Source organism: Carettochelys insculpta, chromosome 3 (assembly GCF_033958435.1).
Source record: "Carettochelys insculpta isolate YL-2023 chromosome 3, ASM3395843v1, whole genome shotgun sequence".
Classification (NCBI taxonomy): domain Eukaryota; kingdom Metazoa; phylum Chordata; order Testudines; family Carettochelyidae; genus Carettochelys; species Carettochelys insculpta.
Genome location: NC_134139.1, coordinates 205,875,496 through 205,989,989, shown reverse-complemented (window position 1 = coordinate 205,989,989; position 114,494 = coordinate 205,875,496). Strand labels below are relative to the sequence as shown.

At 44.9% G+C, this 114,494-nt stretch overlaps 1 protein-coding gene and 1 pseudogene across 1 annotated transcript; both read left to right on the top strand.

Moving 5' to 3' along the window:
- Positions 1–13,700: 13,700 nt before the first annotated feature.
- On the top strand, positions 13,701–107,706 carry PINX1 (PIN2 (TERF1) interacting telomerase inhibitor 1). Its single transcript, XM_074991483.1, has 7 exons — positions 13,701–13,737; positions 20,624–20,733; positions 24,759–24,851; positions 25,599–25,677; positions 29,229–29,318; positions 31,898–31,971; positions 105,327–107,706. Exons 1-7 carry the CDS (start codon positions 13,719–13,721, stop codon positions 105,924–105,926), a joined length of 1,065 nt encoding a protein of 354 aa, XP_074847584.1. The 5' UTR covers positions 13,701–13,718; the 3' UTR covers positions 105,927–107,706.
- Positions 55,615–55,742, top strand: LOC142011722 (small nucleolar RNA U3; annotated as a pseudogene).
- Positions 107,707–114,494: the final 6,788 nt, after the last annotated feature.

Here is a 114,494-nt window from a genome sequence, read left to right as displayed (position 1 = left end):
AGTAGCCCACGGGTGGCCATGATCATCGCAAAATACATGTCCAGATACTATTTAAGAAGTTATGTATCTGAACTGAAAAATATGTTCCTATAATGCTGGCATTAAGGGAGGTCACCAGGAGACAAAATACCTTGGAGATGTGCCTTTCGGAGAAGAATTAACAGGCATCTATCTCTCCATCTGGTCAGTTTTGTACAGCGTGCTTCCCTCTGTATTCCTATTGTGTATTGAGCCAGAGACGAAAGAAGAGATTGCAAAATCTGCACGAAAGAAAACGTGCAGGATTAAATAACGAGTGGTGGAAGGGGGAATAAAGACAAAGGATGTTCTGGTATACGTTGGAGTGCAAAGTGACACTGGATCCTGAAGAGCGTGTGTTTGTCTCATGAAAGGAGGGTCATAGCCAGTGCAGCTGTGCACTGAAATAATTTTAAGTGAGCACTCTACAAGACATGGAAGAATATGGTTAATTACGCCTTGGCTCTAGAGAGTGTTTCTCAACTAGGGGTACATGTACCCTTAGGGTACACTGAGGTTTTTCCAGGGGGCGCATCAAATCATCTAGATATATATCTAGTTTTACAGCAGACTACATTAAAAACACTAGTAAAGTCGGTGCAATCTAAAAGTTCATTCAGATGATGACTTGTTTCTACTGCTTCATACGCCTTACGCTGAAATGTAAGTGCAATATTTCTATTCCAATTCATTGCTTTGATAACGAGATCGTAAAAAGCCAGTAAGTTTTCAGCAGTGGTCTGCTGTGGGATTTTTGCCTGTTGTTGTAAGTAGTTTTTAAGTGAGGTGTAACTTGGTGGTATGCAAAACAAATCTGACTCTTGCAAAGGGGACAGTGATCTGCACAGGTTGACTGGCACTTGTTTCAAGACCTCAGATTACCGTAGGACCATGTTTCTCAACCGGTGGTACACGTACACTTAGTGGTACACAAGAGAAGTCTGGGGGTACTTATAGTTTTTTTAAAAGGGGTACTTTATAAAAACAGGTTTAGAAACACAGCTCTAGAGTACGTTATGATTTTGTTTTACCTGTAACCTTTTGTTTCCAAAGCTTCTACTTGGTATTGCCTGAATGATCTCTACACTTTGCTAAATAACCTTAGACTTGTTTTTGCTCTAACCTTATTCTCAGTGCTGCGTGTTAAGCAGAGTGGGGGCTGAGCTGAAATGCTAACTGGAGTGCACTGTTTCTTTGGAAGCTGCGAACTGTGAATGCTGCGAGTGTCCGGGGAGAAGAGGCAGGACGTTGCAAGAATACACTCAGGAGGCGTGAGGGATGGGGTATGCCAATCACTGTCCTGTAGAGTAACAGCAGAGTCTGTGAGGCCTAGTGAGCAGGACTTATTTTGCCTTAATGAGTAGAGCTAAGGAGTCTGACCCATGGCAGGCACTGACCAGACTTTCCCATGCTGAAGACAGGTGGGTACTCCCTTGTACCATACCGGTGGGACCCTCGGGAAACATACTCCCTGTCTATGATGCAGGTCTTTAACAGTTGTTTCTAAACCCTGCTTTGCATTTTGCCTACTAGGTTCCTTCTTTCCCCGGGTGCTCAGAGAACAGCAGCAAAGTCCAATTAACAAGCTTCATGAATTTTTCTTAAAAATGACTGGCTTTTGCAGCTCTGACGTTGACACCAACAGTAGCAGTTCTAATGCAGAGGGGTGCCAACATTTTTACCACTGTGTAATCAAGCCCTGCTCAGAAAAATACTAAATGACGTGGCTGGGAAATATGTCAACTGTCACCAGCACCTCATCAACTCAAGAGATCCCAGGGGAGTTACACCGATGTAGGCACCCGTAACAGTCTGCTCACTGGAAATACATTATACGACTACGAGATGTCTCTGTGTGCTGTGCAGCTTTCAAAATGGTGTGGTCCCTGGTAAACACCAGAGACGAAGCTGGAACCTGAGTTTTATTGATGCCCGTTAATCTGTGGTAGTAGCTGTTTGTTTAACGAATGGCTCCTGTTTGAGGACTAGGATTCCCTATCTCAGGACAGCCAGGCACACAGCATTTCAGAGTCTGTTAATGTCACTTTCCTCCTTGATCTCTCTGTGCTGCTCTTTTCCCCACTGCTTAGCTTGAAGGGTGCTATGGTGGGTGCAAAAATGTCAGGTTGTTACTCTGATCTGCAGAGGAGTAGAGGAGTTGAAGATGGATTGACATCCACAGAGTAGTGTTGGTAAGTGAGTCTTGGCATGCCCTTGGTTCAGCCAACCCCCAGCTCTCACTAGCCGCGTCTATATGTGCCGGCTACTTCGAAGTAGCCGCGCCAACTTCAAAATAGTGCCCGCCACGTCTACACGTGTTGGGCGCTATTTCGAAGTTGAAATCGACATAAGGCGTCGAGACGTCGAAGTCGCTATCCCCAACAGGAGATGGGAATAGCGCCCTACTTCGACGTTGAACGTCGAAGTAGGGCACGTGTAGACGATCCGCGTCCCGCAACATCGAAAAAGCGGGGTCCGCCATGGCAGCCATCAGCTGAGGGGTTGAGAGACACTCTCTCCAGCCCCTGCGGGGCTCTATGGTCACTGTGTGCAGCAGCCCTTAGCCCAGGGCTTCTGGCTGCTGCTGCTGCAGCTGGGGATCCATGCTGCATGCACAGGGTCTGCAACCAGTTGTCTGCTCTGTGGATCTTGTGCTGTTTAGTGCAAGTGTGTCTGGGAGGGGCCCTTTAAGGGAGCAGCTAGCTGTTGCCCAGGAAGTGCTAGTCCGCCCTGTGACCCTGTCTGCAGCTGTTCCTGGCACCCTTATTTCGATGTGGGCCACTTTGGCGTATAGACGCTCCCCTGCAGTGCCTACTTCGATGTGGTGCTGCCCAACGTTGACGTTGAACGTCGACGGCACCAGCCCTGGAGGACATGTAGACGCTATTCATCGAACTAGCTTATTTCGATGTAGCATACACGTGTAGACGTAGCTACTACGTGGGTAGCAAGATACAGGAGGCAAAGGGACATTCGGTTAGGAGAGGGGAAAAAAGAGCGGTAAGGAACTCAAGAGCTAACGAGTCTGCGCTGATTATTTGCAGAGCTGAAACATCCCCAAGATGACAGTATTGGGTCAGTCGTTTTTACACCTTAAAGGGCAGCTGCACGCTGAAAAGTGAGTTTCCCTTTTTCTGCCCTTGCAAAGGCCTCTAGATGTAATTACTCTGCTTACAAAGCCAAAGTCAAGTTCAGCCTAGAATGGCAAAATCCAGCCCTTCCTTCCACTGCCTTGCAAGTAACAAAGATTCTGTGAAGGACACCCAGTGGATTTGCAGGAGGAATGTGACTCAGACTGTATTCGAGCGCATTCACATGTGCAGATCCGTCTGCTTTCCACAGACAATCTTTTGGGGTTTTTTGCATATGGCTTTTGACTGAGGCGGGGCAATTGGCAATTAATAATTTATCCAATGTGTTGGATAATAAGGCTTTTTCTCATGTATCTGATGAAGCGGGTCTTTGCCCACGAAAGCTTATGCTTCAAAATATCTGTTAGTCTATAAGGTGCCACAAGACTTCTTGTTGTTCTCGAAGGCTTTTTCTCCTTATTATATCAGAGGGGGAACTGTGTTAGTCTGTATCCACAAAAATGAGATGTCCTGTGGTACCTTATAGACTAACAGATTTGTTTGGAGCGTAAGCTTTTGTGGTCAAAGATGCCCATCGTCAGATGCCTCTGATGACGTGGGTCTTTGCCAATGAAAGCTTATGCCCCAAAAAATCTGTTAGACTATAAGGTGACACAGGACTTCTCATTGTTTCTCTTGATAGGCTATCTTGCAGCAGAGCATGATTTCCAAGGACACCTGTGGGATGCAAAATAATTTGCTCGTTTTGGGATGAACCTGTTTGTCTCTATGGATTTATTCTGAGGAGTTTTTTGCAAGCCGGTGCTCTTTTTGTGCTGGGTAGTTGTGATTGATGAGGTATGGGTCACCTGGTATCACCTCCATTCCCTGATTGGATGAGCCAGCCAGCCCTTCTTGTGAAAACTGGGATGTGGAAATGCAGCGTTTGGTTTTAGCAACTGACTTTCAATCACATGTTATTCTCTTGCTTTTAATTTGACCAAAGGGAACAAGTGTTTAAAAGGTTTAAATAGGAGTCACCCAACTGCAAATGGTACAAGGGTGGTCTGTGAATAAGACACGGGACAGGGGTCTAAAAGCTCTGGGATCAGCGCCACTCCTGCCAAATCATTACATCCCAGTGCCTTGGTTCTCCATGTATAAAACACGGAGGCTTGCTTCTTCTGCAGCCTTTATCTTCTTTCTCTATTTCCATTATAATCCCTTCAGGGCAGGGACTGTTCTTATGTATAAAGACTACAGGTGGAACCTCTCTGAGCCGGAACTCTCTCATCTGGCAACATCCATAATCTGGCATGATTTTATTTAGCTGGACATGGGCATGGCCAAGTTTCCTGTGGTCCCATAAAGTTTGTTTCCAGCCACCAGTCCTGGCTCTCAGTGTTCTGTGCTGTTATTTAGCTGGAATTAACCCCTAAATATTTGCTAGGAGCCCTGTCAGCAGTGGAAGTGTTGGTAATGTGCAAGACAATATTGACCTGCTATGATCCAGCAAATTCTCTTGTCTGACACTGGTCGGGTCCCTGAGCCAGAAGGGGAAGAGCCCCTTCCTGGATCCTGGAGGACAGAACATAGCCCCACTCCCTTACCTGAGAGGGGCGGGACTACAAGTATGAAAGCTGCAGCCAAGAGCTCAGTAGGGACCTAGCCACTGGAGGAGCCAGATGTAGGTCCTGAGTGCTCAGGCTGGGAGGTGAATTCAGCATTCCAGGAAGCAGAGGAGTAGCACCCACCAACTGGGGAGGGATAGCTCAGTGGTTTGAGCATTGGCCTGCTAAACTCAGGGTCGTGAGCTTAATCTCTGAAGAGACAATTTAGGGATTGGGGCAAATAGATGCCAAGGATGGTGCTGGGTCCTGCCAAGAGGGCAGGGACTGGAGTAGATGACCTTCCAGTTCTAAGAAATGCATATCTCTGTATATTTATTTTATATTTAATGAGCCTTATGACAGATGACACAGAGGAGGAGCTACAAGGCAGGGCACTGGCCCCCATCCCTTCTGGACCCAGAGAAACCAGACCAGCAACCAGCTAGGCATGAGCAGAGAGACAGATCTGGAAGCAGCCCATGGATAGCTCGGTAGGTGTTTCATTGTGGATCCTTGCTGACCCTCACGGCAGCCTGCTGTGTTGCTGGGGCACAGTGGAGTGCACCAGCCTGTGGCCTGTGCCCCCCACCATCCATACCTTGTGGGTGGCAGTCTTCCCCCCACCCCACCCCACCCCACCATCGTCCTCGGCATAGGCCTGGTTCGCCCGGCGCTCTTGGTGTTGCAAGGGCCGGGGCCATTGTCTTCGTCCTGGGCTACATTGTGTGTTGCCCCTGTTGCACCAAGACCCAGGCTTATTGCGATTGAATTGAACTAACTGATTTGCTGCTCACCCAGGAGCCGGGTGTTTGCCCACTGGGGCCCACACACTGACGTGAGCCCCAGGACTGAGTGTAGTACTCAGCAGCGTCAGATTAGAGAGGTTCAATCTATAGTAGCACCAGTGACACTGTTAAACTTGTGCTAAGAACACAAAAGATGCCATGCTGGGTCAGACCACTGGTCCACACAGCTCAGGGCTCATCTACACTTACCTGGCAATTGACACGGCAGAGATTGATCTCCCAGGGTTGATTTAGTGGGTCTAGTAGGGATACACTCAGTTGACCCCTGCTTGTGTTCCCATTGACCCCAGTACTCGATGTGCTTGCGAGGAGGAAGGGAAATCAATGGGAGACTTTTTTCCTGTTGACCCCCCACAGTGGGGTTCCTAAATCAGGGTGAGTCCCACTGACACCTGCTGTGCTACTCACATAGCTGAAATTGCATAACTTAGTTCAACTTTGCCCTAGTAGATACCTGCCCTCAATACTCTGGGAGCAGCCAGTACCACAGCATACTGAACAGGGCAATTTTGAAGAGCTTCACGCCTCTTCCTCTTGCAACTTCTGCCAGTCAGAAATTTACAGTCACTCCGAGCATGGGGTTACGTCCCTGACCAGTCTGGCTAATAGCCACAGATGGCCCTATCCCCCATGACCTTATCTTGTTCTTTTTTGGACTCCTATTATACATTTAGGCTTCACACCATCCCCCAGCAGTGAGTTCCACAGGTTAACTGTACGTTGCATGAAAAAGTATTTTGTCCTGTTTGTATTACACCTGCTGCCCATGAATTTCAGTGGGTGTTTGTACTGTGAGATAGGAGAAATAAACAAAAGGTACATAGTGAAATGCCAATAATGCAAACCTGGTTTGGTCCTGCCTTCTCTGTCTTTTTTGCCTAAGCTCCCTCTAGTGTTTTTTGTCCCTGATCGCTTTTACTCAGTCCTCAGCTGGCAGTGAAGGCACCAAATCTTTGCCAACTGAATGTGTCACTTGGCCTCATCTGCCCCCAGAGCTGTTCTTTGGAGCCTTTTGTCTCCTCACGGTGGGTACCTCAGCTGGACATTTATGCTTCACAGCTCTGATATTGTTCTTGCTCCATGCGCAGTGGTTGCTTTTAAGCCTCTACCGCAGCTGAGGTACTAACACTCCTTTCTAGCAGATCTCACCTTTAATCTGCTTGTTCTGGCTAATCGCTGTCCTAAATCAAACCTGTCTTTTCATTTTAAAGTCTGGAGGCAACGTGTGTCCTTAGTGCTTCCATCACACCACTCCCAGTTGTCACTCAATAAGCACTTGCTGACTGGCCTGAGGCTATCTCACAGCGCGGAAATGGATTTGGCTGATGAACACCCTGTTACGTTGCCAAGATTCAGATCCTATTTCCTCTCTGATTCTTTCCAATTTGGCAACAGCCTTTTCGTTTTTGAACTTCCAATACATTAAATCCCCTTAAGGTGTCCCTGCCTCCTTTTAAAGGGGATTACAGAAAGTGTATGCCCACTGGAGTCTGCGGAGGGAGAGAAAGCGGCATGACCTAGAGTTCCGAACATAGGCCAGGAACTTAATCTCCCAGTTGTATTACTGTGGGGACTCTTTTGCAGCAGTGCTGATGAAACTGCAGGCCCAGGGGCAAGGTGGGAGTGGGCCTTGGCTCCCCACCCCGGAAAGGCAGGGCCAAAGGTGGAAGGGGTAGGGTTTCACGCAGTCAGACCAGGGCCCCATCCCCACCATGTGCAGATCAGCAGCGTAGCAGTCCGTGGCTCTGGAGTTGCTCCTGTGGTGTCTGGAGCTCTGGAACCCTTTAAATTGCTAGGCCCTGGGACTACTCCCCCTTTGACACTCCCCACCCCAACCCCTGTTTCAGTGGCCTATTCAAAACTTATTTACTGGGCTCTTGTAAGGAGTTACTAATAGGGTAGAGAGTTATGAGAATGTAACATGCTACATGGTACAGGTTGATCCTCTAGTCCAGAACGCTCTTTTATGGCAACATCCATAATCTGGCATAATTGTAGTTAGTGGGATGACCATTTATCATGGGTGTGGCCAAGTTTCCCGTGGTCCCATAAAGTTTGTTTCCAGCCACCAGTCCTGCCTCTCAGTGTTCTGTGCTGTTATTTAACCGTAATTTACCCCAAATGTCTAGGAGCCCAGTACGCAGTGGAAGTGTTGGTAATGCCGCTAGACAATATTAACCTCCTGTGGCCCAGCAAATTCTCCTGTCCGGCACTGATCAGGTCCGTAGGGTGCCAGACGAGAGTTTCAACCTGTACATCAGTTGATATTAAAGTGGGTTTTCATTATTCTCCTTTATTTCATGGACTCAAACTTTTTGAAGAATTCTCCTCCAGAGCTGTAATGGAGAGGTTGCCATGTTAATCTGTATCTTCACAAAACAAAAAAGCAAATCAGCAGTCCTGTAGGACTTTAAAGACTAACAATATAACTTTTTGAGTGATGAGCTTTCATGGGACAGATTCTAGGTATGCAAGCACAGTTAGCCAAACTACCCTATACCAGGGAACCGTCTTGGTTATAATAATATTGGGGCCCAGTGAAATGAAGAAGGGCCAGTCATGTGGCCCACTCACTAGCCTAGGTTGCCCATCGCTGGTATAGACACAGGTAGGCTGAGGGAAAGATTCCTCTGACTTAGCTACTCCTGCCTGAAGGGCAGATTACTTAAAGAAATAGGAAAAAACCTCTCTCGATGTAGAAAGCATCTACATTATAGCACTACACTGTGATCTTGTCTATAGGATAGACACGCCCTAGGAGTGTCCGCTCAGCCTTTTGTACCAATTTCACTGGTTTGGAAACACACCTTTAATTAAACAGGTGCAACCTTTATTTGTAATGCTCTCTGACTCTCTTAAGATGACTCAGGGCCAAGGCACTTTGGCTAACATTTTTCAAATATGTCCTCTAATTGTGGATAATTTGGGGAGCCCAACTTCAGATCTTGAGTTTCAAACCTCCTGAGTACCTGCAGCTCCTGGTACAGTCCTTCCCCTGAGTCAGTGGGAGATATGACTACCAATGTTCCCTCTATTTTTTTCCCATCCATGTGCAGAATTTTTGTGCACATTGCATGTGTTCAATTGAAACTATAAAGGGTGCAATACATAGTCTATGCAGACTGAAGGATGCCTACTTTAGCAGGTGTAAATGGACACGATCAATAGAAACAAAACAAAACAAAACAAAAACCAACCAAGCTGCCGGCACTCTGCTAATCAGCTGGGCGGCATTTCAATCTCTCCAGAGCGGCTGCACAGACACACCTCTTACGATTCCTCAGCTCTCGTCCCCTATTACCCCTCCTCTACTTAAGATACATTGATGACATCTTTATGATTTGGACCCATGGTATAGAGACTCTAGAAGAATTCCACAGAGACTTTAACAATCTACACCCCACCATCAACTTATGCCTCGATTACTCCATGCAAGAGATACGTTTCCTGGACACTACAGTACTAATCAAGGATGGCCTGATCAGTACCACACTGTACTAAAAACCTACTGATCACTATACTTACCTACACCCTTCTAGCTTCCATCCTGCAGACATAACTAGATCCATTGTTTGCAGTCAAGCTCTTAGATACAATCGCATTTGCTCTGATCCAACTGACAGAGACCAAAAACTACAAGATCTTTACCAAATATTCATAAACCTGAATTACCCACCAGGAGAAGTAAAAAAATAAATCAACAGGGCCAGATGAATACCCAGAAACCAGCTTCTCCAAGATCGGCCCAAAAAAGCCAAGAACAGAACACCACTGGTCATCACCTACAGCCCCCAACTCAGACCACTGCAACGCATTATTAAAGACCTACATCCTATCCTCAATCAGGATGCCACACTCCAGAAGGCCCTAGGTGACAGGCCTGTTCTCTCCTACAAACGACCTCTCAACCTTATGAGGATCCTCACAAACAGCCACAGTCTATACCGCAGGAATATCAGTCCTGGAACCTTTCCTTGCAACAAAGCCAGCTGCCAGCTTTGTCCACATATCTTCTCTGGAAATACCATCACTGGACCTAACCAGGTTACCCACAGAATCACGGGCACTTTCTCATGCTCCTCTACTAACCTCATATATGCCATCGTGTGCCAACAATGCCCAGATGCTTTGTATATTGGACAGACTTCAAAATCCCTTAGACAAAGGGTTAATGGGCACAAAACAGACATCAAAACACTCCAGATCCACAAACCAGTTAGTCAACATTTTAATGGAACGGGGCATTCTGTCAATGACTTAAGAGTATGCCTATTACTGAAAAAAAATTTTGCACCGCTATTCAAAGGGAAGCAACTGAGCTGTCTTTTATATTCAAATTCAGCACATTAACATGTGGTTTGAACCAGGATGGGAATTTTCTGAGTCACTTTAGGGGCTCGTCCACATACTTGGCTTAATCTAATTCTTGACCTTCCCCCCGCGACCCCTCCACTCTCTGATTTGCTCACCTTGATCATTTTTTTCTGATTTGTCCTCCTTGATTACTGTTTTTGGTTCTCTGTCCCTTAAATATTGAGTCTGTTCTGGTATGGCTATGGTCTGAAGAAGTGGGTCTGTCCCACGAAAGCTCATCACCTAATAAATTATTTTGCTAGTCTTTAAAGTGCTACTTGACTGCTTTTTGTTTTGATAGTATATAGACTAGCATGGCTCCCTCTCTGTTACCTCTTACAAGGTGATGACTTCTTGCATTTCTAAAAATTGGACCAGTGGGGACTAAAACTGAGCACTCTAGTCCCGGAACTTGAAACCACTTAGGGATGTGCTTATCTTTAAGCACAAGTAGCCTGACTGCCTTGACTTGGATTACTTGTATGTGTGATGTTAAGTTCATGCTTAAGTGTTTGCAGGATCAAGTTCATAGATAGAACTTTTGAAATGTTTGGCCTTAGAAGTGTGGTTTCATTCTGGGCAGTGATTATGTGAAGTTGGCACCTTCTTATGCAGCAGCTCCACTTCCCGTGTCTGTTCAGGACAGAGTTAGTCAGCAAATAACAAAAAATCATTGCGCGTGCGCGTGCGCGTGCGCGTGCGCATGCGTGTGCGTGTGTGTGTGTTCCATTCTCTGTTGAACTTTAACAAAACGTAAGATCAGCCACACTGGCTCAGAACAAAGGTCCATCTAGCCTGGTGTCCTGTCTTCCAACAGAGGCCAATGCCTGATGCCCCAGAGGGAGTCACCAGAACAGGTAATCACCAATGCAATCCCTTTCCTGACATCCATTTCCAGCCTCTGACAAACAGGCTAAGAACACCATTCCTACCTATCCTGGCTAATAGCCATTGATGGACTTAACCTCCATGAATTTATCGAGTTCTTTTTTGAACCCTGTTAAAGTCATGGTCTTCGCAACATCCGCTGGCACAGAGTCCCACAGGCCTGCTATGCGCTGTGTGAAGAAAAACTTCCTATTGTTAAAGCAGCAGTAATGTAACACTTTAAAGACTAACAAAATGATTTTATTAGTTGGGTCTGTCCCATGAAAGCTCAGCACCAAATAAATCATTTTGTTAGTTTTTAAAATGCTACATTTCTGCTGCTTTGTTTTGTTGGAGTACAGACTAACACAGCTACCTCTCTGTTCCTTTTGGTCGTTTAAACTTGCTACCCTTTACCATTTCAGTCAAACACTAATATTCTCCAACCAAATATTAATATTCTCCAACTAGCTGTTGAGCTAATCAGACAACATTTTCATGAACATTTTTCCAATTTCCACATATCCCACCTGAATTTTTCATCAAAATCTCATGGGGCTAGTTGCAGGGGGGGACTTTGAGATGTAATTGAGATTGTTTTTTTCGTATAATAAGTATAAGCATGGCCTATGTTTGTGTACTACTTTTTTCTTGTGCCAGAATCAACCTAGCTAAAAAGAAATACACTAATTTTTTCCTTTTCCTGCATCATTAAATATGTTTTACTACGTTCCAACCACTGCAGCTGAAAGCAATAGAATTGCATATATGTCACTGAAGGAATATCGTAAAGGCCACGAAAATTGCACTGTTGTCAATGAGGGCATATTATGGCCTGCAGAATCTTTGAGACTGGTAATGATGCATAAAAAAGGGCAATACTCAGTTTAATTCTCAAACCTCAAGTACAAGTTGTAGACCTGGCAGCTAGAAAAGCACCTTTTAACCGATAAGCTGAATACATTTGATCTGAAAACCATTGCAAACTGATAAACAAGACCTCCTACTGGCTTTTTACTAATTTATTTTTCAGAGTTGAGCTGCACTTTAACATCTCTGCATGTCTATTACTTTAAAGCTGTTTGGGTTGTGTTATTCCACTACCTATAGATGTTACGTGATATTACATCAACTCTCCAAAGAGAAGAGATATTAACATCAGACCTATCCAAATACAGAAATGAAAACTTAATTTGATTGGACTTCAATGGCTTATACAAGAAATAAACAATTAGAATAGCAATGTAAAAACTGTAAAAAATGTCTGTATTAAAAAGACACTTTGGTAAGCACCATACAGAGAGGGTTAGGAGCATATTCTTTGCACATTAACAGAGCTGGTGTTCCGGCACCTTCTAAAGAAAGAGAGTTTAAATGCCACGAATACAGAATTATTTAGAGCATGTAAAGGGGAGAATAGCGAGGATGAATGAGATAAAAGCCCTAGCTGAAATGATTGAGTTGGGTTGGTTCTTCTTTGAGCAGGTAGGTAGACTAGATGACCTCCTGTGGTCTCTTCCAGCTCCAATCTTCAATGAGAAGAAATCTGGAAAGGGAAGACTTTCAAGCTGTGCTATGTTCTATACTGTTGAAATCTCACAGGGGGAAGGGGTAGAAGCTGTACTGCTCAAGACTTTTAAAACCAGATCAGCCAAAATATGATGAAGCAAAGATCCTCCAAGGCCTTCAGGCATCTAACTCCCATTGAAATCAATAGGAGTTAGGCACCAAAACACATGTGAGCATCTGGGCTTAGTTATTTTACAAAACGCCTGTATTGGCTCCTACAAAATGGATTAGAGTAAGTCTTCACAACCTTGTACCTCACTCATATCTCTCATGAGCCCTTATAGACAAGACTGTTTGGTGCCCTGATATGATTTGTGTAAGCAGTTCCTATTGTTGCCATATTAAGCTGTTATGCGATTGTACAAGAGATGGATAAAGGAGACAATCTCCCTATGAAGCTGAATTCTGCACTGACAGTCTGAGAACCACAACACAGCGCGGTCATGCCCCACGGTGTGATGTTTTAAAGGAGCGTTGCGAGGCCACCCTGGTATGTTGATGCAGGCAGACATTCTTGGGAGGTGGAAGGACGCTGGTAGGGCACCCATGGGAGGCCACGCAGGGCACTTTGATACGGAGGCACTGAAAGCGACTGGCGGCCAGTGGCGACTGGGGGTAGCACTCTAAGACAACGGAGTTTTAAAGGTCGTGCACGCAGAATTATGTAGCTAGGATGAATGAGATCCAAGTCCTGGCTGGAAGGATTTAGTCCCTGCCACAATTTTAATGGCTAAAGGGGTGCCCGCTTATACCGCCTCCCTGTTCCTCTGGGCGACCGTCCCTGCACGCCCATCCCCCGCAGGCACCAGGCGCCTATGTGGGCGGCCACGCCGTGCGGGTGCGCCACCAGGCGTAGGGCTGCCATGGCATCTGGCTGCACAGCCCTACCTCGAGCTGCGCCGGCGCTCCTGAATAGGTGCGGCAGGGCGGGGGCACAGCTGCCTGTGTGAGACAATGCCCCGCCCAGGCGGGGAGCAGTGCCCGCCCCAGGCCCGATCCGTGCTGGGGCTGCCCGAAGGTGGCCCCCAGGCCCGGCGTCACCTAGCGACCATCGAAAGACATCGTGTCACGTGGGCGGGCATCAGAGTGGCCCCTCCCCCTCCCCCTCCCCGGGAAGCCTGCCATCCGATCCAGGCAGTCCCACCTAGGCAACGCCTTGCAGAACGCCAGGGCTGCCCTACAGTTGCCTGGGTCGCTTCCATGCAGAGCTGGGGGGGTGGAACTTTTTTAAAGCATTGAGTTTCTTCCGCGACCCTACCACGCCCTCGCCTCCCCTTGGAAAAGCCCCCTCTTTGGACTCGCCTTCCTTTTTCAGTCAGGCACATCTGGTGGCGCCCTATTCTGCGCCCAAGGGGAGGAAGGCCCCATACCTAGAGAGGTGCCCGTGAGGCTTTGCGCGTCTTTACCTTCGAAGGCCCCCAAAGATGGCGATGCTGGCAGAGCGTGAGTAGCGGCGAAGGGGAACCGCTTATAGCCGGCAAACCGGGTGAAGCGAGAAACCATTATGTGTCGGGGGGAGGAGGGGGGGGGGGCGCGTGCTGCTGTACATGCAGGAGGGGTGCGGGGAGAAACCAAAACCGATGAGGAGGTGGAAGATACTAATAGAGCTAAGGGAGGAGAGGGGACTGTGTGCGGGCCTGGATAGAAAAAAAAACATGGTGGGGGGGGGTAGGGAGATACCACTTTTCCTCCTGGGGGAGCAACTCCATGATACATTGCTGTGCCCCGCTGGGTGGTGACCCTTCTGGAACCCCTGCCCCCTTCCCCCCGCCCCCCCCCCCCGCTGCCGGGGCGCTCTGGCTCAGTGGCGGGGCGGCTGAGAGGGGAGGGGCTCATGGACGCTACCAAATCAGCGGGGGGGGGAGGGGGTGCTCCTAGGCGTCATGAGAGCAAGTAGGGAGGTGCTGGGCCTGGGGAGGCCTTTGTGGTGATCCTGTATGCGGCGCCCCCATCCACCACGTGGGGTTTTGGGTGGGCACTGGGCCCCAGCCTTCTGTAGGTGGGGGGTGGAAGCAATATTGCTGGGCCCATGTAAGGCTGTTTCCCACACCCGAAGTGGAAACCGCTTCTCATTGTGGCTTTTGGGGCTTGCTCTGGCACAGTGCTGTGCCCTGAACATGCCCACAGACGTATTAGTGAAACGCAGCTAGGAAGAGAGGCGATCGTTTAACGGCACGCAGCAATTTAAGTCAGCAAGTGATGGCTACCTTATCCCCAGTAAAAAAACAACGAGAAGTCCTGTGGTACCTTATAAAATAACAGATTTATTGGCACATAGGCTTTTGTGGGCAAAGACCTACTTCATCAGCTACCCATGAAACTTATGCTCTAATAAACCTGTTAGTCTATAAGGTACCACTGGATTTCTTATTGTTTTTGTGGATACAGGCTAGATGGCTACCCCTTTAATACTTATACGAGTGACCATGAGAGGGGGTTTTATGTATTCAGAGCTCAACTTCATACTATCTCAGAGAGTACTGTAACTTAATAAATTTATACATATATTTAAAGTTGACACAATTGAAATAGCCCGGCTGAACTCAACAAGATTATTTGTGCTTAATGTTAAGCATTGTCATATGGCTTTTGCATAAGGAAGGGTATGTTTTTGTGAGAGCTGACTTTTCTGGTTGCTTCCCGCCCCCCACCCTCAAACTGAGTGCTGGTTAAACTGTTACCTCCATTTCATTATTTAATGCTGCTGGATGGTGGAATCAAGTTCAAGGTCTCAGTACTCAACTCAGGTCACTCCTGCACCAGGGCCCACGATATGGAAAAGATCAACTGAAGTTTTCGGATAATGGCTGTGGCCAGCAACTTTACTGTCACGGTGCATTGGGGGTCTCTATAATAAGTGTGAGGCTTATTGTGCAGGAGTCAGAGCTTTCTCAAGGGCTGGTCCAAGACTGGCATAAACTTCCCTGGGAACAAAGGATTGTCACAAACTTTTCTACCTGTCTTCCTTTCCCAAGTGCAAAATGCATTTCCTTGATCCTGCCTTCTGTAATGTGTGCAGCTTTGTGTGTATCAAAAATGTGCAACACCGGAAACAAAGCACTCCATTACACATTCTTCTTTCTCAGAGGAGAAGATAAAAGAACAAACACATGGCAGAGATTAGTCACATTGCATAAAGAGCTCTCTGAAGGTGCTTAGATACTATGTTGATGAGGATACTATAAGAATCCGTTGATAAATTGTATATTCAATTGTTTGGCCATGCTTCAGTTGGTTTTGAAACATAATTCAAGAGGCCAAATAACCTTACAATCATAGACTACTAGAGCTAGAAGGGACCTCAAGAGGTCATCAGTTCTAGTCGTCTGCCCTCATGGCAGAAACAGGCATCATCTAGATCATCCCCATCGATGTTTACCTAACCAGTATCAGTCAAGTTGATTGCTTCAAGCCAGTAATAATATAGTGCAGTAAAGATCTTATCTTAGTTCGGTAAGATAAGTCTTGGGAATCCATCTTGTGCAGTTTTGTCACATTCACTTTTTGCAAAGAGTGTGCTCCTAAAGCCATCTTTTTTATACCCCACCTGTGTATTGGTAAGTGGCACGGTGCACAGCATATGAAACTTGATTTTTACCGTTTTTTCCCTGGTGCTGGGCTGTACCTGTATCTCTTTTTTCTGAACGTGTGCATGTACCCAGGAGTGTGAACACATCTCTGAGGTGCAAACCAGGATAGAACACACAATATCTTGCCCTTCTCCTTTGGAATATTCTGGCTTGTGAGGGTAACTCCCTGCCTATTATGATGGTAAAACATGCATGGGATTTTCCTATCTACTTAAGCCAAAGCTGAGTGCCATAAAACCAAGATATTATGTGATAAGCATAAGCAAACAGGATTGTAATAAAGGGCTAGGACAAATTGGGCTAGATAACTTACAAAATTTGTGCCTAATGCCCGCTAATGTATATGTGCTGTGGATAATACATATTATAGCTGTTACCCACCAGGGGCCGCCACAGATGGGGACACCCCCACCAGCAGCACTGCAGTCAGGGACGATCCAGCTAGGCCCGAACACCACTGTACACGGCCCCCCAGCCACGCCTCCCATACATACCAATTTACTTGGTTAACCAATTAAATGTGATTTAATACCTCTGAGGGCCAGGGTGCTGGTGTGCAGAGTCTGCTCCCTATTACCCTGGCTAATTCTGTCACGTCATTTCCATGTACTGCCCTTTCAGTCTGTATTCATCTGTCATCTCATGTCTTGTACTTAGATTTTTAACTCTTTGTGGCTGGGACTCTTTTGATGGGTTTTTTGTGCAGCACCTAGTGCAACAGGCTCTGTTCCATGACTGGAGCATCTCGGTGTTGTGGTAATACAAAAAGAATAATTTAAAAAGAGACAAAAACTGGATAGATGGGAGGACAAGGAAAGGAGACCTAGAACAGTAATATTTGCAGACATCTCTTAGTTCAGGTTAGCGACTGAAAATCAGGAGAGCCAGGAGCACATCAACAACCAGCTCTCTGCCCATAATTACTGAGTGCTTCATGGATCACAATTTCAGAACTGTTAGCTGAGCATCTCATCCAGGGCTGCATTTGTTGGCGGGAAAAGTGTGCAGGAACTGATCCACTGCAAACAGTACAGAGCCAGAGTTAGTGGAATAGCAAGGGTGTCTGAGCGAATGATCTTTTTCTCCACTGGATGGTGCTGCTTCTCCAGTATAATTCTCCAGGGGCAGTTCTGTACAACTAAGAGCTAGTGTTGGAACTGATATACTTTTTGCATGCAGGATCATGTGTCGTTTATTTCCTCATTTTCGAAAGATTTCAGTGAACAAGCAACGACAAAGTGAATAGTTCTTTCCAAAACTCATTTGGAGGAGAAGGGGTGGCTACAGCACAAAGGATGGAGTTCCTGGCTTTGTCACAGATTTTCTGATAATTTTTGCTTCACTTCTCTGTTCTTGAGTTTCCTTATCTGTAAAATAGGACTGCAACATGTTTGCTTCAGAGAAGTGGAACAATTAATACCACTGCCTATTTGGAAGGGGAATATAAATGAATGTGATTGAAAATGCAAATGAAGTGCAGACTTACAATTCTCATGCCTCATTTGTATACCCTCATGCGATTGCATTTCTGGAATTGATTTTTTCCAGGGGGGGAAAACAGACAGACAGGGTTCCTTCGGGGGGAGGGGGGAACTTTTCAAAAGATTCCTTTTTCCTATTTTATTTCAGGAAGAAGTGATCTTTTGAAAACATTCTTTTCTCAAAGGAACCTTATCTATATGGCTTTTTTTTTTAAAAAAATCACTTCTGAAAACATGATTGCATGAGTGTGTGCAAATGAGGCACAAGACTTGTAAATCTGTGCTTTATTTGCATTTTTGATTGTGCTTATTTGCATTCCCCTTCCGAAAGGGGAGTGTAGTGTAGACACAGCCTAAGTGATTTGAGATTAAGTGATTTGAAGGTGCCTGGAAGGGAGAAAGCATTACACATCAGTTTTGAGAAGCTCCTCTACAAGGTCTTGCAACCAGGATTCTCTGAGGACTATAAACTGTCAGGTGTCTTAGATATACGTGGCAGCTTTACAGCTGTGTGAGAAGTACCAAATTTAATTCCTTGAATTTTGCTAAGCCACTATCCTGGGTAGTAGTTAAAACAGAAGATGAGGGTACTGCAGATTTTATAGCTGGTATGAAGAGGTCAACAGGTGGGATTATGGAGATTTGAAGAAGTTGAAGGAAGAGCAGTGATCAAGAGATTTCAAAATAAAGAGGTAGAGGAAACGGGACTGTATAAGGCATGAAATTGAGAAGGAGCCTTCACTTGCTTGGAACCTTTGATTAGTGTGTTAGTGTCCTCTTGAATCAATCTTCCTGTGCTGCACTGGTTGATTGTGAAATGTACAACCTTCTGTGGCTTAAAGGGACAGCAGCCAAGATTTTCAAATTTTGTGCGACTCAGTTTTTGGTTGCTCACTTTGATTTTTGGAGGACTGATTATCTTTATTCTTTTAAATCAGGCTTCCTTGAGGTGTGTTGTGTTGGTTACCTAAAATCACTAATCACCCACTGAAAATCTTGACTAATGTCCAAATAATTCCTTTTGGTTGAGATTTTCAGATTTTCAGATTAGCCTGAGGTGGTGAAATGCCCAGTTCCTGTTGTAACAGAGGGGTAGCTATGTTAGGCTGTATCTGCACAAATGAGGAGAAGACTAACAGATATTTTGGAGCATAAGCTTTTGTGGGCAAAAACTTATGCATCTGATGAAGTGGGTCTTTGCCCACGAAAGCTGATGCTCCAAAAAATCTTAGTCTATAAAGTGCCACAGGACTTCCAGTTATTTTTGCAGTTCCTATTGAAGATCTGTGGTTGTGTTGGGCATTTGACATGTTTAGGCAATTTTGATCATTTCAGCTACACTGCGCGTTTATATAAAAACATGGTATTCCTATATTATTAGTATCACTGTAACTTAGAAGATTTAGACTTTTCTCCTTTTGTGCTCTATTAACTTGAATTTTTACTCATCATGAATAATGAAAACAAGTCGGTCAGTTACACTAAAAGGAAAGCCTGTAGATTCTAATAGGGATGGCAACCAAAGTCATAAAGAGATCTTTCTAGAAACCTGTAAACTTTTCCAGAGAACGAGATCCTTTCTGTTGGTATTTAATGATATGATGGAATTTTGAAGCAGGTTGTAGTTTCCTTTGAAATCCAAAAGGACTTTTCTTAGGGGTGTTTTTTCTGTTTGGCACAGGACAGTAATCCCTTCATTTACTATCAAAACAAAAAAGCAGTCCCGTAGCACTTTAAAGGCTAACAAAATAATTTATTAGGTGGTGATCTTTTGTGGGAGAGACCTACTTCTTCAGACCATAGCCATAAATAGAAGTAGGTCTATCCCACGCAAGATCACCACCTAATAAATTATTTTATTAGTCTTTAAAGTGCTACGGGACTGCTTTTTTGTTTTGATAGCATATACACTAACACGGCTATCTCTCTGTTACCCTTCATTTACGTGGAGGATGTGTCCTGGGCAACCACTGCATAAATCAAATTGTGTGTAAATTGGTGTGTGTGTGTTGGGGAGATCCCTGGAATTTCTCTGGCTGGGTGAGTGGGCAGCTTCAGAGCTCTTCTGTACTCTGCTTTCCCACAGCTGGGAGAAACTGCGCCTCAAGCTTCTGTCTGCATGCCAGGCTCCCCAGCTGGGGGAGCCAGGGGCTGGAGTGGGGACAGTTTCAATTTGCACTTAACTAAGCACAATTTGAAATCGCACTTCTTGAGGGTTTACTGTACAGTCACTTTTACTTCTAATGCTTCTGGGATATGTTAAAACTAAGGTTAAAAATGAAACTAAGTTTTGTGATTTGTTTTTAAGGACAATATTTTTTAGAAGAATTGGGACCAAAATCAAAGTGTGTTCAAGTAATCTTGTTCCTATTTTCCAGAGGTGCGTTTAGAGGAAAGATAGTGGTTAAAGCCTGGAATTGTGACTCAGGGGAATTGGGTACAACACGTGGCTTAGCCACAGACATTTTTTTATCTTGAGCAAGTCCTTTATCTCCCTCTGCTTCTGTTTGTTAAATGAGGATAACCCTTTCTTCTTCTGTTTAGGCCTTAACCCTGCAAATAGTTCTATACTGCATGCATGCTATGCTAACTTTACTTCATTGATTTCAGTGGAACAGCTTGCAGTAGTGAAGTTAAGCATGTGCATAAGAGTTTGTAGGATTGTAAGCTCTTCAAAATGGAGGAGCTCTTTTACTGTGTCTGAGCACAATGGATCCTTGGGCCTCATTTGGAGACTAGATAGATATAAATGTAATACCGATAATAATGTCATCTGAGTTCTCAGGTAGAATAACAGACTTTAAATGTTTTAATCACATTGGTGCATGTTCTTTACTTATTTGAATAAGCATGTTTGACTGATCCCGTGTAATTTTTTGTTGTTGTTGTTGTTGTTGTTAAAGCATTGTTTAGGTCTATTATGGTCTGATGTTCAGGGATTTGAGTGCCAGACTAGAACCTGGGAGTCTCTGCTCTGCCACAGACTTCCTGTGTGACATTAGACAAGTCATTTAATCTATCTGTGCCTCAGTTCCTCATCTGTGCAATGGGGCTAATAGCACTGCCCTACTTCACAAAAGTATTGTAAATACATGAAGATTGAGATGCTCAGAGGCTGTTGTAATGGGGACTAGTTGAGTATTATAAATAGTCTGTTATAGTTTCTGTTTAGAGAGGAATATTTTCTTCCTTTAAAATTACATTATGGGTTTCTGTCATATTAAAGAGAGCGTAACATTTTTTTTTTTCCTACTGTAGCCCGAAGAAAGCAGAAGTGGTCTGTGGATCCTAGAAACAGCGCCTGGAGTAAGGATGAATCCAAATTTGGCCAGAAGATGTTGGAAAAAATGGGCTGGTCCAAAGGAAAGGTATGGGCAGGGGGAAGAGGTCTTGCAGAAAAGCAAATTCAGACATTATAGAATTTGAAATACTGAGAAAGATCTGGATACCAAAATCACATCCAGCTCTTGGGCCTACAATTTACAGTGCTATCTCCTTTTTAGTGGGTACTTTACTCCCTCCTTGCTGACTTCTGGCTCTCTTCTGTTGTCTTATTTCCTTTTTTCCTTTTCTGGCCTCTCTGTGATAAAGGAACGGTGACCACAGTTCAGAAATGCAGGACACATGGCTGGGACTTCCAAATTCTAATAGGTGTACAAGCAGCTTGGGGGCAGCTTTTAACTTTTGGCAATTTTTAATGGCCCTTTGTGATCTGTTCCACCATTCTGAATAGCCAGAGCATGATGTCAAATCACATCTCTTCCTATCTCAGCATGCTTCTCTGAGGAACAGCTGTGAGTGGAGGTCACTTATCTCACAATACCAGAAATATTCCCTTTTGATCAATAAAGGCATTTCTGCTCTCTCTTTTATAGTCATCAGCTTTCATAGAGACTTTAGAGCCCAAAGTTGGGGCCTGTATCTCTTCAGCATTTCCAGGTGAGGCATCTCTCACCTCAAACATTTAAGAACATAAGAATAGTTGCATTAGGTCAGACCAAAGGTCCATCTAGCCCAGTACCCTGTCTTCCAACAATGGCCAATGCCAGGTGCCCCAGAGAGAGTGAACAGAACAGGAAATCATCAAGTGATGCTCCTGCCATCCATTTCCAGCCTCGGACAAACAGAGGCTAAGGACGCCATTCGTACCCATCTTGGCTAGTTTGTATTGATGGACCTAACCTCCACAAATTTATCTAGTTCTTTTTTCAACCCTGATGAAGTCCTGGCTTTCACAACCTCAAGGTTTTCTTCCACCATGTCAAAAAGAATAATAATTGTGGCTTTTTTTGAGTTTAGGAGGCTCCTTGAAATTCTGGTGACGAGAAGAGGGACTCTGGAATTCTCAAAACAGCTGGGTTAACTAGGGAAAGTTGCTTAAAGAAATTTTATCCCTAAGAGGTTTTAGAATGCCTCTGATTTTGCTTTTACCTGCTGGAGCTAAATTGTGCATACAAACAATAGTGGATAGGAACTGATCCCAAACCCATTGACATCAATGAGTCTACGGCCTTCAGTGTGTTTCCTAAGTGATTCATTAAGTTCTTGCTTTGTAAGCACAACTGCATATTTGCTAGTGCTTTTAATGTAAAGTGAACATATGTATCAAACGTGACAGAGAGATAGCCATGTGCTTTTTTGTTTTGATATGTATAAAAGCCGTAAGATTTTAAAGGTGAGATTGAAAGGATGCTGCCAAACTTTCTGCTCACACTGGATAAAATTATGCTGGCAGCAACCATGTCCAAACACAGCTGTTGTCTTAACTAAAGCAGACAGATGTTTTTTCTCTAAGTGTTTTAAAATCAAGCTATAGACCCTGTCTGCACTGGAATTACAGCTGATTTGCAGGATGGGGGTGGGGGTGTCAGTTACGACCCATTTCCAGTAGATTGGGCAATAGGTAACCAGTACTGTGGAGGGACAGCTCAGTGGTTTGATCATTGACCTGCTGAACCCAGGGCGGTGAGTTGAATCCTTGAGAGGGCCATTTAGGGATCTGGGGCAAATAGGTTAAAAAGGAATGGGCAGGGGAGAGGATGATGCTTGGTCATCCTGCCAAGAGGGTAGGGGACTGGTCTCAATGACCTCCCAAGGTCTCTTCCAGCTCTATGAGATATGTACCTCCATATAATAGAGGTAATACATGATAGTGTGAGGAGTCTGACTAGCATAAATTGTGAGACAAAGTTAACTATCTGCTGGACCTGTGTTAACAACAGTTATGTTTAAATATGGGATGTTGATACGTAAGACAGGTTTTCAACCACAAGCTGCATCTGTGCTTCTCCCAAATACTTTCAAATGACCTACCAGTGTTCTTATGTGACTTCTCCTTATCTGTGTGGCAAGGAAAAATAAGCTAGGCTAGGGAATGAGGTCTTCTCTGTGATAGGTCTGAACATGGTAACCATGGGCTTAGCATATTTGGCTTACCTCTTAGCTGAATAGTACCAGAGAGATAGCCATGTTAGTCTGTAGTCTATCAAAACAAAACAGCAGTCATGTAGCACTTTAAAGACTAACAAAATAATTTATTAAATGATGAGCTTTAGTGGAACAAACCTTCTTCAGATCTGTAGCCTTACCATGGTCCCATGGAAGCTCATCACCTAATACATTATTTTGTTAGTCTTTAACGTGCTACTTGACTGCGTTTTTGTTTTTCCTTTCAGCTGAGTAAGAAAAATACGTATTGGGCTCCCAACATATTTCCTAGAATCATAAAGCATAGAATCATAGAACCTAGAACTGGAAGGGACCTGAAGAGATCATCGAGTCCAGTTCCCTGCCCTCTTGGCAGGACCAAACACCATCTAGATCGTCCCTGATGGTGTCTGTCTAACCTGCTCTGAAATATCACCAGCGATGGAGATTCCACAACCTCCCTAGGTAACTTATCCCAGTGTTTAACCACCCTGATAGTTAGGAAGTTTTTCGTCATGTTTAATCTAAATCTCCCTTGCTGCAGTTTAAGCCCGTTGTTCCTTGTCCTATCCTCAGAGGCCAAGGAGAACAATTTTTCTCCCTCCTCCTTGTAACCCTCTTTGAGGTACTTGAAAACTGCTATCATGTCCCTTCTAAGTCTTCTCTTTTCTAAACTAAACAAGCACAGTTCTTTCAGTCTTCCGTCATAGCTCATGATCTCTAGACCTTTAATCATTCTCGTTGCTCTTCTCTGGACCTTTTCCAATTTCTCCACATCTTTCTTGAAATGTGATGCCCAGAACTGGACACAGTAGTCCAACTAAGGCCTAATAAGCATGGAGTAGAGCAGAAGGATGACTTCTCGTGTCCTGCTCAAAACATTCCTGTTAAGGCATCCCACAATCATGTTTGCTTTTTTTGCAACAGCATCACACTGTTGACTTCTATTTACCGTGTGGTCCGCAATGACCCCTAAGTTCCTTTCTGTAGTTCTCCTTCGTAGACAGTCACTTCTCATTGTATATGTATGAAGCTTATTGTTTCTTCCTAAGTGGAGTGCTTTTCATTTGTCCATATTAAACTTCATCCTGTTTACCTCAGACCATTTCTCCAGTTTGTCCAGATCATTCTGAATTATGAGCCTATCCTTCAAAGCAGTTGCAACCCCTCCCAGCTTGGTATCATATGCAAACTTAATAAGCATACTCTCTATGCCAATATCTAAATCGTTGATGAAAATAATGAATAGATCCGGTCCCAAAACAGATCCCTGCAGAACCTCAGTTGTTATTCCTTTCCAGCATGACTGCGAACCATTAATAACTATATCAAATACATCCTAACGGAATGTAAATGCTATTAGCTTGTAGTATGCCCCTATACTCTACATGAACAAGCAAATAGTAACAAAATTATGCGTGAGAATACAGTGGAGGAAGGAAAATAATAAGGAAGTGGATCCTGCCGAGTTCCAGTTTGGGTGAATTACATTTTTGTTTGCCTTGATCTAATTTCCCTCTGTAACTTCAGTTGGGTGTGTTATTTTTTGTTTTTTGTTGTAGTTGTTATACTTGGTTGAACAACTAACATCTTCCACCCCAGAGGTGGCTGCATTTCTAAGGTGAAAGAAGCATTCCCAGTGTGGGCACTCTCTGTCTCTAGTTTTAAACTTGTAAAGCACTTGAGAATAATCAGGACGCCACCCTATATTTCTAGGTTAATCATTAACTTTTAATATTACTACTTTGGTGGTTTTAATATTTTCAGGGACACACAAAAACACACAAATTCTTGGTACATTGCTTAAAGTACTTAACTGAATTAAATTGCAGGCAGGAAAAGAAATAGTATTTTAAGCTGTGTCTTGTGTGTAATTCAAAAACAAATGTGTTTTTCTCAGTTTGAGATCTGTACTTTAATATCACTCTTGAAAAAATGCTTACCATTTGCCTTAAATTCTCATTAGGGTCTTGGAGTTCAGGAACAAGGGAGCACAGAGCACATCAAGGTTCAAGTGAAAAACAACACACTTGGTTTAGGAGCAGCCATAAATCATGAGGTGAGCGCTGGTTAGCGTTTCTGCCAATCCAGGTAAGACTGTGTTGATTGTTGACAGACCTTTGTGTCATGCGAAGTAAGTGAAATCTTTTGTCAGGTTTGTATGGTGTCAGGCTCTTCATGCAGAAGAGAGAAACCAGCTCAAATGCAGTCTTGGTACGGTTGTGCTATCTGTTTTTGGTGGAGGCCGTTGGAGCTCGGGGGGAGGCCGTGGTGAATAAAGGGGAGTGGGATGCTCAGAGATGCTACTTCCCATAGACTGCTGAAGTATTTGCATGCTGGTAGGTAGCTCTTTGTCTCCTTTCACTAAACCAGGTTTCGTGCCTTCCTGTTATTCTGCTCCCTATTCCTGGAACAGTACCCATTTCCCGTTCGCACTCATGGGCTTGCACAAAATCTGGGATCGAGCCCTAAAGACACTGTCTGAGTCAACATCTGAACTGACTGTGTGTGTTCTCATCTTTTGTGCTGCAGGAAAATTGTGTTAGCATTTCCTGCCTGTGGCTGAAAACAACTTGCCCAGACTGGGGCATAACAGAGCCAACAACAACTCAGTATTGTTTGAAGACTTTAAAGCGCAACTCATAGGCACTTGGAAGCAAACGTAACGAGCTGTGTTTTTACCCCAGGAACTTTAGGGGATTTCTAGTCACTCTTTGGTGTGTAGAACCAGAACACATGCAGTGACACTCAGATAGACCTTTTGATAGGATCTTTTGCCCCTTATTCACTTGGTTGCTATTTACAGGACAACTGGATTGCTCATCAGGATGACTTCAACCAACTTTTGGCTGAACTAAATAATTGCCATGGGCCAGGTGAATCAGGTACGTTAATACTTTGCTATATTGGATCACTGAGAATTTCCTTCATGTTTCATTTCTTAAAAGGCAGAGTCAGGCCCATTCTCATGGACTGGTAACGCTTCTTGCATGTGGCTGATCTCTCTTTAGCTCTCTTTAAAATGAACAGGAGCAGAGGGCTCGGTGCCACACAGAATCAAGCTCGTAATTTTGATGAGGATGTATGTGAATTGCATCTGAATTCAATAGCCTTGAATGCCCTTTGGATCAGACCCCCGGTTGGACTTTTCGGTAGAAAAGGCGGACGGGTGTGTTCCCTTTAGCCAAGAAGAGGGCGTTATGGTGGGGTATGCAAAAGCTGCAGCTGTCTGCTTTGAAAAGTGGCCTGAGGCTGCTCAAAGGCATGTGACGCAGAAATACCCCGATGCCACATTTTACTTCCATCAGTGTCATTGATGAAGAATTATGGCTGGCTTTTACCTATCGGCAGTTGCTTAAGCACTTCACTTTTCCTGCCTTTGAGAAACTGCTACTTGCCTGAGCAGGAGTCTAAATCTACCTCCCCTTTAAATATGGTGGGGTGATGTGTTTTAGTTAGGCAGAAGCCGGAAACTTGTGAAACATTTCCCCGAAGAGCAAACTCTCTTACGCTCAAAAAGGACTTGGGCCTGATCTAGGCACGTGCTGGTTTAAATAACAGGGACAAAAGTAAGCTGATGTGAGGTTTAAAACAGTGAAGACATCACTCAGCACTGCTTAAGTTTAACTAACTCTTTCTAACATAGTGCCTTTACTTAGACTTGAGCATTTGTTATGGGCCAATAAGCCTTTGAGCTTCAGGTTTACAACCATTAGTTCCCTGCTGGTGCCCTATTAAAGTCAGTGGGGTTTCGTCTGGGTGCAGTGTATGTCAGCATATGATCAATAGTGGTAGGCTGGCATTAGTGAATTTAGGCAAACTACTCAGAGTAGACTAGCTGCCAGTGCACTAATCCTGAAAATGACAGCAAATGTGTGAGGTTTTGCATGGGTTTTGAATTATTAGAAAGATCAAAGTCAGTTTTTATGATGGGGAAAACTACAGCCTTCCCTTAAGCCACACACCTGCAGGGCCGGAACTAAAATCCTGCTCTCAGTCTCTAAGGGCTAGATGTTTAAAAGTATGTTGATGCCTACAGATACTGATCATGACCAGGGCATGTCTCTAAGGGCCTATTTCCTAACTCCCATTGATTTAGGTGCCTTTGAAGATCCCACTGGGCTAACTACAATTAAAAATGTGATCTTAAAATCCTATTGAGCAAAAAGAAGATCAGTTAGCTGTAACTCGTGGGAAAGCCCTGCTGGTCTCTGCAAGTTAATACAATCCATTACTTGCTTTCAAGTGTCAGTAACCCCATTTTTACAAATACAGAAACAGAGGGGCTTAAATGACTTGTCCATGGGCATGGCAGCATCAGTAGCTTAGCTCGGTTCATTGATGGAAGTTGTCCTAGTTCCCAGTCCCATGCTGTACCCGGTGTTCCCTTTAATTTTTTTCCATCTGTGGGTGGAATAAATTTTGTTCTGTGCACCGAAGCATGTGCAGATGGACACCGCCAACAGGAACACAGGCTGCTGGCTGTGGGTGCTCTGTTAATCAGCTGGGTGACATCTGACTCTCTCCTGAGTGGCCATCCAAGCGCTCAGCTTACAGGGAACACTGGCTATGTCCCCTGGGTAGACCATTGTGACCTCTCTTAAGTCCCATGCCTTGCTAAGTTTTGAAGACCCCGCGTCTAGAAATATATTTATAGTTGGCTCACCCCCAGGGTATCTGAGCACCCATTTCATTGCTCAGTATCCTCAGAAAGGGAATGGGTTGTGGACATGAATACAACCCAAGCAAATTGTTTTAAAAATGTGAGTGAATATTTCTGCAGCATTCACCCAGCCCTAATACTGAATCTCAGTAGCGAGCAGAGGAGATGACAATACGCCTTCCCAGTGGAAGCTCCACAGATAAAATTCTCAGTGAAATTCCACCTTATAGCCACGAGAGGGTGCTGCTTTCATTCTTGCTTGAAGCGTGAGATCCTGATTAACTCTCTACTGAAAATTCTTCCTGTTTTGTGTATCCCCGTCTGCCCTTTCCCACCGGTTAGAGTAGGGGCCAGACAGCGGTGGAACCACAAGTGCCTGATCTTTGGTTGAGATGTTCTATTGTAGTTCTCAGTTTCCACAAAGAGCCTGTATTTGAGGGCTTTCGACACTGCAGTTATGAGTTCCCCTGATACAGATTTGCAGTTAAAATGCAGTAGGGACAGGCTGGATAAGGGACTGATCATGGGCTATTAGCTTTTCCCCTCTAGGCTGCTGATTTAAGCTCCATCATTGAGTTCCAAACAGTGCCGTCTGTCCAAGTCCAGGGAGAGAAATAGATTTTCACGGGTTCACCAACGGACCGATTTTTGTCTGCAAACCCTTGATTGCAGAGGAGGGTGTATGAGAATGAAGGAACCCCCCTTGGCTCTGGGTGCCCAGGCTGAGTCTGCAGGGCAAGCACTTAGAAAATACATCTTAACTTGTAGATGGATGGTGATAGTTTGTTGTTATGGTAGCAGTTAGGTATCCTAGTTGAGAACCAGGACCAAACTGTTAGGTGCTAGAACAAAACCCTGTAAAGTGCTGACAGTGCAAGCACAGAGGGAGACAACAGGTGGGTACAGCCAGGTGCAGGAGCAGAAAGAAGCAAGGAGACATTGATCAGCAAGCTAGGCACTAGTCTTGTCACATTCGCAGCCTAATTGTAACCAGGGAGAGTGTAAGCATCACACCGGTGGAGTTGGAGGGCGGACAATGCGGTAGCTTTGTGGATGCTGAGGGGGAGTTCCTCTGTAAAGTGTGGGGCAGCATGGGAGATGGCAAGTTGCTTGTTTGAAAATGGAGTAAGTAGATGATGGAGGCTGGCCCAGTGGGTCAATTGGAGGCAAGCAGCAAGATCTGAGTGCTGAAGGAATGATGATAGTAGGGTGAGATTAACCCTGGATAGCCTGGGAAGGGAAAAGGAAACAGCCTGTGTCTAACTCCAGTAGAGAGGCGAGTCCCTGAAACATGCCCACAGAACCTCACCAGTCATTTTTCAGGGTAGCACCTAACTTAGTTGCTCCTCTCTCTCAGTGTGTTTGTTGTCAGGAATTCCTTTTTGCTTAATTTGTATGGAGGACAAGAGATGATAGTAATAGACTGCATCTAGGGGTATATAGAAACACAGTACAGAACTGAGAACACTGTCCGCCAACCTCATTGCTTCTAGGAACTGTTGCAATTTAAATGTCTAGAAACAAGATGCTGCCCCTGCTTCAAAGAACTTGCTGCCTCTTCTTTCAAATTACATTTATAACAAGGAGGTGTAACATAATAGCTGGGAAGTAGGATAAGATGATACAATAACATCTTGAACAGCAGGTACCATGCTCTTTTGATGTTGTGTGGTTACCTGTTGTTGACATGGTCCTGAACTGAGGCATTGAATATATTGATGTTTGAGTTTAGCAATTAGTGTTTCTTGAATGGAATTGTAATCTGTGTTTCAGAGCCCTCTAGCGAACAGAAGAAGGCATTCAGTCTTGAAGAGAAATCCAGAACCTCCAAGAAACGTGTTCATTATATGAAGTTTGCAAAAGGTAATGGGCGCTTTGTTTTTTTTCATGAACTGTGGGGTTGTAAATAGCTATGTACCAGAGGGAAAAACACCCTCTGACTTGCCTTTGGCATTAGAAACATCCATGCGGCAACCAGCTTTAAATTCTAATTGAGTCTTCCTGCTTCATTTTGCAGGTTTTGTTGGCTTTCAGCTGGTATTCTGGAATAATTCAATCCTTGTCTCTAGGAAGTTGCTAATTTAATAATGAAGGGTGACTTTTTGAAAGGTATAAATCAAAAAAAAAAAATAGTCCACACAGTAAAGGAACTTGAACATCTGTACAGTTATATCCTGTGCAATCTTGATAGCCTCTCTTAATGATCATGTGGATAAGAACAGTGATAATTTGATTGAAAGAAGAGGAAAGTCCTGTTACCAGGTCTTCTCTCTGTCACTGATCATTGGCCTAAGTCACCCAAATAATTATATTTCGCTCCCAAAGTTCTGATTTTTTTCCCTTCTTTCTGAGTGGTAACTACATATGTCAGCCATCCTGATGGCCTCTGCTTCTGGGCTTTTCTTTAATAGAAATGCTGTTTCTCTCTCAATTGTGTGTGTAAAACTATAGCAGATTTACTTAGTGTTGCTCAGATCCTTAATTGTTTTTAAAATGAAAGAAAAGTATGTATTTCATTTAAATGATTGTATATTTCAACAGTAGTATTTTTATGAAGTTATTTTTTATTTCAGATTTCCAAAAGGGATTGTTAATATTTTTTCATTTTATTTTTCTAGTAAATTTTAAATGGGAATTCCATCGAGTGTATTTTTTTTCTTTATCCCTATAAATGTCTGTAGTTCTCAATGCTTTAACCAAAAAGAGCTATAGTCAATTTGGTTTCCCATAACACTTTCTTCTAGTTCTCAAACCTTAACCGTTAAGTTAGCTGTGCCAAAACAGAGCACTGCTCTTAATTTTTCTGTTTATATTTTTAATAATAATAAATGGAGATACACATCTCATAGAGCTGGAAGGGATCTCAGGAGGTCATTGAGTCCAGTCTGCTGCCCTCTTGGCAGGACCAAGCACCATCCCTGACAGTTGTTTTTTAAATTTATTTGCCCCAGATCCCTAAATGACCCCCTCAAGGAATGAACTTACAGCCCTGGGTTTAGCAGGCCAATGCTCAAACCACTGATCTAGCCCTTCGTCCCCTAAGGTTTATTGAGAAGCAATCCTATTCCAGGTTCATCCTATTTTTCTGGCTCATCTTGTTTCAGGCTCTTTCAAAATTTATATCAGTTTTGAAGACTTGCCAGTTCTCTTTTCTGTTTGGTTTTATGAGAAGCAACACCATTCCAGGCACATCCTGTTTTCCTGGCACAACCAAACTGTTACATTGCTTTATGTTATGATAAGAGGAAGCTATATACTGAATTTGGTGATCCTATTGCTTACTGTTCAGGAAGAGTTCTTGATCAGACAGACAAACTCTATAAAATATATGTTAGATTTTTTTTAGTATTTATTTACACACACACACACACACAGAGTGCACACAACAGAACTGCATCTTGGAAAAGCTTTCAGACTCAAGAATTCGGAAATAGATTGACATGCGGTTATTGCAATTGACCATACAAATCCAATATTGGACGGATAAGCCATGAGAGAAGCTGCAGACTCAAACACTGCCCATAGATCCTCACTGCCGCTGCTAACCACCATCTCTCGAGACAAAAAGGGGCCGTAGAGGACCTGATGTTACCCATACATATTATTTTCCACTAATGGTTATTTTGTTAAAACATAAACCCCGGTATGAACTTGTGTTACACTTGTGAATGCATCACAGAAAATAGTGGCAGTTGACTTCTGAATGGGAGCTAAATTCTAGTTTGGGCTCCACCAAAGGCTGCAGCTAACTTTAGGTGGTATCTCAAGCTGTCACATCACTCCTCCTTTCTTTGCTTTTCTCTGCTCTGGGGGTCCATTCCTGTATTTGGACAGTATAGTATTCAAATGGGGATAAAGATTCTTGTAAGGCCTGGATCATCGCTGCCCTGGCCTTGAAACCGTTTTAGGGACGTGATCTGGGCAGTCTGGTGCTTTCCTAACTCATAAGTTCTGCTCTTTGTGAGCCAGTTTAAATCACCCCTGTGCAGAGAAGACTTAATGCCACCAGAGGCAGGGAAGTCCAGACAGAGCTCAAGGAGAGATACGTTCCCTCTGAGCTCACGCTGTGCATAGGGGAACACAGACCGTGCCTCCCTCAGGCATGGAGCAGCCTTGTTCAGCTAGTTGCAACCCGTCAGCAGTGTGACAATCAGGGTGGAGGGCGGGAGGGGCCGGGCCATGATTTTCTCCCTTCAGATTGACTTGTGGGAGTGCAGAGAGACGTTTTTGTTTGAACACATGCTACAATGGGCTTCTTGTGTCCTCTTGCTGCCTTGTCCCTAGCCATTTTTCCCCCTGCGTAAGGGCCAAGGACAGTCAGCGTTTAGGGCCAGCATAAGTTGCCCCCTACTCTCATTCTCCAAAAAATGCTTGTGGAACAGTACTGTCCACTTGGGATGTTGTCCAAATGAATAATAGCTATATTTCTTTGCTTCCCCCAGGAAAGGATCTCTCTTCCCGCAGTGAAGATGATCTGTCCTGCATCTTTGGGAAACGACAGAATGCGAAAACTGAGGTAAATTATAGACATGTAGGTTTGGAAGGTTCAGCAAGTCCAGTTCCCTGCTATCACAGACAACCCTGGCATATACCCCGTACATAAACTTATCATGCTCCAGCTTAAAACTGGTTAGGTTGTTTCCCTCCCACCGCTCCTAAAAGAAGGCTGTTCTGGAACCTCCCCTCTTTGATTTCTAGAAACCTGTCTCCAGCCTAAATTTACTCCCAGCCAGCTTACAGCCATTTGTTTTTGTGCCAACAATGTCAATGTTAAACAATGTTAAATAGCGCTTCTCTCTCCTTGGTGTTTAATTCCTGGTGTACTTCCAAGGCCCTATCCCCACAGGGCCTTGGTTTTACTTAGTTAAACAAGCCAAGCGCAGTTAGTCGTCTTTTCTCTCCTAAGATGGTCTGTCCCTGGTCAGCCTAGTCACCTTCTACACTTGTTCCAACTGAAATTAGTCTTTCTTGATCATGGGAGCATACCCAAATACCTTAGTGCAAGTAAGATTATGATTATCAGCAGTCAGTATTAAGCGTACAGTATAGAATGCACAGTAGCTCTCTTTTGTTGCCTGAGTTGTAGATTACGTACATATTGTAAATATAAGCTGTAGTACTTAGCAAAACGTGGCCAAAATCAGCAAATTTTTCTTAGATTTGAATGAGAGTGCTGAGCATTTATAAATTGTAAACTCAAGGAGCCATTTTTATGTCACCTTAAATGTGGTAGCTCGATTTTCACGGTCGTTATTTGGTGAGCAATACCCGCAGGCACAGAGCATTTCTGCTGTGAAATATCACCAGAGACTCTTTGTTCCTTGAGGTAAGTGTCCAGATTGACACTTATAGGCTTACTGATGTGAGTTCTGGAGGTCAGAGCTAGGTTTGCACTTAACATTTTGGGAGCAGTTTGCTGTTCCGAGGCGAGTGTCTGCCCTATAAATATACAGAATGATTTCCTTACACAGGAGCACGACTAGTGCAGGCAGGCGAGTGTTTTGGCAGTATTTATGGTAATTCGTACGCATAGGAAACAAGCGGAGGTGTTCAGGGAGCCATCTGCACCTCCAGAATTCCTCTCCCTCCATCTCCCTCCAAGTGGTATGGCCCAAAAGCAGCAAGAAATTCCTAGATCGTGTGACTTCTAGGCCTCGCTGCTCCGGGGCCCGGGCGGGAGACTCATTCTCCTGCACCCGCTGGCAGCAGCACGGCTGTTCCACAGGAGGAGGCATTCACAGATGGAGCAAGGGTGGGGAGAGGCAGGGCATAGGCAGAGCAGTGGGGGAGGAGGCAGAAGGGCAGAGCAGGGTTGGGAGGAGCATGGGCAGGGAAGGAGTGGAGGATGGGCAGAGCAAGGGCTGGGAGGGGTAGGGCAGGGGCATGTGGCTGGTGCCCCCCTTAGAATCTTTGCACTGGTCACCTCTTCTAGAATTCACCCAGAGAAGGGACAAAAGAATGTGCCATAGGTATTTACTCCTAGCCCTGTGGGCACTCAGAGGTCTGTTGTGATGGGTGGGAGGGGTGCAGTCTGTGCTTAAACTGAGAGGGTTCCTTTTATACCATACGTATGGGAGCAAGATTGTGCAGAGCCTTGTGCCAGCTCCAGTCAAAAACATTTCAAAGCTGTTCTGCAGCTTCACGGGAAGCTGGTGACGTGGAGCTTGGGAATAGAGTGGTAGGAGATGCTGTCACTGCGTGTTACAATGGGAAAGATCAGCACTCTGTCCAAACCAGTGCACCTCCATGAGGTTGCGGGGTGTGACCCCAGCTATGACACTCTGCCTTGCTGTTCGCCTAGGTAGCTTTACAATTTTGATCAAATATGACCCCTTCATTTAAATAAACAAAGCCTTGCTGAGGGGAGAAAGAAGATGTCAGATTTGCTTCCTTTGGTAAAAATTTCCCAGACCCCAAGAATAGAGGTACAGTTAATTGGAGAGATTTAAAGAAACAGCCATCCTGCCTTGTTAACAACTATGAGTAGTAATCAAAATCTTTATTTTGCAAGCCACATAGTTTGGATTTGGTTGATAACGGTTCAGGGAGTGACATCAGTGACAAGGCAGCTGATTTAATTCATTGCAGTTTTGAAATTAGCTATTGGACTAGTGGTATAAGATATCACATGCCTCTTCGATTAACCTCTCTTTTTAGCTGTATGGCCATAGGTCTTTTTTTCATCTTTCTTGCTGAGGCTGTGTCATGGGGTAGCTCAAGGTGTAGCAGAACCTGCTGGCACTTGCAGTCTCTCTTTGTTAAATGGAATGTGAGATGAAGAATATAAAGACATAGATGACAGTTTGCCCAGAGTTATCCAAATGTGATCTCATTTTAGAATCAGAGCACTGTAGGGCTGGAAGGAATGCTGAGAAGTCACCAAGTTCAGCCCTGTATGCCATGGCAGGACCAAGTCAACTTCCTAGATAATCTCCAACAGGAGCTTGGCCAACCTCTTGTTAAAACGTCCAAGGCTGGGAATTCCACAACCTCCCTTGAAGCGTATTGCAGAGCTTAACTACCTTTACAGTTAGAAAGCCTTTCCTAATACCTAGGCTAAATCTCTCTTACTGCACAATAAGCCCATTCCTTCTGTTCATTCAGTAAACACAGCAAATAATTGATCAAAGTCCTTTTTGTAGAATATTTGAAGATTATCAGGTCCTCCCCAGTCACCTTTTCTCAAGATCTCACATGCCTAGGTTAAGGTTTTCTAAACCTTTTATTATTTGTTGTTGTTTATTATTTCTAAACCTCTTTTCTGGACTCTCTCCAATTTCTCCCTATCATTCCTAAAGTTCAATGCCAGGAATCAGGCCTAGCACTTCAGCTGAGTAGAATGGGACCATTACCACCCGTGTTGCATATACGACACCCCCTGTTACTACATCCCACAATATTAGTCTTTTCCACAGCTGCATCAGATTCACTCCTGTTCTGTTTGTGGTCCACTAGAACTCCCAAAAGAATTTCACCAGTTCTACCACCTAGCCCGTTATCCCCCAGTTTGTAGTTAGTTGTGTGTTTGATTTTTCCTGCCTAAGTGAAGTATTTTGCACTTGTCTTTATGGAATTTCATTTTGTTGAATTCAGACCACTTCTCCAGTTTGTCAAGGTTGTTTTGAATTCTGATCCTGGCCTCCAAAATGTTTGCATCCCCTGCCAGCTTTGTGTTATCCGCAGATTTTTAAGCATATTCTCCACTTTCATTAATTGTTTAATTTAATGAATTTTAATTTAATTTTAAAAAATTAATTCCAAGTCATTAATGAAAATTGAGTGCAGGTTGGATCTCCTTGGTCTGGGACTCTCAGGACCTGACCAGTCCCAAACGAGGCAGTTTGGTGGACCAGGAGAGGTCAATTCCAACCCCTCTGCTGCAGGCCTCCAGACTTTTGTGGGGGACCTCCAGCTTCCTGGCTCAGCTTCCCTTCTGGACACCAACCCTTGCTGCTGCCTCTGGCCCCAGATGGGCTCTCTGCCTCCAGGCTGCCAGCCCTGGGAGGGTTCCCAGTGGCTGAACTGGCTCTGCACTCAGCCCTGGACAATCTCCTGACTTCCAGCCCCTTTACCACTAGCACCTGATCCCATCCACCAGGGCTCTCTGATCCAGCAACATTCATGGTCCTCCTAGACCAGAGACTCCTGGACCTGAGAGGTTCAACCTGTGACACTAAACCGAAGACTGACTTTTCCCAGATCCACTAGATATACACACTCCTAGTTTGACAGTGAACCACTGACAACTGTTCTCTCATTTGGTCTTTCAACCAGTTGTGCACCCACCTTATTATAATTACACCTAAACCATGTTTCCCTGGTTTACTTATGAGAATGTTAAGGTAAGAGTGTCAAAAGCCCTACTAAAATCAAGATGTATCACATCATAGCTGTTGCTTCCTCCATCTCTGTTAGGTGAGTAACCTTGTCAAAGAAGGAAATGAGGTTGCTTTGGCATGATTTGTTCTTGAGAAATCCTTGCTGGCTATGTCTTATAACCCTATTATCTTCTAGGTACCTACACATTGATTTAATAATTTGTTCCAGTATCCTTCCAACTATTGAAGTTAGGCTGACTGGTCTATAATTCCCTGGGTCCTCTTTGTTCTCCTTTTTGCAGATAGGTATTATGCTTGCCATTTTTTAGTCTTCTGAGATGTCATCTGTGCTCTAGGAGTTCTCAGAGATAATTACTAATGGTTCCAATACCCCTTCACCTAGTCATTCAGTGTTTGAGGATAAATTTTGTCAGGCCCTGTGCCAATCTGGATACATCTAGCTTATCTAAATATTCTTTAATCTATTCTTTCCATGTTTTAGCTTGCATTCTTTTCCCCTTTTGAACATTTTTGTGGAGCGTGTGGTCACTGTTAACCTTCTAGTGAAAACTGACGCAAAGTAGGCATTATTAAATCTCTCTGCTTTCTTGATGTCATCATTTATTTGCTATGCTTTCCCACTAACTATCCTACCCATTTCCTTTCCATGTTCCTTTTTCTCCTAATGTATGTTAAATTGTATTGCATTTTGCGCCTTAGCCTTTCTGACTTTGTCCCTATGCACTTATATTATTCTTCTGGGCTCCTCCTAAGCAAGTAGTTCATGGTTTCCTCTTTCTTTGGCCTCCTTTTTTGATTTTTCAGGTCCTGGTGGAGCCATATTGGCTTTTTATGATGTTTCTATCTTTCTGTCACCTCACAGTCATTTGCAGTGAAGCCTTTAATATTGTCTCCTTTAGAAGCTACCAGTGACTTGGCATCCCTCAATGGCACCCACATCAAAAGACTGGTTATTGTGGGATTCGTGGGGAGGGAGGCACTGGGTCGTTAATCTTGGAGCTGCCTCCTACACCCAGGAAGGCTCAGGGAGGTGAGCCAGTTGAATGACAGGTATACGGGGGAAGAGGAGCGTCCAGTGAGGGCTGGGCCTTCGTGGAAGAGAGAGAGTATGTGCGGGGCCTCTGAGGTCTGGGTAGCACCAGTTAGAGAGGTGGCAACCCTTGGAGGGGAAGCACGATAGAAGTGTGTTTAGATATAGGCATGTTTTTATTCTGACAAAAATGTGATGGCTAATGGCTTTGATGTGGCACTGGATTTCGGGGGTGTGGGAGAGGCAAGGCGCTCTTCCTTGCTGCCTGGTTTGACAGCCACATGGAAATATTGGCAGAGGAGGTAGGGCATCTTGGAATAGTATTATCACATCTTCATCCCCTCTGAGGCTCCTGCTGGACAGCCACATGACGACCCCGCTGATGACGGCATACCTTCTTCTTAAATTATTCTAACCACAGAGCAATAGCTACTCCCCTTCTCTCTGGATTCCAGTGACCTGTGATGTTAGAGGGCAAACAGTGTAAAAACTGTACTCCTCAGCTCCTCAAGTGAAGGGAGATGTGCAACATGGAGTCTCACAGATTTTTTATACCTCTCTTTAGCTGCGTCTACACGTGCACGCTACTTCGAAGTAGCGGCACCAACTTCGAAATAGCGCCCATCGCGTCTACACGCGTCGGGCGCTATTTCGAAGTTAACTTCGACGTTAGGCGGCGAGACGTCGAAGTCGCTAACCTCATGAGGAGATAGGAATAGCGCCCTGCTTCGACGTTCAACGTCGAAGTAGGGACCGTGTAGACAATCTGCGTCCCGCAACGTCGAAATTGCCGGGTCCTCCATGGCGGCCATCAGCTGGGGGGTTGAGAGATGCTCTCTCTCCAGCCCCTGCGGGGCTCTATGGTCACCGTGGGCAGCAGCCCTTAGCCCAGGGCTTCTGGCTGCTTCTGCGGCAGCTGGGGATCTATGCTGCAGGCACAGGGTCTGCAACCAGTTGTCAGCTCTGTGGATCTTGTGGTGTTTAGTGCAACTGTGTCTGGGAGGGGCCCTTTAAGAGAGCGGCTGGCTGTTGAGTCCGCCCTGTGACCCTGTCTGCAGCTGTGCCTGGCATCCCTATTTTGATGTGTGCTACTTTGACGTGTAGACGTTCCCTTGTTGCGCCTATTTCGATGTTGGGCTGAGCAACGTCGAAGTTGAACATCGACGTTGCCGGCCCTGGAGGACGTGTAGACGTTATTCATCGAAATAAACTATTTCGATGTCGCAACATCGAAATAAGCTATTTCGATGTTGGCTGCACGTGTAGACGTAGCCTTTGTCTCCTATGCCAGACTTCCCATGCAGGGGAGGAATGTGGCTTGGTTGACCCCTTTGTCAGGTTTATTTGAAGTCTTTGTTGTAGTTCCTGGGCACTTCCCTGATGTGGCAGAGAGAGAGCAATGCAGATGCTATAATTCTTTCCATCTTCTCCTGGACACTAGTTTATGTAAGTCCTATTCAGAGGGAATGCAGGAAAAAAACTGATGTCCCGCCAGAACCCTGGCATGGGCTTTCAGACTGGAGTAGTCTGTGCCACCATTCAGGCAGGCTACAAAAACTGACATCATGTTTGATAGGATTTTTAGAGAGGGCTGTGGGTTTGCTCCCCCTAACTCTGAAGGGGTGGAAAGGAGTTTAGCTAAGTGTCTGGCCGGCAGAGATCTTGTTAAAGTGGTTACAATAATGCTGCTGAGATTTCGTTATGTGTACAGATGGGATGAGGGCACCCAGAGCCTTTGATAGACGCCTTCTTTTTAAAATTATTTTAAATCTAAAATAAATGTTTCCTTCAAGATAAATCGTGTGGCCGAACAAAGCCTTTTTAATAAACTACAGAGGGACCTCTGGAACCGTCTCCCTTACCCTGAAAACAATGGCTGAGCTTCAGAGCTCACCTAAATTGGAAACGTCTGCAGTTTTCTCAGGGAGACAATGAGTGATCGAAAATATTGAATTGTAATTATGGTTCTCTCCTGAGACCTGCTGTGGGGACCTGCTTGCAGGGCAGTGCCTGCCAGGCTTCTCCCCACCCCCCTTTATAGTTTTCTCACTCGCTTAAGAGCTGGGGAGACAGAAAAACAAATTCCACTAGTTCCTATCTGGTTGAACTTCCTGGAACCCCCGCTGTTTTTTTTCTTCTCAGAATTTCCTTCCTCCATCCAGCTGTGTTTCCTGATGGAGCCTTATCACAGGAGAAAATGCCCCAAGTGAGACTGAGGATTTGGGAATGAGTTAGATGGTTCCAGCTCACTAGATGAACAACATGATTTTGGCACTAAGTAGTTTTTTGGGGGGGGGGCTGGGGAGAAGCTCTGGTTCTCTGGGATGGTTCTAATAAGACGGATTCCTGCATAGAAAACGTGTTTGAAACACTTCTCACTTCCACGTCTCAGGCCATCGGATCAGTAAACAGCTTCCTTAAATTGTAGTAATGTGGATGTCGTCATACGTGAGTTCCCTTAAATGGCCAAAGCCCCGTTGCCCATTACATTCCAGGTTTGGCGTGATCACTTTCCTGTTAATCATCTGAAATTTCAGCCTTCCCTCCCCATTGCTGTTCCACCTTTTATCAGGAAATTGGTTTTTGACGCTTTTTTCCAAGTTGTCTCAACTGATTTGCATTTCCCAGCAGTTATCAGAGATCTTGCTGGCTAGTGGTTAGACTAACCAGAACTTGAAAATGTTCCTAATCTTTGCTGTATCATTGGCTCATCATGAGACTAATAGTCTCAGAGGGGTAGCAGCTGTGTTAGTCTGTGGCTCCCCCCCTCACAAAAAAAAGAGCAGTCCTTTGGCACCTTAAAAACTAATTTATTTATCGGATAATGAGCTTTCATGAGTAATACCCACTTCATCAGATTTCTGTCTATCTCATAGAACTGGAAGAAACCTTCAGAGGTCATCAAGTCTGATCCCCTGCCCTCTCAGCAGGACCTGCCTCCAACCCTGACAGATACTTTTTTTAAAACCTATTTGCTGAAGGCTCTTAAATGGCCTCCTCCAGGACTGAGCTCACAACCCTGGGTTTAGCAGGCTAATGCTCAAACCACTGCGCTATCCCTCCCCACCTTGAGTTGTGCTCCAATCTGATGAAGTGGATTTTACCCATGTAATCTCATTATCTAATAAATAAAATTGTTAGTCTTTAAGGTGCTACAGGACTGCTTGTTTTCATTGTGAGGCTGTAGGGAAGCCACTTAATCTCTCCATATTCGGGTTTTCCCCTTTGTAAAATGAGAATGCTAATACTTACCTATCAGAATTAAGCCTCACAAGCCTTCATGTATTCTTAGAATAGTCACAACTTCTCTCTGCATCAGTTTCCCCATCTGTAAAATGGAACTAATGTGTATGTCATGGGGTGGAGTCAGGATTCATTGGCTATGTTTTTCAAAGCTTTGTGGACAGAATTAAGTATTGCGTCAGAGAGAAGTTGGTTATCAGATAAAAATCACTGATAGTGCTGTTAGAGCTTGGGAAGACCTCAGTTGGCATATGGTGTTCAGAGTACAGAAAGTGCAATGCAAAAAGGACATTGAAAAACTGGAAGGAGTCCAAAATGAGCTTAGTAAAATGGTTAAGGGGTTAGAGGGCAAGTCCTAGAAAGACGTGTAGAGGAATCGGTATGTTCATCTTAGAAAACAGGCAGATGGAGACAACCACCGTGTCTATAAATAACTTTGTTTAGGGGAGTAATAAAGGAAAAGGAAAGGGTTCTTCTATTCAGGGTGGTCAAAAGCAGGGAATAGGGCAAGGAGCAGGCATTTGAAGTTAGGAAAAGGAAACGCAAGCTAGCTCTTCTGCAAGTTTCCTAATGGCAATGTCAGTCAGTGGAATGATCTCCTAAGGGAAAGCCAAGCTCCTATGGTAAATAAAGTCAAGAAAAAAAATGAGTTGAACATGTTAGAAGTGCAGAATTATAAATCATCTTATTGGAAATAACTCTCAAAAATCTGATGGCTCCCACAGCATTGTCTTCCTCCTTCAGTCTTGAGTGGTCTCTCATGTGTATCGCATTCATGCGATACCAGATTTTAAATGGGGAAGAGCTGTGGCTCCAAGGTCATGACTTGGCTCCCAGAGGGAGTTTGTCAGAGAGACTTCATGGCTCTCAGTCCTGTGCTCAGTCTGTTTCTATCTCGTATATCTCAGTTAGCTCCTCCTCTTTGCAACTAAAGAATGATTAATGCATTCTGCATGGTCAAGGGGTAAATATTCTTAAACAATTCATTAAAGCAGTGAACCTATCAGTACGGGCAGTAAACGAGAATAAATAGTCCTGTAATAAAGTGTCAGATGTTGGAATGGATGGTTACTGAACTGCTTCTGTTATAAACCCTGACCAAACATTCCACTAACTTGGTCACCACTCAGCCTCTGCTCACTGCTTCTGTTTGTTGTAAGGGCTGCTCCTTCCAATTTGTATATTAGTAATGGTTTTTCACTTGTATCTTCAAAAATCAATAGTGTGGTAGGTGGTGGAGTGGGGGAGAGAAAGTGCTTGATCACTTACGGTAAACTTTGGTAAGTGATTTGAATGCACTCTCCAGTACCTTTGGGAAATTGCTTTGTGCTATTATGCTGACCAAGAGATCAACCCAGTCAATCTTCCAGAGTTTGATTTCGCACCTAGCAGAGAAAAGCAAAATGGAACTATCAGGGCTCAACAGCCGGATCCTGTACTCATTATCGCGAGGAGTGCGGGAGGTCAACACAAGTTTCTCCTGTTGACCTCCCTCTATCAGGGCGGCCAGATAAGTCGATCCTAGGTACGTCGATTCCACCTATGCAATTGTCGTAGCTGGAATTGCGTATGTAGGATGGACTTTCAGGTCTAGCATAGATCTGGCCTAATTTGGGAGAGCCAGACTTTGAAGATATTAGTTTGTAGGAATCTTTCCTGGGAACTGTGAATTTTTAGCTGCCTTAACTGTCATGGTTTACTCACTGTGGCTGTGTCTACACTGCGAAAATAACTTTGAAGTTGCTTACATCATAGAATCATAGGACTGGAAGGGACTTCGAGAGGCCATCAAGTCCAGCCCCCTGCCCTAATGGCAGAACCAAGTACTGTCTAAACCATCCCTGAGAGACGTTTATCTAAACTGTTCTTTAAATATCTCCAGCAATAGAGATTCCACAACCTCCCTTGGCAATTTATTCCACTGTTTGGCCACCCTGACAGTTGGGAACTTTTTCCTAATGTCCAACCTAAACCTCCCTTGCTGCAGTTTAAGCCCGTTGCCTCTTGTTCTATCCTCAGAGGCCAAACAGAACAAGATTTCTCCCTCCTCCTTATGACACCCTTTTGGATCCCTGAAAACCGCTATCATGTCCCCCCTCAATCTTCTCTTTTTCAAATTAAACCAGCCCAATTCTTTCAGCCTTGCTTTATAGGTCACATTCTCTAGACTTCAATCATTCTTGTCACTCTTTTCTGGACCATCTCTAATTTCTCCACATCTTTCTTGAACTGTGGTGCCCAGAACTGGACACAATACCCCAGCTGAGGCCTAACCAGTGCAGAGCAGAGCAGAGCAGAGCAGAGCAGAAGAATGACTTCTCGTGTCTTGTTCACAACACACCTGATGATCCATCCCAGAATCATGTTTGCTTTTTTCTCAACAGCATCACACTGTTGACTCATATTTAGCTTGTGGTCCATTGTAACCCCTAGATCCCTTTCTGCTGTAGTCATTCCGAGACACTCTCCCCATTCTGTATGTGTGAAACTGATTGTTCCTTCCCAAGTGGAGCACTTTGCATTTGTCCTTATTAAACGTCATCCTGTTTACCTCAGACCATTTCTCCAATTTATCCAGATCATTTTGAATTATGACCCTATCCTTCAAAGCAGTTGCAACCCCTCCCAGCTTGGTATCATCTGCAAACTAAATAAACATACTTTCTATGTCAATATCTAAATCGTTGATGAAGATGTTGAACAGAACTGGTCCTAAAACAGACCCCTGCAGAACCCCACTTGTTATAGTTTTCCAGCAAGATTGAGAGCCATTAAGAACTACTCTCTGGGTACGGTTATCCAGCCAGTTATGCACCCACCTTATAGTAGCCTCATCTAAATTGTATTTGTCTAGTTTTTTTATAAGAATATCATGCGAGACCTTATCAAATGCTTTACTTAAGTCTAGGTATACCACATCTACTAGTAGTGCCTCTCCCGTATCCACAAGGCTCGTTATCCTATCAAAGAAGGCTATCAGATTGGTTTGACATGATTTGTTCTTTACAAATCCATGCTGGCTGTTCCCTATCACCTTACCACCTTCCAAGTGCTTGCAGATGATTTCTTTAATTACCTGCTCCATTATCTTTCCTGGCACAGAACTTAAGCTGACTGGCCTGTAGTTTCCTGGTTAGTCTTATTCTCCTTTTTATAGATGGGCACTATATTTGCCCTTTTCCAGTCTTCTGGAATCTCTCCTGTCTCCCATGATTTTCCAAAGACGACAGCTAAAGGCTCAGATACCTCCTCTACCAGCTTCTTGAGTATTCTGGGATACATTTCATCAGGCCCTGGTGACTTGCAGACATCTAATTTTCCTAAGTGATTTTTAACTTCTTCTTTTTTTATTTCAACTTCTAACCCTGCCCCTTTCCCACTAGCATTTGCTGTATTGGGCATTCCTTCATCAGACGTCTCAGTGAAGACCGAAACAAAGAAGTCATTAAGCATCTCTGCCATTTCCAAGTTCCCTGTTACTTTCTCCCCCTTCACTGAGCACTGGCCCTACCTTGTCCCTGGTCTTCCTCTTGTTTCTACTGTATTTATAAAAGTAAGCAGCTTCGAAGTTGAGCATCTACACACATCCTCTGAAGTTAAACTTCAAAGTAGGGCACTACTCCATTTTTGGAAATGGAGTGAGGACTCCCAAGTTGGGCTCCCTACTTCGAAGTTAACTTAGAAGTAAGGGCAAATGCACGTAGACTCTCTGCTGGCTATTTCAATGTAGTGCCTAACGTCAAAGTTAACTTTAAAGTTAGTTCCTAGCGTAGTTGCACCCTATGGGTGGTTGGTATGGATACATCTACTATGTATTTTAGCGAGTTTGTATGTTTATCTTTCTGTCTGTCTTAGTCTGTTTGGTGAAGAACTCCTCCGAAATGGAAAGAGCTAAGAGATGACCAAATTTGGTATGCAGCTTCCTTTTATCATGCCTTAAGGCAAGGTCATGGTTTTGGTTGTGCCATGACAATGGGATGTGTGTGGAATGGGATTGTTTCTTATCAAACAAAGGGATGGCTATGATAGCAGGGACAGTTATATTCACAAATGACAACCCATCCCTGGGGAGCAGCGGCTCACCAGCCGCACAACCGCTGCCATCCTGGCCTTCCCTGGGGAGCAAATGTTGACCAGCCAGTGCTGTCTGTGCTGTGTTGATCATGCCTGAGGAGCAGCCACCGGCTGCGCTGTGTGGCCCCCGCTGTCATGGGGGTGATAGGGTGGGTGGCCTCTGTGGCCCCCACCACCCCGGCCCAGGCCCTGTGAGAAACCGCCAGCTGCCCCCACCCTTTCCCCAAGTCTTTCCACATCTCCCAACCCCCTGCCCTGGCCCCTCCTCATCCCCCAACCCTGACTCATTCACCCCCGCCCCTACCCTGAGGGACCCAAGCAAAGCTGAAGGTTACTTCTGAAAGAGAGAAGCTTCTGCCAACATATTGCATTAAATCTGTGGCCTCCCAGTTACAGCAACGCTGCAAACTGTGGTCTGTGAAACTTCGGAAACAAAAGCCCCTTTGTCAGCTGCTAGAGTCTTTGACTTACACTTGAGCGTTTCGACTCTTGAGCAGTTGTGCTTCCACCCAGTAGAGGGCAGTGGTATGCACAAATACTAGCTAACTCTTTACAATATAAACAGAGGGCCCAGTTTGTCACAGCTTTGCACCTTGCGTACTCATTACCCCAGTGCAAAACACTACTGGTAGCATTTTGCACCCACTTTGTGCTAGTGTATCTGACCGCAGAGCAGTGGTGAATCAGGGCCTTGGTGTTATGTTTGGTGCTTCTCAATACCGGGGCCGTTAGTCCCAGAGGAATCGTAAAAGTTCCTTTGTGTGACATGGTAACTTAGCTCTTCTCTCGTTTTATCACGAGAACTGCTCAATATTGATGCTTTGTTGCTTCTTCTGTAAGTACACTGTTAATCAACTGAGAGTAAATTATTGCCGTTCAGAAATGAGCAGATAGAGAGACATCTCCCAGTCTCAAAGAACCAGCACTTTTCCCTTTTCTCTTCGTCGGTGAAGAGTCTTGCCTCTCTCTGTTCATTCCTTGGGGGTTTAGTTAGGGACTGAAATGAAACTGGGGGAGCTCTTTTGATTTATCTTCTCGCCTTCCCTTTTGGTCACTTCGATAGGCTAAAAGAGCCGAGTTGGCTTTAATGTGTCGCTGTTATAGACGGAGCATTAGCAGGAATAAACCATCATGTCTCACCGTGAAAAATGTCCTCTGATTGGCTAATTAATCAGTCAAAGGGGAATGCCATGGCTCTTGGCTTGAGGGACTCTGCTACAGAGGTAAACAGGCCCGTTGATAAATGGCTCCCCCACAAATTCATATATCAGGAAAACTTAGTCATTTTTTAACTGCGCTTTGTGAAAACTGCACTGAATTTTTGGGGAGATAAGATTTTTTTTTTACTTGTTTGTTTGCTGCTGCTGCTGCTACTTTTTGAAGAGTGGTTTTTAGGTTCAGGTGCTGAAACATTTTGCACCTGCTGCTTTTATAGCCCGTGTTTGCTTTCCAAATTGCAAATACCCCCCACTGGCTCCCGTCAAAGCAGCATCAAGCACATGAATCCTTGCCATGCCTTGCTAGTTGAATCGGGTCAGAGAGGGTTGTGGCCTTTGCATTTTCTGTACGTTTGAAGAGCTTAACAACCCATGTCATCGCTGATTGAACAGTGCTTTACTCCAAACTTGCCAAGGAGAACTGCCAAAATTGGACCTTTTAACCTGTACAGTCCAAGTGCTGGCAATACTTTTTAAAGCCACTAACAGCCCTACTTACAACAGCTTCATTAATAAATAAATTCAGATGCTGAACTTTACCATTGAAGTGTTGGTTGGTAGCATTAGCTAGTCTTTTGTTAATCCACAGACGGCCTGGCTCTGAGCAAGCTCCTGGCTGCATGGGGGAGGATGGACAGGGCTGAGCTCCTGCTTTGCATGCTGATGAAAATTGGCTCACGTGCCATACTTGGCACCCATGCTGGGGCTTGCTGACTCCTGCTTTACTCCTTTAACAGGCCTACTGGCATCAGTGGAAGAATCCATGGCGTAAGTGCCCAGTGCCATTAAGACCTGATTGTACCGCCAGGACACTACCTAGGATCTTCCTCCACAGCCAGTCTCAGTGATTTCCCAGTGGGACTGCATCCCAAGTGTGTTAGTACCAGCTGTGCAAAAAGGTGGTAGAACTGGACCCGTAGCATTTACATTTGATTTGATAAAGAGTAAAATAGTACCTTCCAGCTCACTCCATGCAGGAGGAAGGGGTAAACCCATCTTGGTATGGTGCAGCCATCTCAAGAGCCGTGAAAACAAGCACACGAGAAAATGTTTAATTGTTGAACTGATCGCGCAGATCTTGGGATGTCCACTCCTAAATTGGCTGTTGTAGAGTTTTTAAACCCAGAGGTAGGTTTACACAGAACACTTATTTCAAAATAACAGCAGTTATTTGGAAATAACTTTGCTAGCGTCTATGAGACGCAACCGCTATTTTGAAATAAATTTGGAATAGCAGGTGCCTTATTTCAAAATAAGTAAAGCTCATTTCACAAGGAATAGTGCCTATTTTGAAATAGATGCTGTTAAGGCAGGGAGTGGCGCATATTTTGAAATAAGCCATAATGCATTTCAGAATAGGCACTGTGTGTTTAGAAGCTGCATTTCAAAATAGTAAAGTACCGTTTTGAAATGCAGTTTTGTGTAACAGCATTATTGCGAAATGAGCTATTTTAGAACAGCTAGTCCAGAATACCTTATTTAGGACTATGGCAGGTGTGTAGACATACCCTGAGAGAGTTGCAGACGTTGAGTAGGTATTTTTAATTGGCGAATGAGGAGCTTGCTTAATTAGCCTTGGCTTTGTCTTTGTAACCCATTTCTGACACTGCCCCATTACAGACATTGGAATTTGGTAACAAATAGGAGTTTTTCTAACGTCTTTTAAAAACCATTTGGCCGATTTCAGGCATGGGGGGGTCGGTCTGCTGGACTGGAAATAAAGTGATGAGTGAAGTTCCTTGAAATTTGAATCTACTCCTCTTAGAATTTGGACATTGATCCGTGATGTTTGCTGTTAGTTTATAGAATCTTGGGTCCCTTTTGACATACAGCCGCAGGACCAGGCTTCTGTGCGCCCCACTCGCCATCTGGCCCTGGGCTGATGGAACACGCTGCATGATATCCCCATGTGGCAGAGGGCAAAGCGTTGCTTTTCCAAGTGGGGCAGTGATGGGGTTACCAGGGAAGCACGAGTCACGGCTGCAGCGGGCTGAGCTGGAACAGCAGCAGGGAGAGCACGCTGTGTTCCCCGGGGAGCGCGCACCCCAGACCAACCCCACCTCACTCTAGCAACAGCCTGCTGCTCCTCCCCCTGCTTTCTCCATGACCGCAGGGGACTCCCTGTGCGCTGTCGTCGATGCCCTGATGGCCATATTTTAGACCCTCAGTGCTGCCGTGAGCTCTCCTGGGGATGGAGTGGAACAGATCCTGCTGCCACCTTGGGCATGAGCCACTTCTCCACTGGCTTGCTTTCCAGACAGGCAGGAATGTTGTATGATTCCCACAGAGAAGGGAATGAGTGACCCCTCTGGCCTACAGAAAGGTGACCCCTTTCCCAAAGAGCTTATTCCTTCACTTGCAAGGAACTTGCTTTAAAAGGATGTGATCTGTGGGCTGGGGGGAAAAAGGTTTCCCTCTAGTTGGTAACAAAACTACTTTAATGTGACATGCTGCAACCAGCCGCTTGGATCCACCCGACAAGGCTGCAGGAGCATTGGAAGCACATAGCATGGTTTCATCCCTGCTCACTCGGGTAGTTGAGTCGTGGTTTGGTTGCTCATGAGCTTTCACTATCTGGCTCAGCTAATGCATTAAGAAACTGACGGTTGGTGTAGGTGTGTTGAGCAAATCAGAAGTTTGAGTGAAATAAACTGTTCAGCTTGAGAAGTATTCTTTAAATTCCAAAAACCCAAGCTTTTCCACCAGTAGTCCAGTGTTTCTAGTTCTTCCCTGAGCTGGTCTTCATACTGCTTTAGAATTGCATTCTGTCTGCACTAGAATGGCGAAGTGCATTGGGCTATATTGTGGCTTTTAAGCTGTTGCCTTCATTGGGGTAGCTTTGAGAGGCAATGAGTTAACTCCACCAGAATTGTAGGGTGGGGTTCTTACTGGAATTAGGAGCTTTGCCACCTGTTATGTACTTTCCCCTCCCTTATTCTGGCTCAGCTCCCCAGCCCATTTCAAGAGTCAAACACTAGACTTGCTCAGACAGTGCCACGCTTTGCACTCAAGGAATGCAGAAAACTGATCTATGTGCGGAGGAGCAAGGAAAGCATGGTCCTTCTCTGCTGTGCTCTCGCTAATACACCCACTCGGTGCAAACAACCATTGGTCCCACAGTGTTTCCTTCAGCTGATTGTTTTGATGCATTTTAGAGAGTCAATAACATAGGCATTGGCTAGAAACACCTAACTAGGCAACTTGTAGTGAGTGCATGTGTCCCTCGACCTGCAATAAAAATACATTCAAGAGGCCAAAGAATTACACAAAAAATAATTGATGGGAAGATTTACTTTGCGGCACAGCAAGTAACATTTTTCTCCCTTCCCTTTGATGTCATCAGCAGAGAAGACTTTGGTTACTGGCATCTTGACAATGATAGCCTGTTACTTTCCATTGTGGAACACTCCCAGAATACCACAGTCACCGTAGCCAGAACTTCTTGGGAAGTGAATGGATTCAACAAAAAGGGATGAAACTTGGCCAAGTCTCAGAGGCTAATCACAGCAGATGGAGTAGTATGAAAAGATGCAAGGAAGTGAGAGGCTATCAGCTGAAGTATGGAAAAGAAAAATGAGTGTAGGAATATAGGATAAATCTGAAATTGCTTATGTTGGATTCTTCTCCTGAGGTTCTTTGACTGCTGTCAACCTCTTAGTAGCTAAGCACCTTCCTGCAGTGCATTAAGCAGTGTAACTAATGGGGCTTGTGTGATTTGCTTTGGCTCTTCTACTCTCTCCAGGAGTAACAGAGGGAAAGCCGTACGAGTCTATATACGATGAAAACAAAAAAGCAGTCCAGTAAACAGAACACCACTCACTGGTCATTACCTACAGCTTCCAACTCAAACCACTGCAACGCATTATTAAAGGCCTACAACCTATCCTTAATCAGGATGCCACACTCCAGAAGGCCCTAGGTGACAGGCCTGTTCTCTTCTACAGACAACCTCCCAACCTTATGAGGATTCTCACCAACAATCACAGTCTATACCACAGAAACACCAGTCCTGGAACTTTTCCTTGCAACAAAGCCCGTTGCCAGCTTTGTCCACATAGCTATTCTGGAGATACCATCACTGGACCTAACCAGGTTATTCACAGAATCACGGGCACATTCTTATGTTCCTCAGCTAACATCATATATGCCATCATGTGCCAACAATGCCCAGATGCTTCATATATTGGACAGACTTCAAACTTTCTTAGGCAAAGAATTAATGGGCACAAAACAGACATAAAAACACTCCTGATCCACAAACTGGTGAGCCAGCATTTTAATGGAGTGGGCCATTCTGTTAATGACCTGAAGGTTTGCATCTTACTGAAGAGGAATTTTCACAACAGATTGGAAAGAGAGGCTGCTGAACTCTCTTTTATATTCAAATTCGACACTTTAACATGTGGTTTGAACCGAGACTGGAATTTTTTAGGTCGTTATAGGGGCTTTTTTGCATACTTGGCTTAATCTAATTCTTGACTCCCCCCCCACCTTCTGCCCCTCTACTCTCTGATTTGCTCACCTTGATAATTTTTTTCTGATTTGTCAACCTTGCTTACTATTTTTGGTTCTCTGTGCCTTAAATATTGAGTCTGTTCTGGTATGGCTATGGTCTGAAGAAGTGGGTCTGTCCCACGAAAGCTCATCACCTAAGAAATTATTTTGTTGGTCTTTAAAGTGCTACTGGACTGCTTTTTTGTTTTCTCCAGGAGGTAAGTTATATAGGTGGTGGAGTGTTTTGGTCATTTTTTGAGGGTTTGGTAATATGTGGGCACAGTACACTTGTGTTAGAGAAGGCCGGGTACAATGTACTTTGCCTTAGGAGCTAAAAGTGGTGAGGTTTGTGGTAGCTATTTCCTGTGGGAGTTCATTCCGCGGTCTCGGACAGGCCTTGGACAAATCTCTGTCTCCTGCAGGGGGGGTTCCCTTAAAATAGAAAGTTCACTGGTGCCCAAGGAGACAGAGATCTTAGTTACAGACTTGTAGGGGATCTTCCAGCTCTTTTAGATGCTTTTAGAGGGCTGGGCCTATGTCTGTACGGCACTTAGAAGCATGTGGTTGGCCTCTGTCATCTAACTTGGGCTCATGGGGCTGAGGCTGTGAGGCTGTTTAACTGGGATGTAGACACTCACCCAGACTCTAGACCCTGCAAGGAGGGAAAGTCCCAGAGCCCAATATCCGGCCCAAGCTGGAAGTCTACACAGCAGTGGAACCGCCCTGCAGTCCGAGACTTGCACGAACAAATCAGGTGAGACAGGCCAGTTCGGGGTGTGTAGTTGCTGTGTACACATATCCATAGTGCCTTGAAAATGATAGAGGCCTCGGGCTTGACTCAGTAGATTCTTTGGGTGGCCACTGTAGGGAGCAGGGCACAGGTGTGACAGGCTCAGAACAGTCCATCTTGCTGCGAGGAAATATCGCAGCGTTCTGTACTAGATGGAGTTTCCAAACAGCTGACCTGATCTGTCACCTTGTTGTGAGCCACCCAAGTGGTGACAAAGTCCTGTATGACAGAGGCTAGGTTATAATCCAACAGCTATCTGGGAGTGGAATTCACACCGGGTTCTACATCACCCCATAATGAGCCTCATGATCATGGTAGAAGCAAGAATCTCTAAGCCAGTAGCTAGGACTCCTAGACTCAGTTCCTGGTTCACCAATGACTTGCTGTGTGAATTTGGTCAAGTCACTTTAATTTCTCTGTGGCTTGATTTCCTCAGCTGTACTGTGGAGATAATTGATTTACCTCATGTGGGTGTTATCAGCTTTTCCTAACTGCTTAACTGTTCTCAAAGTGCTTTAACATCTGCAGGTGAAAAGTGGTGCAAACCTCCATCCGTTCCCACTGCCTATTATATCAAACTTTAGCTGCTTTGTGTTTGCTTTTCAGGTCCCTCTGAGTCAGTCCCTTCCAGGTATCCTCCCTCTTCCATTGTCAAGCTCTCAGTGCTCCCCAGTCAACCCATGATATCCACATCCATCACCCACTTGATAAATTTTCAGAAGAGTATCCTTATCCTTTCTCTTATGCTGCCCATATGCTTGGAAGACACTTCCTGTAAACATCCACAAACTTACCTCATCTTCCATGTTCAGATGCCTCTTCAAAACCCTCCTTTGCCGGCATGACTACAGGATACACGTTGAACTTCTCAGCAGCATCCCTAATCTGCCATGATTTTAGGTACCCAGAAGACCACTTATCCTGGGTGTGGCCACGTTTCCTGGGGTCCTATAAAGTTTGTTTACAGCCACCCGCCCTGGTTCTCAATGTTCCTTGCTGATATTTACCCTTAGATGTCTTCTAAGAGCCCAGCAAGCAGTGGAATTGTTGGGAATATTGCTAGACAATATTAACCTCCCATGATCTGGCAAATTCTCCTGTCTGGCACTGGTCAGATGACAAAGGTGTCAGATGAGAGAGGTTCAACCTGTACTTAAGTCAGGCTACTGAGATGCTGAGCCCGGTGCAGACCATGCTGTCTCCATGTCTTCTCCCTTCTGCATCCACCTATTGTCTCAGGTCTTAGATCATAAGGTCCATGGGGCAAAGATTGTCATATTTTTTTGTTTGTACAGTAGTGAGCACAATGGCATTGTGGGCCAACCTTAAGTCTGCCCAGCTCTTTAATGTGACTGTATTGTACATGTTTATTTACTAAGAGTGGCTTCTGCTGGAGATCTGAAAAGCTGTCTATAGTGTGCTTTATGTATGTACTTATTTATCTTGTGAACTTTACAGCTGCAGTGCATGTAAACTCTATGCGTGGGTTTAGGATTTCCTAATTTAATTAGATTTTCTGAAATTCCTGAAGCATGACTGTCTCCAGCTTGCCTGAAATACTTGCAGAAGCAAAGCTGTTTACATAGTATTTGGACAGGGAAAGAATGTGCTACAAAGCACTGAATTACACATATATTTGAGGAGGCAGCAGGTGGAACAGGGTGTTAATCTTTGAGTCTCAGAAAGCTGAGGTCAGATAACAAGTGAAAAGGAATCTACCTAGTGGAGTGTTTGTATAATGGGTTGCTGCTGGTTGAGTGAAGTAGCAGTGTTTTGACAGTTAGTACTTAAAGCATCATTTGGGCTGCTGATTCCCTGACATCTCTTCATTACAGCAGACCTCCTCCAAACAGATCTTGCAGACTGGAACACCTTTTTTTTTTTTTTAATCTCATGCTCTCCCCTTTAATAAACCTAGGGTTTCTAAGTTACTAAGTGGTGAAAGAATGTAATATGTAGTAATTAGACTGGGTCTTGTCCAAAGATCAGAATATGGTCCACGGATTTGGCGAGGAGGAGAAGGGGGGTGGTTGGTTTATTTTTTTCTCCTGTGTTGAGGGCTACTCATGGACATCCCTTATGTGTTGGCCAACCTGTCAGTGGTCCCCAAAACAAGTGGTTCTTTTAGTATTAGGAAACACACAGGTTTGTCACACTTGGCAACTAGTCTTGCAAAAACATTCATACAGTGAAGGGCTTTATGCTGAGCCCTAGCCTGTTCTTGGCTTCTGGGAATGCTCCAGGATAGGTATCTTCCAGGCATGACCCTGCTTCCCTTTTTCAATAACTGGCCCTGGATTTAGGGAGCTCAGGATACATCACAACAATGGTTCCTCCCTGTCCCCAGAGGCAAGACACCTGTGTTAGGTACATTGCTTCCCAGAGCTCCATCTCAAGCAGTGTTCCATCTAGGGATATTTAAGGTTAACCAGTGGGGGCTGAAGTAGCCCCCTGCCTGCAGTGGGGAGGGGCTGTTCCGGCCCCACGGACCCCACTGCTGGAAGGGGTGCTCCAGCCCAGCCAGAACAGCCCTGCTCCACAGCAGGGGGGCCACGCCCTCCCATTTAATAGGTTTACAGATTAAACTTAACTTTTAACTGGTTAATTAAATGGGATTTTACGTCTGGTTCTTAATGGGCTATAAAGCTCAAAACATACTGCAACCACACTACCGAGCTTTTGCAGATGTTTCTCAAGCTATTGACCAGTAGTACAGCATTTATCTCTGATAAATAAAGGGTTTCCCTTCAATCTCCATGCACTCATTCTGCAATGAGAGCGAGTTGCCACTATAGATGCTATAGAATAACACGTGGTCCCTTTGTATCTTAGGCCTTTTCTTGTATCTTCATTAGAGCCAGACTGCCAGAGGGGGAGTGTGGCCCAGCACAAGAAGTGCTCAGCAAGGAGACTGAACAGGGGAGTGTCAGTAAGATTGTTTTTATCCTGTGGAACACTTAGTACTGGTGGCTGGGGCTATGTCTTCATTTAAAATGGGGCCACTGCCCAGCTGGAGAATTTGGTGGAGACATCAACAGGAGAGGTGGTTCCATTGCTGTAGATATTCCACCTCTCTGGTGGGATTTGGTAATACTGGTTGAACCTCTCTGGTATGGCACCTCAGGACCTGTTCAGTGCCAAATGAGGGAATTTGCCAGACTTCTGTAAAGTAGCTTCACTTTCTGACTATATCTGGTGAAAGATGACCCTTTCCCATCCAATTTTAATGCTGACCATTTCCACTATTGTATCTATTCAAATTGCCTGTGTCTAGGAGATCCAGATCGTAGGTTTGGTTAGGACTGTGGTTTTATAATGCCAGTAATTTATGAGCATTGCAGTCCAGTGTGTTTCTTGGAAGTGGTGCCCAGTTGTTGTTTAGGAGGGCATATTATTCAGTTTGGTTTAAAGACTTGGAAAAGTGTGACATGCTCTCTTGAAAATTGTACCAGCTCCTTTATCACTGCCAGTCATCTTCAGGAGCACTACATTCCCCAGTTTGACATGAAGGAGGAGGCTTGCCCTGAATAAATACAGTAGATAAATGGTCTTTCTGTTCCTCAGAAGAATTGGGCCACTTTTCAAAGCTGGTGCCAGCAGTACAGTAGCAGAGTAGCATGCTTAAAGTTAATTGCACTAACTTTTTTAGTTAAAAGTCTAACTAGCTTGTCAGCTTTGAATTTATATGTTCACAGTTCAGTAGGGAGTGATAATAGGGAGGCTTTGATGTAGCTTGCCTCTGTTTGCTTTGTGCCTTAAGCTCCAAAGATTAGTTAGTAAATGTTTGAATTAAGTTTTTGTTTTGTTTTTTGTTTTTTGGGTGGTTTTTTAAGACACTTTTAAAGTTCACTGGCCAAAAGTGCATGGAGTACTTATTTGCAGTATTCAAACAATCGGTGGTTACCTACGTATTCACAGCAGGCCCTGTGCTGCACACTGTGGTACTCAGAAGTCACAAGACAGTAGGGACAAAATATCGATCCCCGTGTTCCTGGAGCTCAAAGCCCTGCCGCATAAATTAAAGGAAACTCTCAAGTGTACTGCCTCTTATAGACAGGAGAGTGGTTCTGATTCCACCCGGCAGAGGGCAGTAGAGTGTGCCCATGCACACATTTCTACGGTCTGAAGCAGTGGGTCTGTCCCACGAAAGCTCACCTAATAAACTATTTTGCTAGTCTTTAAAGTGCTACTTGACTGCTTTTTGTTTTGACTTGTGCACATGTGCACTATCAGTAGAGTGTAGCATCCTGAAAATAGGACAGCTAAGTAAATATTCAGTCTTCTTCTCTCGTCTCGGTAGTCCGTCGTGTCCGACGATGACCTCTTTAGCTTGCACAGGCTCATCGGTTGCGGACTGGCGTGTGGCTGAGGAGTCCAAGCCCTGAAAGGCATGGGCGTTCGCAGTAAGGGCAAGGGGATTGTCCTAGCTCTGTCGGTGCGGCTGCTGCTCTTGCTTTTCTCCTCCCGTGAGCATCAATGAGGCGTACGTGTCACTGCTCTTCGAAGTTGTCATACGTGTGTCGTACGAAAGCACGCCAGCCCGTTCAGTCTTCTGCATGCTGCTCTGCTGCTTTGGCTTTAATCCAGTGTGAGCAGTGTTGGCCTTCACACAGTCTTTATGCCTCTTGCGAGGCCTACCTTGATTCCTTTTACCCTGGGAGAGTTCACTATAGAGGAGTTGCTTAGGGATTCTTGACTCCATTTGTATGACGTGCCCTGTCTAGCGAAGCTGGGCTTTCAGAATCACGGCTTCACTGCCTGTCGTACCTGCTCTGTGCAGGATTTCCAGGTTTGTGACTCTGTTGTGCCATCGAATGTGCAGTATTGACCTCAGACTGTGTGTGTGGAAGCGCTCCAGCAATTTCACATTTTCTGTACAAGGTCCAGGTTTCCCATCCATACAGGAGAGTGGTTGGGACTGCAGCCGTGTACACTTCAAGTTTAACGGGCTGTCAGATATTGTGCTGATTCAACTCTCATGCTTGCAGAGATCATTTCTGTAGTGTGTAAGAGAGAAATACAGTTGAAAGTTTGGTCTCGTTAACCACAGTGAGGAGCGAAGCCTGTTTTCTTCTGAATGTGAAAAAAGCAGGCAGTGCTAGCTGATAATTATTCTGTGCTTAGATAATTAGTAACTCATTGTTAGTGAAAATGACGTTTTTAGTCTTGCATAAAATATCTGGTTTTACAGGAACACTTCACACACGTGGTACCTTCAGTCACATTTTTGATGCATTCAGACCCAAAGGCTTTGTTTATTTTCATTTTTGTACTCGTATAACTGTTGCAGTTATGGGGCAGATTTTTTAAACACCAACATAACTGTACTGGCACAAACCTTTGTCCTTCCCACATATGTGGACAGAATTATATGGACATAAAAGTGCCTTGTACCAGTATAGTGTATTCCCTTCTCATATAGCTATAAACTTTAGGTTATGAACTCACCTTTATAATGATTTAGCAGCATCCATAGCAGAAGTTAAACCTCTCTAATCCAGCACCTGACCGCTGCCAAACCAGAAAATTTGCTGGTCAGTGTTGCCCTGCAGCATTACAAACACTGCACTGCTTACTGGGCTCTGAAAAGACGTTTAGGGGTAAATTACAGCCAAATAACAGCGAAGAACACTGAGAGCCAGGACTGGTGGCTGGAAACAAACTTTATGGGACCGTGGCAAACTTGGCCACACCTATGATATGTGTCCATCTGGCTGAGTAAAATCATGCCAGATTATGGAAGTTGCTGCATGAGAGTGTGCCAGACTAGAGAGGTTCAACCTGTAAGCAGTTGGACTGCATAAGTGAATCAGTATAGTTAAATGGTACAACGTGTGTGTAGACAAAATTCAACTAACGAAGCCTCACAACTGCTGTGAGAGGTGGTTTGTCATTTCATCGTGTCTGGAAATTTTTAAATAGAAATCCCAGTCCTTTTTTTCTGGCATATGTGATCCCAACTTTGTGTAAGTGGATCGTGCACTTAAACCACGTGGGCTTGAATGGAGTAGCTTATGTTGCCAGAGAATATCTGCTCCTCTGGACAGCGTTGAAGTGTGTACAGAACCAGTCTTTCGGAAGCTACTGTGATTTGATGGAGCATAAGATGCTTCATATAACACTTCTGGTTACCCTCTTAGTGAATTTGGTGCTGTTTCTATATTGAGACATGGGGTTTTTCATCTAAATTCTCCTGCCCTTCCAAATTTTTGCACTCATATTTCTTCTGTCTCTTTCCACCGAACCTGTTAGCCTCCTGTCTGTCTCCCTTCCCCCACCCCCACCCCCCTAGTCAAGCTCCAGTCCCCTCCTTATCCAAATCAGTCAGCTTCTTCCTCCAGACGGCTGCAGAGAAGACAGAAGAGGAGGTCTACCTGGCTCTCAAGTCCAGTGCCAGGCCACTGCAGCAGCTGCAACAACCCAGCCCCAAAATGCCCCCCACGAGCAGCACTGCGGCTCCTTTGCCGAGCTGCCGCTGCCACATGGCTGCTCCCCCGTCCTCCTACTCCCTCCCCCCATCTGCAGTGCAGACAGTTCCGTGCCGTGCTGCTCTGAAAGGGGACTTCATTTAATTGGTTTAATGGACGGATTCCTCCCATCAGCTGTTAACCAATTAAACTGAGTTTCATTTCAGCGTGGAAGGGCAGGGAGTCGGAGGAGTAGTGAATGGCGGGAGCTGCAAATGGCTCCTTAAAGAGTCACATGTGGCTCACAGCCACCTCGCTGGTGACCCTTAGAAAATCTAATGTCAACCCATGTTTGAGTCCCAACCCATAAGTTAGGAAATCCTGATCTAGACCAGTGAGTTATATGAAGGCATTAGAAATTACTGAATTCTTATTTATTCTGGTGTACGGGGCAGTGGACTGGGAATCAGAACCCAGGTCCCCTGTTTCCAGCTCTGACTATAGTCAGCATGCTTTGACTTTGTCTCCCTTTCTCAGCTCAGGAATAACAGAACTTGAGTGCCTGCTTCTCATGGGCATTGCCAGAGTGATATTTTAAGCACTATGTAAATGTTAAATTATATACATAGTGTATTTTCTGTTTGTACAGCTCCTAGCACATGGCTAGGGTCTGAGATGTTAGTCTTACAAATAATGATACAAACGTAATGCTTGAGGGTTAGTTGTTAAATTAGTATCTAATGTCGTCTATGCGATACCTCTCTGTTTGTATAAAACAGTAGTATAACTGTAGCGAATGAAAGCCAAACTGATCAGGTCAGTACCTAATTAAGTGTCCTGATGTTTCAAATGCTCTGAGCTAGTGTTCCCTGTAATTTTTTCCATCCACAGCTGGAATAAATTTTCTTATGTACTCTAGGGAATGCAGAGGTGTGCACCACCAGTAAAAACACATGCTGCCAGCTGTGGGCTGCCCAAACACTTGCCTTAGAGGGAACACGTTAATGGGAGTGCGGAGTGCTCAGTTCCTCTGAAAACTAAAACACTTTTATTTAGGCATTCTGGATTGGAAGTGTTGGTGTTAAAGAAATGTCCATTGCAGTCCCTGGATGATCGTGTGTGTGCAGTTCTTGCCGTATCAGAGAGGGGAAAATTTACTCTTGCAGGGAGATATTTTAGTCATTTTGCTTAACGTTTGGGAGAGTAATTAGTATTTAGCATGTAGCTTTGCAAAGGAAGTGCTCCATCACAGGAATTTTTCTATTCCTGTTTGACTCACTTTGATGCACTCACACTCTTGCCTTTTTTGGGTTAGTTTCCTAATCAAGTACAGCCAACACAGTGGGAGGCTCAGTCACCGGGAGAAATGATATAAATACCTAGGCAGAATTTCATCCTGTTTAGCCACTCTGTTAATCCCTGCCATCAAGGAAGCTTCTTGTATGTGTCATCTCATGAACGATACTGGTGAGAAGAACTGAGGATAAAAGCTTTCAGTAAAGACTTCATTTTGTCTAAAATTACAGAGCTGGGGCTAAATTTGCAGCAAGCCCACAGTCTGTCCTCCATATTTAGGTGTTTTACTCCTCACATGTAACCACTTCCCTGTGCAATTGTTTCATCCTGTATCACTAGTAAGTGCATATAGCTCATTCACTCGCAGACCTTTGCGAGCAGACACAATAGTACTGTGGGGACAATTATGCATGGAAAGGTCTAAACACAAGTCTCACATGTACAAATAGAGGAAATGTCCAAACATGTCTCACATGTACAGATACTTTGTATGCACAGTGCCATCCCTTCGAGCATCTCAAAGCGTTTCATGGAAATGAGGTCATTCTTCCACTCTACTCAGCACTGATTAGTCCTTGGTTGGAGTATTGCCTCCAGTTCTGGGCACCATGTTTCAGGAAAGATGTGGAGAAATTGCAGAAAGTCCACAGAAGAACAACAAGAATGATTAAAGGGCTAATGAGTGTGAGCTGTGGAGGAAGAATGAAAGAACTGGGCTTGTTTAGTTTAGAAAAGAGAAGACTAAGAGGGGACATGATAGTGGTTTTCAAGTATCGAAAAGAGGGTTACAAGGAGGTGGGAACAAAATTGTTCTTCTTGGCCTCTGATGATACGACAAGGAGCAATGGGCTTAAAATGCAGCAAGGGAGGATTAGGCTGGACATGAGGAAAAACTTCCTAACCATCAGGGTGGTTAAACACTGGAATAAATTGCCTAGGGAGACTGTAGAATCTCTATCACTGGAGATACTTAAGAGCCGGTTAGATAGACATCTAGTGGAGATGATAGACAGGGCTTGGTTCTGCCGTGAGGATAGGGAACTGGACTCAATGACCTCTTGAGGTCCTTTCCATTTCTAATGTTCTGTGATTCTGTGGTGAGGTTTGTCTATTGGTATATGACAACGATGAGTTCAGTGTCTTTGTATGGTGAGACGTCATCTAAACTACAGTGGCACTTCATTTTCAATGGCGGATAAAAACAAAATGCACAGAAGATATCGAAATCTTAGATCTGGATATTTGCTGGCCAATTGTACTGTGTGCTATAATGTACTGAATAAGGCATAACCCTGTAGTTCCCAAACTGTGGGTACCAACTAGCCAGCAGAGCAGTGAGAGGCAAAAAGCAGGATGAGAAATGTCCTCCAGTCAGAACTTGATAGCTCCTTTTGGCATCTCTGGGAGTCTGGAGCCAGTAGGGATGAGGTGCAGGGGCCAGGGGTACCACTTAGGAAGGTGGGGAAGGCAGGGAGGCTGTTCATGGTCCCATCCCGTGGCAGGGAGCAGAGATGCACAAAGCTGGCCATGGAAAGGCAAGGGGGGGCAGGGGAGTGGGGCTGAACGTGGGACTTGGAGGAGTTGGGATTGGGTGGCAGTAGGGACAAAAAGTCCATGCCTGTGCTCAAGGCATATCTGAATTATCGCCACTGCTCCTGAGGGTTGCATTAACAGAAGTGCACCCAGAGATGGTCGCAGCATGGAAACGTTCAGGAACCACTGGCCCAGTGGAGTCAGAAGTCCGTCTTTTCACGAGTCAGTCCTCACTTTCCAAAGTTCGTTCCTACCATGAATTCCTTTCCTTAGAGTTCAAGGAAATCTTTACGGAGATTTCTCCTTAAAAATACTTCTCTTTTGGGAGAGACTTTTAATGTGATTAGAAAAGCTGAAATATCAAAGGCAGGACTGGGCTGCATTTGGAGCACCATACTCCCCAGAGGAAAAGTGGCTAACCAGTGTGTTTGTTCTGGCTGAGTTGTATTTGAGCCACCACTGAAGTACTTCACTATAACTCCTCCTTACTCTCTTCCTTCTGTCTAATACAAATTTTCCAGCAGTGTCTGAGGCCAGGTCTATGCTAGAACTGAAAGTCTGTCCTAGACGTGCAGTTCCAGCTACAATAATTGCATAGATGGAATCAACGTAACTAGGATGACTTATCTGGCCAACCTCCTTTACTCCTCATTGTCATGAGGAGTGCCAGGGTCGAAGGTCGAGCCCTGATAGTTTGATTTTGTGTATCCCTAGGTGCGCAAAATCAAACCCCAGAAGATCAACCCTAACCGGGTCGATCTCCTGGTAAGTATAGCCATAGCCTAATTTTGACCTTGAACATATGTTAGTTAAGGTTGAAACAAATACAGTAAGGTCTCAGAGTACGCAACCCCGCTCTTACATGTCTGATTTTGATTCCTATAGTAAACCCTGTACCATGGTTTCCAGTTGTGCTTAACTCTCTCCCCTGGCCCTGGTCCAATCCCCCAGCTCCACATGGCCCCAGCTCAGCCCCACCAGCTCCGCTCACCACCCGCATATAGGTCCTGTTCACCCCCCACCCCTGCCTCTGGCTGTAGCTCCCCACCCCTCAGGCAGGCTGTGGCTTAACCTCCCTGGCCCCAGTTCAAACCCCTTGCCAGCTCACCCTGCATGGCTACATCTGCCTCTGGCTTACCACCCCTCATGCCCGGCTCCAGCACACCCCCAGCCCCAGCTCACACTGCCCGCGTGTAGCTCTGGTTCAACCTCCCGCCCCCCGGCGTGGCTCTGGTGCAACCCCCCTGCCAGTTCACCACCCACGCATGGCTCTGGTTCTGACTCAACCCCCTGCCCGCTCACGACCGAGCTCGCCACCCGCACACAGCTCCAGCTTAACTCCGCCCCTCACCCCCTGCAGCCCTAACTCACCCCAGGCTTAGCCCCTCCCACCTACCTCCCACGGCCCCAAAACACTGCCAGGCTTAACCCTCCCCAACTGTGCCCCCCCAGCCCAGGACTTACCTTTCTGCTGCTTCCCTGACTGCAGAACTTGTGTTCTGCTGGGGAAAAAGCTGCACCCCCACTTACTCGAAATCCAGGTTTACGTGGGGGCATGTGGAACGGAACCCTCACATACTCTGAGACCTTCCTGTAGGTCATGATGTTATTTCCTTGAAATAACCAGAGAACATCAATTCTTGGTGCACAAAGGCTTCTGGAATACTGTAGTCATCTTGGCGTCCTTTAAGAATACAGGTTTACTTGAGACCTTTCAGCTCTGCTGGAGACTCCTTTCTCCTCTGCACTCGGGTCAGCTTTTTCTTTTCTGATCTGTGAACCATGTTGGTCTTGGGGCTATTGATGCAATACATCTGGTCATATCATCCCACACCTCTGCTGGTGATGCTTCCTGTGTTTGCTAGGTCCTCTCACCGTTGCTTGAAAACCCTCCTACTTGTCCTCCCTCGAACTGTTTACCTCAGCTTCAGTTCGCACTGGCCCTGGCCCTCTTACCTCCTTTTCTTTGCCCTTCACTCTCTTGCTGAGCTTATCACTTCTCGACAAACCCTGCTTACCCCAAAAGTAAATAACAATTAAATAAATTGTGGCATTAATATGATGTTTGCTGCAGTTTGCTCGGCTTGGGTGTTATATCCCTGTTCTTTTGGGTGTTGTATCCCTGTGTCTGTATTCTCTTGTCTAGTGAACTCTGCAGGACAAGGAATGTCTGCTACCATGTTTGTCCAGCATATAGCATAGGGCAGGCAAGACATAGACTGGATCTGACCTGCTAAGCCTTTGAATCCGGCTTACAGCCCACCTCTGAGGCAGGGGGCAGGACCGCTCAAAACAGCTGCCTGCTCCCTGTGGCTCTCTGTGCTATAAAGAGGGGAGAGCTTTGCCTGGTGCCCCTACCTCCAGCAAAATCTCTGAGCTCCCGTTGGCTGGAAAGTTGCCCATGGCAGCTGAGAGATTTTGCGGGGGTAGGGGCAGAGCAGGAAGACTCCACCCTCTCCATCCACACCCACCCCCACCCCCCAAGCACAGAGAGCCACGTGAAACAGCCAGTGGGCTGGGGCTGCTGGCAGACATGGAAGCCTGCCTGAGAGTGCTGCTGGCCAGGAGGAGCTTAGGTAAGCACCCCTTGGCCAGAGCCTGCCTCTGGCATCACACCCCAACTCCCTCCCAGACTCTGTACTCCCTCCTGCATGCCTGCCCCAGGTCAAAATCCTCTCTTGCACCCATTTATCCTCCTGGACCATGCACCTCGATACCCTGCCCCAGGTCACAACCCCCTTCTTCATCCAAACTCCCTCTCAAACCCCAAACCCTTTCCTGCACCCCAGTTCCCTACCTAGAGCTTCCTTTTGCACCCAACCACTGCCCCAGACCCCACACTACCTCCATAGAAAAGTGCAGGTGTTGACCACGTGCCAAAATCTTGGAGTGGCCCCATGTCAAAAAATATTGTCCACCCCTTACCTAGCTCAATGGTATCTCATGCTTGGTTGATTCCTCGACACTAGTGTGAGAAACATGATGAATGCTAACATGATTTAGTAAATCCCTGAAATGCACTTCTACGGATGAAGCAAAGACCACTCGCAGTGCTACTGACCAAGTTAAACATCTCTTTCTTTCTCTAGTAGAAATTGGCAGTCGCCAATCCTATCTGAAGGCAGAAAATGCTATATCCAGTCTTAAAGGACAATCTCTTCTGGTATGGCTTCTGTAAGAGAAGAAGTCTTGGTGTTTTAGAGTCCAAGACACTCACTGTGTCTTCTGTGAGTCATAAGATATATTCTTGATGTGTTGCTTAATTCCTTGCTGTCGAAGAGGTTTACAGTCAACAACGTTTTAAATAGAGGGTTTTGCATATTGGTGTCCAAATAAATCCATATCCTTCTATAAGGCAATTTTTTTTTCAAAGTATACTTTATGGCAGTGGTTCTCAGACCCTGGACACTTGCAGTCCAATCAGCACAAAGCTATGGCCCATGAGACATGATCACAGCCCATATAGGGGTGGGTGGGTATGTAGTGTGGATGTGGCCCACATAACACACAACTGTGTGTCAAGGTCTTCATTGCTTTCCAGAGCTTACAGTCTCTGGTTTTGTATTAATGGGAAGTATATTTTACCTCCCCTGTGTTGAAGAGAGTGTACATTGTTTCCTGAAAGACTGGCCTTGATAATCCTAGTTAAAGCTTCTTTCAGCTATTTGGACTATTTGCATGTTGGCATATCTCCTTATACGGACATTTATCTGGTTGTAGAACAAATAAGATTCTAGCACTGAATGTTGTTCTGTATTCATTGTAAAATTCTTCCCTAGATGGATATTTTCCAAGCTTTCACTGTAATTAAGAACCCAAATTGCCACTCAGGCATGTTAATTTCCAGAGGACCTACAGTCCTTAACTGAAATAGACAAACTCTCTTAGGAAGTTCATTGAGTTTTGTTTCTTCAGATACCACCAGAGAAAATAGAGCTTTGCCAAACAGACCCCTTCTGAAATGGTGACTGTCTTTCATTTTTCATTTTTCCTCGTTGTTGTTCTTTGACAAGACTATCTATCTGTTGTCAAATGAGAGCTGGCTTAATCAAAACAGCAGCAGTAACAATATCCAGTCTGATCAGTTTTTTGCCTCCTGAGATTTTAATGAGTTTATTTTGCTGCTCTCAAGAGACAAATGCTTTTACAACCAATCCTGCCTTTGATATTGCAGCTATGTGGAGGTACTAATTTTGGCATGGCTGTATTTTGGAGGACTTCCTGAGCTAGTCAAATCTTCCTTTCTTTCCTGTTCTGTCTGATATCTAGAGATAAACACACAGGGACATATGGAGTCTTTTGTGCAATGTGTTATGTGAAATTCCAACCCCTGTTCTATAAAATTAATAACTTAAAAAAAATCCAGTTTCAATTAATTGAGATTTTGTTTTGGAGGAACAGTGAAGACTTCATCTTCTGTGTTCTGATACTGGTGTTCTTCACTGTCATATCTGAGCATCATACAGGAAGCTGGCTTAAATCTTAGTAATTGACAAGATCGTGAGATGGTGAAGGATGTTTATCTTGCCACAGGAATCTTATCTCTAGACCATGTGCTGCTTTGAAAGCGTGATTTCTTAGACATGTGTTTGTGCCTCTGAAGAATCTGGGTGCTCTCTTCCTGAAGTGAATGGTCGTGGGTTTGTTTTTTTTTTTAAGAGCATGGAACTCTGAAGAAAAGCTACCAGTAGGACTGATTTGTTGTGACACTTCTTTACTTGTTCAGTACTTGGATTCTCTAAACAGCTTTTTTAAATTTTCAAACTCTTGTAAGGGTTTGGATTTGTTGCTTTAAATTAGGCAGCACTGAAAATTTACCTGTCGGGTATGGCAAAGTGATTTAATAGTAAATTAGCAAGTCTGTAAGTTTCTGAAATTTTAACTTGCTCTGTGAAAATCTGTGCATTAAGCTCCATATCCCATGATGCTAAGGAAATGTTATTTTAATTTTCTGGATGAGGAAGCTGAGAATAAGGGTAATTATCTCAAAAATGCCTAAATACACTTCTTAAAAAGTTTATGGGCTAGTTTACATGAAAATTTTGACGTTTATAATTATAGAAGCAACCCTCTTCCAGAGCCACAAACAAAGCCAAAAGTGGGTCCCTTAGTATCAGTGTGGGCTTGTCTACACTTGAAACAGTGTTATGGCATAACTGCAATTATACTGCTATGTTTCAGTATAGACACTCGGCAGTGATGGTAGAGATTCTCCCATTGCCATAGTTAATCCACCTTCCCAAGAGGCCGTAGCTAGGCCAATGAAATAGTTCTGGCTGTGCTTGGGGAGTTAGGTCATTAAGTGGTGGGTCTGTCCCATGAAAGCTCACCTAATAAACTATTTTGCTAGTCTTTAAAGTGCTACTTGACTGCTTTTTGTTTTGATAGTGTATAGACTAGCACAGCTTCCTCTCTGTTACTGCTCAGGACTCTGGGTTTTTCACACCCTTGAGTGACCAAGATGGACCAGTTTGACTTTTGACTCTGGACTGTGCCAAGAATTATATTGGCTTAAGAACGTATTTTATGAGCACCATATTTTACACTGATTTAACGTCCACATTCAGACACACCCTTAATCCAGTTGACTTTCAGTGGAACATAGACCTTGTCTACATAGAGACACCGAGGAAAATTAATCTCAGTTAACTAAAGGAGTGAAATAAAAATTGATTAGTTAAACTGCATTCAACTCTTGTGTAAGCACCTTCATTCAGGGTTAAAGAGGCCTTAATTTTGTTTAGCTCAGTTAAGTTTCAAAATGATTTAACTAAACTAAATCAAATCCCTTTAATTCCCATTAATGATGTCCATGTGGGGATTTAAGGAATCTTAATTAATCCATTCCATATTTACCCCTTAAATTAATACAAGTTAACTATCCCGGCTCTCTACATCTTAGTCTCCTAAATCCCATTTTCTTAAGTAAATAAGAGAATGTCTATATGTGAACGCTCAGGAGAGTTGATCTGAATTAACTAAAGGTCTGACATGAAAGTGGGTTAGTTAAAACTTATTTAAATTCTTATTCAGACACAGTCATTAAAGTGGTCTCTGTTCTGTTTATTGTAAAACTAAACTGAATTAAGACCACTGTTATTCTCAGTGAGCATGTCTGTAGTACTTCAATGCATCTTAACTCATTTACTTTCCTTTCACACCATTAGTTCATTTGGATTAATTTTCCTTGGTGTTGCCAGATAAACAAACTCTTAGATACTTTAGATAAAATTTGTAGAAGCACTGAAATGACTTATCCGCATTCATGCAGGAAGTCGGTGGCAGAGTTGGGACTCAAATCCAAGTCTCCTGAATCATAAATCCATGCATCCTCCTCCTCAGGTTCAAGCTCATTTTGCTGTTGTGGTCATTTGCATGGTTTGGCAACCCTTACAGAATTGAGATCATCCACAGTTTCTAGTGATATCCCTTGGGTTGTATTGTTTCCACTTGACAGCTGTTATGATGAACTACCTAATGTTTGTACAGCATTTTAAACATGTAAAGCACTATATACCTACTACATTGTTATTAAGTTGTTATCCTCCAGTTTGACTAAATAAGGCTGGACTTGGGTGTCTGCCAAATGGGCTTTCTAAACTGTTGGCAGCTGTCAGAATGATGCATCCAAAGGGCAGGGTGTGTTGTAGGAGCAGTGGATGGCTATCCAAAATATATGGTGATGAGTGAGTACCTGCACAGATACCACACAGAGAGTGGGGCCGTGTTAATGTTAATTACTAGTAGGAAAGTTTTTTGTGTGTAGCTTTTGCATGTAGTCGAGATCTTCCCATAACGAGGCAGCATCATTGATAAAGAAGGGGGTCACACATGTTGATGTGAGAGCGAGGACTGGAAAAGAAAGAACAGCTTTTCTTTTCATGAACAACATCTGGAATTCTGATCAGTTTCAAACTCAAACAAAAAAGCAGTCAAGTGGCACTTTAAAGACTAATAAAATAATTTATTAGGTGATGAGCTTTCGTGAGACACATCTACTTCTTCAGATCCATTTTGTGGGTCTGTCCCACGAAAGCTCATCACCTAATAAATTATTTTGTTAGTCTTTAAAGTGCTACTTGACTGCTTTTTTAGTTTGATAGAATACAGACTAAGGCAGCTATCTCTCTGTCACTAAGATCAGATTATACAACTCCAATGTCAAATCAGTCCTGCTGTCTGAAAAAGAAACTTGGAGAACAACGAAGAGGACTGTCCAAAAAATCCAGACGTTTATCAATAACTGCCTCCATAAAATCCTCCAGCTCCACTGGTCATACACCATCAACAAACAGTTCCTGTGGCAACTGACTCACCAACTTCCTGCCAAAGAGGAAATCAGGAAGAGGAGATGGCGACAGATTGGAGATACCCTTAGAAATCCGACCATCAACAGCACACTGCAAGTCTTAAGTTGGAACCTACAAGGAAAAAGGGGTGGCCAAGAAACACCTGACATAGAGATATGAAGACGGACACTAAAAAGATGGGATACACCTGGTCAGAACTGGAAAGATTGCCCTGGACAGGGGATGGTTGTTAATGGCCTACACGCCAAGATGTAGGAGTGGAAGAGGCTTACCATAGTTTTCAATGTAATGTATCCATGGTACATTACCTAATAACAGTATTGCATGTAGTAGTGTGTGTGGCACATTGAAGTCACAGAATCACAGGGCTGGAAGGGACCTCCGGAGGTCATGTAGTCCATCCCCCTGCTTCAAGCAGGATCAACCTCCACTAAGTCATCCCAGCCAGGACCTTGTCCAGCCGGGACTTAAAAATCTCAAGGGATGGAGAATCCACCACCTCTCCAGGCAACGCATTCCAGTGCTTCACCATCCGCCTGGTGAAGTAGTTTTTCCTAATATCTAACCTACACCTTCAACTTCTGACCATTACTCCTTGTTCTGCCATCTGACACCACTGAGAACAGTTTCTCACCCTCCTTTTTAGAGATCTCCTTCAGGAAGTTGAAGGCTGCTATTAAATCACCTCTAAGTCTTCTCTTCTGTAAACTAAACAAGCCCAAATCCCTCAGCCTATCCTCATAGGTCTTGTGCTCCAGACCCTTAATCATTTTTGTTGCCCTTCGCTGAACCTGCTCCAGCAAATCCACATTCTTTTTATACTGGGTGGCCCAAAACTGGACACAGTATTCCAGATGTGGCCTCACCAGTGCCGAATAAAGAGGAATAACTACTTCTCTAGATCTGCTCAAAATGCTCCTCCTAATGCACCCTAGTATGATGTTAGCCTTCTTGGCTACAAGGGCACACCATTTACTCATATCCAGCCTTTCACCCACCATAACCCCTAGGTCCTTTTCCATTGTACTGCTGCTGAGCCAGTCGGTCCCCAGCCTATAACAATGCTTGGGGTTCTTCCGCCCCTGGTGCAGGACTCTACACTTCTCCTTATTGAAGCACATCAGATTTCTTTTGGCCCAGTCCTCCAATTTATCCAGGTCTCTCTGGATTCTCTCTCTACCCTCTAACGAATCTACCTCTTCCCCCCAGTTTTGTGTCATCCCCAAACTTGCTGAGGGTGCAATCCAATCCCTCATCCAGGTCATTAATAAAGATGTTGAATAACACCAGCCCCAGAACCGAGCCTTGTGGCACTCTGCTTGAAACAGACCGCCATCCAGATATTGAGCCATTGACCACTACCCGTTGGGCCCAACCATCAAGCCAGCTTTCTATCCATCTTATAGTCCAAGGATCCAATCCATATTTCCTTAACTTATGGACAAGAATGTTGTGGGAGACCATATCAAAAGCCTTGCTGAAGTCAAGGTATATCACATCCACTGACTTCCCCACGTCCACAGAGCTTGTTACTTCGTCATAGAAGCTAATCAGATTGGTCAGGCAGGACTTGCCCCTGGTAAATCCATGTTGGCTACTTTTGATCACTTTCCCCTCTTCCAAGTGCTCCAAAACGGATTCCTTGAGGATTCCCTCCATTATTTTCCCAGGGATTGAGGTAAGGCTGACAGGTCTATAGTTCCCTGGATTGTCCTTCTTTCCTTTTTTAAAGATGGGCACTACGTTTGCCTTCTTCCAGTCATCCAGTATCTCCCCTGATCTCCAAGAGTCTTCAAGGATAATGGCCAAAGGTTCAGCAATGACCTCTGCCAATTCCCTCAGTACCCTGGGGTACATTAAATCCAGACCCATAGACTTGTGCACATCTAGTTTTTGTAGATAGCTCAGAAATTATTCCTTCCCCACAGATGGCTGCCCTCCACCTTCCCATACTGCATTGTCGAGGACCACCATTGGGAAGTTGACTTTGTCCGTGAAGACTGAGGCAAAAAAAGCATTGAGTACTTCAGCTTTTCCTACATCATCTGTCACTAGGTTACCTCCCTCATCCAGTAATGGCCCCACACCTTCTCTGATAACCTGTTTATTGTTCACATGCCTGTAGAAACCCTTCTTGTTACTCTTCACATCCCTTGCCAGCTGCAGTTCCCATTGTGCTTTCGCTTTCCTGATTACTGCCCGGCATTCTCCAGCCGTATGTTTATACTCCTCCTTAGTCAACTGTCCACGTTTCCATTTCTTGTATGCATCCTTTTTTGAATTTAAGCTGACTAAAGATTTCCATGTTTAGCCAAGCTGGTTGCCTACCATGTTTGCATTTCTTACTATGCAGGGGAATCGTTTGTTCCTGTGCCTTCAGTAAGACTTCTTTGAAATACTTCCAGTTCTCTTCAACTCTTTTCCCCTTCATCTTCATTTCCCAAGGGATCTTGCTCATCCGTTCCCTCAGGGAGTCAAAGTCTGCTCTTGTGAAATCAAGGGTCTGTATGTTACTACTCAGCTTTCTTACTTTTGTCCGGATCATGAAATCTACGATCTCATGGTCGCTGCAGTCCAGGTTCCCTCCCACTTCTATTTCTTCTATTAGTTCTTCCCTGTTTGTGAGCAGTAGGTCAAGTTGCGCACGACCCCTAATTGGTTCCTTCAGCACTTGTACCAAGACGTTATCCCCAACATTCTCCAAAAACTTCCTGGATTGTCTGTGTGCTGATGTATTGGTCTCCCAACAAATGTCTGGATGATTAAAGTCTCTGATGAGAACCAGGGCCTGTGATTTGGAAGCTTCACTTAGCTGCCTGAAGAAAGCCTCATCTATCTCATCTCCCTGATCTGGTGGTTTATAATAGACACCAACTACAACATCACCTCTGTTACTTCTACCTCTAAGCTTAACCCAAAGACACTCAACTGGATTTTCTCTTTCCTCATACTGGAGCTCTGAGCAATCATACTGCTCCCTCACACAGAGCGCAACTTCTCCTCCTTTTCTCCCGTCTGTCCTTCCTAAACAATTTATAACCGTCCATGACCGTGCTCCAGTTATGCGAATCGTCCCACCAAGTCTCCGTTATTCCAACCACCTCATACTAGTTTGACTGTGCCAGGGCCTCTAATTCTTCCTGTTTGTTCCCCAGGTTTCTGGCATTAGTGTACAAGCATCGTAGAGAAGGGGCCGATTTGCCCCACTTTCTCCTCTTCACCCAGAAAACCCACTTGATTGTTCCCTCCTCCTTCCCCACTTACCTCAGGGCTTGTGTCACCTTCCCCCAACAAACCTAGTTTAAAGCCCTCCTCACTTTCTTGAGTTAAGTCTCCGTTTTCTCATAGATGAAGACCATCTCCTAAGGATGATGATCCATAGTCCATCCTGTGGAGATGAGGGTTTTGGGGTTAAAAATGGCACATTGGGTCAGCCTGGTGGTACACAGTCGGGCAATGTTTTTACCTCATGGGGTGGCAGCATTGTGGTGTGGGGCTTGCATGTCTTGTTCTTGGGACAGCGTTGCAGAAGCAAGAAGCACGATACCCGGAGTGAGTCATTGTGTGGGTCGGACAGGTGCATGTCTAGTTGCTGCACTTCTTGCCTCGAATGGTGGGCACTGCCATGTGGAGCATAGGAGGCTTTTGCAAGGAAGCCGAAAAAGCATGAACCCATCTCTTGCTCCACACACCCTCCAAAAATATGACCTTTAAAAATCCTGCAGTCATTTTAATATCCTTTTTTTTTTTTTTAAGATTTAGTTAAACGCTTCAGCTTATTTTTTACACTGTAGGTACAGGAGTTAATTCTTTTTGCCGGTGTTTGAACCCATTTTAACCAATGGTTCAAAACTCTGATATAACGTGGCATGCAACCGCAATAATGAGAGCCAGGTACTATATTATATTGTTGTTTACGTTTCATCTGTAGATCTCGAGATGCTTTACAAAAGACTAATGGTAGCTCAGCTTTGCAGATGGGGAAACCGAGGCACATGAAATTAAATAACTTGCCCTCCTTCACCCAAAACATCAGTGGCAGAGCTGGAATAGCACCCAGGTCTCCTGAATACAGCAGAGTGCCTGATCGATCCCCTGGAACACACTGCAAAATGCTTGGGGCACACAAAGAATAAAAGGGCAGCGGTGAAGTAATACTTGAAATGCAGCTTCAAAAGAAAAGAACAAAAGGGAAGAAGCAGAGGGAAAAGTTCTTACAGAAAATCATCAATACCATATAGAGAGAATACTCATGTGCCAAAGAATCAGTGTGGGGCTCTTCTTTCTTTAATATAATACTGAGTGCCATATAGTAACTAAGAGCTGGGTTTTTTTTAAATGTTACCTCATCGTTGGAGTGGGAGGGGTGGAGAGAGATTTAAATTGTGGGGGAGGCTCAAACTCTAGCTAGATTTTGCCACCTCAGAACATATTTTAGAGATTCCCGAAACGTCAATCTGCAGTAGGTTCAGCCAGGCTCTGTACAAACCGTTATGAGAAATGTTAGTCTCTTTATTTTTCTTTTCTTGTTTTACTTGAGCTAGTTGAGTTTTACTGCCTGTCTTGGTGGTGTCTGTGCTGGAGAGTAGCAGGAAAAGCTGATAAGGCCATAGGACAGAAATCTTTGTGCTTATCTCACTGTAGCACATGGAGCTGAGAGTGTATCCTTTTCCTGTCCTAGGACAGGAGACGTAAACTGACCATCTCCTGACAGCAGCGACTTCAAACGGAGGCTGTAACGGCCACAGAGCATGAATCTTCTCTGAACTTCACAGGACAGCTAGGTGAAAGTGGGTCACCGCTTGTTTAGAAGGCAGTTTTTGTGCCAGCGAAAAGTTCTGATAACTGCTGGGTCAATAGATGACTCTGTATGTGTTTATTTGAAAAGCATAAATTCAGCACAGCTCCCGATTGTTTGTTTAGACTTTCACCAGGAGTTGAATTAAATAGCATAGGAGTTTTTTTTCAGTCAGACAGTTCTGCTAAAATTACATTGGGCTAGGAAGCTTGTATCCAGGTTCAGATCAGAACTTTTTCCAAGTTAGGGAGGAATATTAGGACAGGGGGTTCCAGTTTGTCCAGTTTGTTTGAATAAAAAGAACACATAGCTGATTATTAATTAAACTGTCTTTACTAAAAGTATGAATGAATTGGAGGATCCAGTTAAAAGTTGTAATGTAGATGAGAGTGTGCACCTGAAACCAGGACTGCCCAGGCTTTTAACTTGGTTACAGGGACTTAGAGACAGAGCAGATGACGCTTTAACTGTTGGCCAGACTTTAACCAGGATCTTTTATGGTTGTTGCCTACCAGTCGACTCATGGACTGATTTTTGCACTGTTACGAAGGTTAAAGAACTTATAAGCATGTGAGCAAAGCTCACCCTAGCTATTCCCTATGCATTTTGATTATGCTTCTTTTTCCCTTCTCATCCTGCCCACCTCACAAACTGTCACTGCAGCACATATACCCTGGGCACAAGAACTGAGCATTCAGCTTTCCTGGAGAGAAAGAGTGCAGCCTAATACCTGAAGCACTGGACTGGAAACCAAAACTTCTGGGTTGGGCATCCAGCCCTACCACTGATTCTGAGAGCGTTGGGCTTTGTCCCTCAATGTCCCCATCTGTAAAATAGCCTGAATAATATTGATTTCTCCATAGCAGCCTGGGGCTTAATGTGTGAGATCAAAGTATTTCTGTTCTAATTAACTAGCTGGCAGGTGGGCACCCACACAGTGGCAGCAGTCTGAAGTCTACTATATAGATCAAGCATATCAGGGGAGCATGGCGCCTGGATTCCAATTACCCAAAGATCTCAAGTCTAATGGTTACTTTGCAAGCTACCCATGGTTGACAGCTGTGTAGTGTGTTGCCACCTCAAGCATGGGTGCAGCCTTATTTATGGTATTATTTGAACTTTAATTTATTGTTATGTAGGTGGCTGGCACCCCTTGCAGAAGAGTGAGCCTCATAATATGTTTCATCCACTGGCTGCAAGATCTTACCAGTGCCAAAGTGGTAGCATATGATCTCATCCGTCTCCTTTGTTTCAGTACCTGATGCAGAACGGGTCCCTCTGATTTCTTGTTTTCTTTCTTTTTTTATAAATAAACTGTGACCGCTAGTAACATGTGTGAGAGCAGCATGAATTATTAGCAGTCTACATAAGCCACTCAGACTCAGCCTGAAGTTTGAGGTTTGCTGCATTCCTGAATCTCAGCCCGTGCTCAAAGTTTTTCAGGCTCTGGTTTTGATTGGAAAGCCAGTAAACTTTATTCCCCGCTACATCAGCTACCCACTCACTCTCACAAAACTCTGAGATACTCTCCTGAGTGTATCTAAGTTAAGGAGCATTCCTAAGACCTTTAAATAAGGAGGACGGGAGACAAGCTGCCCTTTGAATTCTGGGTGGCTCAAACAGGAGTTTGAATCTTCTGATTCACTTCAAATTCCCGTGAAGCAGACATGAACTGCCCTCTGCAGAGTTATCTCTCTACTCCTGCCTCTAGTGAATAGCAGATGGTGTCATCTGCCCATCAAGCTTCATTAACAATGCAAAGCTTTTCATTCTTGTCTTTAAAAGATCGCGTCGGAGACTTAGTTACAGAATGCTTTCCCTTCCTGCTTTTATATTGAATTGTAGGGATTCAGAATATTGCTGAATTAGCTTTAGCCCTGATTTAAGATGTAGAACTATTAGCTGCTGCAAATAAGTCTGCATCCAAAAATGTGGACCGGAGGCTAGGCTAAATTTGCCGTGATGGTCACTTCCCCTCTGTCCACCTCCCACCTTCTCTTTCTCTTCTGTTCAAATCTAGGGTTAGGCCCAAACTGAAACCCAGCATCTGAACGTTTCTGAAGGCAGGGTTCATAACTGAGGACTGAGTACCAGCGGATCCAAATGAAGTAATGTTCATGTTCATCCCCATAGAAAGCTTTGAGTTGTGAATTCAGATCCTGACTCAGATCTGGAGCCAGTACTTCAGTTCTGTCCCATCTCTGCTTACTGTTGGTGTCCAGTTTTCACGTGTATTAAAACTACTTTGAGTGACTCATCTGGAAGGGAACATAGTATCTTATACAAAGCGTATGGGTTTCTGTAAATGTCTGAGTGATGCAAGTATGTGTTTTGCAAAGGAGGCTTTTGCTCACTCTCTTAAAGTCTGTGAAATTGAATTGGTGTCTCTGTGAGTCAAATGTTGCCCTCTATCATAGCCACAAAGCTCATCCAAGCAGGTGAAATTACATGTCTGATAAGATGGGGCACAGATTGAGCCAGTGGTGGTTTGGAAGGGTGGAGGGAGTGTTGGGGTGGGGATATAAAGATTATATTAAGGCCAAAACAGGATATTTAAGGAAGGATAATTTCATCATCCCTTAAATTGGTGTAGATATAAAGACAACAAAGCATGGACTAGTAAGTAGAGCACAAGATTGGGAATCAGACATGGTGGGGTCTAGATTCCATTCCTGCCACTGAGGGTATGTCTACACCTCCATGAGACACCTGTGGCTGACCCATGGCAGCTTGCTTGGGCTTAAGGGGCTGTTTAATTACTGTGTGAATATACAGGCTCAGGCTATAGCTTGGTTCTAGGGCCCTGTGAGATGGGAGAGTCTCAGAGTTCAGCTTGTGGTTGGAGCCTGAGTAGCCCAGCCTGATGAAACCAAGTCAGCCAACATGACCAGTTGGGGTGGGGGTGGGGGTTTAATTGCAGTCTAGGCAGACCCAGTGTGGCTGACCTCAGGTTCTTCATCTGTAAAAGATGATCACATTTTCCTGCTGTACAGGGGGAGTTGAGCCTTATTAATACTTGCAAAGTGCTCTGTGAGCCTCTGAGAAAAATTCCTTAGTTCTGAGTTCTATTGAGATGTTCATAATTGTTCTTTCTCAGATGTTAAGGGAAACTTGGCATTCCCTTTCTCGTCTGAGCTCAGAATCCCGTGGTCACTATCCAGTAATCCAAGGTATATCTGTCCTCTCCTGAGGAGACTGCTTGACCCAGAATTATAATTTATAGACAGTTTGATTTGATTTGGCTTCCATCCCAGAGGACATAGTGCCTTAGTTTCGATCATTTCTGATGTATTATCAGCTTGGGAAGACTGTCATTTATCTTTCAAACAACATAGGTCCCAGGCGTATGTTATGAACTGTTGTTATGTGAGTCACAGCAGCTTTTCCGTGGCTTGGGACATTTAAGAAAGGCGGGAAGTCAACCCCTCTGTCTCCCATCCCCCTCCCAGCGACAATGTTTTCGGGAAATTCCTTAGTTTCTGTAGCAACAACTCCTCAAGCAAGTGACCTTTAAAAGGTGTTTGTATTGGCTTTTCTAATTGGATGGCAGTACAAGCTTCTGACTCGCAAAAAAAAAAAAAAAAGAAAACGAAAAAGAAAAGAAAAGAAAAGAAAAAATGCAAAACAAGGAGTATCTGCCATCTGATGTTAACATTGGTGTTAGCTTTTTCTTGTCTCTGTTGCAGTAAAAGTATCTGTTGGAGGAGTTCTTCAAAGGCTCAGGCGTACCAAATGTGAATATTTTATCCTTTAATTGGATTTTTAAATCTTCCTCTCCATTTCCAAGATGCCTCTCACCATAATATCTGGGTGGTGAGATGTAATTTGTCATGGAACAGTGCATCTCATAGAGCTGGAGTCCAGGCCCCTGCCTTCTTGGCAGGGCCAAGCACCTCCCCATTTTTTTTTTTTTTTTAAATCTATTTGCCCCACATCCCTAAATAGCCCCCTCAAGGACTGAGCTCACAATCCTGGGTATAGCAGGCCAGTGCTCAAACCGCTGAGCTATCCCCAACCTTTATCCATTAATTGCCTTGGATCGTTTCTTTAATCCAGTGGTTCCCAAACTTTTTGGCATCATGCCCCCCCCCCCTTTTGATTTTTGAGAAACCCTCACCCCCCCCACCTTTTCTTTACCATTTTCCAATCCCCCTTTAAGAAAAAATTCAATTCATAATTTGAAATAAACACAAAAATTTGATATAAAAATGTTATTTAAAATTAAAAATAAGCACAAATAATTTTTCTTGGCCCCTTGTGGTTCCTTGGTGCAGCCCCAGCTGGCCAGCTGCCTGAGCCCCATGCCAGCCTCCAGAGCTGCCTGAGCCAGCTGCCTGCCCGCCTGAGACCTGTGCTGCCCACCCAAGCCCCATGCCACTGGGGCCAGCTGTCCACCTGCCCACCGGTTGCCTGAGCCCTGCGCTGCCAGGACCAGTCACCTGCTACCCACCCCAGTCACGGGCCAGCCACCCAAGCTGCCCGCCGAAGCCTCATGCTGCTAGGGCCAGCCACCCACCCACCATCCCGAGCTGCCTGAGCCCCATGGTACTGGGGCTGGCCAGCCACCCACCCAGCAGCCCAAGCTGCCCAAGCCCTGCTCTGCTGGCACCAGCCGCCTGAGCTCCACGTGTCCTGCAAGCTGGCTGGCTGCCCAAGCTCCAAGAGCCACCCACCCGAGCCCCTGCCCTGCCGTCCCACAAAGCCAGGCACCCCCAGTCCCCCATCTAACCCCATCCTCCTCCTCTCCCTTCCAGCCCACACTCAGTCTCATTTGCAGAAGGCAGCCAGCTCCATGTGGGTCTTTGCCAGCTGCCTGCTTTTTATAGTGGCTGCGCTGTGTTGCCCATGTAAAATGGCAGGGACTAAGAGCTGGAAGCAAAGGCTGGATCTTTCTTCAGGTGGGAGAATGGGGGCGGGGGTTGCACCCCCGGAATTTCTTCATGCCCCCCGGTTTGGTAAACCATGCTTTAATTGGTTAGTAAATAGCTCTTAACGCTGGGGTAGCTCTAGAAATATCAACACCTAGCACAGTGTTTTAAAAACTGAGCATGCTGTACACCCCATCTTTTTCCTCGTTAATGCTGGGCGAGGCAGCTCAGAATAGGATTTCTGTCTGTTAGGGGAGCATGGTGAGGCGTATATGCTGACTTAGTCTCATGATTGGTACTTGATGATGGGCAGTAGGGTGGGAAGAAGAATTCTGATACTCTGAGTACTTAAGCCTCCTTCCACATTATTAAAAACAATGATTTTTGCCATCTTTGTTGTTGATTTGTTTGTAGTGTGCCAAAGTAGCTACTACATCTTTTGGAGGTTGCATCTCCAAAAACCGGCATTCTCTCATCTGGCAACATCCCTCATCTGGCAGGACGAGGAATGCTCCTGGACCAGAAGGCTGGAGCAGGAGGGTACCCAAGGTGGCTTCCTGGCAGCCCCACAGGGGGCAGCAGGTCTGAGTCCAGAGACGGCATCCCTTGGCAGCCTTGCAGAGGGCTCAAGCTGGGAACCCTGGAAGCCCTGCTTGGAGCCGTACTCAGGGAGCCGGCAGCCAGGTGCAGAGCCAGCATCCCCCGGTGTGGAGCTGGAATCAGGGATCCAGCATCCCCCGGCAGCTTGGTGCAGAGTCAACAACCCATGCAGAGTTGTGGCTGGGGAGACAGTGTCCCCTGGGAGCCGGCTGCAGCAGGCCAGCGGCGGCAGCCAGGGACCAGGTGGACATTATCTCCCCATGTCTGACAAAATGCCTCATCCAGGACTGCTGAGGTCCCACTTCTGTAGGTCAGAAGTTAAAAGTATCTGACTTGAAGAGTTCATAGTCTAGCAACACTACAGTGAATTCCTTGGAAGATGTGCAGTCAAATTTTCTACCTAATGGAAGAGTTTCTTTAATAAAGAAATAATGGTCTTTAATATGGAGTCTCTCCGTTACTTATGGCTTCTCTGTTAACTCCCATCTACACTTGGCCTCACTCTTTCCCCTCTGATCTCTCAGCACTAAATTCCAGGGCAGATTTGAATTTTGCCTGGAATGTGGTACAGTGTAACCTCTTGAAATGGATTGAATCCCTTCTCATGCTGGAGACAAACAAGGTTTCTTTGCTGTTGCAGTAGTATCACTGCAGTATGGATAAAGGTGTGACTTGGGAAGACCCTGATCTGGAAGGAAGCTTTGAGAATGGGTTTTCGTAGTGGAGCTTCAGTTTTATATGACCCATTTGCTGCCTCCGTTGCTCTGAGCTACAGTGAGACATTGGCCTTGCATTAGCCGGTATGACAAGTTTTAGTCTTTGAAAATCTTGTGGTTAAGATTCAGTGCTGTCAAGGTCACGCTAACAACAATCCAATACCTGTCTTTAAGCAAAGACCATGTTCACTGGGAAGCCAGTGCAATGGTGATACACATCTATGTTACTAGTAAGCATGGAGGGTGTGACTAATTTTGCCAGCTGTTAAATTCAGACTCTTTTTAGCTGCACCACAGAAATAAGTTTATTTTGTGTTTTTGTCCATGTGGGTTAACAGCCCTAATGCTGCATATTCCTTTTTAGACTGAAAAGTCATCTGTGTAATTTCAGGGCCAGGTGAACTAGCTGTGAGAGATGACAGACTTAAACACAGGCCCTCCGGTCACCTGGTGGTGGAGGGACTTTGAGGAAGGGAGCTAGCGAACTGGTAGCTCACGAAGGGCCCCACCCACAGAGCTCTTGACTGGAGAAGGAGTTCAGCTTCTCTGATTGGCTGGGCTGCACTAAAGTCAAAAAGAAACTCAGGGAGTTGTCCAAGCAACTAGGTAAATTCCTGGCTGGCTTCTGCTACAAACCCTGCCTACTGACTGACTCCTGAGCCCCATCTTCCTGCCTGTTCCTGGTTCCTTCCTGCCAACCCAATCCTCCTTATCCCAGGCTCTTGGTTTTTTTTTTCTGGTTCTTGCTTTCTTGCCTCACTTCATGTCACTGCTCGTACACCCCATCCCAGACACTTCAGTCCTGCTTCGTCTCCTGACTGTCTCCAGCTCTGACCTTTGGCTTGGCACCAGACCCTGGCTCTGGAGCCTTCCCATTTAGCCTCACCGCCCCTGCTCCAGTCCATACGATGCCTGATTATGTTCGGACACCTTGCAGTTCTCATTTTATTGTTATATTTTCTGTACGTCTCCAACAGGGCTTTAAGAAAAGTGGGTTACTGTCCCCATTCTCATTTCACAGATGATAAATTCTGAGATGCAGAAAGGAGGTATGACTTGGCAAAGGTCACACAACTTGAAGAAGTGCATATTTCTGGTGCATGGGCCTATGTTGCATAAAACAGGACATCTCTTTCTTCTCTTTAAGTCAGAGTTGGACTTCCAAAGTATCCAGGACCTAGAACTCCATGCAGAATAGGGATGTTAATGTTTAATCCAGTGGCTCTCCACCAGGGGTACCTGTGCCCCTTGAGGTATTCAGACATCTTCCAGGGGGTACATCAACTCATCTGGCTCTTTGCCTAGTTTTACAACAGGCTTACATAAAGAGCATTATCAAAGTCAGTACAAACACATTTCGTACAATGACTTGTTTGTACAGCTCTGTTTTGCACGCAGATTTAAATACAGTATTTATATTCTAATTAATTTATTTTATAATTGTATGGTAAAGATAAGCAATTTGTCAGTAACAGTATGTTGCAACACTTTTCTGTATTTTAAGGTCTGATTCTGGAATCAAGTAGTTTTTAAAAGTGAGGTGAAACTTTGATCTTGCTTGCTTCCATCAGACTCCTCAAATGCTGAACTTTATCTAGAGAGGTTGAGAACCAATGCTCTGTAATATTCAGACAGTTATTCAGAAAATGTTTTCTGAAGTTCTGCTCCAGAGGCGATTTCTTCCAACCAGCCAGTTACGATTAAGTTGTTTAAACAAATGTGTTGCAATGGTAGAAAAATAATTTGAATGTCTGAAAATTGTAGTTAAACTGGTTTTTTATGTTTTGTTTTTTGAAAAAAGGGTAATTTATTTAAAAAAAAAAAAAAGGTTCAGCAACACTGGTTTAATCAGTTAACTGGTAAGTCTCACCCTATACAGATGAGGCTTACTGGTTACAGTTAGCCAGCGGCGACTGGAGCAGCACCCTGCCATGGGGTGAGGCACTCCAGTGTGGCCAGAGCAACCCCTGTCTGCCATGGGCAGAGACACCCAGGCCTGGCCAGACCAGTCCCTGTCTGCAGCCTCCCCCATGAACTTCCCCCACCCTCACCCCCACCCCCATTTAGTTAGTTAACCGATTAAACCTACCATTTAACTGGTTAACTAATTAAGTGGGATTTTACATCCCTAATGCAAAATGATTTCTTTGAAATGTCAGGAGCCCCACCCTGCAGCTCTTCTTGTGATATGAAGTATGGGTAATGGAGGGAGGAAATAGAAATGAGCTGGCACTGCTGAATCACTGCAGGGATCTAAATCTAGATGAATTGTCAAGAGTACGGGCAAAGAACAGCTCAGGGGATTTTCACTGTTGTAGCTGACCTGGGGTGGGAATGGTGTGAGAGAGCTTTTACTAGAATGGGGGAGTGCTGATAGAAACGTTACTGAAAGGAAGGTAAAATAAAAGTAAAACTAGTTTTTAGTGACACTCTGCCTGCTGAATGTAGGCTGGGAGGGATGTTAAATCAGAAAGGGAACAGCCTCAAGAATAAAGAAAGATTGGAAAACATTTAGCTTACCAAAGAAAAGGTTAAGAGGTGATTTGATTTCACTGCTTACATGGGAAACAGATATTTGATCATGGGCTCTTCAGTATCACACAGAGGTATAAGAGGATCCAATGATGGGAAGCCGAAGCTAGACAAATTCAGACTGGAAAGAAGATACAAATTTCATGGTGAGAGTAAGAAACCATTAGAACAATCTACCAAGGGTTGTGGTGGATTCTCTATCCCTGACCATTTTTAAATCAAGTAGTAGTAACCTTCTTCTGCTCCAACATCTTGGTGCATAGGCCACTGATGACTATTTGCCAGCATCCCCTGTCCCGGGCGATCTTTTCCAGTTCTGACCAGGTGTATCCCATCTTTTTAGTGTCTGCTTTCAGATCTCTATGCCAGGTGTTTCTTGGCCACCCTCTTTTTCTTTTTCCTTGTAGGTTCCAGCTTACGGCTTGCCTTGTGATGGTTGTGGTTGGTTTTCTAAAGGTATGTTCAATTCATCACCATCACCATCTTCTCTTCCTCATTTCTTCTTTCGCAGGAAATTGGTGAGCCAGTTGCCACAGGTGTTGGTTGTTGATTTTGTATGGCCAGTGGATCCAGAGAATTTGATGGAGGCAGTTATTGATAAACATCTGGATTTTTTGGACAGTCCTCTTTGTTGTTCTCCAAGTTCCTGCTCCATACAGTAGGGCTGATTTGACATTGGAGTTGAATAATCTGATCTTAGTCTCAGTTCAGATCTGATTAGAATTCCAGATGTTCTTCAGCAGAAGAAATTTTTAAATGACATATGGATGTTTTTCTGAGATATCTGCTCTAGGAATTAGGTTGGGGAAGTTTTGTGGCCTAGGGTTAGACAGGAGGTCGGATTAGTTGATCACAACGCTCTGTTTGTACTCTTAGTAATCAAAGTGAAGAAGCCTCGACACTCTGAGTTCTTCTTTGAGTGATTGCTCATGTCCATTCCAAGTTAGGTGTGCGCTGGCGCATGCCCAGTTGCCAGAAGCTTTTTGCCCTAGCCAGTAGCCAGAGGGTCAGTGCGGCGCCCCCTGGAGTGGCGCGGATATGGCAACCAATACATGCAACGCCCACCACCTCCCTGCTCAGTTTCTTCTTGCTGTACTGCCTGTCGTTGGAGCTCTTGCTTTCTCTGCTCAGTTTTTTAGCTAGTAGCCTATTGTAGTGTAAATGGTTGATAGTTAGTCTTAGTGTTTTAACTAATAATCAAGGCAGAGCTTTCCGTCCCCCTCGGCGCTGCGGAATGCCTGGCTCCCCAGGCTTTAAGTCTTGTTCAAAATGCGGCAAACGTATGCCCAAAAGTGACCCTCGTTCAGCTTTTTTGATTTGCTTCAGGGAAAGACACTTGTGTTTTCGCTGTCCAGTTTGTAAGGCCTTTAAGCCCAGAACTTTGAAAGATGGGGCCCAATGCCTTAAAGTTCTCTTAATGGAGGTGGATCTTAAGCCTCAAGAGTCTCCAGCAGGAGCAGAGAGCGGAACCTCCTTGGTGCAAAGTGCACAGGTGCCATTAACCACGGTGCCACCTTAGGACTCCTGGCACTGAGAGCAGGTGCAGGCACCTTCTCCTTCTCGGCACCGTAGGAGTCAATCTCTGGTGCTAATGAAGAGGAGGAGGCACAAAAGGCATCACTTGCCAAAGTGGGGCAGCCTCAAGTCCAAGGCTCCAGTGCACACTGCCGAACGGCAGGAAGTGCATCCGTTGAACCTGGTGCAGAGCAGGAGCCCGCAGGCGCTAGGCTTGCTCTCAACACTGGGGGAGTTTCAAGTAGCACATGGACTTCTACAGATGACGGTGCCAGGTCCTTCTCCATCTATGGAGGACAGGTGCCATAGCATTGAAGTGGAGCAATTGAGGCCCACGGACGTGACACCAGCACCAACCCCCTTGATCAGGTCAATGCTGGTACCAACACTGTATTCAGCGCTGAGCACTTCAGTGCTGACCCAGCAGACTTTGGGCCAGTTTCAGGTGCCCTACACTCCAGCACTAGCACCGTCTTCGACGCACGTGACGTCAGCACTGACTCTGATGGTCCCACCAAGGTCATCTGCTTCTGAATCAGCATCAGAGTCGGACTCCTTTTACTTGAGCTCTGGACAGAGTGGGAGCTCAAGAAGGTCGTACCGTAGCCATCGCAGGCACTGAAGCTGTCGCTCAGATGATACAGGTTGGCCACCAGCTTCGCGGGCAACTCAGCAGCGGCCCTTCTAGACCCCGTGGGCATTTCACAAGGCACAGGGCCAGGCTGTCGGAGGGCCTTTAACGGTGCCAGGGGCGTCACCGATCCCATGCTCGACACCGTCAGCATCACTGGGCACCCCACCACTGGAACAAAGACAGGAAGCGGAGGTCATTGTGGACCCACCTCCATCTACTTAGTCGGCATCGGCCTTGGCACCCTCATTGGTGCCAACACACAAGAGGCATCGCTCTCCAAAGTCAAAGTGGGGCAGCCTCAAGTCCAAGGCTCCGGTGCACACTGCCTAAGGGCAGGAGATGCGTCTGTTGAAGCTGGTGTGGAGCAGGAGCCCGCAGGCGCTAGACTTGCCCTCAACCGGAGGAGTTTTGAGTGACACAAGGACTTCTGCAGATGATTATAATAAAAACAATTGCCACTATGGCTAAAACAGTTTGGCAGACCCCTGCCACAAGACTTCTTGTTGCTCTCAAAGCTACAGACTAACACAGCTCCCTCTCTGATACTCAGCCAGCAGGGTACCTGAGTTGAGGGCACTTTCAGTGGACCCCTTGTACACAGTGTTTCACAAGGATAAGCTTAGGCTGAGACCTCACCCCACATTTTTACCTAAGGTAGTCTCCGAGTTTCGTATTAACCAAGACATTTCCCTACCGGTATTTTACGCAAAGCCACACAACTCCCCGAGGGAGCAACGTTTACCTACCTTGCACATTAGAAGGGTGCTGACCTTTTATATGGATAGGACTAGACCCTTTCTAAGTGGAAACCGTACACTGCTGTTTCAGAGCATGATTTCCAATCTCACTCCTTTTCAATACCATGGAGAGAGGCAGCACTAGAGAAAATGGGAACCATGCCACTGGGACAGGCATGGAACCAGGGAGGAGACTTCACTTTGTCAGAGAATCATAGAACACTAGAACTAGAAGGGACCTCAAGAGGTCATCAGGTCCAGTCCCTTTCCTTCACAGCAGGACCAAGCACGATCTGTATCATCGCAGTTCGATATCCATCCCGGTCTTAAATATCTCCAGTGATGGAGATTCTACAACGTCTTTAGGCAATTTATTCCAGTACTCACTAAAAGTCTGAAAAATTAGGAGCAGGTATCCAACAGTAAGAGGTCTGGGAAGGGCTTTTTTCCCTCTCCCAGTGCAGGAGATTTGGAGTTCTTTCAGGGCCAGCAGCAGTAAGTTTGGCAATCACTCGCTAATACCAGGTGTTCAGCAGGTGCAGGGCCTAGATAGATCCTTTTGTTCAGAGATTCTGGCCAAGAAGAGTCATTCAAACCTAAGTAATATGTCATCTCTGCAGAAAAAGGTGATGAGATAATTCCGTGCATTTCTGCCCCACATCTGTGCAGTTCACTATTTGTAGATTATAGTGCCCTTGTGTTTGCTGATTGCTTCAGTGAAAACAAACCCACCCCACCCCTGGAGAATTTACAGTCTAAAGGAGGCACATGACGAAATGAGGGGATAATGTTCACAAGTTAAGGAAGGGACGGGGTAAGGAAGGACACTGGTTAAGTACAGTAAACTCGTTCATATCTGGCATCCCTGGGACAGGGAGGTTGCCAGATATTCTGGATAATAGAGAGGCATGCCTAGCAGTGCACACCAAAGGAAAACAAGTTTAGATATTAACAAACAAAAATGTATGCAGTGTACTTTATATATCAACAACAGTAGTATTGTACACTGTAAACTTATACTGTTTGCTATATTTATTTGTATTTACTTTCAGTACACTGTACAGATGGCAAACGTAACTGAAATTTACTTATGTTAAAATGTCAGTTGCTTGAGAGTTTCACATATTAGAATGCTGGCTATGAAAGTGTTGACTGTAGTTGTTCAGCTGGGCATACGAGTCATTTATTTTTTAAAAAAAAAAAGTTCAAGCAGTCAGGTTTTGTAGTTGCTGAGGCGGAAGTGTCTTTTGGAGCGATCTGAAACCTGCAAGCTCTGTGATTAGGTTGTCATTTTATGAGGGTACATCATGTATAAGGGGAAGCTTGCAGAAGGCATGGAAATATTTATGAAAGACGCGTCCCAGCTGATCTCTCTAGCTCAGTGTTTGTGATGGGTCACCAGGAGAATTGTCAGAAACGTAGGCCAGGGATGTGTGATCTAAGACCTTGAAAGCAAGAACAAGAGCATGTACAAAATTAACTATACCTCACAAGTGAATTTCTCAAGGCCGCACGCTTGTCTGTGTCCAAGGTGGGTCTACAACTGTCTTTGCCCTGAAACCCTTTATGAAGACGACTACTTCTATCAGATTCCCACCTGCACACGCACAAACTACATGTTTAATTTTGTTTTGTACATACACTCAGTTGTCTGCTTTCCCAGTGCCTTGTGTCTTTCTGTATCTACCTCTTTAGGCTCTCTGCACTACAAGTATTTTCAGCAGTTTGACGTTCTAATGTGTAATGTTGGAAAATTGCATTCATATAGCCACAGCGTTGCGAAAGGGAGCGTTCTCATTTACAGCCAGTGTTCACAGCCAGACTATCGCAAAAGGAGCCTTCATGTGAGCCAATAACACGTTCCTTTTTGAAACAAAAAAGCAGTCCAGTAGCACTTTAAAGACTAACAAAATAATTTATTAGTGATGAGCTTTCATGGGACAGACCCGCTTCTTCAGATCATAGCCATACCAGAACAGACTCAATATTTAAGGCACAGAGAGCCAAAAATGATGATAATTTTTCTGATTTGTCAACCTTGATTACTAAGGTGAGCAAAGGGGCAGAAGGTGGGGGAGTCAAGAATTAGATAAAGTATGTGAAAGAGTCCTTGTCATGAGCTACAAGGTAGTCCTGAGGATAGTGGTCTTGGCACCATGCTAAGGAGAGGAACTAGCTCGCTATGATGGCTTGTTAAACAGATATGTGACTAAAAGGTGACAGACTTTCTTAGCAGCTCTTCTGCTCTGCTCTCTGAAAAACAGGAAATTCCTGCATCCCCAGGACAAGGGATCTGACTTGATTCTGCTTAAGTGGACCAGCTCTAAAGTTAATTGCCCCCTTATGGAGTAATTTCGGTTGTGTACTTTCCTTCATAGGAAGACTTGTTAAGGAAAAACCCCTACAGGATTGGGCAATACTGTTTTATAATCCTCCAAGGATCTTTAATTCCTGATTTTACGTGACCAAAGAGGTACAAGTAAAAGTTCCCATAAGTCTATATTATTTTCCGATTTCAAAATACATGTGTTTTCCTCATCCTTTAGAAACCAAGCCCTGCTGCTGACACGGCTTCCTCTGATAATCTTGGCCAGAAATCCTTTCCGTCTTTTGGGTATTTTCAAGTGCATTACAGCACCATTCCTCCCAACTGCTTATCTCAACAGAATCTCCCCACCACCCGCTAATGTCCTTACTTGTACTTGTGCTGTGGCTAGTTGAGTGCACGTCATGTATCCCATCTGTGTCTGACACCAGGGAGCAAGCAGAAATCCTTCACTTTAACCAACAATTGAAGAGTGTTTTGATGTTTTAGAGACTCGCTAAAAGGAGTAACAGTTGTGTCTAAAATACACACGTTGAAACGCAGATGAAAAGTATCTGCAGTTTCACGTGCAAGAAACACAGTGACCTGTATAAGAAGGGTCTGTTACCAGTGCATCTTTAATTCCATGGAAGAATAAATCTACATTAATGCAAATGAGGAAATAAGTTGCAGCTGCCTTGGAATTCTGCTACTGTAGTGTATTAATTCTTTAATTTCATGGTCATTGTCGTGGGGTGAGTGCCCCACTATTGCAGGGAAAGGGTTACAGATGGCTGGAGGGAGCCCGTGCAGCCCCACCAACCAATGATTGAAGGGCTGCTGTGGAGGGGAGGGGAGTGGCAATCAGAGAGCAGCTTGCTGGAGCTGCCTTGCATATAAGGAGCTGCTTCAGCAGAGCTGAGTGAGTTGGGTCCTGAGCAGGGAAGGTGCAGGACCAGCTCCCAGAGAGAGCTAGCACCTTAGCTAGGGCACTGCTGGGCAGGATAAGGGAAGCCTGTCTCTTGCAGGACTGCAGGCGCTTAGCTAGAGGCCCAGAAGGTGCATGGGGTCAGAGGGGAAGTGGCTCATGGAGTAAGGTAATGAGGGACAGTGACTAGGCCGCTGGGCCTGACTGAGGGACTAAGCTGCCAAGGCCAGAGTGACTGGGCTGCTGGGCCTGACTGAGGGGGTGACTAAGCTGCATAGGACTACTAGGCCGTGTCTACACGTGCCCCAAACTTTGAAATGGCCACGCAAATGGCCATTTTGAAGTTTACTAATGAAGCGCTGAAGTGCATATTCAGCGCTTCGTTAGCATGCGGGCGGCAGCGGCGCTTCGAAATTGATGCTCCTTGCCGCCGCGCGGCGCGTCCAGACGGGGCTCCTTTTCGAAAGGACCCCACCTACTTCGAAGTCCCCAGTCACTGAGCTCATGGGAATAAGGGGACTTCGAAGTAGGCGGGGTCCTTTCGAAAAGGAGCCCCGTCTGGACGCGCCACGCGGCGGCAAGGAGCATCAATTTCAAAGCGCCGCTGCTGCCCACATGCTAATGAAGCGCTGAATATGCATTTCAGCGCTTCATTAGTAAACTTCAAAATGGCCATTTGCGTGGCCATTTCGAAGTTTGGGGCACGTGTAGACATAGCCCTAGTGTGGAAGAGCCACTATGAGGTGGAACTCCTTTGGAAGAGCCGTGTGGTGGGAGGCCTCGCCACAGGCATATATTTCGCGAATAATGTAGCCTCCAATTTACCGACAACACACATTTGTGTAACTTTTTGTACTATATGTACCAATTAAAGCATTGCTGGAAATCATTTACATGATAAGGATGCAGACCTGGAGAAAATTCTGCAGGTAAAATATTACAGCGTAGTGAAAATATGGCTTGGGATATGTAGGAAGATTGTAGACTCTTCAGGGCAAGGGCCATGTCTTTCTCTGCCTTTGTATAGCACATACAACAGTGAGATCTTTCATCCTGGTTGGTGTCTCTCCATGATACAGCAATATGAGTAACCATAGTTCTTCGAAGAGTTCCCTGGTCGGTGCCCCACCGTAGGTGATTTGGCATCTGGTGCTTCTAGACACAGAATTTAGATAGCTGTGCCCTAATAGTCCATGCACCTACAAGGGCCACTGTGAATGGCTGCAAGGGGCTATCTCACATTCACAACCAACCAATCTCCAGTTCCTTTTCTAGGGCCTTTGGCATGAGTCAGAGTGGCGGCAGAGCCTCGGCTTCCCAAGCTACTAGTTCGACTTTTCTTTTAATTCCTTTTAATGTATTTTCATTTCCCTTTTCCCCCTTCTGGGGGCATTTTTTTGTCTTTCCTTAGCGGGCGGCTTTTTTTGTTATCCCTCTGCCACTGACACCTTGTGCACCACCGGCTCTTATGCCCTCAGCAGTTTTCACTAGGCCATCCCATTGTTCCTCTGCAGTACCACAAGCTGTGCCAGGTTCTTCTGGATTCAGATGCTGCCCCTACTGCCTGTTATCTGTACCGGTTTCATATGGGGACACACACTGCATCCAGTGTCTTGGGGAGCTCCATGTCCCTCAAAAATGTCCCCCTTGTAAAAAGCTTACAGCCAGGACACTAAAACCTCCGAATTTCTAACCCTGATTATTACTGATGAAGAAATCCCTGTGATTTGCCTTGGGCCCTAAGTCCGGGACCTACAGCTGCCTCAGACAAGGGATCCACTTGAACAGCTATGGTCAAAGGACCTGATCCCCAGAAAGGCCACCAAACATCGACCCAGTCATCACCGCAGTGAGACCAGCTAAAGTGAAAACAGTCCCCAGATACAAAAACGACAGCACCAAAAACCTCGGGCCTTGAGATGCCAGGTAAGTCCACCCCTGGGATGTCCCAAGGAGCTGCTGTCTCACAGGTAGGCTCTTTTGCCAGTGTGCAAGCACACACCAGGCTCCCAACTCAACATCAACTGTGCCTCAGTCTGCCTGGGCACCTCATAGAGAAACAGCATAGTCTTCTGCTATTCCACGACCTCAAAAAACCCTGGGACCGACAGCTCGCATTCACCCTGCCATGCCATCCCCAGCACTGACCCCCCGGTACCTCAGCCTTTCACTGGACCTTCAAGTGACAGGCTCGGTCACAGCACTCCCCTTGAGACTGTCAATGTTCTGAAGATATCTCTAAGCCTGTCTACCTGTCCTGTGCGTGCCCCTCCACCCTGTTCTGCTGAACCAAAACCTCCCATCTCCCCCCAGTGATGGCATAGAGTTGGAGTCATAACCCACAGCAAAGCAACATAGACACAGAGATCCACTCAGCTCTGAGAAAGCTCAAAGGGACTTGACCCAGTACTCAGGTGCACAGTCCCATTGGGACCAAAACCTTAGGTAAATCCATCTCACTATCCATGGAATTCATAGAAAGCTAGCTCATAAGCTTGCTCCCTTTATCAGTGAGAGAGAGGTGCAAATCTATTGTGCTCCCCACCCTCACATACCAAAGTAATTATTTTCAGAGTTTAATAAATAAAAGTGATTTTGTTAAGTGTAAAAAGTGCTTGTAAGTGATAACAGACAGATCAAAGTAAGGTACTAAGCAAAATAAAACAAAACACACTAGCTATACCAGTATGGCTATGGTCTGAAGAAGTGGGTCTGTGCCATGAAGGCTCACCTAATAAATTATTTTGTTAGTCTTTAAAGTGCTACTTGACTGCTTTTTTGTTTTGATAGTATATAGATTAGCACAGCTCCCTCTCTGTTAGCTAAATCTAATACACTAAAAGACAGCATTACAAATCATAATTTCTTACCCTCGTTCTTACTGCAAGTTAAGTCCTTCTCAGGCCAGAGATGTCCTTTCTGACCTGGGTCCAGCAGTTTTCCCCCACCCCACTTATTGCGGTTCTTTTTTTGTTTCCAGGTGTTTTCATGTGTCCTCTTGTGGTCAGCAGGCAATCTGTAAAGCCAGCTGAAGACCCCCATTTTTTTGCTTCCCTTTCCTTATGTAGAATTTCCCTTGGGCAGGGAGGTTTTGGTCAGTTCCCCACCTTCCCCCAACCCCACGGAAAAGTATAAACTTCAAGATGGTGATGTGGTCACATGTCTTTGTAGAGCCAATCATAGCCCATGCTTACAGGAAAAGTGAGACTATTCACAAATCACTGTCCCAAATCCTCAACCATTCACTTGGTTAAGCACCACTAATGGGACTCACTTAGTACATCTAAATCAGTAAACAGGTTTATGCTTCATATGCTTAACATCAAATATAGGAATAATTAGACCTGCCTATGGAATCTGCACTACGTCGTATCTGATGAAGCGGGTGTTTGCCCACAAAAGCTTACGCTCCAAAATATGTTAGTCTATAAGGTGCTACAGGACTTCTCGTTTCTGAGGAATAATACATGCTCACAAATAGAATATGCACATTCGGGGTTACAAGCTTTCCAATGATAGGTTACATTCACTATTTTGCATAAAACATATGTGGGCTAGGCATATTCATGTTTGTAAATGTATTTTCGTAAAGAATATGAAATATACCGTCACACTGCAGACCTGGCTTTCTCTTCAGTTGAAGCGTGCTCCAGTTTGGTACCAATGGCAAACTGATCAGGCTGACACCGAGGCATACTATTGTTCCCAGCCCTTCAGCTTTGCCTGTCTCCAATGATGACAAGGAAGACACTGACTCAGGCCTGCATACTCCTCGCCCACCCCTCTCCTAAGGCTGGCCCCCCTCACTACCAGTCCGTGGACTTCCCTGAGTAGTCACAGCACCCTGTCTTCCACCTTCTATGTCCCCACTGCCTAAATGGCCATTTTGGCACCCTGCTCCCTCCAGAACATCTCACTTTCCTACCATGGAAGCACCACTTTCCAAGATACTGGACGAGGAAGCGGATGACTGGGGGCCTTCAACTGAAGGTGAATCACTACCACCCGCACATATATCTCCTCCTCATCTCCTGAAGACACCATCATGCCACCATCACATTGGAAGATGACTTCAGATGCTTTCAGAACCTTTTAAAAGAGTTTTGTAGTTCCTTGACATAACCCTATCAAAGCTCCCTAAAACTCAGCATAATCTCACTTACGTTCTCCACGTGTTCCTGTTGGCTAACATTGCCTTGCCAATGATCATCTTATCTGGGTCCATTATGGTGTCAGTCTGGCAGATTCCCACCATAGCCCTCCCTCTCCTCCAAAAGATCAGACAAAAATACTATTTCTGGACAAAAGGGGCTGAACTTCTCTCTACCCATCCAGCCCCAACTTAACGAGTCATGGAGGTGGTAAATGAGTAGGGCAAACAACAGTCCAGGTTAGCCCCCATACAGTAAGGATGGGAAGAGGTTTGACTTCTTCAGGAGGAAAGCCTGTTCCTCCACCACTCTCCATTTATGCATTGAGAACTACTCTGCACTGTTACCAAAGTACATGCACAGCCTCTTCCTGAAAATATTGTCCTTTGTTGAACACCTCATGGGGGACAAGAAAGAGTTGTACAAAGCAAACATCTCTGAGGGATCACTCATTGCTAGAATGGCTCTCCTGGCTTCTCTGGACTCAGCTGATACAGCAGAACACTCCATCGTGACCTCATTTTTCGCAGGCCGGGCACCCTAGCTCCACCTATTAGAGTTTCTGAGAGAGGCCCAGGCCACAGTCAAGGATTTGCCTTTCAAGGGCCACAAATTATCTGCAGAGGCTGCAGCCACATCCTGCTATACTCCTAAGGACTCCCAGGCCACCTTGAAAACCGTTGCAATCTATATCCTTCTCTAGAGAAACAAACAGAAGATTTTGCAGTCCAATGTTTCAAGCAATGCCTTACTCTCAACTGCAGTGTCGTTGCTCCCAATGGTGCCAACAGGCAGACCAAACAGGCACAGACCTCAGACCAGCCAACTACATCCCAGTCATCCAGCACTCGACAATCATTTTGGAAGTTTGGTCCAGGGTACAAGGCCTCTCCATTCTCCAATCCCAATTTCTTGTTCCACTCCAACACCATTTGGGGACCAGCTGACTTCCTTTTACCCACTCTGGAATGATATCACGACAGGCAGATCGGTTCTGGAAATCATCCAGCAGGATTATTCCGTCTCTTTTATGTCTATTTCTCCCACCACCTTTCTTTTCTTCATTTAGGAGACCCATTTCACAAGGTCCTCCGAGAAGAGGAAATAAACCTTCTCTTGGAATGAGGAAACAAAGTACCAATAGCACCTCAACACATAGGTACAGGGTTCTATTCCTGGTACTTCCTTATGCAGAAGAAGAATGGAGGTGATGACCTATTCTGGATCTATGCAAGCTCAACAAGTTTATGTGAACCCAACATTTCAAGCAGGTAATCCTGGCAATCATAATCCCCCATACTGGCATGAAGATTAAAAGAACTGGATTTGTTTAGTTGGGCAAAGAGAAGGCTGAGAGGGGACATAATTGTAGCTTTCAAGTACCTAACGGTGTTACAAGGAGGAGGGAGAAAAATTATTCTCCTTAGCCTCTGAAAATAAGACAAGAAACAGTGGGCTTAAATTGCAGGAAGGAAGGTTTAGGTTGGACATTAAGAAAAAATTCCTGTCAGGGTGGTTAATTGCTCGAATATATTGCCTAGAGTGGTTGTAGAATCTCCATCATTTGGAGATACTTAAGAACAGGTTAGATAAATATCTAACAGGGATGATCTAGATGGTGTGTGTTCCTGATGTGAGGGCAGGGAACTGGACTTGATGACCTCTCGAGGTCCCTTCCAGTTCTAGCGTTCTACGATTCTGTGCTCTCCAGCCAAGTACATAAGAACATAAGAACATAAGAATGGCCATACTGGGTCAGACCAAAGGTCCATCAAGCCCAGCATCCCATCTGCCGACGGTGGCCAATGCCAGGTGCCCCAGAGAAGGAGAACAGAAGACAAGTGATTTATCTCCTCCCATCCATCTCCTGCCCTTGTTATGAAGGCTAGGGCACCATACTTTATCCCTGGCTAATAGCCATTTATGGACCTGACCTGCAAAAATTTATCAAGCTCTTCTTTAAACCCTAATAGAGTCCTGGCCTTCACAGCCTCCTCGGGCAAGGAGTTCCACAGGTTGACTGTGCGCTGTGTGAAGAAAAATTTCCTTTTATTAGTTTTGAACCTACTACCCATCAATTTCATTTGGTGTCCCCTAGTTCTTGTATTATGGGAAAAGGTAAATAATTTTTCTATATTCACTTTCTCCACACCGTTCATGATTTTATATACCTCTATCATATCGCCCCTCAATCGCCTTTTTTCCAAACTGAAAAGTCCCAGTCTCTCTAGCCTCTCCCCATATGGGACCCTTTCCAAGCCCCTAATCATCTTAGTCGCCCTTTTCTGAACCTTTTCTAATGCCAATATATCTTTTTTGAGGTGAGGAGACCACATCTGCACGCAGTACTCGAGATGTGGGCGTACCATAGTTTTATATAGGGGAAGTATGATATCTTTTGTCTTATTATCGATCCCTTTTTTAATAATTCCTAACATCCTATTTGCCTTACTAACTGCCGCTGCACACTGCGTGGATGTCTTCAGAGAACTATCCACTATAACTCCAAGATCCCTTTCCTGATCTGTCGTAGCTAAATTTGACCCCATCATGTAGTACGTGTAATTTGGGTTATTTTTTCCAACATGCATTACCTTACACTTACCCACATTAAATTTCATTTGCCATTTTGCTGCCCAATCACTCAGTTGCAAAACATGCAAAACATACACCTAGAAATGGCTCTGATTCTCCTCTTGGTGCAAATCTCACTGCATGTCTCCTCTCTCCACTCTCATTCCAAAGTCCTGGACTATTTTCTTAAGCCTGAGAAAATCCAGCCTTTTCCAACAGCTCATAAAGGTCCACTTAGCCACAGTTACCTCAGTGCACCTCGAGGTAGATGGCACTTCCATCTTTGCCCTCCCCATTATCAAAAGCTTTCTTAAAGTCTTAACCAGTGTCTTCCCACCCCTAAAAGACCCTGCCTGCATGTGGGATCTTAACGTTGTGCTCTGCATCCTTTTGGGTAAACAGTTTAAACCCCTTGCAACATGCTTTTTCCTGCACCTGTCCATGAAGGTCACCTTTCTCATACCTATCACATTGGCATGAGGGTGGGGGAATTAGGAGCCCAGTGGCCTCTCTACCTTATACCATATTTCAGAAGGACATGGTCATTTTATGCCTCCATCCCAAATTCATTCCAAAAGTGGCATCTCCATTTTACTCTTAACCTATATATTTACCTGTGTTTTTTTTCCCCCAGATCTCACCCAGATGCCTTGGGAAGCCTCTTTTCACATATTCAGTGTAGGCAGAGCTCTCTTGCCTTCTGCCGGAGAGAACAAAAACATTCAGAAAGTGCCCCCAACCCCCAGCCACTCTTTGTCTACCACCAAGCAGTGGTTGGTCATGCATGCAGGATAGCTCCTTGGAGGTAGCCTCTGCAAACGCACTGCCAAACAAGGCACAGCTACCTAAAGTCTCTGTCTAGAAGGACAAGGCTCCAAGGCACCTAAGGTGGAGCAACTACAGGGGCAACCATCTCAAAGAACCTCAGTTACTGCACAAGGTGAGCAATCTTCTCTTCAGGGCTGCCTAGGTCTGTTTGGAAGGCAGTACCGGGACCATTGCAGCACTGAAATAGCGTTAAGTGTAGAATGTAAAGAATGAGCTGAGGTGATCTTTGGGATCAAGGGTTGCGATTGTATTTGAAAAAGAGTATGTGGTCATGCTGTTGAAGACTCATCGTGCATAAGTACAAAAGGACTTGACTGAGATGAGGCTGCATGCTCATCTGTAACCAGTGTCTCTTTGGAACACATCACCCAGCCATCTTTACGGTTGCATAAATATAAGGGCTTGGTGTTTACACAGTACTTCTCCCCTCAAAGGATCTCAAAGCACTTTGCAAACATTTAATTAATGAAAGACATACAATTACCTTGTGGGCTGGTTAAAGGTTATTAGATCCATTTTACGCACATCGGGGTAGCCTGCAGCTCAGAGAGAGAAAGTGACTTCTCATGGAAGACTGTATTGAGAGTCGACAGCAGAGCTAGGAATAGAGTATGGGAAACCTCACTCTCCCACTCCTGTGCTCTGATTACTGGACCATATTTCCTCTGTTATTAAACAAAGTGAGAACGCACTGATTAGGGCTTCTAAATAAGTCCCTTGGAAGAGGGAAGATGAGGTCACTGTTTGGATCTCTGTGTTGTGTGAGTAGAGGAATCCAAAGGGAAATACCTTCTTTAGCCTTGTTTATTAGATCTAACGCACAGCTGTAATTTACAAGGAAATGAATAGGAAGAGGCGTTTTGTGACCTCAGCTGTGGAGGTAGAGTGGTTTGGATGTCACCAGAATATCTAGGTGTCCAGCTTTCTTTTTTTACTGCTTGTTACTCTGTGCATCAGTACAACATTTAAGGTCTTTTGCCTCTTTCCTTATCCCCCAAACATCTTCCTATCACATCTCAGATGTTATCTCCTCCCACTGTGTGGATTTGCCTGCACAGTTGTTTGCTTACACTAAAATACTTGCCATTCTACTCTGAAAAGTGTCACTAGGAGAGCAGCACCATGAGGTTCCTTGTGAATTTTTATGTGACACCAGATCACATTTGCTAAGTAAGTGTTAGAAAAAATGCACGTCCTGACTGTCCAGCCTGTGATCTGAAAGACAAGCGAGTCTATTATGGGTGTTATGTCACCAGTCATTAAAACTTTGCTGGCCAAATTTTTATTTGGTGTACCTGTGCAACTCTGTCGTCTTCACATTCTGCCGTGAGTTACATCTGTCTTCAATGGGGTTGAACAAGTGTAACTGAAGACAAAATTTGGCTCTGCACTTGGAGTTTATGTGTATGTCTGTAATGAGAAATGAACCAGATTAGAATCCAGCTGTCTTCCAGAGCACACAGCTCTGTAGAGCTGACTGGAGTGATCAGCAAAAGAAGTGTTTTGTTTCTAAAATAAGGAAAGTAGAATTCTGGCTACATCAGGTTTACAGCGGTTGAATTTTAACTTGAAACCACATCTCAATTTGAAGAAAAATTAAAGCCGAACTTGGCCATTTGCAGAGATCTTTGGCACAAGTTCTTGGCAGCAGGTTTATGAAAATACCTGGCATGTTTAGCACTCTTTTAACTGAAGTGTGTCATTTTGTTTAAATTCAAGACTTAATAAATACAGCAGCACATATACAGTAAATACTCAGAAGAATGTCTGTCTAATGTCTTGGAACCCATATTTTCACTGATACTTAAAGTATTTTCAAGATATATACAGCAGGACTTTTATAGTGCAGTGTTCTTCTGTTTTCTTCTCCAAAAACTTCCTTGTAAGCATGGATTCACTATAATAGGCAAGCATCTATCTGTAGAAAGATCCTTCAGTGCCTCTGCCATAAAAATGGTGGTGCGCGCGCACGCACGCACGCGCACACACACACACACACACACTTGCAGAGGGAAGCAGTTGTAGCAAAACTGGTTCCTCTTCACTCCTTGCAGGAAACAGCTGCATTAAGGCTAGAAGCCACAGATTCTTCCTTTCTCCTTCTGTAGGCTACTACCCAACCCCTGTTGTTTTGTGCTTACTTAGAAGAGAGAGCTGGGAGAAGGAGATGCTGATCGCCAATGAATGCAGCATATAGCATCTAACTGGTGACAACATATTTTCCAAGGTGTCTAGAGCAGTAGAAGCTCCTTATAGGAGAGTGAAAAATAGTCATTTTACCGGTTAGAGTAGCCAAAATAAAAGTCCTTTTGAAGCATGCCGTCCCCATTCAGGATTCTAATTCTGCTACCCAATGAATGGAGTTCACGTGTTAGTGGGTTTTACAGTTTAGGTTTAGTATACGTAAGCCATTACCCCCTAGTAATGTAAGATGAGGAGAGTCTAAGGGGAAGTGAAGGAGAACAATGGATAGCAGAAAAGGAACAAGAAAGATGAGAGAGAGAAAAGACAAGGTTTGATATCTCTTCCCCTTGGATGATAGGGCCTGTTTTTAATAAAGTAGGTGGAATATATTGCTCATAGGTGTTGGCGTCACCCAGTTACTGTCTAATATTAAGTAGTGTTAAGCAAGGCTTGGAGTTATAAGGACTCCTTAGCCTGCATAGCACTATGGCAATCGCCAGATTAATCCTTAACCCTTAATTAAAGAAAACAAGGCCAGTTACCGCATTTGAAAGTAAAGTGTTAAATGACGCTTTCATTTTAGCACCATTTTTGTTCCCTTTCCATTTAGGTGGAGAAAGCTTTCAGGAGGACAAGCCCCTGTTAAGCAGTCTTTTAGATGGTATCAGAGGTGATAGTAATTGTCCTTTCGGGGAAAATATAAGTTAGTTGCAAGGAGCAGCTGTGGCTGCTAAGTCCAGTCACAGCTCACAGTTGGTGTTTGGGAGTCAGCTGCAACAGATGCTATTTTGGGTCCACTTTTCCTCACCTCTTTCATCAGGACACCTCTAAGGATTAGGATGAAGGAGGCCGGGAGATGGTGGGGGCAACAGCAGCGCTGGTTAAGCTCTCTCCCATAGCAATTTTAATTCTTAAAGTGTTTCTCTCTCACCAAAAAGGAGCAGCTGGCGAAATAACCTGTCTCCTCACTGGCTTGCCCATCGATAGGACTTAGTTTTTAACATACCAGTTTTGGTTGATTGATTTTTGGTCTCACATCTTTTTTGTTTTCTTGCCATGGATTATATTATTTTTGTTTGAACTAATCTGTCCCCCTTTCATTAACTTCTCTTAACATTTGTTATACATTATTGGGATGTTTTATGAACCGTTCCTTACTTAGTAAGAGAGAGGTAGCCGTGTTAGTCTGCACTCCAACAAAATAAAGCAGCAGAAATGGAGCACTTTAAAGACTAACAGAAATGATTTATTCAGTGATGAGCTTTCATGGGACAGACCCAGTTCTTCAGATCAAGCTCTGATAAAGTGGGTCTGTCCCACGAAAGCTCATCGCTGAATAAATCATCTTGTTAGTCTTTAAAGTGCTCCATTTCTGCTGCTTTATTTGGTTCCTTACTTAGTTAAACTTACATTTAGTGTAAACATGTAGGGCCACAACATTGTCCTTCTCCAAAGTTGTCCTTAATTTCCAGGAAGTTGCCTTGTAGGTGACGCAGCTTTGGCTTGTTGTTGCAATGTTGATCTATTATCTTTTCTTACGGTACAACCTCCAAAGTCCCTGCAAAACTAATCCTTGGTCATGGATGGATGTGGGTTTTGAAATTGCCAGAGCGTGTATCCTAGTTTGCACCTTATTACTGATATTCAGTTTGATCAATCTGCTGGATGCTGGTTCTTGTTCTGGCATGGGAGAATTGAATGCAGAATTATGCTAACATACTTCCCAAATACTATGCGTATACTAAAAACACCATTACCCTCTGTGCTGTCTGTGTGGTCCCAATCCTGCAAACAGCTCTGCACATGCTTAACTCAAGTGTTTATGGCCTATGCCTTGGTCTGACAAGCTCCTCAGAGAAGAGATCTTGTCATCTTTAATACCCATGCACATCTGTTTATTTGCTGTGCTGCTTCACATCAACATTGGACCTGTTGTTAAAAGGCACTAGGCAGCCATGAATTTTTTCCTGCCTGCCTGGTTTTACTCCCTGCACGGGAGACGTACAAGCTCAATTCTGCAATGAGGACCTAGAATTGGAGCTATGGAACTAGATTGTCTCTAAATCTCATTGGTTCGGCAAGGAAATCAGCTCTCCACTCTGACAAAGCAGAGAGGCAGGAAGTAGGATTCATAGGCTTTTTTAAGGCCAGCAGAGACCTTCATGATCATGTACTCTGATGTCCTATAGCATTGATTGTAGATATTCTCAATAACTTCTGCAACAGTCCCATTTTCTTTTGTATACGATCACATCTTTTAAAAATATATTCACCCTTATTGTACTCCAGTAACCTCAGCCCCACTGTACCTTTTATTCCATGCCATTATTATAGTCAAGTACGTGACAGCTCCTCTTAAGTCACATAACAGGGAAGTTGAGACATGGGAGAGATAAAGTGACTTGACCAAAGTGTCGTAGTGAGTTAGCAACAGAATCTGGACTCTGAATCCAGATCTTTTGACTTCCAGTCTTGTACCTGAAGCACTAAGAACAGGTTTTTGCCCTCTTTGGCGTTCACGAAATTGATTGAACACAGGATCCACTGTTGCTTATATAACAATTGCCAGTTAGTTTGTCGATTATCAATTTGTTGCTGCCTCCCTTTACCTCCTAGAAACAGGAACCCAATTTTTCTGTCTGGACTTCTGTGCTCTTAACTAACCTTCTTTACTGTCTTCTTCTGTTGTCACTTTCTCCATGTTTTCTAACAACTGCTACTTTCCCTATCAAAGGAGGCTGCATTTCATCAACGTGAGAAACATTTCCTGTACATAAGTGGTAGCTGACTTTTGGGTAGAAAGGTGTTAGGGCAGTATACGGTAGCATTTGCTGTTGACTTCAGTGGATCCAAGATTTCACACTGTAAGGCTGTTAATGCTACTAACTTATTACAGAAATCAGCTTTGGTTGTGGCATTTTTTTAGCAAAATTGTAACTATTAGCACTTCAAAGCATGTTTCTTATGGTGCAAAAAATTCAGTAATTCTGCATCTCACCTTTCTAGAGTTGGAGAGAGATCCATGTGTTTAGTTAAGGATGTTTCCATGGTTTGTTCCTCAGGTACAACATGGAAGGGGAGGAGGAAGGTTTCTGGCACTTAGCAGCCCTTCCTGGATGATTTACGATTTTATATAAACTTTCCCTAAACTGAAGGAGATTTTAGGGCTGGCACCTCCTTCCCTGTCTCCACGCCCTGCTAGTTCTGTGTTCAATGGCCCATGGTTATTAAAATTCTTATCAATATAGGAATTTCTGTGGAATTAGCTTGTTTTTCTGGAATCACAAATGCTTTCTGAAGTTATCAACTTAGCCAGAGAACAGTTTGTGTGCCTGACCGTATTTTTAAAAATAAATGTATACGGTTCAATTAATATTCACATTAAATTACAATAAATTAATTGCCAGAATGAGAATTTACCAAGAGCATTAACAAGCCCTTTCCTAATTTGCCCCAAGGTTATTGGTGCTCTGTCTCTGAGGATATTTTGTAAATGGACGAGGGTTAGTTTTAGCAAGTGACCATAGCTGAGAAAAATGGGAGCCCATTTGTCATTTTGTAGAGCACGATGCCAAAAGCATCTTTCAGGTATATGGAAAAGAAAAGAAAAGAAAATGATCCATTTAAATTTGCCTTGGCAGGGCAGCTATTTTTGATCTGTACCAATGTTGCTTGGTGGTACTTTGTTAAAAAGACAAAGCTCTGCTTCAGATATCTAACAATTTATTCTGCCTTGTCAGATTTGCTGACATCTTCCCCCCACTCAAATATACAAAAATTATGGAGGGAGGGCAATTTCAGCTTTAAATAACATTTCTTAACAAAGTCCTTCCATTGCATTAATTGCGTTTAAACTCCTCCTTTTAAACAAGGTGTATTCCTACAGGAAAAAGTACCTAATTTCTTTAAGTGTCCACACAAACATTACTGGAATCTCAAGTGTAACATTATTTTTGTTCCACTAGAATAGCTCTCTTGAGAGCAGATATGAGGAAGTAACCACTCTCAATGCATCGCTAGTAATACAAACCTGCAAATTCTTGCTCACATGAGTAACGATCAGTGAAATGAGTAAAGCCCTGTACCTGGAAATCCTCACTTAAAAACTCACAAAACCCACTTCAATGAGCTGGTTAAATATTATAACCTGAAAAAGACTGAGGCCACTTATTTATGCTACCAAACAGTAAGTACAATATTTGAGATCAGTAGTTTTATATTGACATCAGTCACCGCTGTCCTTCACCCTGTGCAGCAATTTAAATCAACGTGGGTATAAAATGCTACCATTCTAATTTGGTGGCATTTTGCACCTCGCTTTGCACTGGTACAACATAAGAATGCCCATAGTGGATCACACCAGAGGTCTAGCTAGCCTAGTATCCTGACTTGTGAGAGTGGCCATGTCCAGCTTCTTCAAAGGGAATGAAAAGAACAGACAGTGGTTGAGTAACCCATCCTGTTGTTGTCCACTTGCCACTTCTGTCAGTCAGAGATCATGGACACGCAGAACAGGTTCCCTCCATGAACATCTTGGCCAATAGTCACTGAGGGACCTATCCTCCATGAACTTGTCTTATTCTTTTTTAACTCCGTAATAGCGTTGGCCTTCACAACACCCTTGGCAGTGAGTTCCACAGGTTGGCTAAGTGATTAAATACTTTGTTTTGTTTGTTCAGACTTGGTTCTTGTATTTTGTGAAGGAGTGAGTAGCACTTCCTTCTTCACTCTCTCCACACGGTTCGTGATTTTATAAACCTCAGTCAAATTCCCCCTTCTTTCTTTTCCAAACTGAAAGGTCCCCATCTTTTGAATCTCTCCTCCCACGGAAGTTGTTCCTTCCCCGAATCCTTTCTTGTTGTTCTTCTCTGTAACTTTTCCAATTACGTGTTTTTAGAGATAAGGCGACCACATCTGTGGGCATACCCTGAGTTTATATCAAGAGGGGATGGGGAGCCTTTTTAGGGGTGGGGGCCAGTGACCTACAGAAAAATCAGTCGTGGGCCACATAAAAGTGAGAAACAAAAGAACCCCAGACCCTCACTGGCCCCTGAGACACCTCACTCCCCTCATGCTCCAGCACCATGGGCAGAGGGTGGAGAAGGGGGGACTGAGGTTCAGGGCTTCCCCCAAGCCCAGAGTAACTCTTCTGGGGGCCAGGGATGGGACCAAAAATGGAGGTTTGGGAGTGGGAGGGGCTGCCAAGGAGCAGGTGTCGGTCCTGGTTGGGAAGGAGGGTGCAGGAGTGGGCTGGGATTGGGGGATCTGGGTGGGAGGAGTGGGCTGGGGGCAGCAGTGGTGGGGTTAGGAGCGAGGTGGAGGTCTGAGTGGGAGGCGGGGTACAGGAACAGGCTGAGGAGTTGGAGCTGGGGCAGGAGGGGGTTGGGGTGGGGGAGTCTGGGTGCTGGAGTGGGGCATTTACTTACATGCATTGCCACTGCCACCCCCTCCTCCAGCTGGGGGAGCAGCAGCATGGAGAAACGCTCGCTAGAGAGGTCTTTCTCCCTGGCTCTGCCAGCCAGTCAGAGCAGTGGGAGGGCGGTGCCTGAGAGAGACCACAAGAAAAGGCTGTGTAAGCTGCTGTTCTCCCAGCCAAGGTATAGGGAGCAGGAATGGCAGCAACACAGGCAAGCAAGTGGCCCAGTCTGGCCCATGAGGCTCAGGTCTCCTCATACCCCGCTTCAGGCTGGATGCTGGGGAAAGGAGCCTTGAGCCTCGGGAGCCGGATCCAGGCAAGGTGCAGCCTCAGGTTTCCCCACCCCTGCTCTAAAGACAAGAAGATAGTCTCTGTCCCTTTCCTAACGGTTCCCAATATTCTGCTTGCTTTGTTGACTGCTGCTGCACATTAAGGGGATGTTTACAAGGAACTATCCACAATGACCCCACAATCTCTCTTGAGTGGGAACAGCTAAGTTAGTCCCCATCATTTCATATGTATCCTTGGGATTATGTTTCCAATAGACATTATACTGCATTTATCAGCATTGAATTTCATCTCCCATTTAGTTGTCCATTCACCTAGTTTTGCCAGATCCTTTTGAAGCTCTTCACAGTCTGCTTTGGACTTAATTATCTTGAGCAGTTTTGTATCATCTTCAGATTTTGCCACCTCACTCTGTGCCCCTTTCTCCAGATCATTTATGAATATATTGACTGGGATCGGTCCTCGTGCAGACCTCTGAGGGGATGCCACTTTATCCGTTTAGAAATCTGGCCATTGAATCCTACCCTTTGTTTCCTATCTTTTAACCAGTTACCGATGCATGAGAGGACCTTCCCTCTTATCCCATGACAGTTTACTTTGCTTAAGACTTTGGTGAGGGACCTTCTCAAAGGCTTTCTGAAAATCCAAGTCGACTATATGCATAGTATAAATGGCTATCTATAAAGTCCAGTGGATGGTGAACTGGGTCCTTCGTTGCTCCGTTGATACAAGCGTTTCTGAATGGAAGACACCAACTCCTGACGTCACCCTCCATACTGTCTTTAAATATAATCTATGGTGAGGGACTTCTGCCCATGAGCGTTGGAGTCTGTTTTCTTGTTGCTCTTTTCATTCTCTGTGTTATGAGTTGCTGTGAGGGTGGGTTTCAGACAATTAGATTTAACAGTTATTTAAAAATACGTACTGTTTGATCTGAGATGATTGATGTACATATTGAGCATTTCTAGGTAGCCTGTCACATTGGAATATAAGCTTTAGTGTCTAAAAGACACCACAAAATGAACAACAGGTTAATTCTGAGCGCTAGATATCTGTATCTCCACTTCAGAGTTTGGACAGAGCTTTGCTTATAAATAATGGGCAACTTAGCAAGCTTTACATTTTCGATCAGTTTATTTGTCGCTTTATGAAAAAGTTAGTCTTTTTCTTAATCCCATATGTCCATTACTCAGCCAGGTGACTCCTGGCTTCTTCTGTATTTATATTCTAGATAAAGGATCTGTTCTTCAACCATGCACATGCGGAACAGCTGTTGAGTTCAGCAGTGGTTCTGGGTGTGAAAGGTTGCTAGCATCTGGCCTGTACTGGAGTTTGTTGTTTTGGATAGGTTTTTTTGTGAAAATCCGTGTTCTATTAAGAGAACATATTAAGGTTGCAGCATCAAGCATGCAAAAGTTAAGAAATGCCCGAACTATGGATGCTTGTACATAATTGAAAAATGTGTTGTTTTCCCCTTGCCTCATTCTCAGAAACAGTTGAGCTGTTTTTTGCAGAAATCTCCCCAGAATGTTCAGTCTGGGGCAGACGCATGGCATGAAAAATATCAAATCAAACAGTTAGTCTGGCACAGTTAGAAAAAAACAGAAAGCCATCATATGATAAGTGTCCAGCAACTTAAATATATTTTAAAAATTAGCATGATAACATCAAATATTAATGTGTAGAGTCAGCTAATACGAAACAGCTATGAAGGAACTTATCTAATACCTGTGACTGTTTGAAGAAGTGTGTTACATCAGTTGCCTCCTACTAATGCTAGGTGTATTCCCTACAACATGTTCTAGTGCTTTAAGTCGTTTCCAGGGACAAGGTTCCCACCACTTCCGTTGGGAGACTTTGCCACAGATTAATCGAGCTCACCAAATTTTTTTTCTCACCACTTCTTGGGGAGGCAGTTATGCCTGTACAAAATGTGTGTAGTACACTATTATGCTTCTGGAGCATTTGCAGTGTGCTTTGCAGTTGCATTGGGTAGGTTTCGTTTGCATATGGTGCAGACCAATAAAGGATCAGACCCCCTTCAGTCTAAATGTTCCTTGTCTTAATTTTAGTTCTGTTTTCCTCACTGTGCCTTGTGTGGTGCCAAACTATTGGCAGTGTTCACAAGAATTGTTGTATGATCTCTCCTTTCCATTTCCAGTTTAAGAAGGTGGGTGGGTTGGCTGGTTTCCTCTCCTCCCTGCACTGAGGGCTACTAGATCTTACACCCACTGAAATCCATGGGACTTCTGCCATGACTTCCAGAGTGCGTAGGGTCTGACACTTGATCAGCATTTCCCCAACTGTGTTCCGTGGACCATTGGTGTTCCATGCAGTGTGAATATCTGTGCAAAAAAAGTTGATGCTAGCAATATTTTTCCTTCTAAAGTACTAAATATGATATTGCGTGTGTATCAAAAACACAAAGATATTTGAATAGTATTTAGATCGTAGGTATATTAATGTTTAAAACACATTCATAACAGTATAGTTAAGTGACTCATGCCTAAACAGAGAGAAGAATCAGAGGAAGAATATTTTTCCATACCTAACCTGTTTTGCATTACTTTTTCATAAAACATGTATGGGCTTTTTTAAGCTTTAGGGAAAGACAGTCCTGTGTTTGAATGATATTTTCCTTTCTATTTTTGTACAAAAGAACAACACTAACCCATCCTCCTTTTGGCTGTTATGTTGCTGTTTTGTTTTGGGTTTGTACTTAATTTTTAATTTGTATACTTAATTATGGGGTTGCTAACCATCCTATCAGAAGGACGCTAGTTGTTCATTTGGATTATTTTCTCTTGTTATATTTGTTCTTTGTAAAATAAACAACATCCAAAAAAACCGCTAACTCTTAAATCGACTTTTGAGCATTCCACATGGTAATTTTTTGGTATTAAACCCTCCACCCCGACCAGCATATATGCATTCAGTCAATATATTCCTAGCCCAAAAGCGTTCGGTTTGAGAAACGCTACCCTAGATACTTGTGGTGCTTTCTCTTTAGATGTTGAAATGCAAAAAAAATCTTCCTTGATTACCTTTAATTTTTTTCCCCCAGGAGGACAACACCCATGCAGGTTCTCTGGAGGAGGACGGAAAAAATCAGCATAGGATGCCGGAGCCAGTGGACAATAGCAAAACAGTGACCAGCACCATGACTGTGCAAGAGTATTTTGCCAAACGCATGGCAAAACTGAAGAAATTCCAGAACGAACCAGAGTGTGAGTTACCTGATCCTGGGACAACCACAGCTGAAGTCTTGGAGTCCTCACAAGAACTGAAGAGAAAATCCAGAAAGAAAAAGAAAAGCCACAGAAATGATGAGGCAGAGAACATGGATAGTTATGAAGAACCGAAGGTGAAATGCTCCAGAACAGATGTCTTGAGGGGGGAAGACCTGGAGACTGCAGACACTGAGTACCCACCAGGGAAAAAGAAAAAGAAAGCTAAAGATCGGCACAAAGGTGAAGATGTCAGTTGTGTTTTCAGGAGGAATGGAGAGGTTTACCCTGGAACCTCTGACTGGGAAAATCTTGGTGAGGAAATCGCTGAGGCAAAGCAAAAGAAAACATATAAGAAAAAACACAAAAAGCAGAAAAAAGAGGCGGCTGAATACGTGGATGGAGTGCAGAGAAAAAAGAAGAAACATTCGTGTTAACTTATCATTGTCTCAGGCTTTGGAAAGAGTTAGATGTTGACATGTTGAATACGAAGCCTTATGTAAACACTAGCCCGACATGAAAATGTAGTTCATCCCATGTGTAGCGCTCTGTCTCTATCAGTGCTGAAACCTCCCTTTCTTTAAACTCAGCTCTTATTGGCAGGGTGGGAAGATGTTGTTCCTGGCCTCATAGCTGGGGGTGGAGCATGTATATTAACTCTTCTACAAACCAGTGCTATGAGTGCGGCTCATGCCAAGTCTGCTCAGCATGGGCTTTGTGACAACTGGGTATAAATGTAGTTAGGCTCTGCCTGTGCTCGCGTAATCAGCAGTTAGCGTCCTCCTTCCTGCCCGCCAACAAGATCTAAAGGAGTGTCTGATTCTGTGCTGTTATGCTGTACAATTTCACTGAAGTCAGATACCAGTTGCTAATGTGGGAAGGGAACACGGTTTAAACGGTGGTATAGCAGGACTTTGTGTTAGAATCGAAAATGTCTGCAGATCGCTACTGACTCCCCTCTTCCTGGACTTGAAGAAATGTAATTCAGTTGCATTTCTTATCTCTAGTTTCTTTTTTGCCAGCCCAGTTGCCTCCTGTGAATCTGAGCCTGTACTGTATAGCAGTGTATGGCCTTCTGATCCATTTCCTTTAGTAGCTAAAACACATTTTGCTTCCTCTTAAACTTCCTTCTCTAATTAAAGGATTATGCCCATGTGTCATTGCTGGAGACTGGAACAAAATAGTTCCCTGGTCAGTAGCTAACTATGGCCAGGTAGGTATTATGTTATTACAGAGCTACACAAGGATTCTTTTTAGTGGCCTTGTCTGTGTAGCTAACCTTATAGACTACAATCTGGTACTTACAGTGTTCAAAATGCCGCACTTGAGGAGCCTTGTACATGGCACACCTGTGAGGAGCAGAAAGTGTTTAACAAATGTCTCTGTTCACCTGTGCTGAGGGCAGGAGTTGCTGTTTGCACAAGGAAAACCTAATTGAATAGTATGGTTTAGCTATTGACATGCATTAAGATTTGTCTTTACATTTAAACTGGGGGAACAGCTGAGGCTGGGAAGGACAAGCATAAAGGTCGAGGACCATATTCTGGCACGCTTACTCCGGGGTGACATCACCAAGAGATACTTGAGTGAGGGAGCCTACGGAGGCATTTTCCGTTGAACCCTTCTACAACTTTGAGCCTCATTCCGGTTCCATTTACTTCACGGGCAGGTGGGAGGCACTCCACTGAAGTCAGGAGAGTTGCTCTGGATTTAAGCCAGTGTTTTCAGCCGAGGGGGGGTTGGGGTTTTATTGCGTTGGTATGACGTGATGGAAAACCCTGCTAAGATGCAGGCTACCATGTATGAACCTGCACCAGCTGGCTGTTCTAGAGCCTGAGAGAAACCTGTACTGCAACCTGGACCGTTAACATTGCTTCAGACCTGCTAGCCTTCATCTCAGTGGGCCTTTGCAATTGTGTCACACTCACACGAGTGAAAAATGCAGCCTCTTTGCCCAGCTGGCCGTAGCCATTTCCTGCTGTGGGATTACTCCAGATTTACATCAGCGTAACACGGATCTTGGGCTTTTTTGCTTTCCACGCTGTGTTGTTTGGCTTTTAATCCCTCTGACTTTTACTTTTCATGACTGCAAATATTGGTTGCCATGATGCTGCTCTGGCTGGTGCTGCTACATGGTTTTTGTAAGCAACATGTCACTTACACCGTGTAACTCTAATACAGACTCCAAATAAACTGCAGACCTGATGGAGAAAAAAAGTGTCAGTGTCTCAGTGAAAGGGGCCAGCTAACCATGCTGTGATTTGCTGTGTGAATGATCTGAGCGGGGTGGGCCTGCCTCCAAGAAGCAAATCAGAATGACCCAGGTAACGTACTGCTCCCAATGAGAGTGTGTAGTGCTGCCTATTCAGGGCCAAAATCTGACCTTTGACCTCGATTTTCATTGGCTGAGTGTTACTGCTTTCATCAGGGATGAATTAAAAGTCAGAGGTGCTTTTAAATGAATAGGTTTACCTCCCCGCCCAGTTAACATTGATCTTTTTGTTTGTTCTCTATGTTGGACTTTACTGAGTTTCTAAATACTGTTACCAAGACCCATCTCAGTCAAAACAAGTGTAAAATGAGGAGTAATTTCGAAGGCAGTGGATTTAGTGCAGTTAAAGACAACCTAACCAGTCTCACCAATGGAGGAGAGAGGGGGTGTTAAGTGGGGAGCCCAGGGCTCCCATCCACTGCCACTGCCACTGCTACTGGAGGAGAGGCATCAGCCAGAGTCCCAGGCCCTTTAAATCACCACTTGTGCCTCATGCTCTGATTGGCTCTCAGGGCTGCAGGACGCAGGGGCAACACAGTGCACTCTGAGCAGCACTGAGGGCTGGCCCCCTCAGTCCCGCCACTTCCACCTGAGGCCCCGCCTCTTCTGCCTAAGGTCCTGCCCCTTCTGGGACAGAAGACCCTGACCTCCCCTGCCTTGCCCAGCAGCCTGGCAAGTCTGTCAGGCTCCATGAATGTAACAGATTAAAATCTGGCATAAAGATTCTCTGCCTGAATGGAAAGAAAGGGAGAAAGTTCTTCAGTAGCGGGGTTGTCATGAAGGGGAATATTTCTTTCACAACGGAGAAACTAGAGAAAGACATTTATTTTGCCATTTGTTTTCTGTGTTATTCCAGGCACTCAACTTGTGGAGGTATTTTAAAAATCCCTTCCTAGCAGATGCTGTCCAGAGAAATGGATGTTTGAACAAACAAGGACAAGCTTAAGATCACATGTTGTTAAAGGGGCACAGCTGAGGCTGATTTGGCCCAAAATTGTGGCTTTTCTAAAACAAACTTTCAGAAAATAGGACTTTCCTACAATTAAACATTCCCATGCTGTATTTATGGCCCAAAAAACATTGTAGCGTGAGCAAGAGCACCGGAAAGTGAAATTAGTTGGAAACGATAAAGTGAAATTGACTATTTTATTTTTACTTTCAAATCAAGCAGGTTCCACAAGCAGCATAAATAGGCAAATATTTTTCAGTTTTGCTAACCTGGAGTCATTAGTGACAGAAGAGTACGCATCTGACCAAGCGGGTCCTTGCCCACAAAAGCTTATGCTCCAACATATCTGTTAGTCTATAAGGTGCCACAGGACTTCTTCTTGTTCTCTACCTGGAACGTAATGATGAATATCTCCTCTAACTGGCCTCCGGTTGTGCCAATGTAGCTTTGCATGTTGCTGCTAGCACTTCCACTCCAAACTGCCTGCTTTCCAGGTGCAGTAATGTTACTAGCAATATAGACACAATACACTGTCCCATCCAACTTAATAGGGCTCGAGGTGAGAGCAAGAGTCTGCTCCTGCAGAGCTCAACACAGGATTGGGTCTGTATGGGGTTGGACTTTGAGAAGCAGACTCTACTTTGCAGGACACTGGTTTCTGCTTGCAGCTGATCGTGAGCACAGATCCTGGTATCTGTGTTACAAATTGGGGTCCCTGGGTCGGTCTTTATGTGCTTCTGTAAAACCAAGGACAAAAGGCTTGAGCCTGATCCAGAACTCCCTGACGTCGATAGAACTCTTTCCTTTGACTTCAGTGGGCTTTTCAGCAGCTCCTTAATCCCAATAATTGTGGGTCTGATCTTGTTTCAATGGGAGTTTTGCCTTTCAGAGGCTGAGTGAGTAATAACAGACCAAGTGTATTTACTAATCCACCTTGCAGTGGTCTCCCCGCAATGAAGACCGTAAAAGAATGGTGGCTCTGCCCTTGTCACAGCTACTTCTAACAGCCACACTGGAATCAAGGGGGCAGTTATTAAATTGTGGTGCTGGCTTTCCACACCTGCTACCGATTACTCTGACATGGTCACTGGAAAGGTGGCATTTTCACGTGGCCACAGTTGTCTTGATTTCACTCCAGAAGTTGCATGTTCCGGTGAGGCAGGTTTAAGCGGTGTTTAAACAGGGTGCAGAATGGAACGGATCTTACAAAGGCAATCAAAGTTTCCCACAAAAATCAGAGATACAATGTTTTCCTTTATTCTTATGTGCATTGGAGAAACCCCTAAAAGGTGGTAAAGACACAAAGGAAGATCCGGTCCCTGTTGCTTTCAGAAGAAGTTCCAGATCTTGGTCATATTTTTTTCTTGTGCCTTGTGGCAAAACTTAGGAGATGTTGTTGTGGACCAGGAGCCTGTTGTGCTAGGCACTGTGCAAATCTAGATCTGTCTACTTTTGTGACTAAGGCTAGGTCTATGCTAGGCAGATAAATTGATTGCAGATACACAATTTTAGCTACAGCTGTTGTGTAGCTAGAACTGACTTATCTGCAGTTGACTTGCCTGGCTGTCTACAAGGAGGTTGACGGGAGAAACTGTCCCATCGAGCTCCCTTACTCCTTGCGATAGCGAGGGGTACAGGGGTTGACTCCCAACCCCAGGTAGTTTGATTTTGTGTGTCTCAATCTTTCCCATAGTATGGACGAGCCCTAAGGCCCTACCAATTTCATGGCTGTGTAGAAGGTGGCAGGGCGCCTAGCTGCTAGTCTGAGTCAACCTTCCCCCGCAGAGCCGCTCTGGGGGAAGAGTTCAAACCCACCTGCAGCAGAAGCCCAGAAGTGAGGGTGATAGACCATCACTTCTGCATTGCAGCAGCTCCAGAGCTGGGCTGATGGTTCCCCTCCAGCCAGCTTCTGCCAAGGATCAGTCAACCTAGTCTTGAGGCTTCAGCCCCTGATGGCTTCTGGAAAGGGCTCAGGGCTTCCATTCCCCACAACTGCTGCCCAGGATTGAGGCTTCCCACCAGTGTTCCCTGGAAGCTGAGCGTTTGGGCAGCCATGCAGGAGTCGGTCAGGTGCCACCCAGTTGATTTGTAGAGTGCCCACCACTGGTGCCATGTGTTTCCACTCATGGTACTCAGCCACACATGCCTAGGTGCACATTACAAAATGTATTCCATGGTTTCTGCGTGCTCTTGAGATGCCCATTTTTTTCTAAGGCCCCCCAAATTTACCAGGGTTCCTGGGCACAATTGATGTCCCACTGCATAGGACTAGTAGTTAGGACCCCCTACCTGGGGGGTCCCAGCCACAGGAGGGAGATTGGACTGTCCTCCAGTCACAAGAAGGCAGCGCAGTTGTGAGGGTGGTACTCCCCAAACCCTCTCCCCAGCTCCCTTTTTTGTTGGGACTCCCACAGTCACAACACCCTGAAATTTGCAATGTGAAACTGACTAGTTTTCAAATCCTGTGTACATGAAATTGACCAGACCGGCTGTAAATTTGGTAGGGCCCTAGTGATAAAGTAAGTCTGCTGTGTTTTCTCTGGTTTAAACTGTTAGACTCAGTGAAAATGCTCCTGCCTTTTTTCCAGTGTCTAGAGCAGGTGAGGGTCCCAGGCCCTGCCCTTGATTTCAGCCAGAAGGGATCAGTCAATCAAGCCATTTCTGAGAGGTGAGTCCCTGCGGGTAAGATCAGAGGCATTTTGGCTGCACCTGTCTAGCTGCTTGTGCATGGAGGGGTGTGATGGTTTCTTGAATAAACTGTGGCTAGCTGCACCCCACATGTATCACATGCCCAGCTCTAAGTTGCAGGTGATCTGTTTGAAAGGCAACACAAAACTGCAGAAATGTCTCACTTTAGTTGGAATTCATATTCAAATCCGACACACTAACACATAGTATGAACAGACATCAATTACCTCAGGCATTACAAGGACTGCTTCCCTTCCTTTGATGCTCCTGATTATCTCAGGCAGGACAATTAACATCCCTACACCCCTCATCCCACTCCTACGTATTTGATTTGTTAGTTTTTACTGGATTTTTTTTTTTTGGTCCTCTGTACTTACAGATGTCAGTCTGTATTGGAAATGAGATTGATCTGATGAAGTGGGTCTGTCCCAGGAAAGCTCATCATTGAATAAATTGTTTTGTTAGTCTTTAAAGTGCTACATTTCTGCTGTTTTTCTGGAGTACAGACTAGCAGGGCCACCTCTCTGTTTCTGTTTGAAAGGCAGGCACTGAATTTTCTCCAAAATTGACTTGGAACCCTTTTTGCTCCAGTTCACTTTCCTACTTTCCTCTTCTGGGTGTCAAAACCTGCTGGTTTAAAGTTGGGACCGAAGCATGGAACCTGCCTCCCGTGAGCAGTCCATCTAGCTCAGTACCCTGGGGGCCAGTGCAAGATGCAACAGAGGGAATGAATAGAACATGGACATGTATCAACTGAGTCCATCCCCAGTTGTCCAGTCCCAGCTTCTGGTAATTGGAGGTTCAGGGAGACCAGAGCACAGGTTGTGTTCCTGAACATGGTGGCTCTCAACCTTCAATGGACCTATCTGCCAGGAACTTGTCTAGTTCTGTTTTGAATCCTGTTGTAAATGTACCCTTCACAACATCCCCTAGGAAGGAGTTCCACAAGTTGGCTGCTTTGGGTGATGAAGCATTTCCAGACGTTCCCTTTAAAGCTGCTACCTAATAATTCAATTGGGTGACTGCTGGTTCTTGGGTTAGGACAAGTAACACGATTTTTCTCTGTGCTATATTTAATTTTATGCATCTCTGTCCTGTCCCATCCAGTCATCACTTTTCCAAACTGACCAGTCCCACTCATCTCCCCTCATGGCGACTGTTCCATCCCCTAACTATGTTTGTGGCTTGTCGTTACTTTTTCCAGGTGTAACACAATTTTAAGATGGGGTGGCCAGAATTGCAGGTGGTACTCAAGATACACAATAAGAGGGAGTTAATAGAGCAGCCATATGATATATTCTGTCTTTTTACCCTTTTCCTAATAGTGCCTGGTCACTGCCTGTAAAAAGGGAAGTGTCCCCCATCAAGATTTCTGTAGCAACTGCAGGGTGCCCATTGCTGGGGTGCTACCCTGTGCCTGCGTCCTGTCAGATTACTGAGACTCTGCAGGATTGCAATGCAGGCTGCAGACTGTTAAATAAACCCAGGGCATATTTGAATTGAGAAGAAAATTAGTACCTGGAGTGACATGTGGGATTTCTCCTGGGAAGTGCTGCTGGTATGGCTGGCTGGACCAGACCTTGAAAATGCAGATTATGGGAATAACTACATGGGCGTGTGTGTGGTGGCAGTGGCTGAGCTGGGTTTAAAGGAATTTAAAAATCTCTTTTAACATCAGGAAATCTCCTGAGCCTGTTTGAGTGAGGTTCAATAATCAGAGGGAGATCAAACCCCTCCCCCACCCCCCGCCTTGTAAAGAACTGGATTTAATCAGTTTCCCTGGGGAAAGGCTAGTGTTACCTGGGGGCTTAATGTAGTGGGGCTCGCAAGGGCCCTCGAGCAGGACAGCATCTCAAGTGCAGGATTTCTCGGGCCTTTCTGCCCCCAAAGTCAAATTCCCAGAGGTGGGGCCCAGGGAGCTGGAGCCTGAGAGGCTGTAAATCACATCTCACCTGGCACGAGTCAGTAAAACCAGAGACCTGTTTCAAATCTCCATGGCTGCAGCTGACCCATTCAGACACCTCTCTATGAGTCCCGGCACAGCAGCAAATCACTGCCCCTGCCTGACTTCCTGGCTCTCGGAAATGCCTCCCCCAGCTCTGGGTCCAGTCCCGAGCAGGCTGGCAGCTCAGAGAGGAAATCCACCCACCACAAGCATGTCAGAGGGTCAGAATCATACAGGGACCTGGGGCCTGCAGAGCAGCAGACCCCTGCAGCACATCACCGGTGTTTCTCCCTCCTAAAAGGAATCAGAGGGGTAGCCCTGTTAGTCTGTATCTCCAAAAACAGCCAGCAGGCCTGTGGCACCTAGTCCAAGCCATCCGCCCTGCAGCTAAGGAGTTTAAAAGCTTGGCAGGAGCTTTGAGTTCACTGGGGGGGGGCCAGGGAAAGAAACCCACAAGGGCACCACTTGCAAAGGGCTCAGAGGGAGGTAGGAGAAGCCAGGGAAAAATGGATCCTCCCTTTGTCTCACCGAAGCATGAGCCTCTCCGCCCTGCCCTGCCCTGCCCCAAAACAGACCCACTTGTGAGATGTGTCCCAAGCTATTCTGTGTGCCCCACCCTCACACTCCTTCCAGGCTACAGGCCCACAAAAAGCTTATGCTCGTCTATAAGGTACCAAGGGACTTCTTGTCTCTCCTGAAACTGACTAGCCCTAGAAGGGTTCAGGGTGTCCCAGTCCCACCCTGCCAGGCTGGGGGTCTCCAGCACATCCTGGATCAGTTTCTGGAGCAAACTTCCCAGTCTCATAAACTCCCCCCCTGCTCCTTTCTGACATCCAGCCCCTGGGTGCCTGCCGAGAAGGGGACTCGACCGTGGGCAGCTGTAGCTTAGTGCAGGAACTGCTACATTTGTGCTAAGAGCCAGGCCTGGCTCAGCCCAGCCTGCAGAGGTGCTTCAGTATCTCCTCTGTAAGTCCCAGGCAATTCCCGCCACCCTGTCGCACTTTGGACACCCAACAGGCAAATGCTTAGGTGCTGAGCTCTCCAGGGGGCAGCCCCTCCACTTCGGAGCCAGACGAGCGCCCGGTGCTCTGCAGGTGGGCCAGATGCTGGTGCAGGGGACACTGGCTTGGGTGCTTTACACCTGGTGCTGG

What these genes read in the sequence shown, in the direction of transcription:
- PINX1 (XM_074991483.1), top strand. An exon ending in TTATATGAAGTTTGCAAAAG is followed by an intron (nt 29,319 to 31,897) that starts GTAATGGGCGCT and finishes TGCTTCCCCCAG; the next exon opens with GAAAGGATCTCTCTTCCCGC. An exon ending in GACAGAATGCGAAAACTGAG is followed by an intron (nt 31,972 to 105,326) that starts GTAAATTATAGA and finishes TTTTTCCCCCAG; the next exon opens with GAGGACAACACCCATGCAGG.